The 125,000-nt window shown below is 42.1% G+C and overlaps 11 protein-coding genes and 3 non-coding genes across 16 annotated transcripts; 1 reads left to right on the top strand and 13 right to left on the bottom strand.

The window, feature by feature from the left end:
• Positions 1-21,175: 21,175 nt before the first annotated feature.
• On the bottom strand, positions 21,176-36,986 carry nipal4 (NIPA like domain containing 4). 2 transcript variants are annotated; one of them, XM_078286699.1, is made up of 10 exons: positions 36,734-36,986; positions 32,016-32,129; positions 30,115-30,267; positions 29,187-29,243; positions 28,872-28,962; positions 27,733-27,893; positions 26,731-26,898; positions 25,287-25,366; positions 23,828-24,040; positions 21,176-23,461 (listed from the first exon to the last, which is right to left on the bottom strand). In XM_078286699.1, the coding sequence occupies exons 1-10, from the start codon at positions 36,771-36,773 to the stop codon at positions 23,261-23,263; spliced, it is 1,278 nt and encodes a 425-aa protein (XP_078142825.1). In that variant the 5' UTR covers positions 36,774-36,986; the 3' UTR covers positions 21,176-23,260. The 2 variants fall into 2 exon arrangements, with proteins under 2 accessions (XP_078142825.1, XP_078142826.1); XM_078286700.1 differs by having other exon boundaries at positions 30,115-30,255.
• Positions 36,987-38,355: 1,369 nt separating this feature from the next.
• Positions 38,356-39,136, bottom strand: LOC139924568 (insulin). Its single transcript, XM_071915637.2, has 2 exons — positions 38,955-39,136; positions 38,356-38,531 (listed from the first exon to the last, which is right to left on the bottom strand). The coding sequence occupies exons 1-2, from the start codon at positions 39,130-39,132 to the stop codon at positions 38,356-38,358; spliced, it is 354 nt and encodes a 117-aa protein (XP_071771738.1). The 5' UTR covers positions 39,133-39,136.
• Positions 39,137-52,154: 13,018 nt separating this feature from the next.
• LOC139924562 (E3 ubiquitin-protein ligase RNF26-like) lies at positions 52,155-55,154 on the bottom strand. Its single transcript, XM_071915631.2, has 2 exons — positions 55,075-55,154; positions 52,155-53,619 (listed from the first exon to the last, which is right to left on the bottom strand). The coding sequence occupies exon 2, from the start codon at positions 53,606-53,608 to the stop codon at positions 52,271-52,273; it is 1,338 nt and encodes a 445-aa protein (XP_071771732.2). The 5' UTR covers positions 53,609-53,619; positions 55,075-55,154; the 3' UTR covers positions 52,155-52,270.
• Positions 55,155-56,098: 944 nt separating this feature from the next.
• On the bottom strand, positions 56,099-56,473 carry LOC139924566 (histone H2B). The gene has a single exon (XM_071915635.2). It carries the CDS (start codon positions 56,471-56,473, stop codon positions 56,099-56,101), a length of 375 nt encoding a protein of 124 aa, XP_071771736.1.
• A 599-nt stretch (positions 56,474-57,072) lies between these two features.
• trnaq-cug (transfer RNA glutamine (anticodon CUG)) lies at positions 57,073-57,144 on the bottom strand. Its single transcript has one exon. It is a non-coding gene; the product is annotated as a tRNA-Gln (tRNA).
• A 531-nt stretch (positions 57,145-57,675) lies between these two features.
• LOC139924570 (histone H4) lies at positions 57,676-57,992 on the bottom strand. Its single transcript, XM_071915638.2, has one exon. It carries the CDS (start codon positions 57,990-57,992, stop codon positions 57,681-57,683), a length of 312 nt encoding a protein of 103 aa, XP_071771739.1. The 3' UTR covers positions 57,676-57,680.
• A 1,353-nt stretch (positions 57,993-59,345) lies between these two features.
• On the bottom strand, positions 59,346-59,807 carry LOC139924563 (histone H2A-like). Its single transcript, XM_078286703.1, has one exon. It carries the CDS (start codon positions 59,752-59,754, stop codon positions 59,371-59,373), a length of 384 nt encoding a protein of 127 aa, XP_078142829.1. The 5' UTR covers positions 59,755-59,807; the 3' UTR covers positions 59,346-59,370.
• A 1,148-nt stretch (positions 59,808-60,955) lies between these two features.
• Positions 60,956-61,366, bottom strand: LOC139924567 (histone H3). Its single transcript, XM_071915636.1, has one exon. It carries the CDS (start codon positions 61,364-61,366, stop codon positions 60,956-60,958), a length of 411 nt encoding a protein of 136 aa, XP_071771737.1.
• Positions 61,367-62,414: 1,048 nt separating this feature from the next.
• On the bottom strand, positions 62,415-63,080 carry LOC139924564 (histone H1-like). Of its 2 annotated transcripts, XM_078286638.1 has the most exons (2): positions 62,712-63,080; positions 62,415-62,681 (listed from the first exon to the last, which is right to left on the bottom strand). In XM_078286638.1, exons 1-2 carry the CDS (start codon positions 63,078-63,080, stop codon positions 62,460-62,462), a joined length of 591 nt encoding a protein of 196 aa, XP_078142764.1. In that variant the 3' UTR covers positions 62,415-62,459. The 2 variants fall into 2 exon arrangements, with proteins under 2 accessions (XP_078142764.1, XP_071771733.2); XM_071915632.2 differs by having other exon boundaries at positions 62,415-63,080.
• A 5,940-nt stretch (positions 63,081-69,020) lies between these two features.
• trnad-guc (transfer RNA aspartic acid (anticodon GUC)) lies at positions 69,021-69,092 on the top strand. The gene has a single exon. It is a non-coding gene; the product is annotated as a tRNA-Asp (tRNA).
• An 888-nt stretch (positions 69,093-69,980) lies between these two features.
• Positions 69,981-70,400, bottom strand: LOC139925812 (histone H2B-like). Its single transcript, XM_071917304.2, has one exon. It carries the CDS (start codon positions 70,391-70,393, stop codon positions 70,019-70,021), a length of 375 nt encoding a protein of 124 aa, XP_071773405.1. The 5' UTR covers positions 70,394-70,400; the 3' UTR covers positions 69,981-70,018.
• Positions 70,401-71,268: 868 nt separating this feature from the next.
• trnaq-cug (transfer RNA glutamine (anticodon CUG)) lies at positions 71,269-71,340 on the bottom strand. Its single transcript has one exon. It is a non-coding gene; the product is annotated as a tRNA-Gln (tRNA).
• Positions 71,341-72,133: 793 nt separating this feature from the next.
• Positions 72,134-72,451, bottom strand: LOC139925813 (histone H4). Its single transcript, XM_071917305.2, has one exon. It carries the CDS (start codon positions 72,449-72,451, stop codon positions 72,140-72,142), a length of 312 nt encoding a protein of 103 aa, XP_071773406.1. The 3' UTR covers positions 72,134-72,139.
• A 4,810-nt stretch (positions 72,452-77,261) lies between these two features.
• Positions 77,262-100,885, bottom strand: LOC139915485 (alpha-1A adrenergic receptor-like). The gene is made up of 4 exons (XM_071904130.2): positions 100,295-100,885; positions 98,423-98,828; positions 77,958-78,079; positions 77,262-77,732 (listed from the first exon to the last, which is right to left on the bottom strand). The coding sequence occupies exons 1-4, from the start codon at positions 100,883-100,885 to the stop codon at positions 77,262-77,264; spliced, it is 1,590 nt and encodes a 529-aa protein (XP_071760231.1).
• Between the last annotated feature and the right edge of the window lie 24,115 nt (positions 100,886-125,000).

Raw genomic sequence — 125,000 nt, 5'->3', positions numbered from 1 at the left:
CACATCAGATCCACATTGATAGGCGGTTTGAAATGTGAATGAAGACGTTTCCTGCCACAACAACATGACAGATCCCAGGTCTGTGTAACGCTTATCAGCTCAATATTCTGATCATAAACGAACATTTTGAAAATCTGAAAATTTGGTACAATATTCTAAAATGTCAATAAAGTTGGGATTTTAGCTAATTTTTCTAATTTTCTGATTAATAAAATCCCAAATTTCCCCAAAAGTTTATATTTTAGAATATTGCACCCAATTTTCTGATTTTCCAAATGTTCGTTTATAATATAAACGAATATTGAACTGATAAGCGTTACATGGACCCTCCTCCATCACTGAAATTGTCTCGTTCCGCACCGTGACTAGAAAATTCCTCAACGAAACAAAAAATAACAAAATAAGAAACGGCGCAACGTCAGTATTACTAGCTTACAGAAAACGCAGCCTTAGCATGCGTACACCTGCATCGTTACTATGGCAACCAATGTCATAATGACAACAAATGACGACACTGTCTAAACAAATCTGATCTCATCGCTACAAATTCCAGTGTGGACAGTCAGCCTTAAAGATCAGATTTGAAAAGGAAATCAGATTTGCCTGCTGTCTGAATACAGCCTTCTGATATGGGTCAAAGGTTAAAGGTGCTCAGGTGCTGCTGCCTGGCAGGTTTAGGGTGGAAGTCACTTTGGAGGCTTTTAAGTGCCTGGCAAGGTCGATACCAATCACACTGGGTGTCCAGAAACATCTGAGATGATATATGAGGAGCTTCAATCCAAAATGATGAAAAAAGTAACATTCTTTCAAAACGATAGCTGGAATGAAAGATGAAACATGTTAGGAGCTACAACTGATTCTGTTTATAGAGTTTATAACTGTTATTTTTCAGAATGTGATCTGTATTTTTGAAAAACTGCATAATGAAAACATTGAGTCTTTTTTTTTTTTTTTCAAAAATCAATGTATAGCGTTTGGAAATGAACCGCATACTTCATTTTATTTTGCTCAGGTTGCAACAGTGTTTGAGTCCGCCTGCCTGTCTGTCTGCCTTATTAACCCTGATCTGACGGTCACAGTGAAGCGCAGTGAAGCTCAGCGCTGCAGCTCGTGTTTACACTCAGACGTCTGCAATCAGTTTATTACATCGCTGCTGTCAGACCAAACCTACGCATCTGCGAAAAGTCCGTTTTACAGGAATGAAGAAAAAATGCCTATCTTCTTCTTGACAGCCATGTTTTGAAAATATGCTTTTGCAGTTTATTGCTTTCAAGCTCCCAGGCATCAGAAAAGCACAGAACGCATAAATGAAAACTTTCAGTCGAAGCAAGAAAAAAAAAGCCAAAATTGCAGTTATGTGTTTTTTGTGTGACAGCAGTGACATCCTTTGGTGTGATGTGATGTCACTCTTCCCTTCTGCTGCCATCTGGCGTCCCTCCGTCAGCCGGATCCATTTGGGGAAGCAGAATGGTGAAGTCAGACTTCTGAAGAATCACTTCCAGCTTCATTTACATGCCAGACATTTAGCTGCTGCTCTTCTCCTGAGCAGCTTCATAAAAACCTTTTCACTTGACTAGTCGCCACATCAGAGTTTCTGATCAAGGATCAAATGAAGAATGCTGCACTCTGCTTCCAATCCTTCCCTCATTTATTAAAGTGATTATGTTTTGACTTTAGGTCATCATCTGGGCCAGCTGCATGAAGATAGAAAGAGATTTTGAATTAAATCCAATTTGATATTGACATCTAAATGTATCTGCTGCATAACAATGACTTACCTGTGGCTAATCTAAGATGGACCTGCATAGTCATATATTCAGAATTATGGGTAAAAGAAGATACTTGAAAGACACAAGGTGGTAGGCAGGCCACATTCACGGGGAGAGGAAGTCGCCATAGCAACGTAAGCGCAGCCATACAGCGTACACATAGTCCATTGCTAAATTCTGATCGCAAATCAAAGATAATCCAATCATAGATATTGCTTTTACCAAACAAGCGTAGGTAATGTACAAAGGTATTTGCTTAGATTGATAGATTTCGTTGATTGATTGATTGATGCTAAGTTGTTAGCTAGCTAGCTAACAACTTAGCATCATATTGAATCTCAAATGTTTAAGTGGGAAGTGATGTCAACCTCTACTAGCCTACAGTTTGATTGGCTGTGAGACGAAGCCGGTGGATTCCTCCTGGAACAGTTTAATTGATTTCCAGCATCACCACAGCTGATTGGATGAAAGCATCTTGTCTGAAAACATCTTTACAGTTGAAACATCGCTGCTGTCATGTGAAAACCTTGTAACTCCAAACTTGGTGATTACTCCTTTGGCCAAACTCAAAAATGCATGATGGTCAAGATGAAAACATGGCTGTTTTTCTTAGTTCCTGAAATGTTGACAATTTGGAGATACAAGGTTTTCACCAGACAGCAGCGATGTGAAGTTTACTGGATGATGACAGCGTTGGAAGTATTGTGCAATATTTCCATTTGATCATCTTAGAAACCGAAGCACACAAACTCTCTTCACCTCCACTAATACTGACATCTGACTTGGAAGATTAGCCTTGTATCTTTGAAGCCAAACGGCTGATCTGTGAAGCCATATTTGGTAATATGACTTTCTGATGTACAGTGAATAGTTAATTCCTCCTGTATATTAAAACTAATGGATGTCTGTGACCCTGCTGCAGTGTCCAGCTGGCCGGGCCTCCAGCTGCCTGCTGTTCGCTGGAGCTTTTTTTGTTGTTTGTTTGTTTTTGAATTTCCAATTGCAGCTTGTATTTGATCGTCAGCAATTAATGTTTACAGACGTCATTCTGCTGAGCCATGAGATCGAAAGGATTTTTGTTGGTTTTCTCAGATGATGATGAAAGCAACGATTATGATGATGTCATCACCAACAACATAAACAGACAGCAGCCTGGCAGCCACTGGCTCCTCAACTTTAGGACCTTGGATTAGACCAGGAACAGGCCGCTGATGCATTGTGGGTTTTCAGAATTGGAAAACCCTTTATTTGCAAATTATGATGAATTTAAATGACAAAGGTGGAGAAACATATCAATGACTCTCTGACTAGCACAGTACATAGAAACACAGCACAGGACTTCACACAGTGTGAAGCACTAGTTCAACACATGGGTAGACAGTAGATGATAGTTAGGACGTTAGTATGAGACTAAAGACTATTTCATATTGTGGGGTGTATTTGTAAGTCGTCTACAAGATATGTAAACTGCCAAGTAAGCGTTTGACCAATCACCGGAAAATGGCCGTAGTTTGCATTATGTCTGTTTGGAGCCGGGTGGACAAGGTACACAACATTTAGTACACAGCACATCACAGAAAACACAGAAAGTGCCCAAAAAGAAGGGGCGAGCAATCTTCTCTGACAAATCACTTTTCTCCAAGCATAGAGTCCCTTTTTTCGCCAATAGCTGTAAAACTCTGTATAGTGTCAGACTTCAAAAGAAAAATTCATCCTCAAATACTCTTACACTGTTATATATCATCAGTTTGGGATTCCAGGAGTAATTTTGTGAAGAAGTGTTATTTACTTTTTAGTGAACCCACATTCGCTCAATCTGCCTCATCTATGTCTGATTCACTTTCCTACATTTCCCAGAATGCCTTTTGTCAATCCTCAGAGAACGGGCCTGAACTTGTTGAGCTCAGCGGTGGGTTATGCTCGTCGGTAGAGAGAGAGAGTGATGGTGACAGTAAGATCAAGAGAGCGAGAGAAAAAAGTAACCCCTTACTGCAAATGCAACATGTCTGTAGCTGCAGTGCATTCTGGTCTATTGAGGCAACTGTCAGAGGAGAAATTGGTCTCTCTCCTCTTCTACGATGGATTTCTCCCTGTATGATTGTTGAACGTCTCTTGGTGCAAAATGGCGGCTCTAGAAAGAAGCCCTCGCTCTTTGATTCTGAGGGACTGACACCAAAACCTGACGTTTACCGCTGATGTTTTACATCCTGAAACATTTTCTCATATCAAACTCCACTGTAGCTGCTAGAAAAGAAGAGAAATAAAGAAAGAAAAATAAATACACCAAACAACAAAATGAACCCAGAAAGGTACAATGTTAATCGCTGCTTTTAACAGTATTGAAGTTTTTTGAGGGTGGATTTTCCTTTATATTGGACACTGAGTGGTTTTCAATGGACAACAGTCATGTACTCATGTGCTCATTTGACTCTTGTTCACTGGTTGATGGAAATTAACAAAAATGAGCAAAAAGAACAAGACAAAGTAAAAGATGTTGCCGTTCCACTGATCACGTTCAAAATGTCCGACTCCCAAAAAAAAGTCAAACGCAACATCGCTAACTGTTGGTCAAACCTCAAATACCTACTGCTGTACCGAGTCATGATATGAGGTCCAGATCCAGTTTTGGGCGGCGTGTTTCTCCTGGACTTTCTCCTCAGCGTCACTTGGACTGCACACACAACAGAGCTTTTTATACTATGATCGATGAATAATTAAAATACGTTCACAGTTGTATGATATGGATGATGTATGTACCAAGCTACACCTGTTTATCTAAAAAAAGTTCTATTTCATGGACTTATCAGTTTATAATTATTTTGATTTTGTTGATTCCATTCATAGCAAGATTAGTCATGTTTATTCTATTTATTAAAAACTCTTACATTGTCTCCACTATCTCAGTTTTGCTTCCTCTTCCTCTTTAATTGCAACATGAGATATGACAATATGTTTTTTCCCATTGTACTGTACCCATAATGGAGCAGTATGTTATGTTTTTGTTTGTTTGTTTGTTTTCCAGTGCAGAGTTTGGTATATTACAGCTCCAACACAAGCATGCTGGTGAGGAAGCCAAATGTGTTTGGAACTGGTCCATTTGAAAAGGCTGCTGGCTGCGTTATATCTGCACACAAACAAGCACCGATCCTGATCAGTACTCCAACAGAAAACCAAAGGATACTGATACTGTACCACAGCCATAGTAGGACTAATAATAATGATAATAATAAACTTTATTTGTATAGCACCTTTCATACAAGAAATGCAGCTCAAAGTGCTTTACAACAGAGAAATTACATGCACCGAGTGCTTCACATAAAACTTGATAATGATAGTGAGAATAAGATAAAGAGGAGAATAGAATACATAAAATGCATCTTCACATGAAAATAGACATAGAATGAGCATAACATAAGATGGAAAATAAAACCCACTGAATAACAATAGTAAAAATATGAGGAATGCATAACATAAGATGGAAAATAAAATCCACTGTAAAATAATAATAAAAATAAAGTTAAAAAATAGAGTACATAGGACGCATAAAATCAAGTAAAATACAAATTTTAAAAGAAGTGCAGCAGTGCATAAGTGCGAAGCAAAGTGAGAAAAAAAAAAAAAAAGTTTAAGGCCTGTATCTGGAAAGTCATAGCTAGTTAAAGGCTAAAGTGAAGAGATAAGTTTTTAGCTTTCTTTTAAAAATATTTAGCGAGCTGGCTTCCCTGATATCTATAGGTAGTGTGTTCCATAGCTTTGGGGCGCAGTTGACAAAGGCCGCATCCCCGATTTTCTTTCGGCTGTTGCTGGGAACCTCCAATAAAGCAGCAGCAGATGATCGCAGTGTTCTTGAAGGCAGGTAGTGAACAAGGGAGTTAGCAATGTAGCTTGGTCCTAGCCCATTAAGGGCTTTGTATATAAGGAGGAGGACCTTAAAATCAATTCTAAATGTTACAGGAAGCCAGTGTAGAGCAGCTAAAACTGGACTAGTATGGGTACAGTATGGCACTGATACTGTACCATAGCAATAGTAGGACTAGTATGGGTACAGTATGGCACTGATACTGCACCATAGCAATAGCAGTCCAAGGAAAGGTGCAGCACAGTGCAATGGACAAACTCGGTCATAATGAAAATGTTCTATATGGATTAGGACATGGGTCTTATCTCGCAAAAAAAAGGGCGGGTTCTGTGGATGGAGAAAGATATAAATACAGTTTAGATTTTTGTAATCACTGGACTAAAATGTTGCTGAGTTTATCTCTCTCCCGACTCTCTCCTCCACCCACCTTCCTTTCCTCAGCTGCAGCCAGGTGTCTGTGAAGACGCTCAGCCCGCTTCATGGCACAAAGGAGAGCGATAAGGTAAGGTCGAGTTACGTTAGCATGCTGCGCTTCGCTAAATTTTGGGGATGGAGAGAGAAGTTGAGAGAAAGTTGTAATAGATGATGGCAGGTAGATGATGGCATGAAGGTGTATGTAGTATATGAAACGCATGGGGGCAGAAGATTAAAGGGATGTAAAGCAGAGACAAACAAAAAATAAGGCAAATACAGAAGGTGAGGAGCGCTGCAGTGGGTCCTCAGGGTGGGAAGGATAGGTGCTCTTTGGAAGTGAGTGTCAGTTCAGTAGGAAAAAACAAAAACAAAAAATAATTTAACAATAATACTCATTTAATAATAATAATAATACTCCTACTCCTTTTCGAACATGTAATATTTAATTTGTGTTGTTTATGAGAATTTGTTTATTGAGTTTGTTGTATAGGTTTATTGTTTATTTCATTTTATTGTTATTCTTATTTTGTTTTTATCTGTTTTTTTTATTTTTTACATATTCGAAATAAAAATTATCAATCAATCAATCAGTCAATAATTAGGCCTATCTGACAATATATTGGTAATGTTCTATATTGTGCCAGCCAACAAAAAGTTTTTTCTTGGAATTGCGGATGCTTGTCAAAAAGTCTCAATAACTTGAAGAAAATTCCACCTCAGTGAGGAGAGCAACTCCCACAGATTGAGATTTCTTCAACATATCGGTCATGGTCCGAGGTAAGACACCAGTTCTCACAAGAGGGGAACAAGATTTTAAAGTAGAAAAGTCGAGCAGCTTTACTCACGCCCTGCTCTACCTACAGCCTCAACCAGCTGCTCTGTGGCGTCTTCTAACAGCGCTGTAACTGTGCAGAGTCCGAACACAATATTGTCCTCAGCTGTAGTCAAAGCGATGGGATATTTTAAGGAATTTGTTGACATTACCCTGAAACCACAGGGTGACACCAGATGGAGGCTAAATTCTGTTTACTCTCACATTTCCAGCTGGATACTGGATGCTGTAGAGAAGCTTTATCTCCAGTCTATTGATGGTAACATCTCTTCTGGCCAATGTGGCTCTGTCAAATGAAGGAGTGTGTATGGAATTTCTCTCCAGTTTAATTATCTGGCATTATCTGGCTATTGGCGGAGATGACACATTTGAGTGCAATGCAGTCTGCAGACACATCCATAGACATGTGATGTGCTGATCGAGCCTCTGAGAAGTTTGTCTCAGTGGTTTGAAGTCAATGCAGTTTGTTCCATAATGCCTCTGCAAACAAAAAACACTTCATGATGAAATTGACAGCCGCTTTGAGCAGGCTGTGTTGTGTTGAAACTCCTGACAGGTAAACGTCTTCATAATCGAAGGCAGATCACAGAGAAATGTTGCTTTGTTATTGAAATCGATAATGTGACGAGAGAAGAGTTGGAAGTCTGTCACTCAATATGCCATTAACTTCAAATGATGTTTATAGACATTATTCAAGAGATTCATCCTGTAAGCCATCTTCTGAAAGGGTGTGAGTCATTGGTATAACTATCTCTGTTCTTAAGGCAAGTATTGTATTTGTTTTCCCAAATCTGACAACAGCAAGAGTTCCTTCCTATGCCAATTACAATGGCATCCACAGAGAGGTTTTACAGCAGACCCGTCCAGCTCCTCTGAGGAAAGTCTGGACAGATGAGCCAGAATGATAGACTACCTTCATCAGGCCCTACAGTATAGCTTACACATACACACATACACACACACACACACACACCACCGCTGTTGTCGGGTGAAAACCTTGTATCTCCAAAATGTCAACTTTTCAGGAATTTTTTTTTTAGCTTGACAATCATGCATTTTTCAGGTTATCCAATGGGTTTAGAAAGGGTTTCATAAACCCAAGGGGTGCAGAAATGTCTCAATCCATAGAGAGCCATGTGATCCCAGCCTGATATTAAGACTGAATGGCCATTTCGTTCCCACTTCATTATTCAGTCTGACATTTCCTCCTTGTTAGCCGTTTTCTGTGTGGGGAGGTTTGATTTTCCCCGAACCAACAAACCAATCACTAGTGACTGACGTATCCGGCCGCTCTGACGTTATTTTCAGTCACACTGATGCTGGGCGTATCTACTAACTTTACCAAGAATGTCGGTCGTTTTTGACAAAAAATATCGTCTTTGTAAAGACAATATGTTGGTTAAGGAATGATTTCAACAAATATTATTCTGCCGGTTCTGAACGGTTCAAACTTTAGTCCCGCCCACAAAGGCGCTGATTGGTCCGATCGTTTTTTCCGATCAAGAAATCGCCGTTGAATAGAGCAACACCAGACTCTCTGAATCACTCGACAAATCTGAAGAGTGGGCGGGTCGCGATTCAGGAGTCGGGAACCAGGCTAATGTGATCCTTCAACTGAAGACAAAACATGAAAATCACCAAAATTGGAGTCACAAGGTTTTCACCCGACATCCTCGGAGATGTGTTCATTTAACACCATAACTGATGGTAATGTATAGTAGTACTTTATTAACCCCACTCTTGGACTTTTCTTTATCACAGATATATCACAGTAATCCAATATGATTTCATCACTGGGAACAAATCGGTGTTGTAACCTCTCTGTAGACATTTAGAGAAGAATAAACCTAATACTGAAACAGCTTCTGTGTTGGATCAGTAGAATATTCTATATGAAAAAATATGAAAGAATGTTGGTTAGGGGCATTAAGTAACCTATGACCTTTATTGACCTCTATTGGTGACCAGTAGGAATTGCAACAACATCAGTAGAACTGAGCTCCTCCCACACAAGCCTCTGTCGCTGTTTATTTGTTGCAACATTTCAAAAGTTTGCATAAAATTCACTCGACAATATGGATGGAAAGTGTAGTCGGTGTAGCTCTCAAACACTCCACTTTCAAAGTTCCAGTCGAACCGAAACTTTGTGGAGTAAGTACTTTATTTAATGACTTGTTTCACACTAGGAAGTTCAATAAATGAACACCTTTGTATTCACCTCTCTTTCTCTGTTTCCCTCAAGAGTCCGTCTTCAGCTCAGTCCCTGCGGTAAATCTCTACCTGCTCTTTTTATTTCTTCGCTGTATCGATCTCTTTTCTGGGTACCGTCTCTTTTTCTTTTCTCTCTCTCAATTTTGTCTCTCCATCTTTCTCTCTTCCACTCACAAACACCCTCATCGCCTTTGTCTCTCTTTCCATCCCGATCTCTCTTTCCCTTAAACCGCCCCCATCTCTGTCTTTTTTTGTTCTTTCTCTCTCTTTTATCATCTTCTTCTTTCCCCCGTCGTCGTTTCTCTCCATTAGCCGCTGTTCTTATCTGAGCTCCCGGGACCTTGTGTTGGGTGGTTTGGTGTTCTGGGGGGACGTCACATCGCGTAACACCTCATTACTCCCCCGGCTGTGAGGGAGGACGGAGACAGACGGGCCGAAACACAGTCGCCAATTAGCCCCGGAAAGGCCCTGATTAGGAGTTAGCGGCCCATTAGCTTCCACTGTTCCCCCTCAGACAAACTTCCAGGCGAATGGCGAGGAGGAGGGCGGCTTCCCCGAGGGGCCGCTGCAGAAACACAGGCCATTCTTCACTGCAGACAAAAATATAAGTTTGAAATTGAAAAAAAAGAATAAAGCCTGTGTTTCTCTGTCAGTTCTTGCACACTGTGAAAAGTCTATGTGGTACAGAAAAAAAGTTTTTCATCCGTTTGTGTATGAATCTGTACAAAGAGGTTGATGTTTCTTTGTTTTGTTTTTTGAAGGATGAGGACATTCTGATGCAAAACAGTCTGTTGGCAGTTTTAACATCAAAGTGTTACTACCAAAATAAATAAATTAAAGAAACAAGATAGAGGAAATCACCTTTAAATCGCCCATATGTATTTGGTAGATTGTCCCGTTGAGATATTTACCTGTTAAGTGATGAGAACATAGAGACTAAAATCATCCATGTGTCCCCGGTACATTATTGGCTCTGGTGCTCCATGCTAACACTTTAGCATTCACTAGGCGACTAGCATTATCTGTTGTGAAGAGCGGTCCTAGAAAGGGTTAAATTCTTCTGGCATGGAGAAACCTGCCTCCGCTTGGATTGATGCCCCTTTAAAAGAGACGGCGAGACCTGGTATACCGGTTGTCTGTGTGGTGAGAGTTTATGTTGATTACGTGAATAATGTAAGTTTGTTTTACCTTTATTTTCACGTTATAGTAGTAAATCCTTTTCCGATGTTTAGAATGTTTGCTTTGGTTCAGCGGTTATTATTAAATTCCCGCTGTCATTAATTACTATTAATATTAATATCAGCTGCAATTGTAGTTACCTGAGTAATCCTTTATTATTTAGAAATGGATGATGTTTTCTTTATGCATAAGCATGCATTATTGTTTTTTTTTGGAGAAATATTGATGAGATATTTCCATGGATGTTTGTGAACAAAGACCAGTCAACTGTCTACAACCACCACCATCAATCAACTCATTCCTTTCAAAAGCCATTTGTCAGTAATTCACTTTGCAATAAATTGTCAACTGGATCATATCCTCAGTCTGTGCTCATTGTGCCTGACCAGCACACCCATTGTGTCCATCCTCCTGGAAACCAGTACACAGACAGAACTCAGCTTAAGTTAGTCCTTTGCAGAAATGTTTTATTATCCGAAGTGAGAAAACCAACCTTTTAGCAATAAAAAGTTTAGTGTTTTTTTTATCGTATGGCTATCATATGTAGATTCATACATTTTGAAAATGAAATACCATTAGCGCGATATAGCTAGCTAGCTGGCCAGGTTCATCCGCTGTGCAGTGAGTTTTAGCTGTGCACCTCCTTCACTTCCAATGGAAACAGGGAAAGTCATCAATGCTAGTTCAAAACTGTATTGTGTTATTTTTGCATCATATTTCATATAAATTTTACCAATCTCCTGCACAAACCTGTCAGACTTGGCCACATATAATTTAAGATTAATTATATTTGAGCTTTAGAGCTGCTACAAGTTCTCATTTTCTCACTTTTGACATCAATGCTAGCAGCTACTATCACTCAGCATAGTGTTTGCTAAAGAGTCTGTTTCCATCACAAACCACCTGACCAACAAGCCAGTCTCTCAAACACTTGGTGTTTTCCTTTAAACAAACCTGTTACAGCTTCAGAATACATAAAGAAAACCTCATGTTGTTCAGTCTGGTATCTGCTGCTCATTTAAAAATCCTGTTTAGTTCAGCGGGTAAAGCACTGGGAGTTTTTACACCCGGAGACAGAGCCATCTGTTATCTGTGACTGTGTGGGTTTGTCTGTCTGTATTTACGCCCGCCTCTACTTCACAGCCCTGGTAGACAGTAGAGTAAGAAGAGAGAAAGGGAGAGAAGGAGATAAGAGAGAGACAGATTAACATATTCAGCTCCTCTTAGAGGCTAATATGACGATATATATTTTAAAATTTAAATATCCTTTCATCGTCCAAAAACCCAGTCTTAATGCGGTGAGAGAGTCGTCACCGTTAGTCCCAGATAGCAGGCAGACTCATCAACAGACAGACAGACAGGCAGACAGACAGACAGACAGACAGATAGACAGACAGGCAGGCAGGAAGGCAGACAGGCAGACAGGCAGACAGGCAGACAGGCAGACAGACAGACAGATAGACAGAGAGACAGACAGAGAGACAGACAGGTACAGCCTGTAGCTAAACTGTTCAGAATGGGAAGCTTCTTTTAATATGCTGCAGTATTTAGCGATCCTGACCTCATTCCTGATAGGCTGCTATTAGTAGTTTACCATCCAAGAGTTTCCTTCAGACATGACATCTCTAACGTTTGAAAAAGTGACATCTGCTCTTACAAAATGATTTATTGTACAACGGTTAAACGAAGGGATAAAGGATGTTAGGTAGCTTATGTTCTCCGTTCACAAAATAGTAAGACGTTTCCAGACTGAATCTCCTGTCTCATCTTCTTAATTGGCAAGTATAATTACCAGATGGAGAAAAACCGCACTCCATTTGGTTTCAGTAGACTATCAGTCGACATACAGTTGATTATAAATATCAGTCTGTAATGATAATAATAATAATAATAATAATAATAATAATAATAATAATAAGAATTTTAACTTAAATTTGTTAGGACTTTATTAGCACTTTTCTAAAAACAATGTTTACAAAGTGCTAACAGACAGTGAGGTAAAGTACCACAAGAATTAGATAAAAACACTCAGTATGTTGTCTTCTTTTTGTCTTTCAGGTCATCACGTCATCACAGCACTTGTACTCATTTTCAGTAGTGTGACTGTTCTAATAAATCCACACTCACAATGTATTTTATCCATATAATTAATGAGTAGTCTGCTAGAATAAGCTAAGCTAGGCTATCTAGCTTGCTAGTTAGCTCAAGTGGCTAACGATCATTTTCAAGCTGCTCCTCAATATTTATGTTAGAGAGTCAGATGTAAATATTTTGTTTGACTCCACTCATTCATGTGTATATGTAAGATTTGATAGTATATAAGTGTTTATGTTAATTTGTTGTCTTCATTCTGTTTTCCATTGCTAAGGCTAATGGTTAGCTTATGAGATGTGATGAAAAATGCAAATAAGGAAGTTGAATGGAAGAGATTTTTATAATTGATGCAATTGTAAATTGATTAGTGAATACAGCAATTAGGGATGTAACGATATATCGTGGAACGAAATTTCGAGATCCAAAAACGTGACAATAGGCATCGTGGAGATGAAAAATGGTTCGCGATATCAAGTAAAGCTTATCAATTAGCTGCGCCACCAAAATGTAGACTACTCTTTGTTTTCATTTACATACTTTAAACGCCAGAGGGCGGAATCAGTGATCCTAGATCCTAGTTTGCCTGACTGGCGTTATGATGTCATTGACACCGACGTTCACTCGAGACCCGATGAGCAGGTGTGCAGCGTGCAACAGGAAAATGGAAAGCGGTGAAATCGAAATGCACTCGTTACGTTACGTAACATTATCATCGTTATTTTGAAAGAGACGGAGGTTAAGTGTTGTGAGACATTCTCACATTTTCTATCCAGTCTGTTTCCTCAACATTGAGGTTGTTCCTCCTGTTCTGAGGTCTCGGCCCAGATGTTGCAGTTGAAAGTATCAAGTCCATGTGGTGGAAAAAGAGAACATGACGCCGCTGTCAGTGGCGGTTTATTAAGATTTATTAAATTGACGCCTCTGGTTACTGGTGTTACTGGTGTGTAAACTGAAAACACAGGCGATGGTAGCCGCCATATTGGTCTGAAGTAAACGTTACCATGGTTACAGACATTATTTACAACCATCGCGAGGTCGGAGGACTGCAGTGACTCCTGTTACCCGTACAGACACAGTGGTAATTTTACTCTGCTCTGCTTCAGTGTGAACCAGAAATATGCAAATTCACTGTCATTCATAAATTCGGTAGTCACTACCAAATTCTGGCAGTGTGAACGTAGCTAACTGTCAAAGGTGAAAAAAAATAAAACATGTCCTCCTAGGTTAGAAAATCAGTGTCTGAACATATTTGTTGTTTTAATTGAAGTTGAAGTTTTGCCTGCCAGCTAAGGTGTTTGGAGAATGTTAGATCAACCATGTTCAGACATTTGCACTTAACTGTAAAGAGGACATCCTTGTTTAGACATTTTATTTTAATTTACAATTTGTTTAATTTAGACAAGCATCTGCTGTTAAAAGCTGATTTATTTTATTTAACAGATTCTATTATTTGCTTTTTGCACTGAAAAATATATAACAAAGAAAGAAACCATTATAAAAGAAACTGTAGGAATAGGTTAAACTTCAAGTTGAAAATATTGTTTTTTTTTACATTTTATGTCTAAGCAATAAGGAATGAATCTTCTACAGTCATAATTTGTTTCCATTTAAACTTTGTTAAAAAATATCGTCATTGTATCGAACCGTGAAGCCTGTAGCGTGTATCGTACCGTGTATGTATTGATTGTAATTATTCTCTGACATTGTGATTTTTTTTTAAATATATTTTGGTTGTTGTAGGCTATTAATGTTGTGGATCAGACTGACAGTTATCATCGAGCCTGAGGAGCCTCTGAAGGTCGGTCGACTCAATATTTTGTCTTTTCTTTGCTGTTTCAGGATAAATCTTAAAATATGCCACTCTGATTCATGACTGTAACATACACATATCAGTCTACATATCAGTAGACTATAGATATCAGTCCACATATAGACAGAAAATTTCTAATTCAGCATTTCTTCTTCTCGCTCTTCATCTCCATCTTTGGTGTACTATTCACACTGAACAGCCATGCAGGGTTATGGGAGCGATCTAATCCAATTTAAGGTGGATTTTCAATTTAAGAAAAAACAACAACACGCCCCGGAGAAATTCCCCATTGATTTTGATTGATTTTGATTTTCTTTTATTTTCGTGTCATGCACACAAAGTGCCCAACCCTATACAAGACACCAAAGTTACAGTTGCAGTGGTCATACATTTCATTACATTTCATTTCATTACAAAATGACAGATTATTATACAGCTCGGTCTTAAACAAAATATTCTGCCTTCTCTCCCAAGCTTGGCAAATAAAATCTGCTACAGAAAAGATTCCCTTCTTGAAGCACAACTCCAGTTTTTCATAATCATCCAGCCCAAAGAAATCAACATCAATAGAGGACATTTTACTAAAAAGTGCATCCCTTACGTCCTCATAGACAGGACAGTAAAACAAGAAATGAACCTCATTCTCAATTTCACCTAACTCACACAACAAACAAACACTACTCTTTATGAGACAATAAGTTCGTAATTTTTGCTTATACCATATATCAACAGACCATTTTTCTTTATACATGAGAAACATTTTACTCCTAATCTCCTGAATATCACAAAGTAACCAGTTCTGGAAAATGAATGACAAATCGTTCAAATAAAATAAGAATTTCAACTCATCGGCCCAGGGATGACTTCATTCTCTCTCTCTCCATCTCTCTCTCCACTCCTTCCATTTAGATTTAGTGGCTAAATCAGCAGCACCATAACTGGGCATTTTCGGAGGCTTAACACTTCTGAGCGCTCACCAATACATCCTCTCAATCCATTGCCTTGGATCTCTGTCAAGTTCCAGTGTCTTCCATAACAGCCTGCCTACTGGGGAAATGGCTACGGTCATATCAAACAACCCCCCCCACACACACACACACACGCTCTTCTAACTGGGCGGATACGCAGCTATAAACGGAGGCAACTGGCCTCCTCCTACCTTTCATTTCCCTGGCGGTGTGAAATTGCAAAAGACACAGAGACGCCGTGGTTCCAGTGATCTGACAGGAGGTTTATTTTAACTCCTTTTTGTACAGAATCAGCCGGCAAAGTCCTGGAGGAGACAAATCAGACATGGAAGAAAGTGTTATGAAACAGCAAAGAGGAGAGAAGACAAGAGGGCGAGGCAGGAGGATAGAAGAAGAAGAAGAAGAAGAAGAAGAGTTTAATTAACATCCTGTTTCATCCGGAAAATCTGTCACTGAGGACGCTCTATCTTTATCTCCATTATTTGCTGCATTATTTTCAATACAGTGGTTGATGTAATCTTTTTGCTACACATATTTTATTAGCACTATTTGTACTCACCATTAGCCTTATTTGTATCTATATCCTGTTTTCTGCTGCTGTGATGACCCAATTTCCCCGTCATTTAATCATTTAAATTCCAGCTAATTTAATCTAATGTTGTGGTAAATAGCGTCGCTGTCAGAAGGCCTCTCAGCCAATCATATCGCTCAGTAAACTGCCATTTAACACAGAAAAACAGTGTGTGATAGCACTGTATAGCATGTCACAGTATAGGCTGGTATGTTGCATTAATCAGTGGCAGGCTGACAGCTTGTCTGGCTTAATAACATCAGTAAGCAGTCAGGAGCGGAGGCTGTGTTCAGGGAGTGAAGGAGTGATGAGACTCAGGCCACATCCACACTAATACGTTTTCATTTTAAAACGGTGTTTTAAAACGAAAACGATCTCCGGTGTAAACAGGAAGCAGATTGTCTACTCTGTGGTTAGTTGCTTAGTTGCAGAAAATACTACGGAGGAAGAACAGCAACGGCGAAAAGTACGACCAGAGATTTCTTTGCTTGGACCGACGATGAGGTGGAACCGTTACTGAAGGTAACACACGAGTATAAGGCGGTCGAGGCGGACGTCGTGACTGATAAGACCCAACCAGGAAGCGAACGTGGGCGTCTGCGTCATCGTTTTCAAAAGTCTCCGTTTCCGCCCGTCCAGACTAAAACGCAATCCCGGAGTTTTCGAACTAAAACGGTGTCAGCGGCGTTTTCAAAAGTCTCCGTTTTAGGGGTCCGAAAACGCCGGAGTAGTGTGGACGCTAGGCGTAAACGTAGCAAAAGTTATGCGTTTTAAAACGAAAACTTGTTAGTGTGGATGTGGCCTCAGGAGCTCAGAGGAATCAGACGCCACACACATTCTTGGGGGCTGTAGGTGCATTTCTCACTACTGACCTGATATGTGATACGTGCAGAAGTGGCGGCAGTGGCACTTATGTGATTTTCAAAATAATTGTGTCATTAACAGGACAGCATTAATCTGATCGACAGGTCGCCCATGCATCACCGATTACGGGCCCCCTTCACCTTGGCTCCGCCCTCTGCCTCGCTTTGGCTGCTCCGGCTCCAACAAATGTCAACATCTGCAGCTTCAAAACCCTTCAGAAGTCGATGGGGGAAGAACACTCACTACTCTCTACTCAGTCTGTGGTTCAGAGCCAGCATCCAGACGGCAGGCCGCTGTCAGGTACATCCGCTCTCTTCCTGGATTCTCGTCTCCAGTCCGACTGCGACCAGGAAGAGAGCGGTTGTACTTTCTACGAGTTGGAAATCCCCGCTGATGACGTCATCGCCAGGTGAATTTTATGACTTCAAAGTGAGGAGACAGACATGGTGCCGTCTCATATATTAGTGAGGACCAATATATGGAGATAAGGTAAAAAAAAATGGCGAAGTGTTCCTTTAAGTCTTAACTCAAAGTGATACGGTTTTGACTTTGATCCCTGACTTTGGTTTAAACATTACAGAGCCGGTGCTGAGAGAAATGTTACCAAGCAGTAGTTCAGCCAGATGAAGGTGTTGAAGTTATGGGTTCAAGGCCCATTACAGATTTTAAAGGAATATTTCACCCAAAAATGATTTCATTATCTACTCACTCTCATGCCGGTTGAAATTATTTTTTTGGGTGAGCTATTCCTTTCCTGTATCTGATTCTATTCTATTCTATTCCTAAATCTGTACTACTGTCACCACCATAACTTTGTTTCTCACAAAATCTCACTGAGTTGTGCTTTTAATGCTTTCACCACTTCTATACAAGCACATTCTGAGTAGAGTGCCATGACCCTTGTGCACCTCAGACATAATCTGTTCCCTTGGAATTACTTAGAAGTTATTGCCCTGATGCCGTTGTCATCATATTTATTTCTTCTCTTGCTCCAGGATTTCCCAATACACTCTGTCACACTTAAAGCTGAAACAGGAGTTCTCAAAAAATGATTCGTTTCAGGTTCAGAAATCATTAAACCTGGTTTTTTTCCACACACTGTCACTTTGTCAAATGAAAAATAAAAATCGGAATCACTCCTCGCAGCCGGAAACATCCTCAACAATCTGTGAGCAAATGCGTGAGCGTCATTTGAGAATGTAAAGTCTTGTCTCAGTTTGCCGTCCGGTGTGATGACAGTAACAGACGGTGTGTGTTCTCTGCTTTAACTGTCTGAGCGCTGTAATAACACACTGCTGTTCCTCAGCGTCTGTGTGGGAGGACAGGAAGCAGGAGGGACGCCAGAGACAGCGGACCAGAGATCATAGTAATTATCAAAACACACACACACACACACACACACATACTGGCAGGATCACACACATATGCATACACATAAATGTACAAGCACACATGCATACACACACACAGAAGCACATACATACGTACAAACACACACAAATGTTTGCACACACAAAAATGCACACACACACACACACACACAGCAAAGCGATAAAAAAAGAAGCAACAGCGTGACGGTGGCGAGGAGCTCCAGCATGTATGGAGGGATTAGAAAATCACACATGACATAACGTAATGACAAGAGCGAGACGGACCAATTTATGAAAGAATTATGGCTGTACAGCTGTTGCACACTGTCAGAAAGCTGTCAAAAAATGAGAAAAATGTGTATGAACGACACTGAAAGCTGTCAGGCAGCCAAAAAAAAATTAAAAACCGTCAAAAGCTTTGTGTTTGTATCTGCGAGGCGGCTAGTTCAACCTCTCAGAGAGGATTATGGGGGTTTAAAATGACCATCAAAGATGGAACGGGACGCAAGTTGATCACCGCAGACGGAGGATTCAAGCTGATTGGCTGCGAGGGAATTAACGAAAGCCAGTCAAAGCGTGAGAAACATAATTACGGCTTCTGGTTCTACAGCGACTCGTTACAGCGGAGCGGAGCGGAGCCTTATCACCAGGAGGAGATGCAGCTGAGATTATTATCATGGTGCTGAATAACTCTAATTATTATGTAGGATGCAGAGATGATGGGAGGCAGCGTGCTGATCGTCAGGCTGGAGAGGAAAAGACGTGGGCTACAAAGTTCAGAAGGGTTAGAGAAAAACTTGACGATGTGAAACCAGAATCTGAGCCTTCACATCTGAATCAAAACTGCTGCATTTTTCTTATTTTTCTTATTCTAAATATGTAGTCAGCAGGCAACTGTTTATGTCGAAAACGTCTACCTCAAGAAAAAAGACATTTTTGCACACCTACAGATCTTTGACTGACAGGTGCGTAGGACAAAAACCAAAAAAAGTATAGATGCTGAGAATAGAATCACAAATGTCTACCTGCAAGGGATTACGAATAATGAAAAAAATGTTATTGGGAACGTTCTTGGCGTTCCTTCTCTCCCTATAAAATACAGCAGGTTTGGATTGATGAGGCCAACAGACTGAGACAGCAGTCCGGGACAGATGACACATGGTGCGGGACAGCAGGACCCAGAGACAGTACAATGTCCTCATCAGTCATCATATAGACATTCAACATTTAATTACCATGTGCATTCAGGCTTAACTTAATCTATCAACTTAATTGCCATTGACTTATACAGTATGGTGTTTTCACAGTATAGCCACATCCTCCATCCATGGTCCTTATAGGTGGCACCCCAGGGCCCATGTGACCTACTCAGCACCCATGACAACATCTCCAAAATACACAATGTGAAAATAAGAATGACTTTCTCCAGCAACCTAATTAACAGGAACTTATTTTGGATGTTGCCCTCCTCCTCAAACACAGCTCCACCTCTACCAAGCTGTACAGTCAGTGGTTAATACCTGGTGTCACAGCGACACCAAGTGGACATCTGGGGAACAGCATGCAGTATGAGGAGGAACAGCTGGGAAGTTTCCTTTAAGAATGTCATCTGTAACAGATTACCGGTTACCTGTAGAGAGGGAGAGAGAGAGAGAGAGAGAGAGAGAGAGAGAGGGAGAGAGAGAGAGAGAGGAGAGAGACTCACAAGCAGTTCTGCTCATTAACTAGTGATCTGCTTTGAATTGGTAATATTTCTGCTACAAGGATCAGGTCATAGAATACAATGGAATAGAATAGAATAGAATAAGATTGAATAATATAAAGTAGAATACATCAGAATTAAATCAGTGTTACTGTAATCTGTATAATCTATTTTGAAAGGATCAAAACAATGAGACTAAGACTAAATAATGAATAAGAAATAAAAACAGTTCACCAACAGGACTTGGGATCAAGTTGCTCCACTGCTGTGATTCATTGGCATTGTTTTGGCATTGCATTGGTGTTGCTGCTGCATTAGTGTTGTGTTTGTGTTAGTACTGCCCTGGTGCTGTGTTGGTGTTGGTATTAGCGTTGCGTTGGCATTGCATTGCTGATAGTGTTGCGCTGGCCTTAGTGTTGCACTGTTGCAGTGTACAAGGTCAAAAGTGGCAGCGGTTCAACTCTCCATGGCTGACGTGTGTTCATCCTTATATAGCACACTGAAACAAAGAGAAATTAAGTTGATACTGGTTGTTTCTGGTGTTAAGACTCAACTATAAAGTTATAAAATGAATGGCAATCCACACATCCCAAAAAGATGACTGTAGATGACTGTAGCCTGCTGTCTGGCTGCAGCTTGTTTCAGCTCATCTTCCTTTTTTATTTGTGTACATTCTGAAAAAAGCAGCGAACCTCAGCTCTCAACATGGACGCCGTGCTGACGGGAAGCCGGCGTCATGTGCTCAATGGAATTTGAGGGTCAGAGGAGAAACCAGTGGGGTAGTGGACCAGAAACTTGATCAGTGGGCTGGATTTGACTCTGGTTTGGTAGGCAAATTCCTCTGCAGTATCAGTATGAGTGAGAGGAGCAGGACGGCAGACGGGGAAGTACAGACAGAAGCAAGGTGTTTGACTGTTACACCAGGAGGAAACTGCTGCCTTAGTTACTCTCTCTCTCTCTCTCTCTCTCTCTCTCTCTGTGTCTGTCATTGTCTCTCACTCCCTCCCTCTTGCTGACACTCCGACTGGATAATTAGTCCTTGGGGTTCCAGACAAAGCATTCAGCTGACAACACCTCACTCCCGTGTTTGTGTGTGTGTGTGTGTGCGTGCATTTGTGTGTGTGTGTGTATGGGTGTGTGTATCTTCCCTTGGGAATAGCTGCAGAACCAGTTTAGAGCATAACAGAGCCCACAGGGTGCTTGTGTGTGTGTGTGTGTGTGTGTGTGTGAGAGAGAGAGAGAGAGGGAGAGAGAGAGAGAGAGAGGTCTGGTGTGTCAGGGCCTTAAACTCACAAGAAGTTCTGCTCATTAACTAGTGATCTGATCTGAATTGGTAATGTTTCTATGCTGCAAGGACCAGGTCATAGAATAGAATAGAATAGAATAAGATTGAATAATATAAAGTAGAATACATCAGAATTAAATCAGTATTACTGTAATCTGTATGATATATTTTGAAAGGATCAAAACAATGAGACTAAGACTAAATAACGAATAACTCTGATAAAAAAACAACAGTTCACCAACAGGACTTGAGGTCATGTTTCTTTATTTAAATGATCTGCAGGCAATAGAAATATAAAGATATAGTTTACAACCAGGAGGAAAGACGACATGTTACATGTGTTCACACCACCAGCTGGTCAGAAGCCAGTCTCTGAAGTCTGACCAACATCCTCGTTTGCTCGATTGTCGGCGAGGAAAAGTCGACTGCAGCTGAACTCTGTGGTTTCTGTATGTCTCTACTGCAGCTCTACTGGTGTTTAGCCAGACTGCATCAGCTGTGAGACTGCTGGCAGTGTGAACAACCAGTTAAGTGAACAAAGAGTTGATTTGAGCTTGGTAGGCTTATAGAAACTGGTTTAAACTCCTTCATGCTTCATAAACAGAGGAGTCCTCAGCAGCAGACTGCGTCCAACACATCTGGTTTGATATACAGCACATTATTATATACAGTATGTACTGGTAGTATGCAGTCGGGCTGCCTCATAGACTCCAGCCATCAGCAGGAGGACCAGTCTGACCTCAGAGGAAGTAACTCAGAATAAATCTCAGATAGACCGGAACATAAACTGAAAGGAGGAAGAAGTAAAGATCTCTCACTCTGCCTTATTTCCGGGGACCTCAAAGAGCGACCGGAGTCTGCTCTCAGTGGATTGGAAGTAGTGAGATATGACTGTAAGCTGTTGCAGATGACTTTAAAACACGGTTTATTTTTTACTCGCAAAGCAAAAGCATTGTTAAAATCCAGAGCTTACATTTCCATTTTTCTGAGGAGTGTTTTGTTGTTTCAGGTCTGTATCAGATTAGTTGCTGTGGTAACGGCGATGCTAATGCCGTCTCTCTGTGAGGTGCAGTAACAGGAGGAGAGAGCTTACCACCAGATATTTACTATCAAGTGATTCATCTTCTAAAACATAAAACATTCACACACGCAGCTTCACCTAGAAATCTTCTGGGATATTTTTTGTATCCTTCCTCAAGACCTGGTGAAATTCCCGGGAATCTTCCTTTGCGATGTGAACAAAAGCCGTCAGATTCCCGGGTCGAGCGCGCTCACAAGAGACTCTGAGCGACGCATTTCATTCTGCGACTCGCTCACAGCAGCATTTGTTTGTGAGCAAAATTTTGGGTTTTCAAAAATGTCTGGAAACTGGACAGACTTTGAGATGAGTGGAGGAGCAGATTAATTATTAATATGCACATTAATAATAGCAGGAGCTTTTCATCTGCCATGTTTCTAATGGTATCATTATTATTGAACATTAACAACTTTCTTCAAAAGCCAGAGACCAGAGGACCAAGACAGAGGTCTCTGATGTCATCAAGATGTGACGTCTGCAGCCGCTCCACAGAGAACAAACTGGGAGTTCTGGAAAAGCAGACTGGGAGAAATGGGAAAGGACTTGCAACAGTGACTTCTGGTTCAAAGTTGATCACAGTACTGTAGAATAAAGCTCATTTAAAGTCTAAAAACGCAAACAAACACTCTGCAGGTCCACAACTCATACTCTATGGAGCAGCTTCACACTTCACAGCTCACCGTCTTAATTCTCTGTTTCTTATTTCTCTTCTTTGTTTTCTTTGTTTCCCAAATACTGAGTCAAACTGTCATGGACTACATGGAAAACATGAAGGAACTCTTAAACTGAGTGGTATTCTGAATGAAATGTACAGCTAGTTGGCATCAGCACAGTGACAACCTGCAGCTAATGAAATGATGAGACATTATAATAATATTTACATCCATATACTGTACTGTCACAAATGCCTTGGAGTTACTTTCTCAATTGAGGGTTTATCTGAAAAAAAAAAAAAAAAAACACTGAAAAATGGGTATTCAGTCTAGCACTGTGGTTATTTTTGCTTAATTTGGTTTAAATAAAAAATGAAATAAAATAACTACCCAAACTATCACAACAACGTTTCATTGTCACTGTTTAAACAAAAGCTGACTCACGTTCCTATTTTACTTTTTAAATCTTGATAAAGTGCACAAAGACTGAGGGAAAATTCATGGACCAGTTGGAATTACAAAGTCAAGACAGGAAACCAAACCTCTCTCTCTCCCTCCCTCTCCCTCTCTCTCTATCTCTCTCCCTCTCTCTCTCTCTCTCTCAGCTGATGATGAAGACTCTCGGCCCCTCCTCCCTCATCGGAGGCAGACTCTCGATCACCATGTTGTCTATCAGTCCATGTTTATCCTCTTTTTTACTCCCTCTTCTTCCTCCTCCTCCTCCTCTTGCTGAAGCCTCCTCTGGAAGCCCCTCCCTCTCCACCGGCTGACACAGCTGATTGGCCAGTTGCTCCATAGTCACCTGCAGTGAGAGAAATGACAGCAACTATTATTCTTATTCGTATTATTTTAGCTAGGGATAAACTTTTAAACTTTATTTCTCCAGGGAAATAAAGGGTTGACTCTTTTTTCAGCGCCCATTCAAACAGCTCTACATATTCACACTGGGATCTGAAATCAACAGACCCAGCGTCATCAGAGAGATAAATATATGAAGGTAAAAAGGTCCAAATTTGAAAAACCTGCATTAAGCGCAGTCTGTGACAGGGGCGATTATGTGAAAAGCCCATTCATTTTCCCCATAGAGAAATGGCTTTGGAACCGTAAGTCCATATTTGGGCATGCTGACATCAGACTGATGAGGTCAACTGAGGGAGGAGCGACGGACCTGCAGCTCTCTGAAGAGGTGCAGCATGGCCACGCCCACCACGATGACCAGGAAGGCTCCCAGCGTGGCGACGACGTCCACCGCCGCCATGCTCCTCCACTCCTGGAAGAGGATGATGGAGGTGGAGAGAACCACGGAGGTGAAGAGGACGTAGTAGATGGGGTAGACCAGCAGGGTGTTGAAGGTGTCCAGAGACTTGTTCAGGTAGTTCACCTGGAGAGAGAGAGAGAGAGAGAGAGAGAGAGAGAGAGAGAGAGAGAGAGAGAGAGAGAGAGGTCTTGTCTTTAGCCCTAGTCTCTACTCCAAAACACTCTGAGTTGTAGCTTGAGAAGAGTCAGCTCAGTTAACCTGAACAAACTGTTAGCTAGCTAACTAGCCAGCAAACACACTGATGTTAATGTGAACATGCTAACGCTAGCTGCTACTAGATACGTTAGCTAGCGTGCTAATCAGATGTGTTAACAACAAGACAGTGATGTTAGCTGACCAGATACTATGGTTAGCTAGCTAACAAGCTGACATTATCTAAACACTAAATCAATCAGATGGATCAGTGATGAAATGATCAGCTCAGTCAGAAACAGACAGAAATTAACCGTCTGTTCAATTCTGTTGAGACGGACAGAAACACAGTCAGCTGTTCACAGAGCTGAGGACCTCCAACATGGCCGCCAGAGGGGGGTGACATCACCTGAAAGCCCTCGATAAAATGGTTGTAAACATGACATGGTGGACGGACAGATGGAAAAACACAAACATGATACATCTCAATGGCTACGTACACACTGCCAAATTCATGAATGAGAGTGAATTTGTAGTAAAATGACAAGACTATGTCTGTACGGGTAACAGGAGTCACTCCACTGCTCCAATCTCGCCATGGTTGTAATGTAACCATAGTAACGTTTACTTCAGACCAATATGGCGGCTACCATTGCTTGTATTTTCACTTTACTTGACACCAGTAACACCAGTAACCAGAGGCGTCAATTTATCCATAACAACCTCCACTGACAACAACCACAATGTTGAGGAAACAGACTGGATAGAAAGTTTGAGAATGTCTCACAACACTTAACCTCCGTCTCTTTCAAATGAACGGTGATGATGTTGCGTAACGTAACGAGCGTTGCGCCTGACGTCGCCTAACGACCGGCTGTCCGGTCTGGTTCTGGTTCACACTACTGGACTAACCGAATCCACTCTCAAATTCAGTGTCAATACCTGAATGTTCAGGCAGTGAGTTCAGTTGTAGAATGCAGTTCTCTCTCTCCTTAATAACCGAACTGTGTGTGAACGTAACAGGATTTAGTGACAGCTGTATTTAGCTGCAGTGTGGACGCAGCCAGCATGTTGTATGTAGCATGTACAGAAACACTGTACCAGCTAAGAAGCAGAAATGTCACTACGAAACAATAATTAAAACAGTAATAATAATAAAAAAAACATTGCAGCTTACCTGTGTTACTATGGAGATGATGAGAGAGAGCAGCAGGATCCAGGTGAGAGGATGAGCGAGCACTGAAGCATCAGAAAAGACTGGAGAGAGAGAGAGAGAGAGAGATATATTACTTACTAATGTACCTGTCTCACAGGGTCAATCCTTTCTTTCTTTCCTTCTTTTTTTCCTGCATGTCTTCCTTTCCTTTGCTTCTTTTCTTCATCCCCTTGTTCCTTGCTTCTTTCCATGTATTCTTCCATTCCTTCCTTCCTTCATTTCTTTTTGTCGCTTGCTTCCTTCCCTTCATTTCCTTCCTTCTTTTTTTCTATCCTGCTTCCTTTCCTTCCTTCCAATATTCCTTTCTTGTTTGCTTGCTTCATTTCTGTCTTTCTCTGTTTTTCCTTTGGTCCTTTCTTTGTATCTATATACCTAACCCATCCTGTCTGTCTGTCTGTCTGTCTGTCTCTCTGTCTGTCTGTCTGTCTGTCTGTCTGTCTCTCTGTCTGTCTGTCTGTCTGTCTGTCTGTCTGTCTCTCTGTCTGCCTCTCTGTCTGTCTCTCTCTCTGTCTGTCTGTCTGTCTCTCTGTCTGTCTGTCTCTCTGTCTGTCTGTCTGTCTCTCTGTCTGTCTGTCTGTCTGTCTCTCTGTCTGTCTGTCTGTCTGTCTGTCTGTCTGTCTCTCTGTCTGCCTGTCTGTCTGTCTCTCTCTCTGTCTGTCTGTCTGTCTCTCTGTCTGTCTGTCTGTCTGTCTGTCTCTCTGTCTGTCTGTCTGTCTGTCTCTCTGTCTGTCTGTCTGTCTGTCTGTCTGCCTGTCTGTCTCTCTGTCTGCCTGTCTGTCTGTCTGTCTGCCTGTCTGTCTGCCTGCCTGCCTGTCTGTCTGTCTGCCTGCCTGTCTCTCTGCCTGCCTGTCTGCTTGTCTGTCTCTCTGCCTGTCTGCCTGCCTGTCTGTCTCTCTGTCTGTCTGTCTGTCTGTCTGTCTGTCTGTCTGTCTGCCTGTCTCTCTGCCTGTCTGTCTGCCTGCCTGCCTGCCTGACTGTCTGTCTGTCTGCCTGCCTGTCTCTCTGCCTGCCTGTCTGCCTGTCTGTCTGCCTGCCTGCCTGCCTGACTGTCTGTCTGTCTGCCTGTCTCTCTGCCTGTCTGTCTGCCTGTCTGTCTCTCTGCCTGCCTGCCTGTCTGTCTGTCTGTCTGTCTGTCTGCCTGTCTCTCTGTCTGTCTGTCTGTCTGTCTGTCTGCCTGTCTCTCTGCCTGCCTGTCTGCCTGTCTGTCTGTCTGCCTGTCTCTCTGCCTGTCTTTCTGCCTGCCTGCCTGCCTGTCTGTCTGTCTGTCTGCCTGTCTCTCTGCCTGTCTGTCTGCCTGTCTGTCTCTCTGCCTGCCTGCCTGTCTGCCTGCCTGTCTGTCTCTCTGTCTGTCTGTCTGTCTGCCTGTCTGTCTGCCTGTCTGCCTGCCTGTCTGTCTCTCTCGTACCGGTGTGTATGGCGATGGCCAGTCCCTTCACAGACGACACGGTGAAGGCTCCCAGCAGGGAGCAGATGCTGATGTAGACCAGGATGTTGGAGCGTCCGACCCGAGGAGAGCAGTACAGAACCAGGACCACACACAGCAGCAGCACCGCCGACACGTACACCAGGAAGCCTGCACACACACACACACACGCGCACACACACACACACACACACACGCACACGTACACGCACACGCACACACACACACAGAGGCAATTAAGAATATAAAGAGGGTATGCAGAGATGAAGACAGAAAGACATCTAGATAGTTTAGAGAGATAAAGACAGAGAGAGAGAGACACTGACACACAGAGAGAGAGAGAGAGAGAGAGAGAGAGAGAGAGAGAGAGAGACACTGACAGACAGAGAGACACTGACAAAGAGAGACAGAAGAGAGACACTGACAGAGAGAGAGAAAGACAGAGAGACACTGACGGACAGAGAGAGAGAGACAGAGACACTGACAGACAGAGAGAGAGACAGAGAGACACTGACAGACAGAGAGAGAGAGAGACAGAGACACTGACAGACAGAGAGAGAGAGAGAGAGAGAGAGAGAGACACTGACAGACAGAGAGAGAGAGAGACAGAGACACTGACAGACAGAGAGAGAGAGAGACACTGACAGACAGAGAGAGAGAGAGACAGAGACACTGACAGACAGAGAGAGAGACACTGACAGACAGAGAGAGAGAGAGACAGAGACACTGACAGAGAGAGATAGAGAGAGACAGAGACACTGACAGACAGAGAGAGAGAGAGAGAGACAGAGACACTGACAGACAGAGAGAGAGAGAGAGAGAGAGAGAGAGAGACACTGACAGACAGAGAGAGAGACAGAGACACTGACAGACAGAGAGAGAGAGAGAGAGAGAGAGAGACAGAGACACTGACAGACAAAGAGAGAGATAGAGAGACACTGACAGACAGAGAGAGAGAGAGAATAGCAGAGTATTTTGTCTCACCAGGTTCCAGCAGCTTGTCAGTCATGTCCTGCAGCGATGTCACTTCCTGTTCCTGCGGGGCGTGGATGACCAATAAGACGCTCCCCAGCACACACAGCAGGCAGCCCAGCTTCCCCACAGCGTTCAGCGTCTCCCCCAGCAGGTAGGAGGACAGAACTGCACTGCAGCACACAGTCAATACATTAGCCTCGCTTAGCCTGACCAGTTGGGGTTATTCGATTAGCAAGTAAGCAATCACTATCATCGTGAGCGGCGCTGACATCATGACGCAGCAGCGGCGCCCTCCCCAACAGGGAGAAACATTAGCACTAGTTTTTCATCATAAACTGCTGCGTTCTGCTGCTAGCTGGGCAGCTAGCTTCGTTGTTGTTGTTGTTGTTGTTTGTTGTAGGGGGAAAGAAAGAGGTAACACACCGCGCGGAGCAGAAGGGGAGGGAGCTGCAGCCAATGGGAGGATTATCCAGGCGGCTAACATCCGCTTACCTAGACAACGTTCTACTGGCTTCCAGTGCAGTTCAGAATCGATTTTAAATGTAATTGTGACATTTTCATATAAATAAATGTCCATTCTGCTCTAACTTCAGTGATCCAGCCTATATCCAGTCCATAAATCTTCTCCACTGTCTGTTCTAAACAGCCGGTGTCTGGTCGCTCTTTCCTGGGAAAAATCCTCTGCCACACAGGAAGTGATGCGTTTTACGTTTCCGGTTTGTTTGGAATCAACAGAAGAAGAAGAACTGGGTAGTTAGCATGAGCAGTGATAGCCACCATGACTGAACAGACAGAGAGAAGAGAAACTCAAACTGCAGCAACAGTTTGATTGACAGGTGATCTGTTGTTACATTGTGTTGCAGTGAAATGTAACACCAGTATGTATCATCCCATTGTTGCTAACATGTTTATTGGTTCTTTGCATTGTTCTCTTGTAAAGAAATGTGGAACTCTGTTTTGATGCTCTATAAAAGAAGGTTATTATTGTCAGCAGTAGTAGTAGTAGTAGTAGTAATAGTAGTAGTAGTATGCATGGCAGTATGGTAGTAGTAGTAGTAGTAGTAATTGTACCTGTTGACCTTTTCACTTGATTTGCCAAAACTGTTCTCTACTTTTGTGTCGATAAAGTTCAGCTGAGCTACGGCTACCTGATGAGGACACTCAGAGCGCCCAGCGGAGTCACCAGTGTGGCCGGGGCAAACATGTAGGCCGCAAAGTTACAGCCCTCCCCCGCTCCCACTGGAGAGAGAGAGAGAGAGAGAGAGAGAGAGAGAGAGAGAGAGAGAGAAGAGATGAGAGAGAGGATGAGTGTATTCAAAATGAGAAACAAAAACGTTTGACTTGACTGACACCTACTGTAATGTTTTTAAACCAATACATACAATTCTATTAAACTCTATTAAAAATTCACACAGAGCTGTGGACTGTTTGAAAATTCAGATAGATAGATATTAAAATCTTACTGGTCAGCAGGCCTCCCCACCACAGCCAGTCTTTTAGGTAGCCATGACCTCCATCACCTACACACACGCGCACACACACACACACACACACACATTAGTGGCATGTTTTACATACAAACCTAATGTTACACTAACTCATATATGTGTACGTTTTCTAGTGTGCACAAGAGGAATAAGAGAAAACAAGAAAGCTTCACTCGTACCACAAGAGCAACTAATTAACTAATAAAGCCTGGCTTTGTTGAGGGAGGAAAGGGCGTTAATTAGTTTTAATATTCCCAATTCAATTTAACATTTAAATAGTCATTTACATGCTGAATACGTTTCATGTCTACATTTGACCAGTTATCCACAGGAAGAAGCAAAACACACCAAACTACTAAGTAGACGTTTTTTTTTTTTTGTTTTTTTTAAGTGTTTAAGTGTTTTACAGAGGATTTTTCCTTTAAGGCAGCACTGCTCTATTACACCAAGTGACCTGTCTTATGAAACAGTCAAATTAACTAAAGGTTGGCCAACTGTCTGTTTGAGCAGATATTACAGAACACACAGAGGCTGAAACCAAATCAATAAGGAGTCCAAACCACATGACCTCCAGCTCTCTCTTTAACTCTTCTTGTCTTTCCCCTGCACTTCTCTATCATCCGGATCATTCTGGGTCACAGGAGTATTTGTTCCATCTCAGCAGGGACTTTTGTCCAGGTTAAGATCCTGACTTTGCTTCATAAGCCCCAGTTGCTTGAAATAAACTCTCCTAACATATTAGGTCAGCAGAATCAACTGAAATTTAAAAAAAAACAGTGTAAGACTTATTTTTGCTCACTAGCTTTTAAATCCATCTGATGTGATCCTTGTTTATCTATGTTCCTATTTGTCTTTGTGAAGCACTTCGTGACAAATTGGTTTGTACTTCAGTGGCTCCGCCCACCTGCTCTGGTGTGTCCGTTGCCGGCCAATCGGAGGAGGGCTTTCTTCTTGAGAATGACGCTCCCACCAATCAGGAAGGCGGACAGCAGGGCCAGAGCCAGGCCCAGCCACAGGTTGTAGTCAGCAGGTCTGGTCAGTAGACCTGAGAGAGCAACTAGTTACACTCATATGGGTTTTTGAAGGCTCATACCAACATGTTGTGCTGAAAATCAATAATTTAAATCAGAACTCAGGAATCAGTTTTTCCCAGAATGAGCCTTAATGATAACAGGTCTCTGACCAATCAGATTGTGTGAAACTAGCCATTATGTAATGCACTTGAATCCATTTCTGTGAAACTTCCCCCTAGACAAAGACCCTTTCCTATAAACAAAAACCCTTACTCATAAATAAAGACCCTTCCCCATAAGCAATGACTCTACATAACCTATAAACAAAGATCCTTACCCATAAACAAAAATCCTTACCTGTAAACAAAATCTCTTACCCATAAACAAAATCCCTTACCCATAAACAAAAACCCTTACCCATAAACAAAATCCCTTACCTATAAACAAAATCCCTTACCCATAAACAAAGACCCTTACCCATAAACAAAATCCCTTACCCATAAACAAAGATCCTTACCCATAAACAAAAACCCTTACCTATAAACAAAATCCCTTACCCATAAACAAAATCCCTTACCCATAAACAAAGACCCTTACCTATAAACAAAATCCCTTACCCATAAACAAAGACCCTTACCCATAAACAAAATCCCTTACCCATAAACAAAGACCCTTACCCATAAACAAAATCCCTTACCCATAAACAAAGACCCTTACCCATAAACAAAATCCCTTACCCATAAACAAAGACCCTTACCCATAAACAAAATCCCTTACCCATAAACAAAAACCCTTACCCATAAACAAAATCCCTTACCCATAAACAAAATCCCTTACCCATAAACAAAGACCCTTACCTATAAACAAAATCCCTTACCCATAAACAAAATCCCTTACCCATAAACAAAGACCCTTACCCATAAACAAAATCCCTTACCCTTAAACAAAGACCCTTACCTATAAACAAAAACCCTTACCTATAAACAAAATACCTTACCCATAAACAAAAACCCTTACCTATAAACAAAATACCTTACCCATAAACAAAGACCCTTACCTATAAACAAAATCCCTTACCCATAAACAAAGACCCTTACCCATAAACAAAATCCCTTACCCATAAACAAAGACCCTTACCCATAAACAAAATCCCTACCCATAAACAAAAACCCTTACCCATAAACAAAATCCCTTACCCATAAACAAAATCCCTTACCCATAAACAAAGACCCTTACCTATAAACAAAATCCCTTACCCATAAACAAAGACCCTTACCCATAAACAAAATCCCTTACCCATAAACAAAGACCCTTACCCATAAACAAAATCCCTTACCCATAAACAAAGACCCTTACCTATAAACAAAAACCCTTACCTATAAACAAAATACCTTACCCATAAACAAAAACCCTTACCTATAAACAAAATACCTTACCCATAAACAAAGACCCTTACCCATAAACAAAAACCCTTACCCATAAACAAAGATCCTTACCCATAAACAAAAACCCTTACCCATAAACAAAGACAGGTGAAGTGTGTGAAGCCTACCTGTTGTGTGTGTGGTGTTGCTCAGGTGTGTGAAGCCTACCTGTTGTGTGTGTGGTGTTGCTCAGGTGTGTGAAGCCTACCTGTTGTGTGTGTGGTGTTGCTCAGGTGTGTGAAGCCTACCTGTTGTGTGTGTGGTGTTACTCAGGTGTGTGAAGCCTACCTGTTGTGTGTGTGGTGTTGCTCAGGTGTGTGAAGCCTACCTGTTGTGTGTGTGGTGTTACTCAGGTGTGTGAAGCCTACCTGTTGTGTGTGTGGTGTTGCTCAGGTGTGTGAAGGATGTGGTGAACGGTGTTTGATCTCCAGTAACCACACAGACTGCAGACTGGGAGCCACACCACAACCTCACCACAGACCCTGGAGAGAGAGAGAGAGAGAGGGAGAGAGAGAGAGAGAGAGAGAGAGAGAGAGAGAGAGAGAGAGAGAGAGGGAGAGGAGAGAGAGGGGGGGAGAGAGAGAGGGAGAGAGAGGGAGAGAGAGAGGGGGGAGAGAGAGGGAGAGAGAGAGGGGGGGAGAGAGAGAGGGAGAGAAAGAGAGAGAGAGAGAGAGAGAGAGACAGAGAGAGAGAGAGAGGGGGGGGGGAGAGAGAGGGAGAGAGAGGGAGAGAGAGAGGGGGAGAGAGAGAGGGAGAGAAAGAGAGAGAGAGAGAGAGAGACAGAGAGAGAGAGAGAGGGAGAGAGAGGGAGAGAGAGAGGGGGGGAGAGAGAGGGAGAGAGAGGGAGAGAGGGAGAGACAGAGAGAGAGGGAGAGAGAGAGGAGAGAGAGACAGAGACAGAGAGAGAGAGAGAGAGAGAGAGAGAGAGAGAGAGAGAGAGAGAGAGAGAGAGAGAGGGGGCGAGAGAGAGAGGGGGGGAGAGAGAGGGAGAGAGAGGGAGAGAGAGGGGAGAGAGATAGAGAGAGGGAGAGAGAGCGAGAGAGATAGAGAGAGAGAGAGAGGAGAGAGAGAGAGAGAGAGAGAGAGAGAGAGAGATAACAAAATAACCAGTTTTGTACCTTATTTTGTAATATTTTTTAAAAAACAATTCTTATTGCCTGTTTACTATGAGACAGCAGCCAGTTCTTAATCTAGGATAGAACATAGATAGATAGATAGATAGATAGATAGATAGATGTGTAACTGTATCTTATAGGCATAGTTCATATATATATTAAGTCCAGTTTTGTGACTGTCTAAGCGTAGGAGAAAAGTGAATAAACCTGTTAATTGACCTTTTGTTTTTGATTATTACAAATTCATGGTTGTTCTCATCTTTAAAAAAAAAAAAAAAAAAAAAAAAAAACATCTGATTTTGCAGCTACACCTTTCACATATTTCCTCCATGGAAACTTAGAGAGAGAATCTAAACTCATCTTAACTTTTCTAAATCTAATATAAACTTTTCAACATGTTTTTCTTATTGCCTGTTTACTATGAGACAGCAGACAGCTCTTAATCTAGGAGAGGACACAGATAGATAGATAGATAGATAGATAGATAGATAGATAGATAGAAAGTTAAAGGACCATTCGAATGAAAAACTTTTGGACTGTAAATTGACATGCATAAATAGTGAAAATCAGTGTTCGACTTGCTCCTTCTCATTTATAAACCGGCTTCATTAACATCACCAACATGAGACTTTAAAGGAAAACTCCCCCATAATACACTTAATAACCGGCCAATCGTAGACGAGGTGACGTCACCTCCAGATGTTTCCAGCAGCTACAGTGGAGTTTGATATGAGAAAATGTTTCAGGATGTAAAACATCAGCGGTAAACGTCAGGTTTTGGTGTCAGTCCCTCAGAATCAAAGAGCGAGGGCTTCTTTCTAGAGCCGCCATTTTGCACCAAGAAACGTTCAACAATCATACAGGGAGAAATCCATCGTAGAAGAGGAGAGAGACCAGTTTCTCCACCCACAGGAGCAGGAGAGAGACCAGCATGCACTGCAGCAGAGAGACAATGTCATGCTATGAGTCAGGGGTGACTCACAGTTTTTCTAGACTGGAAACTCTCTTGCTCTCACTGTGTTATCACTATCTCTCTCTCCACCTACACATATAACCCACAGCTGAAAGCAACAAGCTCAGGCCCCGTTCTCTGGGGGGTTGTTGAAAGGCATTCTGGGAATTGTAGGAAATCACTAGCTGAAGTAGAAGAAGACGAGGCAGGTTGAGGGAAAGTGGGTTCACCAAAAGAGTAAATTACAACACTTCGTGACAAAATCACTCCAGGAATGTACTAAACATACTGATGATACAAAACAGTGGAAGAGGATCAGAGTAGGGCTGCAACTAACGATTATTTTCATTGTCGATTAATCTGTCAATTATTTTCTCGATTAATCGATTAGTTGTTTGGTCTATAAAATGTCAGAAAATGGTGAAAAATGTCGATCAGTGTTTCCCAAAGCCCAAGATGACGTCCTCAAATGTCTTGTTTTGTCCACAACCCAAAGATATTCAGTTTACTGTCATAGAGGAGTAAAGAAACCAGAAAATATTCACATTTAAGAAGCTGGAATCAGAGAATTTTGACTTATTTTTCTTAAAAAATTACTCAAACCAATTAATCGATTATCAAAATAGTTGCCGATTAATTTAATAGTTGACAACTAATCGATTAATCGTCGCAGCTCTAGATCAGAGTGGATTTTCTCTTTTAAGATGCAGATGTGAGGAGGCTTCAGCGTCTCTCCCGGCCTTGCCAAGGCTTTCTGTATATGTGTATTCAGTTTTCTGCAGCTTTGAACCAGTCCGAACATTCGGGTGCGTTTGTGTGACCGGAGCAGGTTGTGTAATACTGGTTGGACCGCTGTGTTTGCTGTGGTGGGTACAGTAATGTGAGGAGAGGTAAGCTGAGCAGTTTAATATTGACACTGTCAACACTGAGCCTGAGCACACACAGGGGATCAAACCACTGAGTTCGGCTGTCACTTGACGGGAAGTGTAAAGAAGAATGAAGAGTTTATACTTTTATATTTTATTTCTATTTGAACAAACTTCCAGAAGATCTCAGAAGCGCCCGACTTTAAAACTGTTTTGTTCTGCACTGCCTACACAACTTGATCTTTACTCTCTTTTTATGCATTTTAATTCTTTATTTATTCTCTCTTCCTATACACTTTATTACCTCTTTTTATTTATTTGTCTCATTCTGTATTTCTTATATTCTTATTTCTTATCTCTTATATACCTTGTGTAAAGCACTTTGAATTGCCGGAACGTGCTGTAGAAATAAACTTGCCTCGCCTTGAAGAAATAAGGGAACTGGAGCGCTTCGGTCATTCAAAAAGCTCAGGTGCTCTTGGATAAGAGTAAAGAACCTCAATGAAAAAAATGGCAAACTGATCCCAGACCAAGTTTTAACTTTAAAAAGCATTTATTAAACCGGGCTAGAACAGTTAAAAAACTCACTAACGCGTATCGGCTTTCACCTCCATCAGGGTTTTTCATTGGAGTATATATTTTACATTTAGCTGACTTACATCAACAGAATAAGATTCAATTCCTGGATAACCAACATTAGGCTACTAGCAACCAATAGTAAAGAGGTGAAGGGTCAGAGGTCACAGCACCCAGCAATAGATGGAGGAAATATTCCTGCTGATGATAGAAAAGTACTAACAGGGAACGAAATAAGAGCCAGGGAGAAAAGGCAGAAGTGTGTTATATTTCAGCCATTGTAAGGCCTGCTGAGCACTTCATAAGAACATTATTATAATTAATTATAATCAGAACATAATATGACAAAAACCTGCAGAAACTCTGTGGGTTGAATGATTTATAGCATCACATAAACCAGTCAAACCACTTTCCTGATGTGTTATAATGCATGTGGAGGGTGTTTGATTTTACTAAACCCAGAGGTTTAGTCCCAAAATATGGAAAGCAACTTCTATTGATTAAATGTATGTGAACAAGACGAGCAACAACTGACGAGATGTTGTTATTGATATGATGTGGGACGTCAGACTGTCAGTTCAGAGGGAACTTCGGTCCTGAATGTTCCCCTTTTTGTTTTTTAGACTTCCAAATACATTCCTGGGGCTTTTGCTTGACCCTCGCTCTCCTTTATAATGATCCAACTGCAGGATCCTCGTGTTGCCTGTGTGCATGTTGTTTCCGTGCATGTGATAATAATAATAATGCCTCTTTGAATCCTCACAAAGCATTTGAGGTCGAGTGTTGGAGGAACCAGCAGACACTGTAGATCGTATCAGAGCAACACAAACCCAGCAGCACATAATAGGAGGGGCGGGGCTGAAACTTAAGCAGAAACTGCAAACTGCAAGACTAGAGACTAGAGACTAGAGACAGTAACTAGATCAATACAACAGTCTTGTGTGTAGCCAGTGTGTAGAATGGCCACCAGCCACCAGTCACACACCGACACACCTCAGTTTTCGACTGGTGGATCAGTCTGCTCTCCATCATCTGGACTGATGTTCTACTCTAAACATCTAGTAATAGTCAAAGTGACTGGTGGAGCTCATGGTTACAAGCCACTTGCCAAACACAACTATAGCGATCCTAAAACTTATTTTAGAACGATACTGTTCAAATATCACAGCAAAACTTTAAGTAGGCTAATAATAATAGCATGTATTGTAGGCTAATAATATTATGGGGATATTATAGTGATTCAATAGGAGATAAAGTATGATACGGTCACAACTGCATACCACAGACACACTCTAAGTCCCTAAAGGAATATTACAGGTGTGTAACTGTATCTTAGGCCTAGTTCATATATATTAAGTCCAGTTTTGTGACTAAGTGGAGGAGAAAAGTGAATGAACACCTACAGCTACACCTTTTATTTCCTCCATAGAAACTCCGACAGAGAGAGAGAGAGAGAGAGAGAGAGAGAGAGAGAGAGAGAGAGAGAGAGAGAGAGAGAGAGAGAGATTAAATCTGCGTCGTTTGTTTTCCATATCGCTTTAAAACTTAAAACTGCGCGTTAAAAAGAGTTTCCTCACCGTTCCTGCACGTCTCATTAGTCAGGTGAACATCTCGCATGGTGTCGCCTTGTTTATCATCCAAATCACGGTACCGAGCGGGAAGAAGTGGCTCTTAAATAATAATAATAAAACAATAATAATAAAATAATAGACTAATAGCCTTTATCCCGGCTGAAAAGGACGACTCTAACCGCAAATGAAGAATTCAATAACCCAAATCCAGCTCCATACATGAGTGTAATGGTTTCCTCCCGGGAGCTGCTGCCGACACCGTGACGTTACCTGGACTGAGAGGAAAGATCCATGTAAACAAGGGACACCTGACCTGACCCCGCCCCCCCGGGCCGAGCCGCCGTGAAAGCAGGTGTACCCGCCCCGCCCCGCCCCGCCCAGCCACACAAACAATGAACCTTCAGAGGAGGAAGAACACCAATCTCTTTTGGGTCGAAAAAATAAAAAAAGGAAAATCTCGTTAGTCAGTAAAATGTCTTCAATAACTCACTGAAGTCAAGTTTCAACTGTTTGCTGTTAGATGAAGCAGCAGGGATGGAAATACTATTTTATTACACTAATAGGAATTATACCTTTTTTTTTTACATAAATTGATACACACATGTAGTGGAAGGTAAACCCAGCTAAACTCTTCTTTACTTACTTTTTTATACAGACAGACAGACAGACAGACAGACAGACAGATATATACTGTAGATAGATAGATAGATAGATAGATAGATAGATAGATAGATAGATACTGTAGATAGATAGATAGATAGATAGATAGATAGATAGATAGATAGATAGATAGATAGATAGATACTGTAGATAGATAGATAGACAGACAGACAGATCGATATATAGACAGATAGATAGATAGATACTGTAGATAGATAGATAGACAGACAGACAGATAGATAGACAGATAGATAGATAGATAGATAGATAGATAGATAGACAGATAGATAGAGATAGATAGATAGATAGATAGATAGATAGATAGATAGATAGATAGATATATAGATAGACAGATATAGATAGACAGATACTGTAGATAGATAGATATATAGATAGACAGATATAGATAGATAGATAGATAGATAGATAGATAGATAGATACAGATAGATATATAGATAGACAGATAGATAGAGATAGATAGATAGATAGATAGATAGATAGATAGATAGATAGACAGATAGATAGATACTGTAGATAGATAGATAGATATATAGATAGACAGATATAGATAGATAGATAGATAGATAGATAGATAGATAGATAGATAGATAGATATACAGATAGATATATAGATAGACAGATAGACAGATAGATAGATAGATAGATAGATAGATAGATAGATAGATAGATCTGTGTCTTTCTCCCATGAAGGAACAACTCACTCACAACACTTTCTCAATTCATAGAACTTTATTTTCTAGGAAAAAATAATTTCATTCATTTCTCAGCACTTTTTCTGTGTACAATGACAGCAGTTTGCTTTCCAGAGAGCGGCAGGCTGCGGCTCTGCTGTTTGCAGAAGGGGAGTGGAGGGGTGGAGGGGTGGAGGGGGGTGGTGGTGGGGGGTGGGGGGGGGGGGAGCTAGGCTAAGGCTAAAGGAAGCCAGGCTGAGCGGTGCGGGCCAGCCTCAGTTGCAGTAGTTCTGGAGGTCGAAGATGTTGCAGGGCTTGTGGCAGCACTGCTCCACGATGCCTCGCTTCACCATCATCTCCATCTGGTCCTTGAAGGCGAACTCGGCCACCTCGTTGTCCCCGCCCGCCGCCGCCGCCGCCGCCGCTCCGCCCGCCTTGGGAGAGAGGAAACCTGCCGGGACAGACAGACAGTCAGGAGGGAATAACAGCATGTCGGGAGGGATCTAAAGTCGGGACGGGTTAGAATGTGCTGGGGAACAAGGTGCAGTGAGCAGTGCTGGGGAAGGTTACTTTTACAGGTACATAGTCACTTTTCTTCGTTTTTTTGTGGTCATTTTCACCTTTATCAGACAGTACAAAGCAAAGAGACACTCTGGGATCTTTGTCGCATCATCCTCCTCTCACTCCCAGTCTTTCCTGTCTCTCTCTACTTTAAAACACTAGCAAGCCCCCGCCCTGCTGAAGTGTCCCTGAGCAACACTGGATCCTACCAGCTGCAGGGTGCTGCTCTGTATCTGACCTCTGACCTTTTCACAAAACTTTGAGGGACCGTGAATCTCGTCGTCACGTTCCAGTGTTTAAAAAAAATGCTCACCCAGCAGGGGGTCGACGTCTCTCTTGGGGTTGTAGAAGAAGCCTCTCTCCCCACACACCAGGTAGAGGGCGTCCACCAGGTGAGAGCCGCACAGGTGCTGGGGGGGGGTGGCGGCCTGCGAGCCCGGCCACAGAGCCAGCAACACCAGCAGAGAGGCAGACTGGAGCCACAGGGCCATGCTGCACACACACACACACACACACACACACACACACACACACACACACACACACACAAATACATTTAAATCATTTCTTTATCTTTAGATACTATTACTACTCCTAAAAAATAACTCAAGAAGTCTATGATTCATCAAGAACTACTACTGCTACTACAATTATTACTATTACTACTAGTACTATGACTGCTACTACTACTACTACTAATAATAATAATAATATGCAGCAAGTAACTTTTACAGGCACTTTAACATTCAAATATAAGCAAACATCAAACTATTCAAATGAATTAAGGATGAAAGGGAGTCAAAATGACAGTAAAAAACAAGGAGGTGGAGGGCGAGGAGGTGAAGGAGAAAGAGGAGGAGGATGGTGAGGTAGAAAAACTACCCTTATAGATAAGGGTAGTTTACATGTAGAGCGAAAGGAGAAGAAGAGGAGAAGGAGATGGTGGAGGAGGAGGAAGAGGAAAATGAGGAGACAGAGGGTTAGAGAGAGAGGAAGATGGAGCAGGAGTAGCGCACCTAGACAAAGAGGTGAAGGAGGGGAGGAGCTGGAGGAGAAGAAGGAGAGAAATGGAGGAGCGAGAGGTGGAGGAGGTGAGCAGCTTACCTGAGAAGATGGAGGTGTAGATAGAGTAGGAGGAGAGGAAGAGGAGGAGGGCAGCTTACCTGTAGAGCCGGAGGAGGAGGAAGAGAAGGAGAGGAGGAGGACGAGGAAGAGAAGGAGGAAAGAGAGGAGGAGGAGGGAGAGAAGAGGAGGAGGAGGGCAGCTTACCTGTAGAGCTGGAGGAGGAAGAGGAGGAGAAGACTCTCTGATGAAGAAGAGGAGGAGTAGCAGGTCTGCTGAGAGCTGGAGGGTGTGAGGCAGAACGGACGGCCTGACCTCCATTTATACCACCACCAGGACACGCCCACTGTGTGTGTGTGTGTGTGTGTGTGTGTGTTGGGTAAGGGTGAAGGGGGCAAAATGTACAACTACTTAGGAAAATGTGACCGCTAATGTCGGAAAAACAACAGGAAACGCGTCGTCCCGCAGGAATGACGCAAGAATCCCCTCGGCCAATCAGGAACGAGACGCATTGTTGGCAGGTCCTTCCATCACAGCTTCTCAACCAGGACCATCGGTGTAAGTTTTTAAACCCCAGAACAAAGAGTCATCAATCCTCCAGTTCCAGTAGAATCTGGAATCACGTTTGACTTTAATTAAAGGTCAAAAATTAATTATATAGGCCATCGGGACATTCAGTGTAATTTGTTGAAGCTGGACATGGTAGGAAAAGGGATGGAATATCTTTGATGTTCCAAAAATTTCCAAAAAGGCCATGGGTTCAGAAACAAAGAAAACACACACACCTGTTTTTGAAAACAGACAGTTGACTTTCAGTAGGTTTAACTATATCAGTGTGTTTTTGTGGCAGCTTCACAGTGCTGTAACTGCACACATGATTAGTGTCGGAGGCTCCAGTGGGAATTGAACCCCTAACCCCCGGCGGTGTTGGTGCCTTGCTCGACCACCATGAAAACCTTAAATTCAAATAAAAACATGAAACTCACCAAAGTGGAAATCTGAAGTTTCCATGCTAAACCGTTAACATAAAGGCTTCAGTTTATTTTCTCTGGTCTGAACCAGAGTGGGAAGTTCACTGTGTTGCACTTCTGTATTTGGTTTGTTTAGGTTCTCACTCTCCGCTTAGAAGCAAACCAGAGCTTGTAAACAAAAGTCACAATTGATCGGATTGACAATCAGATTGTCCAATTGATTGGACCAAGTTTGGTAACCTGTCATCTTGTCAGGTCTCCAGTTCCTGTAACTTCAGCTTCAGCATGATGGACTTGTCTTCTTCTCTGGTGTTCATACCAGGTGAGAACACATGAAGAAATAGCTGAATATGACATTTTGAAGACTCAGATTAAAACCGCTCTACAGGAGGAGACGCTCCAGAGTTCAAATGAACTGAGCTGCTTCAGGTGCAGTAGAGCTGCTGCGCTCAGCAGAAACACCAACAGGCTAATAAGTGACGGAGTATTTGGCAGTTGGAGGTGATCAGATCATGCGGCTCATTAGCCTGGTTTGCTTTACTGAGTGCTGTGAAGAGCTGCAGGTGGAGCCGCTCAGTCAGAACTAAACTGAGACACTTAATGACTGCTGACCCGCCTGTTTGTCTGTCCACACACAAGGACACACACACATACTTGTGTTTCATGCATGCTTGCTTGCACGTACCTGCAGACACACGCGTACACCCGTGTACACACACACGCACACACACACACACACACACAGTCTTCTTCCTGCAGTGCCAACTACTTTTGTCTGTTTTAAGTGATTTCTGGGTTTTAGATTTCATATCAACAGAAATTAGACCCATAAATGCTATTAAATTATATACTTTCTGTATAGTTCCCTAGTCCACAACATAAACATCCATTCTGCTCCTCTCTGACTGCTATAACTCAACAGTGATCCAACATATATCCACTTCATGAAAGCTTTTCCATTTGAAGAGTTCCCTTCCAAAATGAGATTCACCATTACAGCCACTCTCCCATACTGGCTGCTGGCATGAAGTGAAGCACATTCTGGGTTAGTATTGAAGTTAGGAGTCATTAGGAGACATTTGTTTATAAAATAATTCATTTTTTGAGGACATGGTTTTCAGATATTGCCTGATGAATTTAAGGTAGCAACATTTGTCCAAAATGGATATATAGTGTTTTGGAATGAAACCTTTCTGACTGGGGATGCAGCCTTTTTAGCTCCTTTAGCTCCTAAACTGTGGAAACAACACCAAAGAACATCAGAGAGGCTCTGGAAGCATTTTCAAGCAACTGCTAAAAACTTTTATTTTCAACGTAGCTGTTAAGCAATGCATTTTGCTTGTTATTTTATATGGAGTGTGTGTGTGTGTATGTGTGTGCGTGTGTGTGTGTGTGTATGTGTGTGTGTGTGCATGTGTGTGTACGTGTGTTTGTTTTTATCACAGTGTGTGGACCGCAGTCGGACAGCACACTCAGGTGGAGGGGACCCAAAATTTGGTGGGGACCAAAAACCCGGTCCCCAGATAAATAACCTCAAAATCAGTACAAGGGTAGAGCTATGCCTGGTGCAAATGTTAGGGTGAGATCCACCATGCACGAAAACCAACGCTTTGTGCTTAAGGTGTGTAAAGGAGGACTAACTCTATATCGCCCCCTATCGGTTGGAGGTGGTACTGCACAAAGACACACTTAAGCACACTTGGGGGTGGAGAAACTCATCACGTGACGTGAGACGATTTATGCCAATGTCAGAACAGAAATATTACATTGATAAATATGCATTCTCTGTGTTATTTGTCATCTCTACAAGTTAGTTACCACACCTTATTTTTTTGTGAACTGTCACAATTTTAAAACATACGCTCATTATCGTCATTGTAAGTCACCTGACCAGATGCTGCCGTGGTGACGATAAGAAAGCAGGAAGTGTGATGTCATGCTTGAGAGGAGCTGGTAAATTAATTTACTTTTAAGTAAAGTAACTGGAATTACATGTAAAATCTCTATCTTTTTGGAACATCTGGGATTATGAAGAAACATGTTTTTAATCTGCAAATATTATATATCGTCGACTAACGTTTGCTAACGTTTAGCTAACGCTAACTCCGCTAGCTAACTCCGCTAGCCACACTGGTCAAGCGTGGTTGACTTAATACTGGAGAGCTAGCGCCGTTTTGTTAGCTTTGTGAAATAAAATCCAAACATGTTAGGCAAAACACATCTCTGTTAGCTCTATCTAGTTATTACTAAAATATTCGCCAGCAAAAAATATTTCTGTCACCATAGATTAGCCTGATATTTGATATATGATAAGATGGGGCTAAATTAGGCTGTCTGTAAAGCTTGCATATAAAGTATAAAGCATGATTGAGCTATCTGACAAACTGCTTTATTTCTAGTTATAGGATAATAAATGGCTGCAATGAGGCGCAGGATAACACCTGTAAACTACTGTATAATGATTATACATATTTTTAGCTGGCCACACCTCTGTCTCTTTGCTTTGAAGGGCATTCATGCTGGAGAAGAGATCACATATGACTATTGAGGAACGGATTGGCCTTGGAGGAAAAAGGTAGGCTATGCCATGATTGGAATTGTTGGAAGAGTCCTAGGCTACTAGGTTTTGCAAAACTGTACCTAAGTTTTGGGATATGCAATAAATGTTCATTGTTGAAATGTACCTTAAAATGTTTGAGACTCCATGGCTACTAGTATTCACAGAATGAAACATGTAGTGTATGCATGTCCAAGAGAAAAAAATCCTGTGAGACAGTGCTCACATTTATGGTCACTGTTAAAGTGTGAACACCAATGACCATTTTGTGAATTAGTGAAGTTTTTCTAAACTTTCAGGTTGGAGATGAATGGACTGAAGGCATCCCCAGTACAGCACAGCAGAGGCTTCAGGGTTCTCCACCCTCCCAGATGCAGGTACTTGGTTCTGCTCTTTTCTTTATTCTTGATATCATTCTTGCTTTGTTTTGTTTTTGTTTAGTGCATGTATATACTCATTTCTGTCATGAGTGGGGACCCTAGCACAGTTCAGGTTTTTGTGATTGGTGAGGACCAATCATTGTCTGGTTTGAGAAGACTAAATAGGTTTGACCCTCTCTTACACACACTGTTGTCCTTGTGGGGACCCCGAGAGAGAGCTGATTTTCAACTAAATATTGTACATATTTAATTACATTTAGACATGATACTTTTAACATTCTTGTAGCAGGACAGATAGTTGTCTCAAAGCATATTCCTATTTTGGACTATGGACTGTCTTGTTGTCACTATTTGACTGCATATGTATGTACATACGGGTCCCCACGAAGATAGTAGTGTGTGTATGTGTAAGCATTTTATCATCACTTCCTTGTTAGACGACCTATTGAAAGTCTTGACTTATTTATTACACACAAATCATACAATCCCCAAATGAGAGTCATCCAAGGTCTTTAATTGGTGCCACACCTTGTTAAATATTATTTTGAATAGTCATTTAATACTTTAAAGAGTAACTTTATCCCCCAAACATCCTTCAGTTTACTGTAGTTGTAGAGGCTCCCTTGTAAAGATTAAAAGCATACAATTTCTATTGCAGTCTAGGTGAACCCATGCTATTGCTTCTACAATCTACCACTGGCTGATCAGGTACCAAAACGTGATGGTACCATGATGTATGACAAGAGGCACCTTCAGTGTTCATTTTACCACTGCTTCTGGCTACACTGTTCTAGTGTTTGGTGTCCACTAGTGATGCAGGGGTCAGGTTATTTAAACCCGCGACCGCCCACTGCGACACATAAACACATCCGAACCCCCCCCACCCATTTTCATATACATAAAACAACGACCCAAAGCCGATCTGCAACCCCCCAAAAAAAGAAAAAGGTTCAGGCAGCTAGGTAATTTTCCAAAGACTCTTGTGTAACTACTTAATGCGTGCAGTGTGCACTGTGAGCAGAATGTAATGTATGGCCTGCGGGATAAACCAGCTGGAGATTGGAGAAGTTTATTCTGTTAAATTCCTAATTCCAGAACGTTACTTAAATACCATAAGGTAATAACTTTACCTACCATTAAGTTTGTAGGGCAGCAGAAGACGTGTTACTGTTTACCTAGGACCCCACAGTCCAAATGTGATTTCTTCAACAGCAGTTTTAAAAACATCAGGAAAAACCTCAGTCTCAAATGATGTATTAATGATTTTCAGAGCACAGTTTTAGACACTATTGAAAACCCTCTTAAAAAATGTTGTAGGGACGGGCAGGATTCAGCAGTTGGACGGGCAGGATTCAGCAGTTGGACAGTATTCTAGGGTCACTCCCACTCTCTGTAATGATCTTTGAAAAATGGGCTTTTCTTGCAGCACGTACAGCATTGTTATATGCAGTTAAAGATGAGATGAAATGAAAAATGCCTTTTTAACCCTTTTAGATCACATCCCCGGTCATACTGTGCACCTATTTAACAATATATGCCAAAAAAAATACCAAAAATCAATTTCATTGTATTCTTATATCAAAATTCAATCATGTTTTCTTCCTGTAAAACAAAATATGCCGTGTGCTTACGTAAGCATGCCCGTAACTAATTTCAACCAATAATATCATGACATCCACCCATCAATCAATCTTCAACTTTTAGCGCACAGAGCTAAGAGGCTAAGATTCATTAGTTAGCTAGCTAGCAACAGCACGGTACTTTGGTGTGTCTTCGGGTGTTATGACACACCCACTTTTCAACGTTCAAATCAAATTCCTCCCAACGTTACGTCCCACCTGTCTTTCCTGTTTCACTCGGAAATACGTCACGATACGGAAGTTAGATACTCTCGAAATGCCGTTTCATCTCGACTTTAAGGATTCTTTATAAATTCTGCAATGGACCTCAAGTCCAGATTTTCTCCATTTCCTTTGAGCTGCTCTACATGTTCTCTTGAGCTCACGGACAGAGTTATTTATCCATGGTGATATTTAGCCACTTAACCTCTTTTTGACCTTGAGTGGGGCCACTTTGTTCAGTGTATTACTCAGATTGTTATTGAAAGCATCAACCATTTCATGTACTGAGCAGTTTAGACAACATGAGTCCAGTTCTCTTACAAGCTCTGAGAACTCAAGTTCTGCTGTTGCATCTAGGAACCGCTTTTGAACTATAACTTCTTTCATGTTCCTGGTTACAATCAAATGAGCATCAAAGAATACACAATAATGGTCGAGTGTGTTACCATGTTGGTGTGTAGCCTCAGTGTTATGTTGAGTTAGTTATAAACTGTCCAGTAGGTTGATGAATTCCATAGCCTTCGAATCAGAGATTTTATGTGAATGTTTAGATATAAATTATTCTATCATATCTGGAGATAATAAGTGATGCCAATTCAGAGAATTCTCTGAGAAAAAAAATTATAGTTGCCTAGTTGGGTGATAGAGTGTTAAAATAAATATTGGAGCTTCAGCCTTGAGGACAAAGGCCAGATATTCAAAAGATGAAAAGTCTCCTAATATGCAAGGACATGCTTCAATAAGTATTAGGTATTATAAAGTCAGTGTTTCTCATATATGCTGTGTGTTGTTTATTGTTTATTAAATGGATCCCCATTAGCTGATGCCTTGGTGACCGCTAATCTTCCTGGGGTCCACAAAAAGGACATAAGATATAACACATACAATACATAACATAAAACATACAGTTAAACATAAAACATACAGTTAAATGTATGTTTATAAGTGGTGGCCTGACACAATATCAGACAGCCCCACCACAAAAAGATAACCCAAACTACAATAACACAATTATGGCTCCAATTCACAGGTAATTAGTAATCTGTAACAGAATACTTTTTAAAGTAACCTTCTCAACTCTGGTAATGACAGATGATGGACAATGCTGGTTACCTTGGCCAAATTAGTGAGATCGTTCATCTCAGCATTGTCTTTCTTTTTCTAAATTGAAGCTGAGGCTAATAGGGATACTTAAAAAAAAAATTGGAAAAAATAGTAGCAGTGTGTTTTACACATCAATGTTTGTGGTAATTAACTTTTTTCAGGTCGCCAACCTTCGAGGAGGCAGAGCTGGGGAAAGGAGGAGATCCATGCCATCGAGAAGCACATGATGTCCTTCATCAGTACATTTCGTGTTCCAGGGAAAAGCGACTGTGATACGAGCCTCAAACTAGAACCAGAAGCTCTCAGAGAACCTGACTGGCCATAAAATTCTACGTCAAGAATAGAACAACAGCTCTCAAGAGAAAAGTGTAAAATGTTGATTATGTTGTTATATTATGTTGAATAGGTTCTTACATGGTTTAATAGTAATTAGGCTTGGGCCGATATTCAATATTATCGAGTTTCCTGTGATATTGAATAATAGAAATTGGATGTAATTTGGAAGAAATAAAATAAAGTGCCCCTCCAAACCCCCCCCCCCCACAATGACTAATAGTAATCTAGTACTAGTACACAGTACTGCTGTAGATATGCTAACAGTTCTTAAGCAGAACAGTTCTAATGTAAGGCAAAATTTTGCGCTTCTTCTTTTTGGACTTGATTATTCATTTCCAACTGAGCATTTTTATGTTGATTAATTTTCATCGAATCTAATTAATGCTAATGCTCAGTCAATTCTGTTGACTCTGACACTGCTACGCCAAAACAACTTATCAAATAAAGTGTCTGAAAATGATCAGTGCTTCAGTCTCTTGACTTGGTCAAGACCTAATTAATGTACCAAGGGACCTGGAATTACAGGTCAAAGAACCAGGCTGTAATTAACATTACATTAACATTTTTCCATTTTTATATAATCATCATAAACAAGGATAGGTGTGAGAGAGAGAGAGAGAGAGAGTGTGTGTGTGTGTGTGTGCACCTGCGCATGTGTGTATGGATGTGTGTGTGTGTGTGCACCCGTGTGTGTGTGTGTGCACATGCCATACGTAGAGTGGGCATGTGTATGCTGTGTGTGTTTGTGTGAGACAAATAAAGAGCATATGTGGTGTGTGTGTGTGTGTGTGTGTGTCCCAGACAGTGACATATGGATTATCAGTGGATAGAGCTCTTGCTGCAGTTTGGTCACCAGGGAGAGAAAACTCAACTGACCGTGACAAAATGTCTCCATGACCAACTGTCCCTGATGGAGGGAAACAAAAAGTAATATATCCTGAAAAGTCCCCACAGTGGAGCCTGAGGTCCTCAGGTCAGTCTGGACTGAAGTCTGTCCTGCAGGTCGGTCACATGTCAACCAGCTGGCTCCATGATGGAGGAACACTGGATAATGTGTGTTAGTTAATAAAGTGTAAATCTGTAGCAAGCAGCTAGAAACAGAGAGCAGCTGAGTCAGCTTGTGGTGTGGCTGTAGATCCATTCAGTAACGTTCTCAGTAAAAGTGAATAGTGTGATAAGGTGGATTTGGTTACTGTGACACAGTAAACTGTCTTGTCTTTAGCCCTAGTCTCTACTCCAAAACACTCTGAGTTGTAGCTTGAGAAGAGTCAGCTCAGTTAACCTGAACAAACTGTTAGCTAGCTAACTAGCCGGCAAACACCCTGATGTTAATGTGAACATGCTAACGCTAGCTGCTACTAGATACGTTAGCTAGTGTGCTAATCAGATGTGTTAACAAGACAGTGATGTTAGCTGACCAGATACTATGGTTAGCTAGCTAACAAGCTGACATTATCTAAACACTAAATCAATCAGATGGATCAGTGATGAAATGATCAGTTCCCAGTTTTGCACAGAGCTGAGGAACTCCAATATGGCCGCCAGAGGGAGAAGCATCACCTGAAAGCCTTTTATACCCAAAGTTGATTTAAGAGCCTATTGGGCCTGTTCCCTACATACAGGAGAGGACATTTTAAAACACTCACTGCTAACTGCTGTTGACATTTCACAGGACATGGACGAAGCAACACTGACAATAAATAAACCATTCAATGTGAAAAATGATCTGAAGCAGGATTGTATTCAAAGCATGGCAGCAGGTTTATTGAAGATGATTGAAAGAAAAAAAACAAACCCAAAAAGCACAATGTCCAGTGCCAGAAGTTAAATAAATTATAAAACATTCAGTCATCCAACTTACAAAACACTGATACAAAATGTACAAAAGTCTATGAAATGCACTTTACCATGTCTGTCACATGACAGCATAGTGTAACATTTCACCTTCTCTGTTTATAATATGACACAGTCCTTCTGCATGGAGAGTTAAAGCTGCATTCCACTGCACTCTGAACTCTGAGAAAAACGACTTCCAACACGGAAAAATGCAACAGAACGGTCGTTCAAGTCGGAATTCCCAGTCGGAAATTCGGGAAAGATTCTTTCCGCCCGAGTTGTCCAACATAAACACAGCTGACGTAACAGCATCAATCCGTACTTAATAAAACTTGATCTTACTTGATATGTAGCTTTTGTGTTATGAAAACTTGTTTTAACAACTTTGTAGTTTCTATTTGTAACGTAATTCAGGTGACTTGTGCTTCGTTAGTAGATCTTTGCTGTATGAACTCGCCTGCTAACGTTACCACAGCTGTCAGATAGCTAGCGTTAACGTTACTGGGTAAAGGCTGCGGCGTCCATGTTTTCCCGAGAAGACGCACTGGAACGCTTTCAGATCGGAAGTCTGTAATTCCAACTTGGAACTATCGACTTTCGACTTCCAATGGAATGCAGCGTAACCTCCAAAGATTATTCATCATTTGGGCAAAAAAAAAATGTCACCTTCTTTTACAAAATGATGAATCACAGAATTAGAACAAATGAGAGCAACTGAAGTCTTTGTTTCCAAAAGGATAACACTTTTACTGACTGGACCCTCGGTGTTTTAGGGATACTGAATGATGAACTTCAGATAATCATCGTGTTTTTCCCCCAAAATGATTATACTGCGTTTGGAAATCAACCGTTCAGATGTAGAATGAAGCTCTTACTGGAGTTTGGACTTGGAGCTCGGCTCACTGTCGTTACAGGAATGGGACCAGGCATCAAACTAACTTAATTTCTAGACTTTCTGGACATTTCAAGACGAACCAACCACAACCAAAACTACCCGGCATGTGGCTGCTGTGTCTGGGCCTGGAAGGGACTTGAGGATTTTGGTCAGTGTGCGGCAGCCGGCTCCCTGTCAGCAGCCAGTGTTTGAATGGGGGATAACGCAGATGAGGACCGGAGAATCCTCTTCTGTTCTGTGTCAGATCAGATTGACAGGCTAACAAGATTTCAAAACCGGGCTGTCGTATCCTCACTCCCCTGCAACTGTTATCACTGATGTTTAAGCAAACGCTGGCATTCTTTGTAGGGCTGTACATCACAACATAAAATAAAATCCAAGACTGACTACTGCAGGAGGCTACAATTTTACATCCAAGGAAAAGGTGCTAAAGCTGTAAACCAAATTATTATTGTTATTCTACTGAGAAAAAAATAAATAATAAATATATCTATATATATCTATATATAGATATATATATACAGTATATATTGTATCCAAACAGAGCAAACCCTAAGCATCAGACATTTTTCGCAGCAATGAAAAATGCATGTGGTAAGATTTCCAAAATCCATAAATAGATAAATAAATAGAAACCCAAAAAAAATGCAATCAAACTTTTTGTCAATACTACGTAGCCCTAATTCTTTGGCACAAGTGTAAATAATCTCTTAGTAATCTCCTATGAAATATCTCTGGTGTGTTTGGCCTTCTGATTCAGGAGTTTACCTCACATCACTCAGCCGGTTGAAACCCACGCAGGGTTTTCTCTCAGCAAGTCACTGACAGATGACTCGTGATGACTAGACGTCCCACTGGAGGAGACTCTGACTCCTGAACTCGTGTGGGATCAGGGAGGGAAACCAGCTTTTGTGTCCACATCCACATCGGATTCCACATCTCACCAGACATTTTACCGGTCAAATATAACTTTAGAGATGAGACAAACGTTCACTAGCATTTGGCTGCTGCTGATTTCCCACAGTGCAAACTGCTCAACCAGTTTAAAGCAGTGATTCTCAACCGTTTTCATATCAAGGACCCTTAATTTAGTCCACATTAGGGCCACGGACCCCCATTTGATAAGATTGTGTTTCTCAGACCCAAATCTGAGAATATTTTTATTGTTAGATATGATTTTGTCCAGAATCCCATGACTATCTGTATTGTAGGTAGAGAGATAACAGAGAAACTATGATCAAAACAGTCATTCTACATTGTCTAAGTGTGTTCACTTCTTGTAAATGAAATAATGCTGAAGTTTAACAATTCATTAGTTTGCTGGGGACCCCCTGGAACCCCCACAAGGGCCCCTGGTGGTCCCCGGACCCCCCCCATATCAAACATTTTCATGTTTGATATAGATATATTGAAAAGTCTGGTGCTACAGATGAAACCTGTTTATATTTCTATATGTTCTTTGTTTATATTTATATTTTAAACAAACAAAGAACAGGATTTAGCCACAGTAGCCAGTGCAATACAGATAGTGCAATTATGAAATCATCTTAAGAGAGGAGAAAATAACATCCGAAAGACAAAGAAGCACAAGAAGTTACTGAAGGACAAAAATCACATGGCTTAACCAAACTGAGATATAATGTCACAGGACTGCAGTTCATTGACCTTATCTAAAACACAAATACTGTTTTGGATAGATAAAACTTTATATTGTATAATAAATATCTGACAGGTAAATACACATATGCTTCAACTGAGCAAGGCCTCTAAGATAGGAATGTTCTGAAAATGCCGACAGCCACATTTAACACATCAGAAATCAAAGCAAAGCGTCCTCATTTTCTACCTTTTACACACACAGATTTCTAATGGAGAAGAATAGATTATAGATGTGACTTCTGTCCAGTGACCTCAACCCATGGGTGTCGGTGGACTGGCTGATATTAAATATTGAATACTCTGAATTGGCGTCAGCAGTGCAACAGTGTTATCAGTGCATTCCTACTTTCTACACTAGGAAACTAGATGGTGTAACAGTGTTGAAGAAAGTCAGAACCAACAGCGTCTCTTTCTTCAGTAAAATGTTTCTACACATCTCAAAAGTTTTTCTACATCTTATTTTCTTCACTGGATGTGAAGATTTTGGTCAGATTAGAATATGATGTTGCTGATATTAGCAGTGCAATATGACAGATTATTCTTCACAACAATAAATATCACAATGCATGAGGACAGCGGCTCTGCAGCTTCATGAAATATTATTTTTGTCCCATTTCAAAAATGTCAAGACCTGTCAGTAATCACATTTGTTTTCCAGACTTTGCCAAATCTTCAGATCATACATTGCAACCTTGCATATTCAAATGTACAAGTAAGAAAAAGTTGCAATAATGAGTGGTCTGAAATGTTAAAGGGACTAGAGTAGAAAAAAATATGTATATCCTCTTATCATATCTAAACCCATTTCCAGTGTTTCACAGAGTTTATCTCCACACACACACACACACTCACACACACCATCTGAGAGGAAGACGTTCATGGTCTGACAGATGGACATGTAGGCGGTTGCGGGGACTGAATTTGTGACCTTTTGAACATCCAGGCCACCGTACCGCCTCCCAGAGTCCTTTTCCCCGGCCAGCGCCCGTCAGAGGAAGACGTCCATGTTCTGTGTGATGTGCTGGCGGCAGAGCGGGCAGCAGCGCTGCTGGACGGGCCGGCGCTGCGTCAGGATGTCGGCGCAGTGCCGGCAGAGGCAGAGGTGCCGGCAAGGCAGCAGCAGCACCGTCTTGGCCGAGTCCTGACAGATCACACACTTCTTCCTCTCCTCCTGCTCCTTCAGCAGGCTGAGCAGCTTGCTGTCTGCTGGAGGGCCGCCGTCGTCCTCGCCGCCCTCCGCCGCGGCCGGGCTCAGCTGGGCGTCGGTCCCGGCTGCGGAGGGACCGCCGTCTCTGTCGCCGCTGCCGCTCGGCGGCTCGCCCTCTGGGTGAGCGTGGAGCTGCGGAGAGTCCGGCCGGCTCGCTTCGTTCGGGAGGAAGGGGGGGTCGAACGGAGAACCCGCGGCTCGTAGGTCTGTGTTCGGCAGCCTGGTCCCGTCCGCGTCCTGCGGCCTGCCGGCGTGGACTTCCTGATCGTCCGGAGCTGGTTCCAGAAGCAGCGCCTGCAGCCTCTGAACCGCCGCCTGCGCGCCGCGCGCCCCCGGCAGCGAGTCCAGCAAACGGAGGCTCAGCCGCCCGACGAGGAGAGGAAGCCCGGGGTTCAGGTACAGCAAGGCCAGCGAGACGATGAGCGCCGTGACGAAGAGGCCTTGGCCGTCGACGACGAAGACCGTGACGAAGACGCGAGCGAGCGCTCCCAGGAAGTCCAGCAGCAGCTGGCAGGGCGTCCACAGCAGCACGGAGGCGCCGACCAGACAGCTGTACAGGAAGGTCAGCAGCGTCAGAGCCAGCTCCACGGCTTTGTGCAGAGGCCCCGCCACCGCCTCCCAGGCGCCCGCCAGCGCAGAGAAACAGTTCTGCATCCCGATGAGGACGATGTTGACCACGGTGTTGACGAAGTACAGAACGAGGCTGAGCGCGATGCAAAGCCCTTCGCACGTCTGCCTCAGGATGGAATTCCCCGAGACGAGGCCGCGGTGCAGCAGCTCCTTGGCGCGCCACGCCACGTGGCACGACAGGTGGCCCACCATTTTGAAACTCTCAAACACCCCGCCCAGAGCCTGCAGCCAGGACTCCAGGGTGTGCAGCGCTCCGTGGGCGGCGCTGGACACGAACTCCGTCACGGTGAGGAAGGAGAACAGGGCCAGGTTCCAGTACTCCACCAGGGTGGAGCCGCTCAGGGCGAGCAGCAGGCTGTGCAGGGAGCAGCCGGTGTTGGACAGGAAGCGAAGCAGCCAGCTGAGGATCCTGAGCAGCGGCTCCAGCAGCAGGCAGCAGGCGTCCACACATCGCCCGACGGCACAGGAAACCACGCTCACTGCATCCATGTTAGACTTTCCTGAGGAGAGAGAGAGGAGAGTGACGACCCAGTGCTTATGACAGTGACCCAAGATGAAACCTGGATAGAAGTATACAGTGTTTCCTGCTTCATTCAGCAGCGGTGCGTCACCACAGCAAGGAAAACACCACTACCACTGGGGAACATATGCAAATAAAGTATCATGTATCCTAATTTTCCTCTAAAAAGTGTTAAAATATAGTCTTAATGTTTAGAATCGTTTTCTGTAATGACAAAATATCTACAGAAAAACATTTTTATTTTCATTTTATTTATAGAAATGTAACATGTTACATGTTAACTCTAATTTAAACTGAGCTTCCAGAGTCTACTGCCCTAACCAACGCTCATTTCCACAACTTTATTCAAGGTGTCATGGCCGCTATCTATGCTCTTCTATGTGTTCTAGTTCTGTCTGAACTCCGTAGCAAACACAAGCTAAACTGGTTGCTAATGCATTCACATCTTAACTGTTGGAAGGAAAATAACTGTTCATGTTTTACAACAAAACAATGTCAACCACAAATGAAAACTCTAGCAAGTAGTTGTGCCCTGACATGATATTTTAAAAATTGTGGTCATGTGTGGGGATTTATGTGATGAAAATCCAGGAAGTCAAAATTCCATCGCTAAACTCAAATCGTATTTACCATCTGAAAGCTGAGATGAACGGAGTATGAAGCTCGTATCTACCGTCTTTTCCCACATGACTTGGCTTGAAAACAACATTACCGTCATCCCACTCCCTCTTGTACAGAGAGAACGTCACACCGAACTCCATTCTCACAAATCTCGCAATATAAAGTTGGCTTGTTTATCGGCAGAAGTACCTCGTAAACTATGAGCGAATACCTTTTACAAATCACCGGGGTCTTCTGGTAAATTCGGCCTATAGATGATTCACCAAGCAGCACTTTATTTCAATTAAATCCAATGAAACTGGGTCTTTAGGCGGACGGATATTGTGGGCATGAGGAACAAGCAAACCCGTTGCAACGTTAGCAATGGGTTTGTTTGTTCTTTGGTTTAAAGAAATTAGTGCTGCTTGGTTTATTGAATGTAGGCCGAATATAAGAGTGACTCTTAACGATTCAGAAGGAAGTACGGAGTCATATTTTTGGGGTATGTACCTTTGTCGATAAGTAAATCAACATAAAACTGACAGATTTCTGAATGGAGTTTGTCGTGAGAAACGTCACGCATCGGGGTAATATAGAAACATTAGCTTCGCTGCTAGTAAAGGTCGGTTAGGCTGTTAACATAAACGACACGTTTCCCGAGCTAGCTAACGATGGTTTGGTCATCTGGAAACAAGTCAATTCATATCCAACAAGCCTAACGCGGTACCACATGCTAACGCTGCTAGCTAGCAGACCACACCCACTAGCATTAGCTAGTTAAAATAAAACAGCCTCTCCTGGAAGAATTGATAGGCGGTCAGTGAACACGGCTCACCTTAGCATCATGGCGTGGAAAGACGTTAACCACTTCTACATGTAGGAAACATTAGCATGTTTCTGATGATCATTCTTCTTCTTCAGGTTTCATTTATGGTAGGAGGCTAAAGAGCTCATTACCGCCACCCACTGATCTGGAGTGTATTAACGATTAAAAAAACCTCTTCAATATTACTTTAACGCGTTTATCGCCTGAATATAGTTTAAGAATTTTGTTTACATGAAGTGCTTGCAGACTAGTCTTTCTCTGATATATTTACAACTAGCTCTAACATGATTTCCTGTTTATTTTTTCTCCAAAATTATCACAGCTTCCTTACTCTGCCCATTAATGAAGAAACGAGTTATTTAAAGCCAAACATATCTGGCTGTATTTTATTTATGATATATACAGTGTATACATAGCCTGCATGTATTACATAGGGAAGTTGTCTCTGAGTCATAACTTGCTCATTTGTTCCTGAGGTTCAGTATGATGTGAGCTGGCTGGTGGCATGTTGGGTTGGACTTCCCAGAACTTCATTGCCATTTTTTTCAGCTATTTCTCAATATCTCTCACACACACACACACACACACACAGGACATGAGCTAAAAGGATTAAGTGTTGTCAGACAGTGGCAAGGACATCCATTACACCTGGAAGCGATTGAGTAGTAAATACATTACACATAACCACTTGTATGTTTGCTATAATGTTCCCATGATGTAAGAACATAGTGTAATAATCTTTCCATATAACAGGACTGTCCCATGAGTGTTTCACATCACAGCGCCCCCATCTGGCCGGTTGGGCTTTATGTATGAGGACCTATAGGACCTCGTTCATTGGTGTTGCAGTGGACCAACACATCAAATTGAGGGCCATCATGTATATTAGTTATATCATACTAATTCAATTTTTAAAGTAAACGTCTGAAGGACTTCACGCATGAAGCAACTATGAATGAATGGAAATAAGCTCTTAGTTGAATCAGTGTGTGGCCCTTAAAAGGACCTTTGGGTGGATGTAGTTCCAGACGGTTTACTTGGAGCTGGTGTACTTGGTGACCGCCTTAGTGCCCTCGGACACGGCGTGCTTGGCCAGCTCACCGGGCAGCAGCAGGCGGACGGCGGTCTGAATCTCCCTGGAGGTGATGGTGGAGCGCTTGTTGTAGTGAGCCAGGCGAGACGCCTCACCGGCGATGCGCTCGAAGATGTCGTTGACGAACGAGTTCATGATGCCCATGGCCTTGGAGGAGATGCCGGTGTCGGGATGGACCTGCTTCAGCACCTTGTACACGTAGATGGCGTAGCTCTCCTTCCTGGGCTTTCTGCGCTTCTTTCCGCCCTTTGCGGCGGTCTTGGTCACGGCTTTCTTGGAGCCCTTCTTGGGCGCTGACTTGGCGGGTTCAGGCATGACGAGATCTCGGTACTTTACAGCAGAGAATGAGCTGAGAGGAGCAGAGCGGATGGTTTTGGAAGCAGCTGATGCAAATTCAGCTGTGCTGTTCCTCCTATACGATTGGTTGAGTTTTTGCAACCACACTGGGCATGCGCTGAACAAGGACCTCTCTCCTACAGAACTAGAATGGATAGAACTGATATGCCCACTTAAATGCACTACTATTTTCTTGACTGGCCTGGTACACTAAATACTATAGAAAAAGACTATAACAACTTTTTGAAACGCAGCATTTGTGCATGAAATTCATAAAGCCTATGCGTTTTCATGATGAAATCATCACTTTGTTGAACATGTCAGTGTCAGTTAAACATTACAACTTTCTGAGTCTCACACTGAAGACAAACTGAGCTACTCATTTTCATGGCAACATGATGAAAGATCAAAGTTCTGTTTCATACTAGAGATTACTATGATAAATCAGTAACATACCTTTCTATCATATTTCTGTCTCAAATCACTCAATTCCACACAAAGACTTGATGCCTAATCGGTATTTCTGCACCAAAGGGATTTAGATCATAGATTCTGATTCATGAACTAAACTGAAAATCAGGTTCCACCGAGATTTGAACTCGGATCGCTGGATTCAGAGTCCAGAGTGCTAACCATTACACCATGGAACCACAACATACTGCACTGCTGGAGCTGGGAGGATTTCATATGGCATCATATATCATTATTATTGCTGTTGATAGTGTAGCTTGTATAGTAGTGTAGCAGATGGGATGGTGACTCCACATACTGGGAACTGGAACAGCATGAATGGTGAATCAGTGCAGAGGGACTGAACTCTGGTGTTGGCGTTCATCCACAGCGCTTTAACACATATGTATAAATAAATTATTGTTTGAATTGGAGCAGATACGCGGTTTGTTCTTTGTATTAAAGTGTAATTTAGTGACTCAAAAAACCGATTCACTGTTGGACAGTGCGGAAGAGGAAAAACACGGTCTGATACTTCTACATAATGAGAAACAAGCATATTTTTGTCTTCATGTTTGGGTGTTTTGAACCACAGCTGAGGAAGTTGTAGACACATTCAAAGTATTAAATAACTTGTTATAACTGACTGTATTGTAAATAAAGGATCGATTCTTTATAAAGCAGTGTTTGGCTCTTAAAAGAGCCTTTGTGTTGGAGTATCAGATGGTAAATGAAGTTAACCTCCGAAGCCGTACAGAGTGCGGCCCTGCCTCTTCAGAGCATACACCACATCCATGGCGGTGACGGTCTTTCTCTTGGCGTGCTCGGTGTAGGTGACGGCATCACGGATGACGTTCTCCAGGAAGACCTTGAGCACCCCGCGGGTCTCCTCGTAGATCAGACCGGAGATGCGCTTGACTCCGCCGCGGCGAGCCAGACGGCGGATGGCGGGTTTGGTGATTCCCTGGATGTTATCACGGAGAACTTTCCGGTGTCGCTTGGCGCCTCCTTTACCGAGTCCCTTTCCTCCTTTTCCGCGGCCACTCATTTTCTAAACGTTTCTTTTCGAAAAAAAATGAAACTGATAAAAAACCTCAGAAAGTTTCAATGTTTAAATCTTATTTGCGGACCTAAATGAGGACTGTTCAGTCCTTCCCCATATTTTTTTTCAACGGAACTTCAGCTGTGTCAAGTTAGCAGAAGCTCGGTAGTCGCCGGTTAGGCTAGTTTGCCTTCAAAATAAAAGCAAGAAAATTTCACTTTCAATTGTATTCTTTCTGACTGGCATCTCCTCATTCTTTTACCAGTTCTATGACTTGGTATTTATTATCATGTCTAAATATGCCTGAATCATAATGTTTAATGTTTTCAGCTAAGTCACCAGGGCAAAATGACATTTTTACATTTGAAAAAAAATAAATTAAACATGAGGTGTCCAGAACAACAAACATCATATGAAAATACTCAGAATGATTCCATTAAATATTAAGTCAGACTGGATATATGGCATTTTAAAGAAAACACTCTGTTGAAACCAGTGGTTGACAGTCTGTCTCCATTCTGTCTCTAATGAGTCACTTTCTAACAGCAGAACTTATTACTTCAACATGACATGGTGACAAATTATTATTTTCAAAAGGAGAACAATGCAAGACTTTGTTCTACATGATTTCTCCTCTTAATTTTCTAAACACTAAAAATACACAACTTGATTCAACAACCTTTCATCACAACATATTAGAAAATACCACTTGAGCATATGTTTAACTTCACTACATTAGAATAGAATGTTAATGCAATTATTGATTGGAGGGCTTTTACCCCACAAACAACAAAACTGACAAAGTTGCTTCACACAGCAACTCAGTTCTGAGTTTGTTAAAAAGGCTTGAATTAGTATATGATAAACCCTCAAACATATCTACTAACATGCAGACACAAGAATCATTTTCAGCTGCTGAAATAACGTGATATAGTCTGCAGCACGTTTAAATCATCCCACAATATTATATTTGATTGTTGCTTTATTTAATTCATGTTCTAGTTGTGTAAAGAACGTTTAAAAACGCGGGATATTTTAAATGTGAATGACGTATGACGTAAAATTGGCGGTCAGGAGACAAAGCAACACAGTTGGGGCTCTCAGGTCACTCATTCCCGCTTTAAATTTGGAACTGAAAGCAGTTTTGCCTGAGCATATTCCACATTATACAATGTTGAAAAACATCATTGTTACAAGTGAGCTTAAGCTCTATAGTTGAAATGGCAGCGTCCTTGGAAATGATGTCAGATATCGGACCCCATAAAAGCCTTTGAATAGTTACAGTTGACATCATACAACTGACATTACTAGTAAGGAAACTCTTTTGAAGTCGGTGGGTGGCTCTTAAAAGAGCCTTTGGTTCGGTGTGAAGAAGCTGGTGAGTTTACTTCTTGGCGGGCTTCTCGGTCTTCTTGGGCAGCAGCACCGCCTGGATGTTGGGCAGCACGCCGCCCTGAGCGATGGTCACTCCACCCAGCAGCTTGTTGAGCTCCTCGTCGTTGCGGACGGCCAGCTGCAGGTGACGGGGGATGATACGGGTCTTCTTGTTGTCACGAGCGGCGTTTCCGGCCAACTCCAGGATCTCAGCGGTCAGGTACTCGAGCACCGCCGCCAGATAGACCGGGGCTCCGGCACCGACACGCTGGGCATAGTTTCCTTTGCGCAGCAGCCTGTGAACACGGCCGACCGGGAACTGAAGACCGGCACGAGATGAGCGAGTCTTTGCCTTTGCACGAGCCTTGCCGCCGGTTTTGCCACGTCCAGACATTTTCGTTATTTTCTTGTGAATAGAGAATCAAAGAATGGGTTGAAGTTGTCGGGAACCGGTTTATATGTCCCTCGAGCTGCTTGTTCATTGGTCAGTTGTAACTTCAAAATCGTCGCCCAATCAGAAAACTGCTGGTGTCACGTTAACACAGCAAATAACACTTCCGCTGTGGAGCGTCTTGGATTTTCAAAATAAAACGTCTCTTGACAAACTGACTAAAGTTTACAGAGAGGATTAGAGCCACATGAACAATTCATTTGATTTCTGAGATTCATCTCTGAGTTTAAAGTCAAATTTCTGAGATAAAAGTCATAAAGATTCTCAGAACTCAAACAGATGTTTCACATGTGATGGATTAACTCTCATGTTACTCAAATCTGGCCAATTAAACTTGTTACTGTCATGAACATGGTTTCTTTTATCAGATTGTCATAACATCCTCCACACTGGGCATCACAACACAAAAATATCACGTTCACAATTTTTAGTGAAGAGAAGCTGTTTCATTCAAATTTAGGACATCTGTGTTGTTTCAGTTCATAGAAAATAAATGGGTGAGACTACAATGAAGAGCAAAGAGAAGCCAGTTCAGTGTTCAGGAGTTTATTTTTGCAACCATATGCCAAGTATCTAGCAGATTACACACACACACCTGCAAAGCTCCAGCTGTTGTCCATCCTTACACCCCCCACCCCCCACCCCCACCCCACACACACACACACCTTTCATACTTCTCTTGAAAAAAGAAAATAATGAAATACATGAAATATAACCAGACTGCAATATTGTGTTGTAAGATAAATTGTTCAACAATATTCATTATAGCTGTTTTAAACTCCATTGTCAATTGCCTTCTCAAACAGCTTTCACAGTCGTTATATTAAGTAACTAACTGTTGAAATAAATATGCATTTCTCACCACGTGTTGGTAGGAAAATGACAGGTGATTAATCAATGAGTCTCAGCCAGTGAGCTGGGTAGATGGTAAAGAACCATGTTGGTAAGAAAGGCATGTGACATCATAGAAACACTATGGTTGTATATGTTGTGTTTATATTACAGTTAAATATGTATAATTTTTGGAGGATCACTAACTGTATTAGCGGTCACTGTAATGGTTTTGTTGCAGTGGAATAAAGTCATAGTGAATATGGAGGTGGCTCTTAAAAGAGCCGTTGTGTTTCTGGTCTCCCAGGTCGGTTTAAGCTCGCTCTCCGCGGATGCGGCGGGCCAGCTGGATGTCCTTGGGCATGATGGTGACCCTCTTGGCGTGGATGGCGCACAGGTTGGTGTCCTCAAACAGGCCGACCAGGTAAGCCTCGCTGGCCTCCTGCAGAGCCATGACAGCGGAGCTCTGGAAGCGCAGGTCGGTCTTGAAATCCTGAGCGATCTCTCGGACCAGGCGCTGGAAGGGCAGCTTGCGGATCAGCAGCTCGGTGGATTTCTGGTAGCGACGGATCTCTCTCAGAGCCACGGTACCGGGCCTGTAACGGTGGGGCTTCTTCACGCCGCCGGTGGCCGGGGCGCTTTTCCTGGCAGCCTTGGTGGCGAGCTGCTTCCTGGGAGCTTTTCCTCCGGTAGATTTACGGGCGGTCTGCTTGGTTCTGGCCATGGTTCAAAGCTCAGCTCTTCTTTTTGACAGAGGAAGAAAATAAGTCGTCTGAGAAGGAAAGCCGCCTTCATATAGTCGACTCCGGAGCGCTGCTACACGCTGATTGGTCTGCCCGAGGGGAGGCGCGAGCCTCAGCAGATCACCTATTGGCGCTCATGGAAAGCCCGCCCGGTTCAGACTGAACTCCTCCACAGCAGCTCAGTCTAACAGACTGAAAGGCTTTTACTGAAAGGAGGAAGTGTCTGACCGTGAGGATCAGACAGAGCTTCGCTTAAACACATGAACACTCAGTAAACCTCTCTGGGTAGATTATTCTTCTCTTAGTGAATGAAACGCACAGGCTTTATTAACAGCAGCCTAAATGTGTGAAGAATCAAACACTACAAGCAGATGCAGTGAAGCAAGTCACTTTCATTGTAATATACTAACCGGCCAAATTAAGGTAAATAATTAGGCCTACATCACATTAAAAATTGATGAATAAAATATTTTGCTCGTGTAAGTGGGCCGTCTTCAGAAATGGATGCAACAATATAGATATACAATATATTAACTTTATATAGACACACAATTGTATGATATATGCACAAAAACGACATATTCTAATTTAAACCTGAGTAATCACATTGAACTGACATTTTTCACTATTCTGCGGTGGTGTCGGTTTGGATATTAAACTCAGTTTATGCAAACCACTGTCTCACTCAGACAGATACATTTGATTTAATTAAAATTGCCTAAAAGAGTGTTGAAGTAATGCCTGGATGCTTTCTTGTTCTTTGGACTGTCTGATTATGCCCAGTCTCTTGTAATACGCTGTCCGCTTTTGACACAAAACAGTCAGAGTGCCCCGTGTAGTTACATTCAGGTGAACAATAAAGTTCACCTTAACACTACCTGAAGCCTGACAGTACTGTACACAAACTGTAGCTTACAGATACAGCTGCCTTGGCCACTTGCATCATCTTGGTGCGCGTGGACATTCAATAATATAGATATATCATTAGCCTATATTTAGTAAAGATGCTCTTTCACTGGAATGTGTGGGTGGCTCTGAGAAGAGCCTTTTGTGGGTGAAGTGACACTTGGATGTTTACTTCTTCTTCGGTGCTGCTTTCTTAGCTGCAGGCTTTGCTGCTTTGGGCTTGGCAGCCTTCTTCGCGGCAGGTTTCTTAGCAGCAGCGGGCTTCTTCGCCGCCTTCTTGGGACTCTTGGTCGGCTTCTTGGGGCTCTTAGCTGGTTTCTTGGCTGCTGGGGCTTTCTTCGCCTTCTTCGGGGATTTCTTAGCGGCTAGTGGCTTCTTAGCTGCAGCCTTCTTGGCTACAGTCTTCTTCGGGCTCTTGACGGGTTTCTTGGCAGCGGGCTTCTTGGCTTTCGGAGCGGGTTTTTTGGCAGCCGGCTTCTTGGCCTTCTCAGCCTTGTTGATCTTGAAGGAGCCGGAGGCCCCGGTCCCCTTGGTCTGGACCAGAGCGCCGTTTTCCACCAGTTTCCTGATGGCGATCTTGACGCGGGACTTGTTCTTCTCCACGTCGTAGCCTCCGGCAGCCAGGCTCTTCTTGACGGCGGCCAGAGACACGCCGCTCCGCTCCTTGGAGGCGGACACAGCTGTAACGATCAGCTCGCCGACACTGGGGCCGCTCTTCTTCGGCCTGGGAGCCTTCTTCTTCGCGGCTTTAGCCGGGGCGGGGGCGGGTGCTGGAGCGGTTTCTGCCATTTCTTCTTCTCTCTCTCGTTCTGCTTCTCACAGCTCTACAGAGTCTGACTGGACTGTTTGTCGACGCAGAGCAAGAGGCGGGACTTATACACAGCATGAGGACCGTGTAGACCCAACACACACAGCCGCTCTGTCTGTCCTGTTGAAATGTGGCGACACTTGTGTTTTCTCTTCCACATTTTAGGGATAAAAGACACAGATCGGAGCAGTTTTGAAGTGTAACTGTTATTGGAGAAGTGAGAAAACTTGTTTCTACTCGGGATTAAATCATTTATAATGCTGAGGAGACTTTCATTTTATTCAGGGAAGCTTCAAACCTCTCTGATACACCGGCACAGTGTTCAACCCGCAGCGGGTTTTCTTCACATTTCGTCTCATAAAATGGTTTAATATGCTTCACATTCCAAACAACACTAGTTGTCCAGTAAGCAGAAATGTCTGACGAGGGAATAAAAGTGAAAGAACTGTATTGGGGTGATTTGTTTTGTTTTAATCGGCAGATTGTTTGGTGTCAGTAAACACACTGATCTGGCGGTGACCTCCTGTGAGAGATTGTTCCTGAGCCGTTTTCTTTCTGGCTCCGGTGACTGCTGCAGTCATGATTAATGACACTGAAAATATATTTTGTTAAAGTTTGTAATATTCTTCTACATGAAAGTAGGCCAAACATTTATTTTCTCCAATGGACACAAACAACATGACTATATAATATAGGCTAAACTTCTAATGCACTGTGATCCAACCTGCTGTGCTCTCTAGTTTAAGTCCATTAGACTGAAATGTCATTCTGTTTTTATCTGTTTTTTTCATGGAAAACTAAATTTTAAACCAACGGATAAAAAGGGGAATGATGCTCATTGTTTGTGGTTAAGAAGGCTGATCTCCCCAAAATTGGACTATTCTTCTTTCAAACACTTCTTTCAAAGAAGTGTGCCTTGGACTCTTCTTTTGGGGAGATCGGCCTTCTTCCTGAATTTCCCCAAGGGGATCAATAAAGTATCTTATATCTTATCTTATGTAAACCTTGACTCCAAAGAGCAACTTATTTGATACCTGGTAAGCAAAGCAGCTCCTCAGCCTCATTCCATGTACCTTTTAAACCACTTCAGCCTCTTTACTCTGTGATTTTATTAAACAGCAGCTGCTTGGAGATCATTTGAGTTTTGGTTCCATTGTCCCTGATTTTATCCCAGTACTGAATCTACTGCAAGTCACAGTGTTTCTGTTTGAAACTTAATTCTAATTAAAAATTTGCGGTTTTTAATTTGGATTTTAATTGGAAATACACTATTTTTTTCTATTACTTATCTATCTCAGATGGACCTGTTTCTTGCTGAATATTTTAATAGGAACAGAGAAAAGACAACTTGGGAATTATCTCTGCAACAAATCAGACAAGATAAATGTGTTTGTTTCAGGTGTCCATTGTTTGAAAACTGTGATAAAGTGTGTTAACATGTATTATCTACTGTCTTTACAAACATATGTTTAATTTAATTTACAGACAGAATAATTCTGGTTCTTAAATGGTTCTTAGTGGTGCAACACCATTACATCACGGAGAAGCTTTGAATGATCAAGAGAGGCACCAATGAACCAACAAACTCTTAGTGAAACCAAAATTTTGTCTTTTCTAATTTGTTGTCTATAATTGTAATTTGTATCTATAATAACAAATTATAATTAACAAAATCTAGCTATTTCCTAAAAGATAAACAGTTTCTGCTTGAATAGATTGTACCCCTGGGTGGAACAGTCAATTCTGTGTGAAAATAGTGTGATTACATTCAACACCTTTTTGTTTCTTTGTTAATTTGTTGTGATAGATGTCACCCATTACTGATAGACAAACAGTTAAAAACATTATTTAAGCAAAGGAAACAATTTGCAGCTGTAAACTAGAAATATTAGGAGTAGCATCATTTCAGGCTACATATAATCCAAAGTACAAATATTCTTAAAAAAAAGAAAAAAAAAAGAAGAAAAAAAACTATATATATATACAGTAGTATATAAATAATATCAAAATGAATATACTCCTTTGATTTTTTTTTTTTATGTAACTTATACTAACAAATTAAAAAAACTGTCAAGATTCAACGCTAGATGTAAACCAACTGTTTCTGCAGCCAAGCAGCAGCACAGAGGTCAGATGGTCAAATGGTCTCCAAACAAACAAAGGTTACACTAAATGGAATCTTTCCTTCAAATAATGGTTTATAACACACAGCAGCATAACATTACTGCACACTAACTTCTTTCTTAGTCGACAGATACTTTTCCTTTTGCTTAAAATTGAGTTTTCCCTGATTCTCTCATAGATTTCAATGGAGCAAGAACCACAAACCCAATGGAATTTAGAATCCTGCTGCAAGGCATCAATAGAGTGAATGTTATTCCATTTCTGTTTATTGTGTATCATGTTTTTATTGTTAAATTCCCCTTTGTCTTTTTATGCATATCATTGTTTTTATGTTGTTTTTTTATCTCTTAAGTTAAGTGCATTGTGCTGCATTCAAAATGTGCTATTAAAGATTGATTGATTGATTGATTGATTGATTGATTGATTGATTGATTGATTGATTGATTGATTGATTGATCGTTTCCACAAAAAAGATGTAGGCTATATTTTACATTTTTTCTTCTTTTCTTTCTGGTTTCTGGTTCTGGTTTCCTTCTGGTTTCTGTTTTTCTTTTGGAAATGTCTTAATAAAAATCAATACTTTTACTGTACAGATAGTCATGGAATTCTGGACAAAATCATATCTAACAATAAAAATATCCTCAGATTTGGGTCTGAGAGACAAAATCTCATCAAATGGGGGTCTGTGGCCCTAATGTGGACTAAATTGAAATTGAATGAATGAATTGAATGAAAAAGGTTGAGAATCACTGATGTAGGAGCTTTGAATGATGGACAGCCAACTAACTCTCTGAATAAAATCAAAGCAGACACAGTTGAATCTGGAGAACTTGAGCAGATTAAAAGTTGTATTAAAAGACGGAAGAAAAAGTTCTGTGGGAGAGAGGTCCTTGTTCAAGATGATGATGATGAAGCTGTAGAGTGGGTTGGGACAGTTTTTAGGTGTAGGTGTGTAGCAGTGGAATGATATTCCTTGCCGGCTAATGACACGGCCGAGGGGGAGTATGTAAAGGGAGAACAGGATGGGGCCGAGAACCGACCCTTGAGGGACACCACAGGTGACGGGGTGTGTCTGGGACTTTGCACCTCCCAAAGAGACATACTCAGTTCTTCCAGACAGGTAGGACTGAAACCAGTTCAGGACAGAGTCAGAGAGTCTGATGGTGCAGTGGAGGTGCTTAAAGAGGATGTCATGATCGTCAGTGTCGAACGCTGCAGTCAGATCAAGGAGGATCAGGAGAGATGGGGAGCCAGCATCAGCCGCCATCAGCAGGTCGTTTGTAACCCTGACCAGAGCTGTTTCAGTGCTGTGAGCGGAACGGAAGCCAGACTGGAACTGGAAAAGAGGTTGTTGAATTTTAGATGGTCCTGAAGCTGAGCAGCAACCACTTTTTTCCAGCACCTTGGACAGAAATGGGAGGTTGGTAATAGGCCTGTAATTGGCAAGAACTTCTGGGTCTAGGGTGGGCTTCTTGAGAAGAGGTCTGATGACAGCAGTTTTTAGAGCAGGTGGAACATGACCAGCCTGGAGGGAGTGGTTTATGACTTGGGTGATCAGGGGACACCAAGTTATATCTTCGTTCATCTTCGTTTCATTTCACCAGGTGTCAGCAGTAGTTTATATTGTGCTGTAATTACACTGTTTGACCACGAGGTGGCAGCAGTAGTTTATATTGCACCCTATATGCCAGAGTTCAGTGGCCTTCATTGGCCTTGCGCAGACTTACTCATTGGTACATATTTATTTATAAGTCCATCCTTGGTCTGCTCCCCTCTTACCTTCATGGGTATATCTCACTCAAAACTAGTAATTATTGTTTGCACTCAAATGACACCCTCTTACTGTCCGTCCCTAAGGTTCGCACTGAATTTGGCAAACGGGCCTTTATGTTCTCCGCCCCTGCAGCCTGGAACCACTTGCAGACAGATTTGCAGCTAGATGAGCTGATCCCGATTAGGGCATTCAAAAATGTAGTGAAGGGTTTGGAGGCAAATTCAATTGGAATTTGTAATTGCTTCCTTAGCTAGACCCGTTTCCTCCTGTCTGTCTTTTAGGCATATGACTCTGTGAGTTGCTACTGTATGTTTTGTTTTATGTGCTTTTAATGTTTGCTTGTATGTTGTTTGAAATTCTGTATTGCTGCTATCTTGGCCAGGGCTCCCTCGAAAAAGAGATCTTGTAATCTCAATGGGACTCACCTGGTTAAATAAAGGTTTAATAATAATACAAATATTGTGCTGTACTTACACTGTTTGAACACCAGGTGGCACCAGGTGGCAGCAGTAGATTGTATTGTGCTGTAAAGTCAGTGAAGGAAAATCTTCCTGAAGAGAAACATTCTGAATTCATTGCAGTTTTCTTTGTAAATGATATGTGACTGTGGTATATGGATTGGAAAGGTGTAGTTTTGAGCAATCTACCAAAAAAACAACCCTCAGAGGACATAAAGCAACCTGTTGGCTATTCAAACAATAAGCAAATATTTATGTAGTCCTATACATTGCAAAATATCCTAATAACATTTCTATATCTAATTGTCTTCATCCATGCATAGCCTAAACAAATATGACCTGTTAGGCCTACCTACATATGTTTAAATATCACAAAAGGATGTGGTTTTGAAATCTTCTATTGTTCCTTGTTATTCTGTTATTCAATTTCTAGTTTTATTGTCTCATGTTTTTATTGTTAAATTCCCTTTTGTTTTTTGCCCTTATGTCTTTTTATGTAGCCTATATCATTATTTTTATGCATCATTTTTTACCTCTAATGTTAAATGCATTGCGCTGCATTCAAAAGTATACCATATACCATGTAGGCCTATTTACTTTTTTAGATAGGCCTAGACTATATATATATATATATATATATATATATATATATATATATATATATATGTCTTAATTTTATAATTAAATTAAAAGTTTTATTCAAAATGTTATATAACCTGTCAAAAAAAATAAATAAAAAAAAATACAGGATGTTTATTGCTCAGTAGTTAAACATTGCATTGATTATTTCTTTCACTGCTGAAAGAAAGAAAAAAGAAAGCAAGAAAGAAAGAAAGAAAGAAAGAAAGAAAGAAAGAAAGAAAGAAAGAAAGAACTTTGTAGCTCCACATATGGGCCTACACAGGAACAAATTGTGGTTTTCAGTCTTCTGTCTCATCTGATCTGATGTCTGTCTGGACACAGCGAGACACAGGAGTGTTTTAGAACTCCCATAGAGACTGAATGCAAATGCTTTTCGACAGTTTCAGCTAAGGTTTTCAGCCTTTGTGTCTCATCCGATCCGATCATGATCCTTATTTGATCCTGTAGGAGCTTTGAATGATGTGAAGAAGCGAACTAAATCTGAGTAAAATGAAAGCAGTCGCAGTCGATTCTGATTCACTGTCATATACCGTCATGAAGAGATGATGAGGCCACAACAGCCTGTTCTGCTCCATGAAGGATGGATAAGCAGATTAATGGTTGGATGGAAAAAGTGGAAGCCAGGTGTCTCCTCCTGGTTCAAATTATCCTTTTCCTCTCTTTAGAACTTTAGATGAATATCCAAGTACCAGTTGAGTTTAAACATTTAAACTTTTAGATTTGTTTTAGTATTTACATATTTCATTGCCATATTCCCATATTACAGAGGCCTAGTGTTTCTCTAACTAGACGGCAAAAGTGTGAACAGCGCCACCAGCCCGTAGACTCCCACGTTGTGGCCAAAAATATATTGCATCCGTAGTGTTTTAGAACTTTAGAGCAGTGTCACTACCACGTGACCGGGTTCCTGTGTTGAGCACCTCTCCTCGTTAGTATAGTGGTCAGTATCCCCGCCTGTCACGCGGGAGACCGGGGTTCAATTCCCCGACGGGGAGGAATCTGTTTTCTCTCTGAGAGCTTTATGGAGGCAGAGAGGAATCTGAACTCAAACTGATGGAGATTCATCTGGAAGGAAGAAGAAGGGTATGAACGGATTAATGGACTCTATTATAGTCCAACTCAAGAAATCCTTGCCCGGACTGAAATTAGAGTCATAGTTAATTATAGAACGGTAAAGCTACAGTAGCTGAAGTGTAAGTCAACCAATAGTGAATGGCGTGAATGACAAAATGCTTTCAAGACTGAAACAGCTTGAACAATGACAGATAATGTGGCTCTTGAGGCCACATTGTCTGGCCACCACAACACGAACTGACCTGCTATCTTTGCTGGAGCTTGTCATGCTGTCATATATTACTGTCATATCAGATGTGTTTAGTAAGAATTGCATAAGGAATGGTCCCTTCACATACTGGGGAGTGGAAAAGACAGATGCATCATGAGATCTATGGAGCTTCTAATCTGCAAATGTTAATACAGACTTGTGATTTATTGTGAGTGGAGAGTTAGTTTAGACCAAAAAAATCTATTCATACTATTTCCATGTCACATGCATTTCCTACCAATATGGCGCTTCACAATACACACAGCTCATTGGCTGTGTTTGTCGTTTGTTTGTAATCTGCTATTACTTTATTGCAATCACCTGTTACTTTTCAACATGGTCGTGTGGCGATGTAACAGAACACTGAATAGAGGTGGGAAGAAAATGAAGGAAGTTTCCAGCAACAAAATGTGTCACCTTGAAAAACGTTTTACACCTCGAAATGCTTTGATGTGTATCCTAGTCAGTGTAAAGAGCAACACAATTTTAGATTCAGGAAAACATATTTCCCCATACCAAATATGAGCGAATCAGCTCTTTGATGAAGTAGTGTGTGGTCCTTAAAAGGACCTTTGGGTGGGTATAGTTCCAGGCGGTTTACTTGGAGCTGGTGTACTTGGTGACCGCCTTAGTGCCCTCGGACACGGCGTGCTTGGCCAGCTCACCGGGCAGCAGCAGGCGGACGGCGGTCTGAATCTCCCTGGAGGTGATGGTGGAGCGCTTGTTGTAGTGAGCCAGGCGAGACGCCTCACCGGCGATGCGCTCGAAGATGTCGTTGACGAACGAGTTCATGATGCCCATGGCCTTGGAGGAGATGCCGGTGTCGGGATGGACCTGCTTCAGCACCTTGTACACGTAGATGGCGTAGCTCTCCTTCCTGGGCTTTCTGCGCTTCTTGCCGCCCTTGGCGGCGGTCTTGGTCACGGCTTTCTTGGAGCCCTTCTTGGGCGCTGACTTGGCGGGATCAGGCATGACGAGATCTCGGTACTTTACAGCAGAGAATGAGCTGAGAGGAGCAGAGCGGATGGTTTTGGAAGCAGCTGATGCAAATTTAGCTGTGCTGTTCCTCCTATACGATTGGTTGAGTTTTGCAGCCACACTGGGCATGCGCTACACAAGGAACTCTCTCCCACAGAACTAGAACGGATATAACTGATATCCCCATTCAAATAAATACGTTATTTGTTAATTGTTAACATTATTATTATTATTATTATTAATAATAATAATATTATTACATTCATAAATTTCTTATTATTCATTAAATATTACTACAAAAACGTTTGAAACGCAGAATTGGTGCATTGAAGTTCAGAATGTCTTTGCGTTTCCATGATAAAATTATCATTTTGTTGAACATCTCAGTCAGTTAAACATTACAACTTTCTGAGTCTCACACACTGAAGACAAACTCCAAACTACTAATTTTCATGGCAACATGATGAAAGATCAAACTTCTGTTTTATGCTAGAGATTACTATGATACATCAGTAACATGCCTTTCTATCTATTATATGTCTATGTCTCAAATAATTTTCAATTCCACACAGACTTTGTGACTGCCAACGGCTCTCCCCCCCCCCCCCCCCCCACACACACACACACACACCTCAAACCCCGTCCATTCCTATCAGCTTCATACATATTTCATATATTTGAAAGGACATTTAATTTGCAAGTTACACTCAAGAATTATTAGTGGATGTGCATGCGCACAACAATAGGCTACACATTATGTTTTTTCATTTATAAACAAATGTCACATCAACCAGGAGCAGCAGGCACCATCTGTTTATGCAGCAAAGGGATTGATTCTAGATTCATGAACTAAACTGATCCTGAAAATCAGGTTCCACCGAGATTTGAACTCGGATCGCTGGATTCAGAGTCCAGAGTGCTAACCATTACACCATGGAACCAGGACACACTGAACCAGATGTGGGGGTTTCATGTTATTGATTTTGTTATTAGTGTTTAGCTATCTAGTATATATTTAGTACGAATTGCATAAGCAGATGGGATGGTGACTAGATAAATACTTTATTGATCCCGAAGGAAATTCTGGTGTACAGTAGCTTCCAACGTGTACATTACAGGATAGGAAGGTACAATAAAAAAAATCTTAAAAAACACGGTAAGAGACTAAAACAAATAGAAGTAAAGAAGGAAGAAAGAAAGAAAGTGCCTATGCAATCTGCAGTATGTAGACAACTATGCATATATAATCGAATGAACGGTGAATAATCAGAGATTCAGTTAACATGAATGGGACTTCCTAAAGTGAGATTCTTGTTCTTTTCTCTCCGGTGTTGAAGTTCACCCACGCAGCGTTTTAACCTGAAGAAAAGATGATTGCGTGAATGGGAGCAGAAAGGCGTTTTCTTTTCTGCACGAGGCTCAGAACCGGCAGTCTTTTCTTCAGGGATTTTAACATTAAATGTTGACTATGAAATAAGATAAGCGACTGAATAAACCGGTACTGACTGAGTCACTGTCGGACAGTCCTGAAGAGGAAAAGCACCGTGTGAGACCTTTACACTGAACATATTTTATCTTCAGTTGTGGGTGTTTGAGTCACAGAGACAAATCATACACCATTAGACACATGTAGAATACTTGTAATAAACACATCAGGATGTAAATACAGGATTTACTCTTCACAAAGCAGTGTTTGGCCCTTAAAAGAGCCTTTGTGTTGCTGTTGACTGGTAAATGAAGTTAACCTCCGAAGCCGTACAGAGTGCGGCCCTGCCTCTTCAGAGCATACACCACATCCATGGCGGTGACGGTCTTTCTCTTGGCGTGCTCGGTGTAGGTGACGGCATCACGGATGACGTTCTCCAGGAAGACCTTGAGCACCCCGCGGGTCTCCTCGTAGATGAGACCGGAGATACGCTTGACTCCGCCGCGGCGAGCCAGACGGCGGATGGCGGGTTTGGTGATTCCCTGGATGTTATCACGGAGAACTTTACGGTGCCGCTTGGCGCCTCCTTTACCGAGTCCCTTTCCTCCTTTCCCTCTTCCGCTCATCTTGTAGCTTTTCAAAGTCTAGAAAAAATGATACCGACCATTCCACCGAGCTCTTACATATAAAGCTGATCTGAGGACGTGAGTGAAGCAGGAGGCGCGCGCTGTGCGGGGCGGGGCGGCCTCTCCTGCAGCTTAAAGAGACACTGCACACAACAATCACATCCGGTTTTTGATCCGTTCACATCATGAATATGAAAACAACAAAAAGCAGCTGACTGTCTCTCCAGAGAGAGCTGCTGAGTCTTACAGCCGGTGTGAACATCTGACGTTTTCTAGTTTCTCTGAAGTAACTTACATTTTTTCAGACTCATATTCACATTATTTGACAATGGGACAAGTGGACCAACACACTTGTGCCAACTGTATTGTATTAACACTACATTTATATCATTGAAAACAACTTAAAAAGCAAACGTTACTTAAAACAAGTTTGAGTTATTTATATAGTGTAGATATTTCAATCTCTGTAGACACTGTCGCATAGGCACCGGCTGCAATTATGTGGTTGTTTATTATAATCTATAATATGATTATTATGATTATTATTATTATTGATTATCACTTTAACATAACTTCTGACTTTTGGTGAAGGTGTGTACAGTATGTTTTCAGTGGGAACAGCCAGGAAATCAGTGGCAGTGTGAGGCGTTTTAAGAGGGAACTTAAAACATACTTTAGCATTACTTTTACTTGAGTTGCAGCTTCTATGTTTTTCTTTTCTTTTCTTTTTTTTTGCACACTTACCTTGTCTGTCTTGTTTCTCTTATTTCAGTTTTTTTTTTTTTTTCTGTGTAACACTTTCTATTGCACTTTAGTGTATAAAATGTGCTATATAAATAAACTTTGATCCTTACAATATGTTTTTAGTATGAGAGGCCACACTGGGAAATAGATCTCCTAACCCTGAGAGTGTCATTGTCCTGCACAGGAAATCAATCAATCAATCAATCAACAAGTCAATCAAACAATCAAACACCAAACAACATTCTAAAATAATTTATTTAACCACTGCACCAAACACCAAGTATAAATCAATATCTGTGACAAATATTTTTACAGTCAGATGACACACATCATGTTTCTCTGTCAGTTTACTGGACAGAAAGCTCCGTCACTAAGCTGCTGATCATCATGGAGTCTTTTACATTTACATACAGGAAGTTAACCTTCAGTCATAATGATCACATTAATCTCTGTCTGCAAGGGGAAAGAGCGACTCAACGTTCAAATAAAACAGGGATCACAACACTTTCTGTTTCAGTGACACAAGGCAAAGGCTGATGATGAGAGAGAGAGAGAGTGTGTGTGTGTGTGTGTGTGTGTGTGTGTGTGTCAGAAAATATTTCAAACAGACATCATCTCTTTGTGTTGTTTTGAGCGGAAGAGAAAAGAGAACTGCCTTACAGCGATCAATAAAGTTAAAGTTAATAATCACTGGCAGACCAGGGGGTGTGAGGTCATCGATCAAAATAATATAGTCATACGGCTCCATGTTCAGTCATAATAGGAAAAAAAAACAAAAACAACAGAAACTGTACACACCTGTTGTTACACAAACAAGTGACACTCAAATGTTAAAGGTGCACCGCAGGTTCCTCAGTGAAACAACAGTTCATAACCCGTGGTGAATAATTTAAAGATGTTATTGTTTAATATACAACAGGCTTACAACACCAGCGTCTGTCTGCAAAGGAAAGTGAAAAGGAATGTGTTTACATGTACAATAATAATCTAAAGGTTAATAATCATAACCTGGTGAAGGCCGCACTCCGACTACAGCAAATTTCAAGTCATAACCCGATTAACACACCAACATTTCTGCAATTTTTTTTTTTTTTTGGGTCATGTAAACACCTTAGCCTGGTTTCATTCATTTTTTTGTGTTTTTATTTTGTTTTTTTTTCTAATGTGCCCATGTGTCAAAGTTGACCCGGATGCAGTAGCTGTGTGTTTGTTTACAAACAAGAACCATGTTGACAGCCACACACACACACGTGTGCTGCGTCTTCAGTGAGAATCACTCTGCTTTCATTATGGTTTTCTGTAAACACACCAACTCCATCTGACAAAATGTTCTGACGATTTCTGCCTGATATATCAGACTATCAGATAAATCTGTGTAAATCTGGTTTATCGGGAAATTGAATTACTTTAAACCAAGTAAATGTCGTAATCTGATTATTAACAGTAGCCAGATTCTTGTTTCTGGCAGTGAAGTAAACACTGTGCATTTACTCAGGTGAATAATGTCTTTGTAATTATTTAGTGATTCAGTGAAGTAAGTCTGAAGGTGTTTGTTTTAAGAGAGAATTTAAAACGTACCTTAGCATTACTTTTACTTGAGTTGTGGCTTTTATGTTTTTCTTTTTTTTTTTTCAAATTTTTTGCACACTTACCTTGTTTCATTTCTTTTATTATTGGTCTTTTCTCTTATTTCTGTAAAGCACTTTCTATTGCACTTTAGTGTACAAAATGTGCTATATAAATAAACTTTGATTGATTGAGTGATTGATTGATTGATTTTATGTGCTACCCTCCATTTTGTAGCCAGGGTCACATGGACCCAGCATTCACGTGCTATTGGATAACTCAGAAAAACAAATTTCCTACTTTAATTTCAGTTGGACGATGAAGCAGGAAAGTCGGTGAAAATTTTGCTACCCGAGTTTCCGAGTTATGAAAGATAACCTTTAACCTTCTCAACATGGCGGCAAAATCATGTTTGGTGTCTGTCAACAGTAAGAAACAGTTATATATACACATGCACCTTTATCAAACATTTGTAGTTAACCAGGCAAACAAGCAACAAACAGTTTGTTAAATTAGCCTGTTAAGATGCAAGACGATGTCCATGTTTGTTTAGCGTTTTTCTTCCAGATTCGATTTTCCAACAAAATAGCATGTGAACACATCGCCGTTTAGCAGCCGAAGTGACGCATGTGGGACCTTCCCACCTGCTGAACACAGGGACTCTACATGTTAGACTCCATTTTGTAGCCGGGTCACATGCTGTATGAGCTGTACACGTCCTCCATTTTGTTGTCTGTGCGTCATTGCGGCAGCATGCTGGAAGCTGCCTGCAGTCTGTCTGCAATACAGAACATCTCCAGCAGTCAACATCAGTAGAAAGATTCACTCCTCTCTGCAGCCAGTTGTCTCCCAGACAGGCAGTGGAGACCATCCAGAGACAGGAAGCTCACAGGTTCAATCCCCATGGCAGCCAGTATCCATCCAGGTCACAGTGTGTCTGAGACCCTGAACACACTTCCTGACGCAAAACGATCTGCAGACGCCTCTCAGTTCTCTGGTGAAGTCTGTGTGTGTCCATGGGGGGTGTGAGAAAAAAAACCCTGGATTACACTGTGTAATATGGCGACCAGATGTTCCAAAATTTAAAATGAATGTATGTGCTCCTCCTTTCAGAGCCCGGAGTCCTGCAGTGTACAGAGTGTGCTGTGCTGCTTCACAGATATTGTGTAGTTTTCTACAACATGTCGTGTGGTACAAACCTTACAGAACTAAAGGCAGCAGGCAGACCGCTAAGCTCCGCCGATGTTGAACGGTTCTCCAACTAAGCAACGCTGCAGCCGGCGTTAAGGTTTAAGTTTGTTTATCATTTGTCTTCTGGGTTTGATTTTATGCAAAGTTGTTTGGCAGCGGCTTTGGAAGTCCCAGATGTCGGACTTTTCCACCAGCACATGAACAAAGCATAATAGTTAGTATGGCTAAAAAAACAAAAATAGTCTAATGGTGGAAATTCCAGATCCAGATCATCACCAAAATCTGATCAACTGATCCGTGGGTGCGATCTGTCCACCAGATTCCAGGCAAATCAGTTTCTAACTTTTTGAGTAAATATCCTGGTACTGTTGAATTATTTTATTTTATTTTTTTCCCACTGCTTTCTCAATACCATCTTTATCAGCTCCCATTCAAATGTCTGGCTGGTGCATAATTCAAATAACCATTCCTGCACAGATCACAAGAATATTTCTAAACTGTTTGTGCCAATACATGACATGCTGTATAACACTACACAATATATGTTAATTAGGCTATAGAAGGTAGTGTAGCACACACACACACACACACACACACAACTGTAAAATGGGTAGAGAACGGAGTGCTTGGACTTAAAAGTGCTGGCCACAGGCTCTCAAACTGGTGCAATTTGAACATCTGAATGTCTCACTAGCTTTTCCCCAGGAGCAGATCCCCAGTTTGCTGCCATGAGTTACATACATGAGTTGGTTTCATTATTGAACTCCATTGTCCATCATGGTTAAACTGTTATCAGTGGTACAAAGACCAGTCAAAGGCTTAGATCAGTCTTAAACCAAGTTTCTGCAGCTGGTCCCAGGGTTGGAGAGGTGGCTGATTTGAGCTCTGCCACCTATCATATTTGTATTATAACTTATAACTCTTATTCAAGCTGATATGTGGGCATCATAATCCATCCGGTACGTTCTTTCAGTCAACAGTACTGGGAGTCAGTCAGCTTTCAGTAGCCCCAGTGGGAATGAACCCTCAAGCGTTGGCAGTGTTGGTGTCATGCTCTACCAAATTTCTTTCGTCCATTCTTTCCACATTTTTTCAAACGCCACAAGAAAGGGGAAAGCCTGCTGACTCAGTGTGGCTGCGATCGCCTGGTCAAAGCTCGGCGTGGCGGTGAGGGCAGGAAGAAGGTGTGGAGACGTCGCATGGTGGAAATTCCTCTCGAGTCCTGAGGAAGCAAGTCCTTCTCCAGAGGTACAACGTGCGAGTTAGACTGATCCCGGTTACGTTTCACCCACACAAAGAGCTCCGCCAGTCACAGTTTGGACTCCGGTTTCCCCTTGGTGGCGGTGTGCTGCTCAGCCTCTCTGTTTCCGCTCTTTCCGTTCACCAACACGCCCGCCCCCGACCCCGTCCCGACCCTTAACCCTGGCCCGCCGCCAAGCTTAGCCAGGGGGGACACTGGCTTCCCCCTCCCTCTTCCCGCAGCCCCCGCCACCGCCGCCGCCCCTCCAGCCCCGGGGAGAGCGCCTCGGTGGGCCGTGGGACCGGGGAAGGGGCTGCTGGGCAGCGAGGAGGTGGAGGACGAGGACCCCCCTCTGGTCCAGGGGGAGGGGCCCAGGCGGGACGCCACGCAGCGGGGGCTGGGGTTGACGGAGGACAGGGTCTGCTGGCTGCCGTTCAGGAAGGAGGAGTTGTTGGATCCCTGATGGGAGCGGTAGTTGTAGTAAGCCTGCCAGCCCTGCTTCTTCTTCTTCCACTGGCAGCGCAGGATCCGGATGAAGGCCTAAAGAGACACAAAGAGATTAAATCCAAAAGAAAATATCGACCAAACAGCAGTGTGGCATCGGATCTGAGGAAATGAGCTGGTGGTATGAAAGTAAAACATACGATGAACAGGGGGTTGGACAAGCCCCCCCGCCTAGATCTAACTAATCAAAAAGTAGTGGTAGTAGCACTAGTAGGAGCGGTAGTAGCAGCAGTAGTAGTAGTAGAACTAGTATAATAGTACCTGTTTGAATTCCCGGCTGTAGCAGGGGTAGATGATGGGGTTCAAGCAGCTGTTGAAGTATCCCAGCCAGAAAATCACCTTGAAGAAAGTTTCAGGCGGACGCAGGTTGGCGTTGAACGATCCTGAGGGAGACAGAGACTTCAGATCAGACAGGAAGACTAGTGTTTCAGACTGTGGAGTTTGTGGAATCAAAACAAATCTGATTTAAATCTCTTCTTCTCTGGTGTTCATACCAGTTAAGCTAGGCTTTCTGTCTCCTTCTACCCATAACCTCTTGCGTTTTGAGGTGGTTTCCTGTAGTTGGTTGGATTAATGAACCGCACCGCAGTTCTCTTGTTAGAGGACTGAGACTCTCGGTGCCGTTATTTGGTGCCGCCAGAGTTCAAAGGTCATCGTTCTCACCTGGAAAAACCAACCAACTGAAGCAGAAAACACTTAAGAGTCCAAATAAACTGATCTGAACATGATGGGTATGAACCAGTTAGTCTGTTAGAGGTCTGTTGTCCTGTGTGTCAGTACTGTGAAACTCTGTAAGGTGTCAGCATGCCTCCACATCAGTTGCAAGACAAATTCAAATTTATTGCACTTGGTGAATAGAGTGATTCTGCTTCAAATAAAACAAGAGAGCAAAGGCCTGCAATTATAACCATTCAAGTAAAGAATAAGGCTAAATAATCTCCGAAATTCAATGTTCAATGTCGTGCTGCTGCTTGCTGGTTTTCTTTAAACCAGCAGGTGGCAGTGTTTACCCGGCAATAAAGGGGAAGTGTGTGTGTGCAGTCTGTGGTGCAGGATGCAAAACCTGAAGCTTAACTGCAGATGAAACATAAGGAGTGTGATACAGTTCAGGACGACCTCCCTTGAGTTTTAGTGTATCAGAAGGAGCTTATGCTGGGGCTGTGATGTGTTTGTTGTTTCGTTTTTTTTTCTTCAAGGTGAGCTGAACCGAACTAAACCAAAGATGAACTAACAGGCTTGTATTCAGCATTGTGCCCGAGACAAATTTCCCTTCTGGCGACAACAAAGTATATTCTATTCTATTATATTTGATTCTATTGAACTGATCTGCAGTCCCTGGTGCTGCTGAGAGCCGAGAGTCTACTCCACTGCCACTGTTTTCCAGACAGTAACCTTTCAAGATGAGTGGAGGCCTGTCATAAACCCCAACGTACCCCCGGGGATAATGTATTTATCTATCTTTTGTCAACCACTCTGCTTAAAAATGAAAACAAAACGAAGATAAAAATGCATTCATGTAAACGGAACAGCGTCATTAAACAAATGGGATTTCATGAAACCCTCCACCGGTGCACTTTCATAACACAGCTTCTTTCTAGACGTTCTTAAAATAAGTCTAATGAGTGAAAATGTTAAAAATGCTGGTAGCTGGACTTTTTTTTTTTTTTTCTGTCCATCTGTTTCAGCGGAGGATCGTAAAGAGACTGCTGGGTCTCCGGCCGCGGCTATGACTCCCCAGTGACAGTTATTCTGGTGCCGCCAGTCCCTAGTTATTATTTATTAATAAATGTTCAGATTATGTTTGAGGGTTTTGCGTTACATGGCAGCACCCCAACCCTCCCCCCCGCCCCGTTGTGTGAGCAGGACACTCGCATCTGATTTTTAACGCCATCCACCGGCGACCAATAGGAACTGCAACAACACTGACAGATCAGCGGCACAGCGTACGGTGGCCTGTGATCAGTGTTGGGCAAGTTACTATTAAATTAAATAAATGATTATTATTACTCATTTACAACTCAGTAATTAGTTCCATTCCTCGTTCTATTACTTTGTGTTTCATTGGCAGAGGCTGGAGGTCGGAAGTCTGCGTCTCTCCCTCACCCTCCATCGTTTGTTTTGCTTTTTTTTAGCCAACAGCCGACGTAAAGCTGCTGCATGTCCTTAAGATACATGAGGAAAAAACAGACAGGGACTTTGAAGCAACAGAGCGTTACTGGGATCAGTAACTGTAATGGAATTACTGAATTTGAAATTGTAATTCCTTTGCGTTACTGAAAAAAGTAATCACATTACTGTACAACCCAACTCCGCCTGTGATCGATTTTTGCCGACGTTATTGATTATGTAATGCCCCGTCAAAGATCACAGCCATCCCTCCTTTCACTCTCCTCTCCTCTCCTCTCCTCCTCTCCTCTGCTGCTCCTCTCCTAAACCTCACATCCCCTTTTTTGGCCTTTTTATCCCGCTGGCTGTCCTGGAGCGAGTCGGACTGTTCTGGTATTTTCTCTGCCACACTGAACCGCCGGCTGAAATCTGAAATCCACTCTGACAGGGACAGAACGCATTTCAGTGATTTAGGAGAGAGAGAGAGGAGGAGGAGGAGGAGGAGGAGGAGAGGGTGGGGGAGAGAAAGAGACAGACACACAGACGGATAGATAGATAGATAGATAGATAGATAGATAGATAGATAGATAGATAGATAGATAGATAGATAGATAGGCAGATAGAGAGATAGATCAGAGTGAGGAAGTGAGACAGATAGAGATAAAGAGGCAAGAAGACAGAGGAAATAAATTGGAGGAAGAGAAACATTGAGAAAATGATTTAATCAAATGTTAAACAGAGAAATTAAATTGCCCAAATACCTGAGCAGCCATCAAAATAAACAAAGACTAAATATAGACCTGTGGACCATAAGCTAAAAAGGGAAGGCACTTAAAAACCTGGCAACCCAAAGAGCAGAGGCTCTGCGAACACTGAAGAAAAGCACTTTCTGTTCTCATGTCCAAAATATGACAAGATAAGGGAAACTTATGACCTTACATTTAAGGAAATACCAACTAACAACCAATAATCCTGGGTGAGGATGAAGATATGTAACAGGAAACCACAGAGAGGGAAGTCTGCTCCCCCATTATTTTGTTGTATATTTCTAGTTAAGTTAAGAGTTAAGTTATCTGAATATAAACATATGAATTGTTGTAATAAAGTTACTGTATAATCCTCTGTTATATTTTGATGTGATTTCAAATGTCCCTATATTATATCAAATGTCCCTTATTGTGTGTTTATTTGTTGGTTGTCATATTATTGATGACACAGCTGTTAGTGTAACGTCTCATTAATGTAATAATAATGTCCAGCTGTAATAATCCTGTTAATGTAACACATTTCCCATTCATGTTATAAAGGTTGCTGTAACGTAACAACTTTCCTTTTAACATAATGATTATTACATTATTGGGTTTTATTACATTAACAGAAGGGTTGAAATTTTTGAAATCCATTTAGAATAATCATCAAAGACTCTTCATCAAAGAAAACTCAAATTTCAAATTTCAACCTTCTTGTTACTGTAATAAAACCCAATAATATAATACTTATTACGTTTACAGGAAAAAAGTTATAACTTTTATTACAGAGGTGGGAAATTTATTACAATCACGGGATTAATACACTATTAAATGCAAATTATTACATTAATGGTTTATTAAGTTTAATGGGAAATTATTATATTAACAATTTGCTGTTGTGAAAACGCAACATTTTGGGAGATTTTCTTGTTTTAACACCAACTGAAGGATTAGCCTTCATGATCCTCTACGGGTTGAAAAAATCTCCTCTTGGGTTTATAAAACAATTTGAAAACACAACTCAGAAATGCCTGGTGGTCAATCTGAAAATAAGGTTGTTTTTCTTAGTTCTTTACATTTGGGAGTAACGGGGTTTTCACCCCACGGCGACGAAGTGTAACACACAGATGTCCTGCCAATAAAACTTATGTGAACTTGAGCTTGAGACAGACAGAATAATGATTAAGAAGAATAATAATTGAGGTGGAGAGGGAGTGTGTGATGAAGCGAGGGACAGAGAGAGTGATGGGAAGATGGTGAAGGAGAGAGAGAGGGGGAGAGTGTGATGGAGAGGGAGACAGAGAGAGAGAGAGAGAGAGAGAGAGAGAGAGAGGTGGAGGGCAGGCGTGCCAAGGTCCAGAGTTATTGCGTTGTGTTTTGAGAAGCGAGTCATAGCTCAAATCAAACTTTTAATAAGTAAAGGACACACAGGCCGTTTCTCACCCAACAGACGGCCATTTTATAACCTTCTCCCTCTCACAATGCAACGGCTCAGCGGTTCTCCAGCTATGGTCCAGGACCCCGAAACGGGTCGTGGGTTGATTTTTAGTGGGTCCCTACATAATAAAAGTCATAATCTGTCTTCGTGAGCCCGGCTCGCAGGGAGGAGAGACCGTAATATTTTCTCATTTGTGTCTCTGGGCGGCTGGAAAGGTTTAAAAGCCTCTGCAGTGCCGTTTAAAACTGAGTGGGAGAGTTGAATAACACTGAAGACTGCAGGCTTCACTACAGTAACACAGTGTAGTTTATCTACAGTCTGCCACTACTAATGCTTCGTGTTGAAATAACTAGCTTTGTTGATGATACATGATTGAGAGGAGAGGAGAGGAGAGGAGAGGAGAGGGGAGGAGAGGAGAGGAGATGATAGGGGGGAGATGAGGGGACAGGAGGAGAGGAGAGGAGAGGAGGAGATGAGAGGAGGAGATGAGAGGAGGGGAGAGGAGAGGAGAGGAGAGGAGAGGAGATGAGAGGAGAGGAGAGGAGAGGAGAGGGAAGGAAAAGAAAGGAAAGGTAGAGGAGGAAGAGGAGGAGGATAGAGGTAGACAACACTTATCTCCTCTCCTCCTCTCATCTCCTCTCCTCCTTTCCTGTCTCCTCTCCGCTCCTCTCCTCCTTTCCTCTCTTCTCCTCTCCTCTCTTCTCTTCTCCTGACCCTAATATACCCTTTTTTTTGGCCTTTTTATTATTTTTATTTCCTTCAGTCTCTCCTCTCCCTTCCTTTCCTGTCCTCTTTCCACTGTTACCTTCCATTCCATTCCTTTAATTTCCTTTCCTTTCCTGTCCTCTCATTTCCTTTCCTTTCCTCTCATCTCCTCTCCTCCTACCCTCCTCTCTCTTCCTTCCCATGCAGTAGCTAACACACACAGACAGTTTAATAGTGTGATTTAGCTGATCTATCAGAGCGTCAGTCCAGCCGTGTTTTAAAGTGTAGATGAGGAGCGATCGGTTCTCCCCCTCCTCATCTTCCTCCTCCTCCCCCTCCTCCTCCTCCTCCCCCTCCTCCTCCTCCTCCTCCTCCTCCTCCTCACCACGACTCTCCATCTGACAGGAGATTCATCGCTCCGCTCGTTTCATCAGCTTCACTTGTTAACACGACAGAAGGAGCAGATAAAGACCTGCTAACGTCCCATCTGTCCCCATTTTACTTCTCGGAGGAGGACAAGGGCTTTCTGACTGTCACATTATATTAAAGTGTGTGTGTGTGAGAGAGAGAGAGCGAGAGAGAGAGAGAGAGAGAGAGAGAGAGAGAGAGAGACAGATGCAAAGGGTGAGAAAGGGATTTATGTAAAAACAAATATTAATCCCATATTTTGATGCTGTGGCAATTTTTTTCTCAACTTGCACATTGAATTAGAAAAAGAGACAGGGTGTGTGTGTGTGTGTTGGGGGGGGGGGGGGGGGGGATCCAAATGCTGTCAAATGATGTCTGAAATTTTGCTCAAGCAGGATGAAAACTGTGTTCATGTCTTTAAAATCACTCGAGTAAAGGGGTAGTTCAGAAATAAAATACTTCTTTATATTTCTCAACCTTTGAACAAAATCCAGGACAATTTCCAAAGTTATTTTCCTCCAAACTCACCGACTGTCCTGTTTCCCGAAGATGACAGAAATCTGTATGTGTTTAATGAGGTTTAAACAAGAGTTTCACTTCAAAATGTCAAAATGTTTCAGGAACTAAGAAACACAGCATTGTTATTTGCTCGACCACAAGGCATTTTTTAGTTTATTTAATGGGTTTTGAGAGGGTTTCAAAAGGTTTTCACATGACAACAGCTGTTTGCTAACAAATCTGTGTGTGTGTGTGTGTGTGTGTGTGTGTGTGTCTGTGTGTGTGTTCTCTCATTCCCAGCCTCCTCCAGTGCTCCAACAGTCTCCCAGATCTATCCCATCATGCCGCAGTCGTTACAGCTCACTGGAGGATTCTGGTCGAGCCGCCTGGTGGGAACCGGCAGAAGAAAAAGTTCCTGTTCAACCCGCAGTGTGAACCACCTTGCATTAGAGAAGCTCCCCAAAAAATTGAACTTGCGCTGTTGAATTTTAACGGAGAGTTTTAGTGCCACATAAAGTCTAAATACTGTTTCACAGAATTTAATTTGTGTTGGTTTCAATGGAGAGTTTTAATGGCAAAATGCTGTTTCAGAGAATTTCATTACTATTGCTTCCATTGAGAATTTGAGTGTCTAAATGCTGTTTCTGAGGAATTCATTAATACTGGTTCCAACTGAGAGTTTAATGTCACTTAGTCTAAATGCAAATTGCATTAGTTTAGTTTCAAATGACAGTATTCGTTTCTAAATGCTGTTTCAGAGAATTTCATAAGTATTGGCATCAAAGGAGAGTTTTAGTTTCTCGATGTTGTTTCAGAGAATTACATTAGAATTGGCATCAAAGGAGAGTTTTAGTATCACATGGTGACATGTTGTTTCAGAAAATTTCATAAGTTTTGGTTTCAGTGGAGAGTTTTAGTGTCTAAATGCAGTTTCCGAGGTAGAGAGGTCGACCCATAACCAGGAAGTTGTCAGGCAGTATTCCTGTGAGCGAGCAGCTGGACGGTTGTTGGTGCGACAGCTGCAGTGTCCACTGTCACATGAGCAAGGCATTAAAAACCTACATGCTTTTGACCTCTGACCTCTCTGCGTAATTGCATGTGTGCAGAGGATTATGTGAGTGCATCTAAGATGAATAAGTGTATTTACCTTCTGTGAATCTCACTCTTGATCTTAATCTTGATCTTGATCAATGCTGATCGTCTTGCAGTCAGAAATCAATGAGCTGCAAGTACACATTTTAAATTTGTACTTTTCAGTCATTACAAACGCTTTTATCTCGAGCGATGTGCAACAGTAGAAGTAATTTGTATTAATTTATCACCAGGCTTGCCAGCAGCCAAATGAGTGGAAGGGATCGTGCCTGGCAGCAGTGCCAGAGCAGTAGAATAAGTAATATCAAGCGTATTCCAAGAATATTCATCATCAAAAAACAAGCAGCCTGATGATAATGAAGTGCTGGGGTCAAAAATAAAAAGCCATGCATTTTTCTTTTCTTTTTTTCCCTTTTATCGTTTTTTGATCTGTAAATGCAGACTCTATTCTGGGACACAGTACTGGAAGATCAGAAGCCCCATGGTAACTTGGGTTTGCCACCCAATATCTTACCTGCCAAAATAATAGTAAAAATCTGTATAAAAGACACCATGGTATCGACTCTACTAATGGCACCGTCCTACCAGAGGAAATGAAATGATTTAGTGTTTTGTTAATGGTAGTGGATAACACTCTCCACTCCGGACTACAATCTCTAAAATATGACTCCAATTTCTCTAATCTTAATCATTACACCTTGCCCCAGAGGAGCCAACACTCTAGATCATTGCTATAGTACAATCAAGACCGCTTACCGTGCTTTCCCGAGAGCTCAATTGGGCCAATCCTGTTCCTGCGACGCTGCTCCTCATCCCACAGTACAGATAAAAAACGTAAAACTGTTAAATCCAAGCCAAAAACACGTGAAAGCTGGACCCCCCGATGCAGTCGACACTCTGACAGGCTGTTTAGATGCACTCTGTGGGACACTTTCAAATCCACCTGTAGCTCCCTCGACGAGTACACAAACACAGTGACGTCACACACACGGTTCTGCGCGGAGATGTGCATCCCCAGAAGAAACTAGCAGCACTTTGCAAAAAAGAAGCACTCAGACAATTTCAGTGGTGACAAGGGGGAACATAAATCCGCAAAATATTGAACTGCAATCTGCAGTCAGGTAGGCCAAAACAAATCGCACCCAAAAAACTGGAAGAACAATTCACTGCCAATAATCCCAGAGCAGTTTGGAAAGGAGATGACCAACTTTAAAAAAACATGCCCCCCTCCCAGCTGTGGATGAGGACCCTGACCTCCCAGACAAACTCAATGAGTTCTATGCGAGGTTTGATAAAGACGGCACATCCCCCCCCTTGGCATTCAATACCATCACCCCTACTAAATTATTCTCCAAGCTACAGGACATGAACATCAACCCAGCCATAAACTACCGGATCCTGGACTTTCTAAACAACAGAACCCAAACACCCAAACTCGCCCCCCTGACCCTCAGCACTGGGGCCTCTCGGGGCTGCGTCCTGCCCCCCCTTGCTCTTCTCTCTCTCTACACCAATCAATTCACCTCCCTGGACAGCTCAGTTAAAGTCTTCAAGTGCGCTGACGACACCGCCATCGTCGGCCTCATCGCAGATAACAACGAAACCCCACGCCGGCAAGAGGTGGACAGGGCAGTGAGGTGGTGCCCCGACAACAACCTCCTGCTCAGCACCTCCAAAACCATGGAAACAGCCATCGACTTCAAGAACACAAAAAAGCCAATAACAATCTCAGACCAACCCATAACTCCTTCAAATTCCTCGGCACCCACATCAGCAATAATCTAAAACGGGACATCAACACCTCCACCATCATGAAGAAGGCCCAGCAGCGACTGTTCCTCCTGAGGCAACTGAGGATGGAGTTTTTTATCGATGCCTTCTGGTACACAATGAAGTCACCACTAAAGATTTTCCATTTTCCAGTAAGTAAAGAAATTTGATTTTAATATAAAGACACATGGAAATAAAAATCTGGGAATGATTGATTTCTGAGGGCGATCTTAGGCGACGCCCTGGTTTCTTACTCCTATGTGGGTTGTTTGTTTTATGTTAATAATTTGTTTATTCATTTATCTCTTTTTATTTTTGCTGTTGTTGTTTTGGGTTTGTTCTGTCTTGTTTTTGTAGTTTGGTAACTGGTTTTGTCGATTTGTCCTTTTGTGTCTGTATGACTTTAGTATTATGTCTGTAAGATCTAAATAAAAATGATTGAAAGAAAGAAAATAAAAATCTTGTAAATCTTGCTATTCATTGTTAAATAGGTGTATGACATGGAAAATTATAGCAAACAAGGTTTTTCACTTGTGACTGGAAAGATGCAATCACATTAAGCCAGTGAGCTGCTTTCTCCCACCCCATTTCACTCTTGAATTACACTGAATATTTTGTAAATAAATCTCATTGGGCAAACTTTACCTCTTCCTAACCTCAATTAAAAATGCATAAATACAGTCAACCGGTGGGGAATTTTCCTGGCATGGTTTAGGTCGAATCAACACCTTAGAGAGCAACGTCTCCGCAACTACAAATCCACTTCATGCTTTTCATCCTCATCACAAAGACAGGTTAGTACTTTGAGAGATCCCATTTACCTATTCACAAGGATTTATTCTTATTCTATTTTAAGCTGTAGGAAAACATAGCTGTGATAGAATACAGTTGGAAACAGCATCTGGCATTGAAGCAGATGAGCGCTTTTACGAGGTTCCTCAGGTTGAAGGCTGGACCGCTTTTCTGTTATTCTGTTATTCTTCTGTTATCTTTATTAGTCACGCTGCTGCGCCACAATCCTCAGCGTGCAGCCGGGTTTCTCTCAAACTGGCCACCTTAACTTGAGATCATGCTTATTAAGGTTTTTTGTTTTGTTTTGGTTTTTTTTGTTCCGGCTATTTCTGCATTATGAGACAGACCAGAATTCACGTTTAAAGCTTTTCTGCAGCCGTGACACACTGACGATAACTTACATGAGACAGATGAGATTAAATGAATCAGTTATCTGCCGTCACTCTTTACAGACTCACAGTTACAGAATGTCAACTATATGTATAGTCTCCTGTCTATAGTAAGTATTATATTGTCACGTGCACTATACATGGTCTTGTCGTCCCTGTGCCGTGGGACACTGTGGATTTGGTCTCCTGAAATTTTGTGAAATGAGCCTGATGTCTTAAAATACAAATAACGGCTCCATGTACAAAACTGGAGAGGAATGTGTTTCCCAGCAGGAAAGGATCAGCTGGAGGACACAGGACTAGAAACAGGAAGTGGTTTGACGGCGGAAAGTTGGAGGTTTTCATTTATTGAATCATGAGCAAAACCATGAAGCTAACCTGAAGCAAACTGTTTTAGCTGCTAAACTGAAGCGTTAGCTAACGTTTTCATGTGACCAACAGCTGAAAATGTCTAGAACAATTCCTGCTGTTGGACCAGAATCCTTTACTGGAGGAGGAACCTGATCTGAACTGGATTCCTGTCAGAGGCTGAGCTTCACAGTTATTGTTCATTTCACGAAATTTTACGAGACTGTGTTGTGTGTTTAACTCATGTCCGATGTGTTTGTCCTACATCATTCTGTTCTACGATTGATTGCTGATCAGTTAGATCTAGTATAGGCTCATTCTCCAAGTCCTTTGACACAGGCTTATGATAAAGGGCCACAGAAATAAATGAGCTTGAACTGCAATGTGTCTCTAACACAAACTCCTGTACATTTACAGTAAATGCTGCTTTAAAATGATTCTACTTCTGATTTTGAACACAAGCCTGGAAGATCGTCCTGTCTGACACTCTCTTTACTGTCTGTGGGAATGAAAAGATCAAGACCTCGAGGTAGGGGGGGAACTTTGAAGGAGGCCCGGCTTCAGGCTGAGGATGACATCACAGCACCTCGGATGAGAGAACTGACCCGCCGGTCAGGGGGAACGAATCAAGCGATCGTCCTGAGATTAGAGAAACCCTCCTGAGCAGAGGGAAACTGTCAGGATTAAGAGAGAGATCAACCTGCGCCTCTTCCACCTCAACATGGACTTGTAAGGTGATCTTCTGCCTCAGTGCCAGGCGCTGCTGTCTCTTTCTATATTTGAAGAGTTTTATTGCAAAATGAGATATCCACCATGGGAAAATATATATATTGTTTTATTCCCATTGCGGTGCTCCCTACTTTTTCAGTGGTATGTGATATGCTTTTATTCTGTATTCTGTTATGCTTTATTACTAAGTCCATTTTAGATACACACATAATCTTCAAAAATCTAAAATCAATCAAAAATCTCTATATATTCAAAATTGATTGAGTGCTCAAAAAATATTCTGTATTCTGTTATGCTTTATTACTGCAGCAGGGAGTCGAACCATAACGCCAAGTCAAACTGCGTTGCCATCTCAATTTGTTGCCAACTGCAATGAATGGTTGAACTATTACCAAGTGATTCCTGACACAACTGGCCAATCGTAGACGAGGTGACGTCACCTCCAGATATTTCCAGCAGCTACAGTGGAGTTTGATATGAGAAAATGTTTCAGGATGTAAAACATCAGCGGTAAACGTCAGGTTTTGGTGTCAGTCCCTCAGAATCAAAGAGCGAGGGCTTCTTTCTAGAGCCGCCATTTTGCACCAGAGGCAATTTCTCCACCCACAGGAGCAGGAGAGAGACCAGAATGCAATGCAGCCACAGCTTGTGTCTTTGTGGATGTTGTTGGTAGTGTGTGTGACACACAACAGCCTCCTCAACGTCGTCGTTGTAGTTTCTGCAAAAGGACACAACATCATTCTCTCTCCTCTCTCACTTTTTCTTAACTAGAAAAATGTACTCTCACTATCATTATCGCTCTCTCCACCTACACATGTAACCCACAGCTGAGTGCAACAAGTTCACGCTCCTTCTCTGGGGGTTGTCAGAAGGCATTCTGGGAAACGTAGTAAATCACTACCCGAAGTAAATGTAGACGAGGCAGGCTGAGGGAAAATGAGTTCACCAAAAAGTACATTACGACACTTCATCACTAAATAACTCCTGGAATGTACTGAACATCACAGATTGATGATATATAACAGTAAGAAGATCCAAAGGTGGAATTTTCCTTTAAATCCTGAATAATATTCAGCTGGAAACTCATTTTTCTTCCCTGTTATCAGTTTGTGGATCTGCCTCCTCCTGCAAATCAAAACGAAGAAGAAGAGAGAACTAAAAGGGAAGTGTAAATCCTATCATCTTTTACTGTTACTGTTATTTTATAACTTAAATCAAATCAAAGCAGAAATCCTCTAACTATATGATGTCCAGTCTTAAAGCTCTGTGTAACTGTGGTAGTGTCTTGTGTTGTGTCTCTTCTTCCATGATAAAACCCCCAAAATCAGTGATTCTGTGATCTGTTGCAGAATTGTGTTTTTTTTCTCTCTCTCCATTCACTGCCATTATATGGAGGAACAGTCTGAAAATCACTTCTAGCACATAAAGGAACACCGACAAAGCAGATTTTAACAATATATAAAAAACTAGTCATGCTGCTGAATTGTGTTTAAGTGAAACAGCGAAAGGGAACACCGAAATCCGGTCAGAGGAACCTTTTGCCACTGGAATCAAAAAAATACGTTGACCCAAAAAAGTGAGAGAATCTGCTTTGTCGGCGTTCCTTTATGTGTTAGAAGTGATTTTCAGACTGTTCCTCCATACAATGGCAGTGAATGGAGAGAGAAAAAAAACACAATTCTCCAGTCTCCTCTACCGGAGCAACAGATCACAGAATTACTGATTTTGGGGGTTTTTATCATGGAGGAAGAAACACAACCCAAGACACTACCAGAGTCACACGGAGCTTTAACACGGCGTATAGTGTTGCGAGGCTCGCTGACCTCTGGGACGATCTTATATCAAGTGAAGCTTTGCCAAGCGGCGACGCCTCTTCTATCTGATGTGCAGCGGCTCTGCGCTGCGGCGCGTTAATCCAGTTCAGGAAATAAAAACCGGTCAGACAAACGCTCCCTCTCATCGGACAGAGCAGCAGCTTCAGTCGAGAGCGCACTGACCGTAAAATTAAAATTCCTCTTTAAAGGGCAGACAGTCGTTTGAGGAAGGGCAGTCTGCCCTTCTTGCCTCCGCTCCACTTGATTTAGATGGCGAGGAAGTGTTGCAGTGCAGAAAGTGACTCAGCAGGGACTCAGGCTGACTGAAGGGATTCACACTGGATCCAGCTGCTGCAGGCGGTGCTCTGCTCTGGTGTTTCAGTATGTGATGCACGTCAGCATCAAAAGTAAAAGCATACATACTCAAAAAAGCAATATTATTTTATTTGATCTTTATCCTCATATCTGATTTCATTTGACTTGTATGTCTTATTTTTTTCATCCCGATTTGTAACCCTGTCTGTCTCCTTATACTCTTATTTTACTTTTTTATTTTATTTTATCTTTACTTCACGTCTGGTTTCATTTTTAATCTATTCTTGTTTCTGTTCTATGTACTCTCTTATTTATCTTAACTGTGTTGGAAAGCACTTTGTAACAGTTGTTAAGTGCTACATAAATAAGGTTTATTAATATTATAGGTGTGGTGGGTCACTCTGCCTTAAAGAGCTGCTGACACTAAAATAATTTAACCAGTCTGGTTTCAGTGGAGAGTTTTAGTGTCACATGATGCTCTAAATGTTGCAGAGGCTTTTCCACCCTGATGAGAAGACAACTCTGGAGGAAACACTGACATGAAAACAGTGAAATTTAAAGATATTCAACATTGGCACAAAATATTGGCTACTGGCGACTTCATACACTCATTTCTTAGATTAAGATTAATCTGAGTTAAAGTAATCCTTGACATTTCCTCATGTGGGGGAAACAAAACAATCACAAGAAATAAAAATATACTAAAACATAAAACTGACACAACTGACTGTATGTTACTGTTCGTCCTCGGATGATTTGATGTGTTTTAGTGAACTTTTACTATTTTCTGCCATTAACCAGGAGAGAGAGAAAGAGCGAGAGAGGAAGATGAGAAGAGAGAGGAGAGAGAGAGAGATAGGAGAAAACAAAATAACGAGAGATGCAGAAAGAAAGAAGGAAAGAGATTTAGTGAAGCGAGGGATATAAACAGAAAGAGAGCGAGTACGGGTTTAGCTTGGCAGGCTGAAGTGACACAATCATCAGAGGCGATCTGCGTCTGACTGGCTCCGCTCTGATTGGCTGAACCGCTGCCAGGAGCAACAGATACAAATCCACTGACCACAGGAAGTACTTCACTGCCGTCACGCAAAAACACAACTGTAAATTCAGTGTCTTTTTACACACTCATGTCTGTGTCATGAAGCCTGTTCAAACTCCACAGTGTAATCTCCAGAATTCAGCCATGAAATGAGCGCTCTCTCTTGGAGTTTTTTATTACCAAGATTACCAAGTCAAGTCTCAAGTCTAAATGTAGAACAGCAAGTCAAGTCAGAACAAATCAAGAGTCCAGTATCAATTTAATATCTTAAAGAAAACTAAATATCTAGGACTTTTCAATGCAATATGATTTTAATAGGATAAAAACTTGGTAAGAGCATCATGAGTTTGATTTCTATAATCAGTTTCAACTTCAATAAATTCAATCATTCCATACAAATTCAGAAAACAGAATTTAAATTCAGTCGTCTGCTGGAACAAATCTCATCACTTTCAATCTAAGTCATTTACACAAACACAAGATCTCAAGTCAAGACTTTAGAAACCTTTTCAAGTCATCAGAGTACAAGTCAGAGTCAAGTCCCAAGTCACCAGAACCCAAGTCAAGTCAAGTCTCAAGTCTTCTCTTCATGCATCAAGTCAAGTCTCAAGCAATTGAAACTGTGACTCGGACTAGGGCTGAACGATTTTGAAAAAATATCTAATTGTGATTATTTTGACTGATATTGCAATTGCGATATGATTTGCGATATTAGAGGGAATGATCATTTTTACATCATTATTCTCATTTTCATTGAAAAACGTATTAAAATTATTATGGTGTGATTTTTGCGGGGATCTGTACCAAACAAAGATGTTTTCTTAAGTCTGTAGAATATGATGTGTAGGCCAGGACATCTCTGCAGCATGACAATATTTAATTTAAAATGGTATTTTGACACACATTTCGCCTTTAATAAATATTGCGCCTCTTGCGATTTGAAAATTGCAGTAGGCCATATTGCGATTTCGATAAAATTTTGATTAATTGTTCAGCCCTACTCGAGATCCCACCTCTGGTTTTCTACACAGAGAACTTTGTCCAACAAGGGGGGATTTGAACAGTTTTGCTGCTGATGTTTTCCTTCCCACCAAACACTGCAGCGGCTCATGTTGCTGCTGAGAGGAGCCGAGCAGTGGGATGAGCTGCTGGACTGTTTGGTTGGCATGGAAACCTGAAGCTGCTGCGCCCCGATGGACCGTGACTGGAGATCACTGTTCTACAGCTTCAAGAAGCGCAGCCTCAACTGCATAATGAAAATCAGACTGTACAATTGCACTTTTTTTTCTTCTTCTAATGACTGGCTGCAGTAGTGGCCAGCTGACAGACTCAGACTGTTGAAACTCCCACAACTCAGCCAATGTGTTCTACTGACTGTATGATCAAACTAACTACTACCAACTTTTCAACTGCTCCTTTCTCCATTTTCATTTCTGGTTGCTGTTGTTTTCATAAACTCAACCTTGTCTCCTCTTCATCCTGATTGGCCGGCTCACACAAATGTTTTCTCCTCTAAAAAAAACAGAACTTTTCTCAACTTTATAAAGCACTTCACTCACATTTTCATGTGAATGCATGTCTGCTGCTCTCTATCACCAACTGATATAACACAGTAGTGCTTCAACCTAAAGCCAGTTCATAAAAGCTAAACATCAGGTGTGCTTACAAATTTCATATTTTACGTTTCCGGTTTGTTTGGAATCAACAGAAGAAGAAGAACTGGGTAGTTAGCATGAGCAGCGACAGCCACCATGGCTGAAACTCAAACTTCATCAACAGAAAATCCAAAGAAGAAGACGTCACAGCACCGCCCACACTGTTTGATTGACAGGTGATCTCTGGGAAGTGCAGTGCAGAAACACCACAGCAGTTTAGAGCAAGCTGGGCCGAGGTTCAGCACTGTTCAAGAGGTAGAGAGGTAGAGAGGTGAGGTTTATTCAGGAGGTAGAGAGGTAAAGAGGTGAGGTTTGTTCAGGAGGTAGAGAGGTAGAGAGATGAGGTTTGTTCAGGAGGTAGAGAGGTAGAGAGATAGAGAGGTGAGGTTTGTTCAGGAGGTAGAGAGGTAGAGAGGTGAGGTTTGTTCAGGAGGTAGAGAGGGAGGTGAGGTTTGTTCAGGAGGTAGAGAGGTAGAGAGGTGAGGTTTATTCAGGAGGTAGAGGTAAAGATGTGAGGTTTGTTCAGGAGGTAGAGAGGTAGGGAGGTGAGGTTTATTCAGGAGGTAGAGAGGTAGAGAGGTGAGGTTTATTCAGGAGGTAGAGAGGTGAGGGTTTTCAGGAGGTAAAGAGGTGAGGTTTATTCAGGAGGTAGAGAGGTAAAGAGGTGAGGTTTATTCAGGAGGTATAGAGGTAGAGAGGTGAGGTTTTTCAGGAGGTAGAGAGGTAGAGAGGTGAGGTTTATTCAAGAGGTAGAGAGGTAAAGAGGTGAGGTTTATTCAGGAGGTAGAGAGGTGAGGTTTATTCAGGAGGTAGAGAGGTGAGGTTTGTTCAGGAGGTAGAGAGGTGAGGTTTGTTCAGGAGGTAGAGAGGTGAGGTTTATTCAGGAGGTAGAGAGGTGAGGTTTGTTCAGGAGGTAGAGAGGTAGAGAGGTGAGGTTTATTCAAGAGGTAGAGAGGTAAAGAGGTGAGGTTTATTCAGGAGGTAGAGAGGTGAGGTTTATTCAGGAGGTAGAGAGGTGAGGTTTATTCAGGAGGTAGAGAGGTGAGGTTTGTTCAGGAGGTAGAGAGGTAGAGAGGTGAGGTTTGTTCAGGAGGTAGAGAGGTAGAGAGGTGAGGTTTATTCAGGAGGTAGAGAGATGAGGTTTGTTCAGGAGGTAGAGAGGTGAGGTTTATTCAGGAGGTAGAGAGGTAGAGAGGTGAGGTTTGTTCAGGAGGTAGAGAGGTAGAGAGGTGAGGTTTGTTCAGGAGGTAGAGAGGTAGAGAGGTGAGGTTTATTCAAGAGGTAGAGAGGCAAAGAGGTGAGGTTTATTCAGGAGGTAGAGAGGTGAGGTTTATTCAGGAGGTAGAGAGGTGAGGTTTATTCAGGAGGTAGAGAGGTGAGGTTTGTTCAGGAGGTAGAGAGGTAGAGAGGTGAGGTTTGTTCAGGAGGTAGAGAGGTAGAGAGGTGAGGTTCGGCCTGATAAGACTAGAGCCACCTGATTCCTGTATTTACTGGATCAGAATCAGTAAAGAGAAACCTGGAAAATGAGAGCAGAGTCCACTCCACAGCAGAGAGACAAGTGTTCCCGAATAAGCCATCTTCATTGTTTATGCTCTTGAGACTAAGTACATGAAAGGCTAGAAGTGTGTTTCAGTTATAAAACTGCAGGCGGGCTGTAGGTCCCTGGTTGAACTGTACAAACCTGCAGAACTGCTACAGCCTCCTTTGAAAACAAGGATGAAAAGCATGAAAAGCAAAATTCACCATGAAATATGTTGTTTTAAATTTTAAGCCTGTCAAAACCTTTACTTTTAATATCATCATACTTTTGAGACTGTAGTCATCTTGGAGCTCTGAATATTAGGTGACAGTTTATTTCACTAATTGGATTCACAGCATTGGAATGAAACCTTTTTCTAATAAATTATCTCACATGGTAAACAGTAGGGGCTCTTGATGGGTGCCTCTAAGGACATTGGGGTGCCTCAAAAATCCAAAATATGCTCATAAGTTTTGGCGTCCAAGATGTCATGAATACATGCTAAGGGTTTTATCCCAGCAAGCGATCAGGCCGCCCCAACTTTGAGGAATTTATTAACTCTTCAAATATCTGACTTTGCTGGCCTGGTATCAAGAACCGGTTCCAATTTAGTCCTGGTTCAAAATCGCCTAATTCACCGGAATGGATGAGCCACCGCACTGACAATACCTCTTATCGATCATTAAGAAAGTATCCAGTAGCTGCAGGTAGCTGATATCATTTGGAGATGAATGAAAGTGAATGGCATTTAGAGGTTGGGAAATAAGTCACATGATGAAAGTTGATAAAGATGTAAAACTCCACAGGATCTTTAGAAGGGAGTACAGGTTACGCTGGAAAATGGGCCTGAAGTTCCAAGCGTTTACTCTTTTCTCCTGCACCAATCAAGATCCACGCCTGATTCAGCTGAACACCTTGTTCCTTTGTGCAGATCAAGCAGGAAGATCTTGGCAAGTCGCAAGAAGTTCAACACCAGAAACAGAGGGAGTTTATGCCTCTCTGCACATGACTTTTTTCCCTTTATTTACCTTCTGTATCATTATTATTAAGCTAAACTGAAATATGCACTGACTGGAAGAACATGCTTTTGTCGCATCATCATCATCTTAGTGGATCTGAAAATATGGGCCTACATTATTCCAACGTTTACAAAAACTACAAACATAAGCAAAGCCCTTAGAGCTTAGAAACATAACACATGCTCTTCTTCCTGGCATCACACGATCATTTCTCGCGTAAAAAGCTCCATCAATCTGTCTGAGGATAAAAAAAACAGTCTCCTGTTGTATATTTTGCCTTTGTGCAGCTAGGATCCGCTGTTGGTTACTTTTGGATTAAGGTCTGGGCCTTTAAAGGGACGTCCACCTCGAACCAGTTCAGTGTGTTACTCATACGCTCTGACACAGTGAACATAAACAGTTCCCCTTCCAACACGACAATCCAAAGACGCTTGGCTCTAATCTCTGATGTCACCAAGTGAGAATGTCTGGCGCTGCGACAACTGACGCTGAGAGGGCAATGTTGTGGGAAATACATCGGAAAAAATAAAGAAATAATACACTTTTTTCTTTACTCTCATGCCTCTCATGTCTCTGCCTAGCACCTCTCCAACCGTCTAGGGAACCAGGGATATTTTCCGGGCGCTTTGTCCCAGGAACTCCTCACTGCTTTATGTCTGGTTGGTGATTTAGGACTTGAAGCTCGTTCTGCCGCTGCAGTCGTCCCAGATAAGGATGGCAGCTAAATCTCAGCTAAATGCCTAAAATGTGAAGGTAAAAAATCTTCTGGGCACATGGGTACAGTTTCTGGAGGCTTCCCAAAGTCGTTATGTGTAATTGAATGTAGTGTGATAATGTGTTTTATGTGCAATGTGATTGTGGGTTCACCCTGTGTATGATGTGTGTTTTTTTTGTTTTGTTTTTTTAAACGGAGCTGCTATGATGCATAACAAATCACAGAGAAACCTGACAATAAAGTTATATCGTATCGTATCGTTAATCAAACCAGTTTAAACACAAAACAACTCTAAAACACAGACAGAACTTCTTGTTTGAATGCATGAATCTTAAAAGGAAACAGTTACAAATATCCTGCTTCAAATCATGGTGCCGTGTAGCTGTAGAGCACAGCACAGGGTTTGAGGTTCGATTCCCACTTCTGTCCTGGCTACACATTTAAAGATAGTGCATCTTTAAATGTGTAGCCAGGATAGCAGTAGGATCATTAAGTTTGAATAAAGCATCAACTAAATGGTACAAACTGTTGTTCCAGTGGACCACAGGAGAAGACTGTGGTACTGAGTGAATGTTAGTGTATGGCTGTGAAGGAGGGCCATGCTGAAACATACCATGCATGCTCAGCAAACCCTGCCTGGTAAAATAAAGGCTTAAAAATACAGTAAATGTTGTTCCTGTGTGGCGGGAGGAGCCGCTCACACTGCTGAGGCTCCGGGCCGAGAACAAAACCAAAACACTGGGAGGCACAAATGGCACACACCAATTTTTTTCTAACATGACTGAATGGTCAGGATGGATTATTATGTCTTCAGGAGCAGCTGCTAAGCTTGATAAATCTCATTACGGTCGGTTTCAAAGGAAAGTTTTAGTGTCACATGATGTGAATGTTGTTCCAGAGGCCAAGTGTGCAGGAAACACTGCAGCGGTGCACATGTAAACACTCACACATTTGTATTACTGCACTTGTGAGGACCTCCATTCATATCCAAACCCCAAACTATTAACCTTAAAGTCGAGATGAAATGAAAAATGCCTTTTTAACCCTTTTAGATCACATCCCCGGTCATATTGTGCACCTATATACCAATATATGCCACAAAAAATACAAAAAATCAATTTCTTTGTATTCTTATATCAAAATTCAATCATGTTTTCTTCCTGTAAAACAAAATATGCCATGTGCTTACGTAAGCATGCCCATAACCAATTTCAACCAATAATATCATGACATCCACCCATTAGCTAGCTAGCAGCAGCACGGTACTTCGGTGTGTCTTCGGGTGTTGTGACACGCCCACTTTTCAACGTTCAAATCAAATTCCTCCCAACGTTACGTCCCACCTGTCTTTCCTGTTTCACTCGGAAATACGTCACGATACGGAAGTTAGATACTCTTGAAATGCCGTTTCATCTCGACTTTAACCCCAAACCCTAAACCTAAACCAAATCCTAATCCTAATCTGAACCCTAAACTAGCCCCTTAAAGTGAGGAGTGCGCTAAAATGTCTTCATTTTGGAGGAGTTCTGTCATCTTTCTGTCTTTGTGAAGACCGTTGGTCTTCAAAAGTACAGAAGTACAGGAAAACACACACACACACACACACACACACACACACACACTCACCGAGCGGCAGTGCCAGGAAGAAGGGCAGCCAGCAGAGGATGAACATGCCCACCACCACTCCCAGCGTCTTGGCCGCTTTCTTCTCCCTGGAGAACTTCAGCAGCTTGACGGTGAGCGTGCTGCGTCCCGCCGCTCCTCCGCCCCCCTTCCCCCCGCCGCCGCCGCCCCCCGAGGCGCACATGTCCTGGATCTGCTGGTTCTTGCAGTGGATCCTCAGGGTGAGCTCGTTGGAGTCCTCCTGCCGCTCCTTCATCATGCCGGCCTCCAGGTTCTTGGTGGTGCGCTTGGCGACGATGTAGACCCGGCAGTACATGGCCAGGATCACCGCCAGGGGGATGTAGAAGGAGCCGAGCGACGAGAAGAGAGCGTAGAATGGCTCCTCGGTGATGGGACACACTGTTTCGTCCTGCAGGGGAGACGGGGGGGTTAGTTTAGTTTGGTTTAGTAGACTAGTTTAGCTTACTCTAGTCTAGTTTAGTCTAGTCCCATCCAGTTTTTTGTCTAGTCTAGTCTACTTTAGTTTAGTCCAGCAGTTTTTTGATGTTTTTACGGTGTCAAACTGAGCTTGAAATGAGCTGCTGTCCCGGCTAACAAAGACAGCCTAAATAAAAAGACAAGGATGTGACAGTAAAGTGTTTCTGAGGATTATTTCCTGGAGCAGACTTCCTCCATTTCTTCCTTGTGGGTGTCAGATGATTGACAGGAGGCAGAGCGGAACGTAACGCAGCGCTGAGATGAAAACACTCGACTCAGCTCAATGAAATGAGGAGAAAACAGAAAGTTCGGCTTCCTGTTTCCTGTGATGGATTCTCTCGCTCTGTGGAAGTTTGTTTTTCATACTGGACAATAATGAACGGCAGCAAATGGATTCTTCTGAAGGGAGAAAAACGAGCGCTGATATCTGTAACTGTGCTGACTGTGTGCAGACACCAGCAGCAGGAATGGAGAGAAGGGAAGAGACGATCAGCACAAACTAAAAAAAAATCATGTTATTATCAATTAAGGTGTGGAGATCTTGTCTCATTCCCTTTCTCTCTCTCTCTCTCTCTCTCTCTCTCTCTCTCTCTCTCTCTCTCTCTCTCTCTCTCTTTATTAATATTTTATCCCTAACAATTAAACACACCAGGGCATTTGGATTTTATCCAGATGAAGCAGTATGACACATTTTTAAGACCAGATACAAATGCAAACAAATGCAGACCTGGACACCATCTGGATGTTAGATGGGTCCTTCAACCAGATGACACGGATTCAAACCTGCTGAAGTGTCTTTGAGCAAGACAGTAAATCCTTACTAGCTTTATTTATTTATTCATTTATTTATTTTGTATTGTCACTTAGGTCTATTAATTATGCATGCAAGGTGAAATGGCTTTTCTCTATCTCATCCTCCCTTTTACCCAGCTTGGCTTGGTTTCCACAGTGGTCAGCACTGGCAACAACCACACACACACACACACACACACCTCACTATCTCTCAGATTTTTTTTGCTCTTTTGATTATTCTGATTATTAATTTATTAGCTAGGCTTTAACACAAAGGAGAAGAGAGTATATGCATATATATAGAATATATACTCAAAAGGTAATATTTTGGATTTTAGTTCACTTTAAACCTACATTGCATAAACTTTCCGCAGTACAGGCTCACTGTGTAGCCCAATAGATAAGAGCAAGGCACTGACATCGACATGGTTGGGGGTTAAATTCCCTGTGTAGCAATGGGCAGAGCAAGGCACTATAACACTGACACTTACAGCTATACAGAGTAGCCTAACCCTAACTCTATGTGCACCCAGACGCGCTGAATATGGCACATTAGTCACAATCAATCACATTTAAAATAGGATTAATAATAATAAATAACTGTACCTGTGAGGGCGGCTCCTTCCACCCCAGCAGCGGGCCGATGGATATGACTATAGCCAGGATCCAGACGCCCAGCATGGCCAGCAGCGCCCGCTTCTCCGTGACGATCATCGGGTACTGGAGCGGGTAGCGCACCCCGATGTAGCGGTCGATGGAGATGACGCACAGCGACATGATGGACGCCGTGCAGCACAGGACGTCCACGGCCGCCCAGATGTCGCAGAAGATCCTGCCGAAAACCCAGTAGTCCAGGACCTCCAGGGTGGCGGAGACCGGCAGCACCGTGGTGCTCAGCAACAGGTCGGCGATGGCCAGGTTGATGATGAAGTAGTTGGTCGGGATGCGCAGGTGCCGGTTGCACACCACGGACAGGATGACCAGGATGTTCCCGACGATGGCGAACATGATGAAGAACGCCAGCACCATGCCCACCGGCACCGCCCGGCTCAGGTCCAGCGCGGCCCGCTGGCTGGAGTCCGTGTGGTTGGCGGTGAGGTTGGAGGAGTTGGAGCCGGGCGGCGACGCCTGCGTCCCCGCGTAAAGCCCCGGCGACGTCCCGTTACTCCAAACAACATCCGCGGCGTCAAAACTCATGTTGTCCAGGTTGTCAGTTGGTCACACTTGTCATGGCTTTTAGCCTGAGTGCGTCCAAATATTGTAGTTTTGTGTTTTTTAGCATTGTAACGCACAGCAAAATCAAGTCAAAAAACTGCCAGAAATTGATTTGGAAGCCATATCTAAAATCTAAAATCAATCACATCAGGAGCATCAGAACTAGAGTTCCCTGTCAGATGAGTTTGCCGATTCTAATAATTGATCACGCTGACCAAATACCAATCTATTGTAAATCATCAGTATGAATTTATCGAATACAAGCAGCAGGTGAAGAAGTTTTGGTGGCAGATGAGATCGGACGCAGGGACTGAGCCGTACCTGTTTCCTCCTCCACCACAGATCAGACAGTAGCTACAGTAGTAACTGCTGGCTGCTAGCAGTAAGTCAACACACACACATACACATACTCACACACACACACACACTCACACTCACACGGTACAGTAGGTCCATGGGCTTAAAATTAGCCTTCCAGTAGCCATAACGTGCAACAAGGACTGTGAGAAAAACCGCCGTGTCCATTTATGGTTTGGTCCATGTGTTTAGCTGGGAAAGTTCAGACTAAAGAGAAAAAACAGAGAGCGCGAGAGAGAGAGAGAGAGAGAGAGAGAGAGAGAGAGAGAGAGAGAGAGAGAGAGAGAGACCGCATCTTTCTCTCACGGTGTCCGACTCACTACTGAGACCGAGGTTGTCGTTCTCTCTCTCTCTCTCTCTCTCTCTCTCTCTCTCTCTCTCTCTCTCTCTCTCTCTCTCTCTCTCTCTCTCTTATGTCTCTCTATCTCTCAAATTCAATTTTTTTTTTATTGGCGTGACAGGACAGACATATGTGTTGCCAAAGCAATATTGTTAAAATGTAGGTAATATTATCATAATATAACAATAGATGACTAGCAAATATCAAACAAAAATCAGTGTATCTCTCTCTCTCTCTCTCTCTCTCTCTCTCTCTCTCTCTCTCTCTCTCTCTCTCTCTCAATTAAATCCAGTAGCCTATGCTTTATTAACAATATTGCCAAAGCTCCAATTACAGTAAATAATAATAAAGTAACAATTAACCCCTGCTCTTCCCTTTGTATCAGTGTGTGTCAGTATCTCTTTCTCTCTCTCTCTCTCTCTCTCTCTCTCTCTCTCTCTCTCTCTCTCACTCACTCACTGTGCTTTATTGGCATGACAGCTTAAAAAACCAACAGCATGTAAGAAATGAAAAAATCCCATCTCCTCCCTTGTATCAGTGTATGTGTGTGTGTGTGTGTGTGTGTGTGTGTGTGTGTGTGTGTGCGTGCCTCCACTGCCCACTGACTATCAGTATTTCTGTGGTTATGCAACTGGTATTTGTGAGCAAAAGTAAATCAGTAAATAAAAAAATTAACCTTCAAAAATCAAGCTTTTAGAGGAATAGACCTCCATGCATTATTCTTCATATTTTTGATCCAACAGTTTTTGCCTGCATGTGTGACAACAAGCAGCACATTCTGCAGCTGTTATTGCACACTGAACTCAGAATAAGTCGCTCTTACTTCTTTATATTGTTCTTCTTTATATTTTTCAAATTTCTCTCTCTCTCTCTCTCTCTCTCTCTCTCTCTCTCTCTCTCTCTCTGCCGGCAGCCAAATGCTGCTAATGTATATCAGTTGCTTGGTCACTGTATTATGAACTGCTGTGGTATTTCTTTGAGAGGTGTGAGAGAATGAAATGCATGTTCGCGTGTGTGTGTGTGTGTGTGTGTGTGTGTGTGTGTTGGAGAGAGAGCGTGAGAGAGAGAGATTGAAGTCATTATGAAGCCGTTTCCAGCCAGGGTCGACAGGTTTCAGGTAATTTAAGTAGCCAGGGGGGTGGATGGTGTGTGTGTGTGTGCATGTGTGTATGTAAGAGTGGGGTGGTGGGGGGGGGCATCACACCCACTCCGGTCTATTTTCAGATCCGTAGGAAATGTGCGCCATGCGGCCAGCGGGCTGCAACAATAACTTGTTGTGATGTTGTGCTGCCTCAGTTCCCCGGCCGACAGACGCACAAAGCTCTGATTCACATGAAGGAAGACTTCGGCCTTGAGGTGGAAACGGTTGATCTCACGATGGGAAACATTTCATACCAGGCCCGTATATGAAAAAAAAGTTGACATTCACTCTTTCCTCAATATCTCAAAACTACCAGATGATTGCATTCTCTGACACATTGCTGTTTTGTAAGCGATGGTCTCAGGATAGCTTATATAACTTCAGTTTTAGCTTGCGTGCCAATGAGTTTCACGAAATTTTTGTGTGGAGCGTGGCGAGTGGTGCATTCAATTCATGTGGGAGTGAAGACCTCAACAAATACTTCTTCATTTGGACATTTCTGCATGTCTCAGCGTTTTATTTTTATTTGTTCTAATCGGACATTCTGTGGAGGTTGCTACCAATCAGGAACTAGTACCTTGGGAAATACATTAGTACTGGTCCTTTTGAATATCTAATAAGTTTTTTATACTGGGGATCGAGTAGAGACGGAGACTCGAGGGACAATGAATTAACCAGCTAATTAATCTTCTCTGTATCAGTGTCTCTCAGTAGCTGCTGGCTGATTCTGTGGACGATACTTTTTTCTGGAGCTGTAAAAAGAAAAAAGACGGCCGTTAACCTCAGCAGTTTGGGAGAAGACTGAGCTGGAACTAACTAACTAACTAACTGCTGTGTGTTATGGTGTCCTACCAACTTCAATGGAGCTGACATGAGGGTGAGAGGATAATGAGTACATTTTCATTTTCGAATACTCCCATAGGGAACTTGTCACACAGATGCAGGAGGAGCAGCTCAGCCTGCAGCAACAACAAAAACAACAGCAGCAGGTTCTGCAGCCTTGAGTCTGCTGCAGCTCCAACACCTCCGCCGACCTTTGACCCCATCGATGCTTACAGATGACACTGAAGGATGAGGTCACGCTTTATTTGGGCAGTCCAATGTTGATACTTCAACTTCCTTTCAAGTGACTGCAATGTGTCACTAAAAAGCGACACTGCTAGTTTCAAGTGATCATTTGAAACTCAGTAGACTCATAATTGTGTGAAAAGTAGTCTATAGATATTCAGTGTCTGGTCTCTGGTTAATCTGAGGCCCGTTACAGACTCATGCAACAATGCGAAGGGCAACAAAAGGGCCGTTTCTTGCGTTCTTGCGTAGCAAAATGTGTAGGCCCAAAATGTGTAACGTGACGCTAAGGTCTGCTGCAGTATCACACGTTTCAAGTAGGGGCGCTAAATGAAAATAACTGCTAAACAACCAACTACCAATGAAGAAGTAATTTCCTGTGTAAACAAATGGAAATGGCTGTGGTTGATCTGGCAGTACCATCTTCTTTTAAACCTTTTCTTTTTGCGGCGATGGAGAATGTATAAAAGTACGCATTCCTCTACAGCAGGCGTTTTAAACAGTCAACACTCCAGTAATATAACACTGCCATGCTGCAGACCGGTGGCTTTGCTCCCCCTTGTGGATAAATGCAGTATTACCGCAGACAGAGCTGTCGGAAGCTGCTGAACATGCGTGTGCTGTGTAAGCAGACAGTTTACGTTAGCGTCTGCCTGCCTTGAGCGGAGTCTGTAACGGTTTTAGGGTTGGAGTTAATGTTAGGATTAGGTTTAGGGTTAGGGTTAGGCTAAGGTCAGAGTTGGGTTTAGGGTTAGGGTTACATAGTCTGTAGAGAAATGTCAAATAGGCAAGTGACACTTTGATGAACATCTCCTTTTTGTCACCTGATAGTTAGTCGAGTATCAACACTGAGTATCGAGGATGACCCTGAGGCGTTCCCAGACTCCTCTAAGCAGCCGTCAGTCTGGATGTCCAGAGGGCGACTGAGCCTGTCGCCTGCAGCTGGCAGCCAGCTCCTCCCAGACTGATCACTACCTGCTAAGGAAAGGGATCCTTGGCCTCGGTTACACTGTGATAAAGGGCTATATAAATAAACTAGACTAGACTAGACTGTACTAGTCTTTTCAATGTGACTTATATCCAATGACATCTGATCTCTCCGGGCTGCATTAAGTGACAGGTCTGTACGTGCACAAATCCGAATTAGGTCGCATTGATTTCCGATCTCCCAAATCTCCTGGCGAGGTGGAGCCGGCCTAGCTTGCATTTATATATGAATTACCTGTAGTCTGGACATAATAATTAGACATCTCAAAACACATTCAGATGAAAACATCATGAATCCACGCCCATGAAGATGAGTCTGTTGATGGTAAAGATGGAGGTGCAGCTGTGCACAGATTTGATTGAAGGTGTGCTTTTGCTGTTTTACATATTGTGCGGGAACATGAAATCCGAACTGCGATCTGATCTCAGAGCTGCACTGAACTGTCAAACGAGGACACGACTAAATATCTGGCCTGGTGAGATCGGATATTTGAATTCCGATTCCAGAAGTCACATGAAAAGACTAGTGTAACCGACACCAGAGGGACAGCGTTGTCGGTTTGGTGGGATGGGTCGGTTTGGAGCTCCTCGTTTGCAGCTGGGGTCCAAACCCCTGAAGAGATCTTCCAGCAGGAGGCCTTGAAGCAGATCTGCACTGGGTTTCCAAAAGCGACCCCTCCACCCCGGCTGCAGTCGTAACAGTCAGGACACAGCCTCCCAGTCCCATCTCCTCTGCTCCTCCTGTCCCTCTATCCCGTCCGACTCACCCCCTCTCCCTCTGTCTCCTCCTCCAGAGTCCCAGACCCACAGGAGCTCCTCCAGCAGCCGGGACAGCTGCAGTGTGGGCAGCCCAGGCTCTTCCACAAGCTGGACTGATCCTTAAAAGGATGAACATTAATTCAAACGCTGGTGGTGCATATTTTGAGTTGTTTAAAGTTGGGCTTGTCTGACTTTGCTGCAAAAAATCTTGGACCGAACCCTCAGCTCATCTCCAGTGTTGTTCCTACCTCAAGAGACTGTGTTTTTTCCCAATTTGTTACATTTTTCAGTTATTTTGGAACAAATTTGTTCAAATAAATGTAAAATGGAAATAAATAGAAATCTAAGCAGTTGCATATGCATATTTTGCATATTCTGGATATTTACATGTTTTCAAATTATTTTTCCAACTTTTAAATCAATGAAACAACATGACAAAATGAACAAAAAGTTAGAAGGTTCATAAAAGGAAAACTGATCTAGATTAAAATTATGATAGCCCAAACCGACTGTTTTCTCTACTAGTTCTCATAAGTTTCCTTATTCACCAAGTGTAGCTGAATGTTTATTTTAGTTCAACATACCACCAAACACATTTGTAGAGCTGCAAGGTTGTGACTGATATTTTCCTCAGAAGACAAACTCTAAGTTTTATTTTCCAGAAAACATTGCAAGCCATTATTATCACGTTGGAATGTGAGGTGAGTCATGATGCCCATATCAGCTTCATAATCCACCCAGACACATTAAACCTGTTCAGCCCCGGATCAGCTGAGAAACCCAACATATTAGTTCCACAACTTAAGACCATAAAGTCAACATCAACACTACTGCCTAATGTGTGTGTGTGTGTGTGTGTGTGTGTGTGTGTGTGTGTGTGTGCGCCAGGAAGAGATAGAGTGAAATGAAAGATTGGTAGTGTGTCCTGCAGTAGCTGCCAGTAAGAGTTTTGTTCACATGACAGAGGGTTATACATTTCTGGAAATCTCTCCCAGTCGCATCAAATAAACCCAACAGAGGCTACATTGCAGTTGTGTCACAAATCTCATCGTGTCTTCCACCATCATGAAGGTTTTTTAGAAAACTGTCTGAGCACAAATAATGTCTAAATATATAACAACCAGGCTAGAGAAAAAGCTTGTTGTGGCTGTAGATCCATTCAGTAACATTCTCAGTAAAAGTGAATAGTGTAATAAGGTGCATTTGTTTCCAAACACAGTAAACTGTCTTGTCTTTAGGCCTAAAAATTATTTATGAATTCACAAACAATGCATAGTGAACACAGAATCTGTCTTAATGTCCAATTCACAAAAGAAAGCAACTATTGAGACTGCTGCAGACATGCCCACATAATTTGCGCTAATCGCAATTAGCAACAAGGCGCTAATATTAATGTTTAAATAAAAATGAACGTATATATAACCTCTTTGGACCAAGCCATGGAAATGCTCCCTGACAACAGTTTGCAAAACATCCGACACTGTTCTGCTGATGGATGGCTGCGATCCCCCGGAGGCAAACTGGATCGTCTATGGTTTAAATATTTAATTAATGCAGTTCATTTTTAACTCCTCATGTATTTCAGTTGAAGTTAGGGTGATTGGTGGGTGAGATTAGATTACACTACGTTAGATTAGATTTAGATTTATTGGTCTCGGTAGAGAAATTTGTTTCAGACCATAAAAAAGTTGCTGTCATTCCATTCCAATCCATTGCACACTACATTAAACACATTAACACACACATAAGCAAGTATATCACATATCCACAGGGGGCTACAACAATTGCATTGCATATCAGTCACCTAAAAAGTAAGTAAATACACACACATCAATGTAAAGTTTTTATAAATCATGTACATGATCCAACAGCACAGTCCCTCCACCTACATACACCCTCTACACCCTATATGATGCTGTGTGCTGCAGACTGTGTTTACCCCTCACAGGACAAACTGATACCAGAGGTGTTTTGACGTTTGGAACTTATTTTTCAGCCTAGTCATGAGGGAGCTCAGGGCATTCTGGGAAAGCTGGATCGCTCTGATAAAATGCCAAACACATAAAATAATCAGAGAGAGTGAGAATAGTGACAGTGTATGTGTGTGTGTGTGTGTGTGTGTGTGTGTGTGTGTGTGTAAATCTTGACACATTTCGCATCACTCTGCTCAGCTCCAGTATCTATTGAATATAGCTGCAGGGCAGATCTGAAATACAGCCCAGCTCACACTGGATGAGTAAAGGTTTGGATGCTGGTGACTCTTAAGTTGAAGTGTTGCTTCTGAAGCATTGTAAAGCAACATCAGATCATAATGAGTGCATTAATAACACTATAATGAGGACATAATATACTATACTGTATTACATTTCAAGACCTGTGAGAGTTGTCTGCAAATGAAACAGCAGCAAGTTTGCAGGATAGATGGATGGAGGACTGTTGTAACTCTGTAGTGATGGAAGGTGGCTTAAGTCACTCTGGATGAAAGAATCTGCTAAATGCCTAAATTTTTAACTGTAATTGCTTGGTGCAGGGTTTGGTTCCCCAGATAGAGATTAAAAGTGCAACAATTGTAAACAACAATATATCATTGTCAAATTAATTGCAAAACCTTTATATACTTACCGTAAACAAATGAGACCGTGGTGGAGACAATAGGCAATATATCTTTCCGTCCACACGAGCGTTTCCAGGCCGTTTTCTCAAAGTTTCCGGTCCACACTGATATGCAGAAAAATATAGGAAAATGGTAAAATCTACCCTATTGGGCACGCACAAGCCTCTGACCCATGACCTTTATGTCGTTACCATTGTTTACAGAAGTGTTGTCATGGCTGCAGTGGCAGAGCCTTAAGCGCCAACAAGAGTTCAAATCACGACAAAAGACGGACAAAAGCGAGCCAGACTTCTTTGTCTGGACAGACGACAAAGTTGAGCTGCTTTTGAAAGTAATGATCGACTACAAGACTGCCAAAGCCATGGAGAATAGACATTATATATATAATATAGCATTTTGGAAAAGCCCCGTTTTCCCTGTCCACACTACAACATGAAACCGGCATTTTCAAATTTATCCACCGAAATCCGCTCCGTTTTCAGTGGTCGAAAACGCCGTCTGAGTGTGGATGGAAGACCAAAACAGAGAAATAAAGATGTGTTTTCAAATTTACCCGGATTAGTGTGGACAAGGCTGTTAGAGGCTGATAGAGGATGATAGAGGCTGATTGAGGCTGATTGAGGCGATTGTTTATGGTAATTATACTAATTCATGTTATTCATGTTAAAAACACATCACCTTCTTGCTCAAGGTCACTTTGGCAGGTGTGGTTGCACAGGAGATTGAACCTGAGTCATTGGGAGGATTTACCAAACTACTACGCTATCCTGTATGTATCTAATATATCTGCCCCGAGAGGTAACATTGTGACAGAGACAGAGGAAGACGAGGGACAGTTGTGGCCTACAGGTCGCTCTTACCTTCCTTAAAAACGGCCGCTGATGTGCCCTTGAGCAAGGCGTCGGACTCCCAGCTCAGCTGCCTCGGAGCTCTGGCCAACAGTACGAGCCTGTGGTTACACTGAGCAGATCCCAGGTGAATAGTATGAATGTGCAGAGCTAAAAGAGGGCATGTGTGCTCAGCAAAAAGCCTTCCATGGATATAAAAGAGTAAATAGATCTACAGATAAGGACAGATAAGGAGAAAGGGAGCGAGAGAAAGAGAAGGAGGGAGAGAGACAAGTAAATATAGAAAGAGAGAGAGAGCAGCAGAAAGAGAGATGCCCCCCCCCCTCCTCTGTATCTTGATCAGCAGCCAATAGCAGATATAACAGACCAATAAGAACTCCAAATTAATTCTCGTGATCGTTTTTTTTTTTATTTTGGACAGACTGAAAGATGTCCCAGTTGAGGACTAATCAGACTGACTTCATCTGACTGATTGACCATCTGAACCGTCCCTTTAATCTGAAAAACAAATTTGATTATCTTTGGGGAAAAATCTGCATTGTTCATTACCTCTCTACTCATTCTCATGACCTCTGGCATCGTGGTACCAGACCATCTTGTTCGTGAAAATGGAGTGTTCCTACAGGGAGTCACATGGCTGTGCTTCAGATCGATAGCTAGACACTATCACAGTGGGGGGTAAAACAGTGTCTTTGCAGGTATAGATGATCTTGTAGCAGAAAATCACTCGGTGCTAAATGGGAGATCCTTACAAATGCCACTATGAGGCTTTGCAGCAACCAGGTTAGACTCCATCGTGGAGGTTCAGTAGGGAATTGGTTGTGTACAAATAATGTCTACATGTATAACAAACAGGCAAAAAAAGAAAGATACGTGAAAAAGCTTGTTTGTTGTTGTGGTGTGGCTGTAGATCCATTCAGTAACGTTCTCAGTAAAAGTGAATAGTGTGATAAGGTGGATTTGGTTACTGTGACACAGTAAACTGTCTTGTCTTTAGCCCTAGTCTCTACTCCAAAACACTCTGAGTTGTAGCTTGAGAAGAGTCAGCTCAGTTAACCTGAACAAACTGTTAGCTAGCTAACTAGCCAGCAAACACACTGATGTTAATGTGAACATGCTAACGCTAGCTGCTACTAGATACGTTAGCTAGTGTGCTAATCAGATGTGTTAACAACAAGACAGTGATGTTAGCTGACCAGATACTATGGTTAGCTAGCTAACAAGCTGACATTATCTAAACACTAAATCAATCAGATGGATCAGTGATGAAATGATCAGCTCAGTCAGAAACAGACAGAAATGAAGTCTGTTAAATTCTGTTGAGACGACAGAAACACAGTCAGCTGACCTCCAACATGGCCGCCAGAGAGGGGTTACATCACCTGAAATCTTTCTATGGCATCATTGTGAATTTCTAGTAGGATACAGCCATTTATATGTAGGCCTACTGTTAAGGCAGTTAGCTGACACACCTTGTCCAGAGTGTGATACCTCTTTTTAACTGTTAAACATTATTTTGTATCCATGTTTGCAAGCAAGCTAAGCAACGTCTTGCTTCACATTCATACAGTTCCTCAACAGTATTTGTTGAGAGTGTTACTAATTTTCTTTCCCTATCCAGATCCCAGCCAGTTCAGGGTTTTAAACCAACAGCCTCCCAGTCCCCACGTCTCACAGCCGCCGGCATTTACTTTAAAAACTGTATTTTGAGATGAATGTTTCAACCCAAATCTGTAATGTAATCTTATGACTCTCCGTTTCCCTTGCTTTACTTTACTAATCATCCTAATAGTTGTGCACATATTAATATGTTCCTGCCTACAGGCTGCACTCCCACTCCAGCAGGCAGCAGAGCGATGTTAGTTATGAAGAACTGCTTCCCACAGCAGAGCGGTATATGGATTCAGTCTGCCAACAGCCTGTTAGAGACAGACTCAGTAGTGCAGCGGGCTCATAAAGCAAGAATGTTATAGTGTGTGTGTGTGTGTGTGTGTGTGTGTCTCGTCCTTTCACCGTGTCATGGCCCATCAGCAGTTATGGGCTCAGTGAATTAAGTGTCCCATGTTGTCTTTTAATAAAGCAGTGAAGGGTTTGTGGCGTGCTGTAATGACATTAAACCATTATACTAGTTAGGAAACTAATCATTTACCCTTCATTTCTCCTTCACCCTCCTACAGAAATACCACAGAAGAATGGAAATGGCAATATCATCAGCCAATATTGTTTAACCCTTTATTAACCCTGGCTGTCTCTACTATAAATAGTATATAAATACCAGAAGAACAATCTTTCAAAAACTGAGATACATTGAGGCATATAGCCATGCACAACCTAATGTATATAGTTATAGTATATAGTATATAGAGTTGTGAATAGACGGGGAGTGTGTCATTAGAGATCATCCCATGAGGTTCGATCCCCGAAAGAGCCGACTTGTGTCCACCATGTGTCCTGCTGAAGTGTCCAAGATGCTGAACTCCTAAGATAAGTGGGAAATGTAAATGTAACTTAAATGTAAAAAAAAGAATAGTATTTTACAAAGTTAATCATTCAATATCTCCAACACGCAAAAGGCTGTGAAAGTGATCTGTCAATGAAGAACTTAATTTTCCTACACAATCTTTTGTAATCTTTGTACTTTAAAGGCATACTGAGTAGGATTTTGCTGCTTGTGGCTTGTAAACACAACTTTCAAAGTTGACCCCTCCTCCCTGCAGTTGCCAGAACGGTAAAAACCTGTAAAAAGTACAGCGAGGCAAAACGGCGAGCAGACGAGGCTCGTTCCACAATGAGAGTGAATCTGTTGGCTTTCACCCGTTGGAGAGTACTGAAGGAGAGGATGAAGAGCGATGCCGAGTTGGCCTGTTTTCTGTTGGACAGGTAGACTGAGGCTGGCAGACTGGTTAGCTTTTCTACTACAACGAAGCTATGCTAACGGTAGCTAGCTGCCAGCTGATGATACACACTCGCTCTGACCAGTTCCTCTGTTTTGAAGTTCGGTTCACTACCGCAGCCAGCGAGGCTTTTAGATATAAAAGGATTCAGCAGTTTTGATTGCAGGACTCACCTGCTGCCAAAAGGTCGACGCCCAGAAACGTCCCGAACATTCAGTAATTAGAAATTCCAGGCAGAGGGCAGGCTCTCTGCAGACACACACACTGTCACACACTGCCAATGGACCGTAAGTAATGATTGAGTTGGATCATTTTTGGATGAGTTTATGCTGTTTCAAGGGGGGAAATCCTGCTCAGTATGCCTTTAACTCTTTTATCTATTGTTTCTTTGTATTCTGTTCTTTGTGTAGCTCTTTCACTTTATCAACGTGGATAACAGAGAAGGCTTGAAGGAAAAATAGTATGAAAAAATCAGGGGAATTTAATGACATAATATGATTAGATTTATCAAATTGTGCCTCATCCATTAAGAGCTAAAGCATGAATACCATGAGAATAATATTTCAACATGGTGTATAGGCCTGTCAAACTTCCATATTGGTGCTGTATTTACACAGGTTTTAAGTGTTGGTTCAGGCCGTCGCATCAACGTCTGTTCAACGTCTAAATATGTGTTGGGATGTTCCTGTCTGCAGAGGGATGATGTAGGATATGATACAAATGTCTGACAGAGAGCTGCGCTGACCCAAATCATCTCATTGTAATTCACTCTGGGAAAGAGCGTCGGCTCGGTGACTAAGATGTAAATGTAAAATGTGTTTTTCCTGTTCCAGTCTGTGCAGTGGAATCTACCGGCTTCCAGCTCGCCATAACTCTTCCTCACTGAGTTCAGAAGGAAAGGAAAACCAAAACCCGCCCAGAGGGAAGTAACAAAGTAAAAATATTTTGTTACTGTACTTAAGTAAGATTTTCAGGTATCTGTACTTTCCTTGAGTTTGTCTTTCACTTAAAAGAATAGTTCACCCAAAAATGAAAAATTAATTCATTATCTACTCACCCCCATGCCAGTAGAAAATCTGGTAAAGTTTGTTAGTCCATACAACAGTCCCGGAGCTCGCCAGCTGACGTACATTGCAGCTTTCTCCAAAACAACTGAAGCTGCTGGAGACCTGTCTTCAGACTTCAAAAAATAACGGAAAATAACCATAAAATGACTCCATGCAGCTCTCACAGCATAATCCAAGTCTCTTGAAGCCATCAGATCCCAAAGTGACTTAAAAAGACCGACATTAATTACGACACATTACTTTTATTCACTGTATTTCAAAAGAAAAATATATACTTTCTACTCGCTACATTGGGAAATCATGAACTGCTGATCAAGAGCCAAATGTGATTGGCTGCTTGTTCAGCAAAGCGACACCAAGGCTGATTATCAATATGTGTTCTTGCACGTTCTTGTGTCCTCCATGACGCTTTTTACGTAATCTCTAACCGCCGAAGCATGATTCCAAAACAAAACGGAGGACGGATAGAAAACCCCGAAGTTTCCTTGCCAACCTCAAAATATCCAGGAAGCATCGGACGGTGACTTGACCATCGAGAACGAACTGAAAGCCCCATGATTCATTGCGACAAACGGCGAGCAGCGCTGCAGTCTGCAGTACAGAGCTGGTTGAAACAGGTGGAAAATGAACAGCTGTGTGTCTTCATTAATTTGTGAAGCAGACAGTTCATCTCAAACTGTAGGGAAGCTTCTCTGTTCGCTTTAATGAGAACATTGCTCTCTCCAAGACGACTTGGGAAGAACTTTCTCCACAAGGACACAAGCATCGACTTGCAGTTCTTGGGTTTGATAATCAGTTCAAAAAAGAAGGGAAATGAACAGAGAGAGAAGCAACAAGAGAGCAAAGAATTAACATTGTGAATTCAGCAGCTAGAATTAATGTTAGTGATCTGAGCTGCAGCCTCTTTCTCATCTGGGATGCAGAGGAACGCTCAACAGAGAACCAGTTTAGAACATTAGAAATGTATTTTTTAGACGACTACTTTTACTTTTATACTTTAACCCTCATCCTACCAACGTATTTAACATACAAGGACTACCGACTGGGGTCCCTGGGGACCCCAAGAATAAACTACTGTAAGAAACAACCATCATAGCAAAATGTTAACTTATTTCTTCTCAAAACATTATTAGTTATGTAATTAATGTCATCTGAAAAAAAAAAAAAAAAAAAACAGATTATTATTATTTTAGGAAAGTTACAGTTAATTAAATGATGTATAGTATTTCTGACTTTGAACATCATCTTACCTGAGGAAGAGCAGTATTTAGGGTCGTCGACAGAGCACATGAGGAAATCTGTGTCTGTCTCCTTCAAAATGACTGACAGAGTGCCCCTACTCCCCCTGATAGTGTGTGATACTTTAAATTAGGACCCATGGCAAACATGAACTCAATAAATAGTTCCATCTATTAAAACTGCATAGGCGGAATTGGGTGCTTTTGACTGGTGTCCCCCAGGACCCCAATACATTGGTATTTTTAAAAAGCACTAATTAAAACAGAAACAGAAAACAATGATATGAAGTCATTAGGAACAAATTGATTGACAAAGTCATGAAAAATTGGAATGATAGAATAAAGCACCTATGAGATATGTAAGTATACCTCTGGGGTCTGCGGGTACCCCAGTCGGTAGGATGAGGGTTAAATAAATGTCAGACCATGTACTTTTATACTTTGACTTGAGCAAATGATTTGAAATGGTCTCCCAGAGTATATTTTTAGATGAGTATTTGCACTTTTACTCGAGTAAGGAGTTTGTGTTCTTCATAATCCAAGATTCTTGAAGCCAACAGATCCCAAAGTGACTTGAAAAGACCGGCATTAATATCGACACCTTGTTCTTCTACCACCTCTGTATTTCAGCCGTGTAGATATTCACAGCAACTTAACACCGAGTACAAAAGGAGAATAAGCTTCACGTCCCAGCTCACCACCGTTACAAGCCGCCAGTTGTAAGTCTTGTAAGGGTCAGAGGTCACGGCGCTCTGACAGCAGACGGAACAAACATTTTGCTTCCAGAATGATCATGGATGATGTGAGACAATTTACTCAAAGAAGACCATTTTGAACTAAACTGCGTCAATAAAATCCAGTGTTTGGGAGCGAAGAGCCGCAGGCCGGCAAGCAGATTAACAAACTCCCATCTGACTCCCCACACTGAACCTCAACAAGGTCTTCTCTTATTTAACTGCAGCCTGGCACTGTGGGTTTTATAAGTGATGGATTTTAGGCTTCAACCAATCTGGGTTTTTCAAGGCCGATAACGCTATTTTTAGACTGAGGTCGCCGATATTCATCTTTGACTGTGACCATGACAAAGTTGACAAGTATTCAGTGTTTCCCCCCAGAACTTTGCATGACAACAACAGCATTTAGACCATGGGACACTAAAACTCTCCGATGCTAATGGAATTAATTTAGGTTTAGCAGCTACACTGCAGAAAATGACAAGTTGTCAAGTGAGTTTTCTTGCTGGTTTCAATAAATTTCATGATGCATGCCAATATGACTTCTGTAAAGAAATCAAAATAAAGCAATGAGGAAAAGAATTAAGAAGAGAAAACAAGAAACTTTCTCCAAGACAATTTCACTTTTACCAAGTAAATGTCCTGAAACAAGTTACATTCTCCTCTCAAGTCAAATTTGTTGAAACCAGTAAAATTATCTGCCAGTGCAGTAAAATGATTTCACTGAAAAAAATCCTAAAATAAGCTCGATAATGTCTGGATACAGGAGAAAATAACTGGACAAGTCTGTCAGTTTTTGCAGTTCACTTAAGGCACGGCTCGACCCCATTCAATGATGGGGGAACTCTGGAATACATTACTGTCTTTAAATGAAATATGTATTTAGAAAAAAACATATTTGAAGAATAAATAACGTGCAAAAAAAATAAAATGTCTTATCAGGTTTTCCAGACTGTATCTGCGGTGAGGAGGAACCTGCATCGTATCAGAGGTGGACGACATGACTGACTGATATCTGATATTTAATAACAGGTCAGTATCGGCCCGACATATCGGACTAATCCTAATGGATATGTGTCCTGTATTAAAACAAAACCAGACTGACCGTTCTTTACTGTCATTATTCATGTGTTCTGTCTGTCTGAAAGCTTTTCTTCACACAGGAGGAAGCGCTGGCAGCTCCCTGGTTACCACTACAGTTAGCATAGCAACCACATCCATTTTTAATAAGGCATGGCTGTGTTTCATGGAAATGATCTACACAGTTGGAATGCATCTTCAACCAATCAATGCAGGTTAGCTGCAGGATAAATACATGAAGAGGACGTCTGCAGTGGCTGCTACTGTATACAGTACTGATGCAGTACTAATGCAGTACTAATGCAGTACTGATGTGGTACTAATGCAGTACTGATGTGGTACTGATGCAGTACTAATGCAGTACTGATGTGGTACTGATGTGGTACTGATGCAGTACTGATCCCTCTGTAATTCTGTGTTTTTATGTCTTCTTGCTTTTTTTACTGTTTTCTGGTCTTATTTGAACTATTTTACTCTTGTGAAGCACTTTGTGATTTTGATCTGTGAAAGGTGCTATATAAATAAACTTTAACATAGTACTGATGCCGTACTGCATCACCTCCTGTATCCTCCATGTGTCATATACAGTTACATTGTTGTTGTTGTTTTTTGCATGTACTGTAGTACAGGTCCAGTCTGTAATCCAGAGTACTATAAGAAGATTTGTGTGTATTATTGGGGAAAAAAGAACAGGATTGTGTCTTTACCAGCAGAGGGGCATTTGGCAGACAGAGTGTTGTCTTTAACACACTCAGCACATTGAGATATCAGAGTATTGATCCAGTAATGATGCTGCTCACTGTCTTCACTGCCTTTGTACACATGATCTATAGGCTGTTATATGCTATCAGACGCAAACCTGCTCTCTCCTGGGCAGGACTGTAATTAGGGCTCTTTGTGTGTGTGTGTGTGTGTGTGTGTGTGTGTGTGTGTGTGTGTGTGTGTGTGAGTCCTTGATTCTGTACATTGATGCAGAGCCTTCATCTGGAACTTGTTTTCAGCCCCTGTCTGCCTGTCTTTATCTCAGTCTATCTGTCTGTCTGTCTGTCTGTCTGTCTGTCTGTCTGTCTGTTTGTGTGTTAGCAAGATATCTCAAAAAGTTTAAATCAGATTTGTCTGAAATCTGCAGGACAGATCTCTCTTGGCTCAGGGATCAGTTGATTAGATTTTGGTGCTGATCCAGATCTGGGATTTCTGCCATTAGATGATTTTCTTTTCCCACGCTGCGTTCAAGCGCTGGTGGGAAAGTCCGACATCCAGACCGGGACTTCAGAGTCGGCTGCTAAACGGCGTTGCGTTCACGTTCTATGTTGTCAGTAAATCCAGAACCCAGAAGTCAGATGATAAACAAAACCTTTACTGAGGCTGCAGTGAAGTTGACGGACTGTTTGGCGGAGTTCTGCGCTCCGCTAAATGACTTCTAGTTTCCTTTCAAACACTCTCAAGGGCGGTTATGAATTAAAGATCTTTTAAATGTGACTCATCTGAGTGTGTGTATGTATGTCTGATATATCAGTTTGAAGTAAATAAAGGTCCTGATCTTTACTGAATGTTTTACAGGAATAAGCCATTTCTGGGTCACACCTGGATTGAAGTATGCATGAACATTTTTGATTGACTAAATGATTAACCGATTATAATCGATAATGAAAATAATGGTTAGTTGCAGCCCTAGTTGAGATTATCAGCCTCCCATCACAGACGTTTGGATCAGACCCACAACAGCTCCAGGAGGCTGTAAAACCTGCAATTTTATTTTATTTTCACATTTGATTTATCCGTTTAATTGTTCATTAAGAAAGAAAGAAAAAGAAAGAAAGAGAACAAAAATGAACATATAAATCAATAAATAATAAATAAACTCTTCAGGTGTGGTGTCACTCTGCCTTAAAGAGCTGCTGACACTAAAATTATTTCCTCAGTCTGGTTTCAGTGGAGAGTTTTAGTGTCCCATGATGCTCTAAATGCTTCAGAGGCTTTTCCACCCTGACAAGAATCAACCTTCAACCCAAAAACTTTGGTATCGACCATCAAAAGCCCATATCAGTCGAACCCTAGAGTGTGTACGTGGATGTGTGTTCATGCATGTGTGTGTATGTGAGTGTAAAAGTGTGGAACGCCAGACCAGCGCCGGAGGATCCTGACAGTCCAGCGCTCCATGGATCAGCGAATCTAAAGATCATCATCATCCGTCAGCCTTCAGATGTGACCTTAATGAGAAAAACAACCTCCTGAGGAAAAAAACATCCATGCCAACACTGCTGCCAGCTCCTTTTTCTTTTTTCTTTTTTTTCTTTTGACGTTTACTTTTCTGGCTATTTACGCATTCGCCAGGATGAGCAGGAGTAGGCAGGAGTGGAGAGACTGGAAAGAGTAAAAGTTGAAGTTCTGCTACCTGGCTGGAATTTTACGAGTTTAATTTTTCATTTTAGAAGTAAAAGTACTGGTGTAAAAGTCGACTGAAGTAAAAGTAAAAAGAGTCTCATTTAAAATGTCCTCAGAGTAAAAGTTCCTGAGTTACTTTTTAGAAAAGAGAACGCTCCAAAAAGACTCCAAACTGCCATGAAGTCAACGGACCACAACCCAACTTCTGCTACAAATATAAAGCCAATAAAATTTTGGCCTCAGCAGCTAATTTCACTTCTTCTAATGTGTGTCCTTATGGAGATTTTCAAAAAATATTTTGTCATTAACAGAATATAACACGGAGTTGGTTTCCTATAGTGATTGACAGGTCGCAGATTGAAATCAGATTTTCAGACAGTATCAAAACAATCTGATCTGTGTCACATAGTGTAGGACAGTGGTTCTCAACGTGGGGTCCGGGGACCACCAGGGGTCTTTGAGGGGGTTCCAGGGGGTCCCCAGCAAACTGATGAATTGTTAAACTTCAGCATTATTTAATCTACAAGAAGTTAACACAATTAGAGAATGTAGAAGAATGACTGTTTTGATCATAGTTTCTCTGTTATCTCTCTACCTACAATACAGATAGTCATGGGATTCTGGACAAAATCATATCTAACAATAAAAATATTCTCAGATTTGGGTCAGAGAGACTAAATCTCATCAAATGGGGTCTGTGGCTCTAATGTGGACTAAATTAGGGTCCTTGATATGAAAAAGGTTGAGACTCACTGCTGTAGGACAGAACAAAAGCTTTAAAGGCCCAGTCCAGACACTGGACACTACTAGACTATCTGTGGCACAATGTATAGCTGCATTTAACACACACACACAGGTTGCAGATTACAGGCCAATAGCAGGCGGAGCTGCAGCTCTTCTGAGGACCCAAACTCCGCCCCCTGCACCTTGGCTCCGTCCTCAGCCTCTTTGGCCGCTCCGGCTCCAAAAAAATGTCAACATGGCGGCGACCGTAAACACAATCTGCAGCTTCAAAACCCTTCAGAGGACGATGGGGGAAGAACACTCACTACTTCATCTGTTTACAGCAGACTCTGAACTAGTCACTGGTAAATTGCCCAATGGTGTAGGCATGATGAGTTGAATTGAAACGTAGCTTTTAAAAGGTCAAGGAAGGGGCGTTCTAACATTTTAAGTGATAGTACAGTGATAAGTCTTGAAGAAGAAGTATGAGGTGGCGGTGTGTTCCCAATAGGAAGCAGCAGCAGCAAAAGACACTCAGATGGGACAAAACTTGTGGGAAATGCTCATGTTCAGGCTCTAAATACATTTTAAATCAGCTTGAGCATCATTTTTACCCCTGAGTCTGTTTCCCCATTTGCGTGTCTTGCACCAGCCTACATTATAATTTTTCTTTTGGGTTATGATTGAAGTTATTTAAATCGGCCCTTGCTGGTACTCGACCCTTTAACCCTCTTCTCCTCTGGGGATTCAGAGTTTATTTTAAGTCTCTTCTCTCTGCTCCACATCACTGCTGCTGCTGTTATATTAAAAATGAAAAGAAAATGCAAACAAATAACAAAACCACAACAATAAACACCAGACTGGTGTTTATTGGCGCTCTGGATTTTTCTCTACATGGTGAGTAGCAGTGAAATAACACCGCCACCCACCCACAATGCATTGAGGTGGGGGGGGGGTTGAATCAATCCCCGAATGACCCCACTCTGTGTTTACTGAGATCACATTGTGTCAGCGCAGAGCAACAAAGCACCGGAGAGTCTAATCCACTGTGACTGAGTGGACTTGGTATGTCCCAGTGTTTGGACTCCTGTCTCAAGTCGTTTCTACATCAGAGAGACGGAAATCAACGAAAGTCACATGACTCACAAGCAAGCGGCCAAAACCACAGGTGAATTTTGAAGCCAATGAGGAAGTGGCTGAAAGCTGCAGTTCCTCTAACGTCCACTAGAGTCCGGCTCCAAAAAGACTCCAAACCGCCCGACTCCATTCATGTCAATGGGACCACAGCTCAACTTCTCACTCAAAATATAAAGTCAATACATTTTTTCGACAAGAGGTTTTGGTCTCAGTAGCTAATTTTACTTCTAATATGTGTCCGTATGGCGATTTCCAAAATAATTGCGTCATTAACGGGATATAAAAAGGGGTTGTTGTCCGAGTGATTGACAGATCGTCTGTCCAGTGATTGACAGGTCGGCGATAATGGACCAATAGCAGGCGGCGCTGTGGGAAACCGTCGGCTTCGCTCTGGCTGCTCCGGCTCCAAAAAATGTCAACATGGCAGCGATCGTAAACCCGAACTTTTGGCTTCAAAACGACCTTCAGAAACCTGTGGTGAAGAACACTCACTACTACATCTGTTTTTTTTACAGTCTATGCTCACAAGTAGCTCATTTATTGGACAGAGCGTTGGTGACCTGTCTTCCTGTGAGGTTAGAGAGTCAAAACAAATCTGATTCCAGTTACAGGAGTAACTTTATCCAACTCGTCTGTCTCTTCTTCTGTGGTGTTCATACCAGTTAAGAACACATGAAGAAATAGCTGAATACGAGCATCAGTCCAGACTTCATTTTGTTCTGCTAGGCTTTCCAAATATGAGGAACCACATCCGTCTCCTTCTACCCATAATCCCTTGTGTTTCGGGGTGGTTTCCTGTAGTTGGTTGGATTAACAAACCGCTGAGACTCTCGCTGCCGTTATTTGGTTAAAATGTCATCGTTTTCTCACCTGGACAAACAAACTGAACTAAAGCAGGAAAGACTCCTTCAGTTTGAACAGACCGCTCCGACCATGCAGCCTGAAAGCCTCTTCACATGGCCGGACGCCAGCGGAGCGGAGGAGTGGAGGAGCGGCTGAGAACCGGAGAACCGCTCTGCTGGGTCACACTGGCAGAGCGAAGCCTTTTTTCCAAGAGCAGCAATCAGCCAAGTATGTAAACTAAACTGGTGCTGGCATTATATCACTAAAATATATATAGTCTAGTTGGAGGCAGTTTACTTGTTGACAGTGCAGTAGAAGAGTGTGTGTGTGTGTGTGTGTGTGTGTGTGTGTGTGTGATAAATATTTCATCTGTGTGTGTGTGTGTGTGTGTGTGTGTGTGTGTGTGTGTTTACTGCTATTGCTTAATCTTGATGCTGTCACCAACATGACGCTGTCCTGATCTGTTCCTCACTATCTAAACATAGAAAATCTCCATGAAATCAGATTTTCAGACAGTATCAAAACAATCTGATCTGTGTCACATAGTGTAGGACAGTGGTTCTCAACGTGGGGTCCGGGGACCACCAGGGGTCTTTGAGGGGGTTCCAGGGGGTCTCCAGCAAACTGATGAATTGTTAAACTTCAGCATTATTTCATTTACAAGAAGTTAACACAATTAGAGAATGTAGAAGAATGACTGTTTTGATCACAGTTTCTCTGTTATCTCTCTAACTACAATACAGACAGTCATGGGATTCTGGACAAAATCATATCTAACAATAAAAATATTCTCAGATTTGGGTCAGAGAGACAAAAATCTCATCAAATTAGGGTCTTTGGCTCTAATGTGGACTAAATTAGGGTCCTTGATATGAAAAAGGTTGAGACTGTAGGACAGAACAAAAGCTTTAAAGGCCCAGTCCAGACTGACACTACAGGACTATCTGTGGCACAATGCATTTAACACACACACACACACACACACACACACACACACACACACATTTCTCTACACTTTCTCCCTGCCTCCTCTTATTTTATAATATTTTTTTCCTTACAAGTTCTCTATCATCTATCCTCCTTATTATTGGTTGCTTGTAATGTTGGTGATCTAGTAATTGAGGCTTATTCTACTGTTGACTCTGGATAGGAATGCCAGCTAATTGCCATAAATGTCAAATATTAACACACAATATTAGACTTTTTAACCACTACAGCATGTCAACGCTCAGATAATCTGACTTCAAATTCTTTGCAGTGCAGATCTGACTTCCCCCTCTTTAGAAAGCCATGCGAAAGTCCGATCTGTTCCACAAATAGTTAAAAACCTGATTTCTGAGCCCAGTGGTTTAGACCCCACCTCTGGAAACACATGTTAACAGCTGGGTCAGGACTGAAACCCACTGTCGGGACTCCCTATTGTCTCAGTATAATGAAAAAACTTACAAAGGGAAGTAGACAAGCAAGTCTATTTATAGAATCCAGATCCCAAAGGATCCAGGCTGTCATCACGGTCTGAAGGCCGAACCAAACCCCCCTAAACTCACTGATGTTGTGTGTTGTTGTTGTTGTTTTAATCTTTATTTATCTGGGGAAGTGTTTTCCTGAGCACACATACTCTGGAAAACATAACTTTGAAATTGGGCTTTACACTAGTGAGCTAGCTGCAGCTGTTTGGATGTGATTGACAGTTAGGTGGCGGCCATGCTGATCCATCAGAAAACAGAATTATTGCTGATAGATGTGTGTGTGTTGGTTTGTTTTGAGCGTCAACATGGCGGCGAGGCAGAAGAACAGGAAGAAGAACGAAGAAACAGACTCTACAGTGTAAATTCAATCAGAAACTGAGCTGGAAAACCTCCAGTCATCCCAACGTCACACCAGGCTTTCTCTGTTTCATCTTTGTTTTGGTCGGACCGTCGTCTCTGAGGCTAAGAAGACGCCTCTGATTGGCTGAACGGACGCTGACGAATCCGTCCGTCCAGAAAAAGTTCCGTTGGGTTGAACTGTCTTTCCGCCTGCGCATCGTGGGTCTGGTTTGCGTCGCCCCCTGTCCCGCCATGCCGTCGCACGCGGTTATTCGCTTCCCGTAGACGATGAGTAGAAGCGACCTGTTCGGCCTGTAAAAAGACGTCTGCTGTGAAACTACCGAGTCACAAGTCTGCCGCTCCGACCTCCAGGCCGCCGCAAGATCCCTGCCACAGTCATACCGTGTTTCAAACAGAGTCATGACGCCACTCCGAAATGTATTGACACGCTTCGGTCTTTAACTATTTTAGTCAGTGAATGGACAGTGGGTCTATTCACTGCTAAAATAGCTCTGCTCATTCTCAGTTCACCGCCTGCTATTTTACACCAATAATGGCTGGCGACAGACGCGTCCTGCTGGACCGCTCCACTGAATAAACAATTTAACACTGGATATCTGGAATGTAAGGGAGGAAGGCCCAAATAATATATATACACTCACTCACTTATACAAACACACACACACACAGGCATACAGGCATGTGCAAACACACACAGCGGCACACGCAAGCACACATACAGTATGAACACACAGTCAGACACAATGCATGCAAACAACCACAGAAATGCAAACAGGCACATGCACACACTCAGCTGCAAGCATTCAAGGATGAAGGCACGGGTACACACACACCCAGACACACACATACACACACAAGCATACATAAATATACATGGACACATGCACATGCTGGCACACACACACACACACACTAGCCATGCACACACACACATGAACACGCATGCACACTCTATCATCAGTGCCTATAGAGCCTGGGGAATATGGGAACGTTCTCCAGTCTGCAAACTATTTTTGCTGATTTGGTGATGCATTTGCTAACATTACAGAATTTTAACTAGTAAATATAGCTAGCTGGTAAGTGCTAATCAGATAGAATTAATCAAAAATAACAGAACAAAACTCAATAAAATGACTTTAGTTCTCACCATCGACCCCAACAACGGATGCAACCGTTGTCCAAGCTTCGTTTTTGAGACGTTTATTCCCGTCGTCTTTCAAATAAAAGCGGTAGAGAGCTGCTTCGAAGGGCTGGAATCAACTTCTCATCCGTTTTCCACTTGCCACCCTATTGTTCATAAAAGAAAAACCACATCACTAGGGCAACAAGGCAGCGTGGAAATCTGATTGGCTGCTGTCGACCATGAAAAGCTCAGCTGTGGCGATGAGCTTGTTGAGCGTCCAGACATCAAGTTCAAGTTCAGTTTATTTAAAGTGCATTATCACAAGTCCCAACACACTTTACAAATATGTTCTTATAAATTCAAAAGAACAGTAAAACAGCTCATATCACATATAATATGATATGTCATGTCAGATAGAATAAAACAAGGGAATAAAGAGAAATTTAGAAAGAACAATAAAAACAGCTCACATCGTTTCCCCACTCATCGACTTCCTCTGACTTGTTGATCATGTTGTTCAGAGCGAACGCACAGCTGCTGTCCTTCAGAAACCTTGTATATTTATTTTTACCATTACAGCCTGTGTGGTAATTCAGTGGTTAGAGCAAGGCAGCGACACTGTTAGGGTTGGGGGTTTGATTCCCACTGGGCCTGGTGTCTGTCTGTCTGTTTGTCCCTGTTTGCCTCGTTCTGCGTTGCATTCGATCATTTGTCATTTCAAAAGCCGTGGTGTGACTTTGAAAATGCATAGTCATCAATTCCTGTTGACTCTCCAGCTCTCCATCCAGTCACTGCAAAACATTTTGAAGTGTCAAAAGATTATTCTGTGAGAAATGCGTTTGCCTCGCGGCCGACGCTTCGCAGATTCTCCAGGTGTCAAGAGATTATTTTTGTGAAATGATGTTTGACCTCGTGGCACAACGCTGGAAA

Source organism: Centroberyx gerrardi, chromosome 11 (genome assembly GCF_048128805.1).
Source record: "Centroberyx gerrardi isolate f3 chromosome 11, fCenGer3.hap1.cur.20231027, whole genome shotgun sequence".
Taxonomy (NCBI): domain Eukaryota; kingdom Metazoa; phylum Chordata; class Actinopteri; order Beryciformes; family Berycidae; genus Centroberyx; species Centroberyx gerrardi.
Note: the sequence above shows the minus strand (reverse complement) of the source record. Positions and strands in the feature narration are given on the sequence as shown.

Excerpts from the sequence above, each read along its gene's own strand:
- nipal4 (XM_078286699.1), bottom strand. The coding sequence starts at position 36,773 with ATGCGAGATGTTCACCTGACTAATGAGACGTGCAGGAACG. Across the intron at positions 27,894-28,871 it reads GCTCTGAGTGTCCTCATCAG|TGCAGTTCTGTCCTCCTACC; the intron begins GTAGCCGTAGCT and ends TGTGTGCTGCAG. Across the intron at positions 23,462-23,827 it reads ACCTCTTCAGAGAGCTGCAG|GTGACTATGGAGCAACTGGC; the intron begins GTCCGTCGCTCC and ends CTCTCACTGCAG.
- LOC139924568 (XM_071915637.2), bottom strand. The coding sequence starts at position 39,132 with ATGGCCCTGTGGCTCCAGTCTGCCTCTCTGCTGGTGTTGCTGGCTCTG. Across the intron at positions 38,532-38,954 it reads AGACGTCGACCCCCTGCTGG|GTTTCCTCTCTCCCAAGGCG; the intron begins GTGAGCATTTTT and ends CTGTCCCGGCAG.
- LOC139924562 (XM_071915631.2), bottom strand. The coding sequence starts at position 53,608 with ATGGATGCAGTGAGCGTGGTTTCCTGTGCCGTCGGGCGATGTGTGGAC.
- LOC139924566 (XM_071915635.2), bottom strand. The coding sequence starts at position 56,473 with ATGCCTGAACCCGCCAAGTCAGCGCCCAAGAAGGGCTCCAAGAAAGCC.
- LOC139924570 (XM_071915638.2), bottom strand. The coding sequence starts at position 57,992 with ATGAGTGGCCGCGGAAAAGGAGGAAAGGGACTCGGTAAAGGAGGCGCC.
- LOC139924563 (XM_078286703.1), bottom strand. The coding sequence starts at position 59,754 with ATGTCTGGACGTGGCAAAACCGGCGGCAAGGCTCGTGCAAAGGCAAAG.
- LOC139924567 (XM_071915636.1), bottom strand. The coding sequence starts at position 61,366 with ATGGCCAGAACCAAGCAGACCGCCCGTAAATCTACCGGAGGAAAAGCT.
- LOC139924564 (XM_071915632.2), bottom strand. The coding sequence starts at position 63,080 with ATGGCAGAAACCGCTCCAGCACCCGCCCCCGCCCCGGCTAAAGCCGCG.
- LOC139925812 (XM_071917304.2), bottom strand. The coding sequence starts at position 70,393 with ATGCCTGATCCCGCCAAGTCAGCGCCCAAGAAGGGCTCCAAGAAAGCC.
- LOC139925813 (XM_071917305.2), bottom strand. The coding sequence starts at position 72,451 with ATGAGCGGAAGAGGGAAAGGAGGAAAGGGACTCGGTAAAGGAGGCGCC.
- LOC139915485 (XM_071904130.2), bottom strand. The coding sequence starts at position 100,885 with ATGAGTTTTGACGCCGCGGATGTTGTTTGGAGTAACGGGACGTCGCCG. Across the intron at positions 78,080-98,422 it reads CTTCCTGGCACTGCCGCTCG|GATCGTTCAACGCCAACCTG; the intron begins GTGAGTGTGTGT and ends TGTCTCCCTCAG. Across the intron at positions 77,733-77,957 it reads ACAGCCGGGAATTCAAACAG|GCCTTCATCCGGATCCTGCG; the intron begins GTACTATTATAC and ends GTGTCTCTTTAG.